General features: G+C 41.4%; 8 protein-coding genes and 1 pseudogene across 9 annotated transcripts; 4 read left to right on the forward strand and 5 right to left on the reverse strand.

Moving 5' to 3' along the window:
• Window positions 1–1,713: 1,713 nt before the first annotated feature.
• On the reverse strand, window positions 1,714–2,778 carry LOC113150509 (annotated as a pseudogene).
• A 12,856-nt stretch (window positions 2,779–15,634) lies between these two features.
• Window positions 15,635–16,684, reverse strand: LOC113150511 (natterin-4-like). The gene has a single exon (XM_026343059.1). It carries the CDS (start codon window positions 16,682–16,684, stop codon window positions 15,635–15,637), a length of 1,050 nt encoding a protein of 349 aa, XP_026198844.1.
• A 4,850-nt stretch (window positions 16,685–21,534) lies between these two features.
• LOC113150512 (natterin-3-like) lies at window positions 21,535–25,201 on the reverse strand. Its single transcript, XM_026343060.1, has 3 exons — window positions 25,196–25,201; window positions 24,952–25,021; window positions 21,535–22,634 (listed from the first exon to the last, which is right to left on the reverse strand). The coding sequence occupies exons 1-3, from the start codon at window positions 25,199–25,201 to the stop codon at window positions 21,535–21,537; spliced, it is 1,176 nt and encodes a 391-aa protein (XP_026198845.1).
• A 17,609-nt stretch (window positions 25,202–42,810) lies between these two features.
• On the forward strand, window positions 42,811–43,993 carry LOC113151192 (protein FAM163B). Its single transcript, XM_026344081.1, has 2 exons — window positions 42,811–42,903; window positions 43,550–43,993. Exons 1-2 carry the CDS (start codon window positions 42,811–42,813, stop codon window positions 43,991–43,993), a joined length of 537 nt encoding a protein of 178 aa, XP_026199866.1.
• Window positions 43,994–46,881: 2,888 nt separating this feature from the next.
• Window positions 46,882–68,170, reverse strand: adamtsl2 (ADAMTS-like 2). Its single transcript, XM_026343622.1, is given in 22 exon segments — window positions 46,882–48,202; window positions 48,324–48,468; window positions 48,654–48,830; window positions 49,560–49,730; window positions 50,181–50,336; window positions 51,925–52,138; window positions 52,289–52,415; window positions 52,639–52,742; window positions 54,444–54,807; window positions 55,766–56,069; window positions 57,368–57,543; window positions 57,622–57,702; window positions 57,847–57,970; window positions 58,202–58,347; window positions 58,925–59,027; window positions 59,285–59,360; window positions 59,779–59,921; window positions 61,463–61,568; window positions 67,931–67,998; window positions 68,000–68,063; window positions 68,065–68,129; window positions 68,132–68,170. Coding segments are annotated over 22 exon segments (3,081 nt in total). The 3' UTR covers window positions 46,882–48,074.
• A 5,891-nt stretch (window positions 68,171–74,061) lies between these two features.
• On the forward strand, window positions 74,062–76,671 carry mymk (myomaker, myoblast fusion factor). The gene is made up of 6 exons (XM_026344065.1): window positions 74,062–74,196; window positions 74,645–74,759; window positions 75,448–75,596; window positions 75,896–76,012; window positions 76,150–76,290; window positions 76,471–76,671. Exons 1-6 carry the CDS (start codon window positions 74,062–74,064, stop codon window positions 76,669–76,671), a joined length of 858 nt encoding a protein of 285 aa, XP_026199850.1.
• Window positions 76,672–79,130: 2,459 nt separating this feature from the next.
• On the reverse strand, window positions 79,131–85,192 carry LOC113150932 (tetratricopeptide repeat protein 16). 2 transcript variants are annotated; one of them, XM_026343686.1, is made up of 13 exons: window positions 85,063–85,192; window positions 84,110–84,291; window positions 83,879–83,969; window positions 83,603–83,740; window positions 83,339–83,439; window positions 83,088–83,217; window positions 82,657–82,871; window positions 82,035–82,330; window positions 81,350–81,491; window positions 80,975–81,140; window positions 80,560–80,693; window positions 80,270–80,411; window positions 79,131–79,604 (listed from the first exon to the last, which is right to left on the reverse strand). In XM_026343686.1, the coding sequence occupies exons 1-13, from the start codon at window positions 85,093–85,095 to the stop codon at window positions 79,515–79,517; spliced, it is 1,860 nt and encodes a 619-aa protein (XP_026199471.1). In that variant the 5' UTR covers window positions 85,096–85,192; the 3' UTR covers window positions 79,131–79,514. The 2 variants fall into 2 exon arrangements, with proteins under 2 accessions (XP_026199471.1, XP_026199470.1); XM_026343685.1 differs by having other exon boundaries at window positions 84,110–84,294.
• Window positions 85,193–85,611: 419 nt separating this feature from the next.
• slc2a8 (solute carrier family 2 member 8) lies at window positions 85,612–93,693 on the forward strand. Its single transcript, XM_026343687.1, has 10 exons — window positions 85,612–86,047; window positions 86,571–86,733; window positions 86,843–87,049; window positions 87,197–87,296; window positions 88,470–88,681; window positions 88,855–89,004; window positions 89,351–89,459; window positions 89,565–89,741; window positions 91,574–91,719; window positions 91,932–93,693. The coding sequence occupies exons 1-10, from the start codon at window positions 85,953–85,955 to the stop codon at window positions 92,076–92,078; spliced, it is 1,506 nt and encodes a 501-aa protein (XP_026199472.1). The 5' UTR covers window positions 85,612–85,952; the 3' UTR covers window positions 92,079–93,693.
• Window positions 93,694–95,058: 1,365 nt separating this feature from the next.
• On the forward strand, window positions 95,059–106,862 carry LOC113150927 (protein HIRA). The gene is given in 26 exon segments (XM_026343680.1): window positions 95,059–95,095; window positions 96,622–96,684; window positions 97,003–97,113; window positions 98,931–99,021; window positions 99,190–99,284; window positions 99,754–99,849; window positions 100,129–100,289; window positions 100,443–100,610; window positions 100,702–100,815; window positions 101,071–101,141; window positions 101,431–101,536; window positions 101,928–102,149; window positions 103,018–103,103; window positions 103,190–103,277; window positions 103,279–103,391; window positions 103,480–103,623; window positions 103,716–103,932; window positions 104,166–104,273; window positions 104,448–104,596; window positions 104,730–104,891; window positions 104,994–105,052; window positions 105,341–105,446; window positions 105,577–105,699; window positions 105,792–105,955; window positions 106,161–106,249; window positions 106,746–106,862. Coding segments are annotated over 26 exon segments (3,060 nt in total).
• Window positions 106,863–109,290: the final 2,428 nt, after the last annotated feature.

Below are 109,290 nucleotides of genomic sequence, written 5' to 3' on the forward strand. Positions count from 1 at the left end.
ATTCAAATAGTTAATAGATTTAAGTTGGAAAAGAAAAGTTATGACTAATGAAAATAATTGTTCCTTCCTGCTTTAAACAGGATTTATGGAGATGATTCATTTGGTTTCCCTCAATTTCACTGTTGATCTTACTGTCATTCAATAAAATTAAATTGAAGCTTTTTTGAAAAGAACATTTGTAAAATTTAGAGACAAAGACAAACACAGAAGTCTCTTCTTCCTCCCATCATCTCAGGAGCAAAAAAAAACTGTAGATTTATTATTTATTATTTATTTATTTATTGTGAAATTCCACATATACTGGAAAGGTCCAGTATATGTGGGTGTATGTAATGTTCTGACCAGTTCAAGGATGTGATGGTAGAATGTTTATTTCACACCATTATAACTTATAAATAGTTCAGCTGTGGACCATTTAAACACACTGAGGTAGCTATCCAATGCATTACACTTGGTTCACAGTCAGTTTGATCCAGGCCTTTATACTGTAGCTGCCTAATGGCTGCATCAGGAAACTCCCACACATTACAGACATCGCATAGGCTGTTGCTATTCATTCAACTGAATCATACAGGAAACGTGCAGCATGAACACGGTGCTACAGACTGACACAGTGTAGAGTTGAATATGTGTAGGACTATGGCCTTGACTGGTTTTCTTCTTATTGTGTTGATCTAGAGGAAAACTGGACTTAGGCAGGGGTTTGAGTGAGCTACTTAAGTACAGTCATTGACTTGTCCTTAAGCCACTCCATCAGTAAAAGCTGTTGTAGCTGCTGAAAATAATTTAAGCTGCTAGGGACACTTTTCTTTCTTAATATAGATCAAATGGCAAAAGCCTTTAACCAGGGATCTGACTCAGTCAACCCCTATTCTATTTTTAATGAAAACAAACACGTTTTTTTAATTGCTTGTGATTATTTTATTTAGCAGATGTAAAAGTTAACAGAAAAGCAGTAAAAAGCATTATATTATGAAAGATGTCAGCAGACTCGTCAGGATATGGTGAACTTGGAAACATTACACATCCTAGATTTCTATTAATAATTAATGGAACACTATTAATACATTTTGCTGTGATTAATTAATTATTTACTATATAATGTAAAATCAATTCTCAATCTCCTCTTCTTGTGCATCCCAGTGTCATTTATTCACTCCTGCATAATTTTCAAGTCATAAGGTATAATGGTTGAACTGGTTTTCTTCTGTTGTTATTCCCTGTACTTTTGACCTCTCATTTTTTTTACTCTGCCAGGCGTCTTGTCAGGCCTGTGTTTCCTTGAAGACATTTTGAGTCGAGTGTTGGGAAATATACTTGAAAACATAATCAACTACTAGTCACTGACATCAGTTACTGCTCTTTGAAAAACTAGAAACATTAATATCATAATAATGCAACAGCACAAGAATTAGTTAAAAACCTGTCATTGATTTCTCAGCCCAGCCTAATTAAAAGCAGTATTTTTCACTGTATTCATGATTTTTGTATATGTGAATGTCTCATTATCTTAAATTTATATGTTCATATTCCAGCCTTTGAATAATCAATTTTATCTTTTTGTATAGTTTTGTGCTTTTGTTCTGTTGTGATTCTTAACTTCTTTTTACTAACGACAATTTTTTGTTTCGTTTCTGTAAATGAACAAATTCAAAAGAATCTTAAACATACAGTTTAACTAGCTTGTAAAATGTAAAAAAAAAGCAAATTTTCTTCTAAGAAGGTCATTCCATATTACTTCAAAGGGCAGGACTTGGCATTAGGTATAGGTTTACAGCGATCCACAACAGCCTGCACATCTCCAATATGGACATCCTTGTATGTCCCAGAGATGTCCACCCATTTGATCTCTCCGGTTGTGTAGGTGCGGCTGATGCGAGCCGTGAAAGGGATGTTTGCCTCATACTGACGGCCCACCATCCTGACACTGCAGGAGTGGTTTGGTGGAACATCCAACTCAACATTAACAGAGTGAGTGGTCGACTCAGTGTGCCTTGTCCCCTGGGTGTACTGGGAGGTTTCTGATTCACTGATTTCAACACCTGCGGATGTAACTGAGGGGATTTGGGCAGTGATGCTTGTCTTGACACCCAATGTGTAGGAATAGTTGATGTCCCAGCTTCGCGTCGCTTGGTCTGTCTTTGAGAGGGCAACTGTTTTTTTCACTGGTCTGCACCCATTGTTAGTAATGGTAGACTTACGCATGGTCTCTAGAGGATACCTACGGATTTTAGCTTCATTAATCTTGTACTTGACATCAGAAATTTGTTCACTGGATATCTCTGTGTCATAGGTCAGGACCTGGTAGTAATTGTACTAGTACTCATCTCCTTCCCAGGGAAGGAAGAAGGCTTTCTGCTCTTGATCCACTTTCCCAAGTCCATATTTGTTCTTCCCTACATATGTAGTTATTATGCCTGAACAAGTTTTAACTGAATTCTGAGGCACTGAGCCATAGGAGCCATCCTCCCATTCAAGAAACTCAAAGTTGTCTTTATTCACTAGGATCTGAAATACGAATGCAAGATACCCTTCACTTTTATGGGTGAAGTAGCAGTAAGGTCCCTCTCCAGGGGTGTAGAAGCCAGTGTCACATTTATATTTGCAGACATAGTCGGTGCGTTCAGTGTAGTCATTATAAATTGAAACAGCTCCATCTGGGAGAGAGCCAGTCCAGGTCTGCCATTCTAGGTTGGTATTACCAATCTTCACAGGAGGAGATAAACTCCGCTTTTCCCTTTTTGCCAGAGGAATCAGAAGAGCTGGATATCTCGTCATAAGTCTCATATGGGAGATTTTAGGAACCCTGTCCTTTAGATTTGGGTTTAGTACCAGAACTGCATGAAGGAAGTAAAAGGGAAAGATAGAAATGACATGTAACATTATACCTAATGTATTTACTTGGTTTGTTTTTTTCAACCTTGCAACACATGCTTTACAGGGTTAAACAGAAAATAAACGCTGCAATACAACAAGCTGAACATTTAAAATAGTTTTTTTATTTTTTCAAAATGTTAAATGTTGTTGCCTCACTGTGACAAGTAAAAACTGTGTTGGAGGTCAGAGACTGTGGCTGCTGTCTGAATTTTAAAAAGAGACCAAGCTGATTTGTTCCCAGTTGTATCTCAGCAACTTTTGAGTAGTGTGCACATACATTTCATAAAAGATAAGTATAATCTTCAAATAGTTACAGATGGTTTCTGTGTTTTTGGTATTATTTTTTACATGTACATGTAAAAATCCAATATTCTTCTTTCTAAACTCTTTTTTCAATTGTATATTCATTTTCCCCAAATGCCTGCCCCTAGCCCATTATACTTTACTCCATCCACCCCAATGCACTCTTATACTCATTCAAACCTCCAGGCCTCACCAACTACAGCTAATACTGATTGTGTTATGATGGAAATGTTTCATTTACCTGATTTGGTGTTGTTCTTAGAGCTGTCTGAAGACAAAGCTGGCAGGACCAACAAAAGCAACACTAACAGCTTCATCTGCAGATAAAACACATAACAAACCCTGTGTTACTTACCCATGTTTAGGAGCATGAAACCAACCTCAAACTTTCAAGCAACACATTTCAAGCAGTGATAAAATGTCCAGTGTACCATGCAACAGCAGCCTGGTGATGTTGTTTTGAGTGATGCAATTTTATTAACACAAAATGTTGTGTTAGTCAGTTGCTATTGAATCCTACGTGTCAGAGCATGTTAAAGAAAGTTTGTCTAAAAGAGTCACAGAGAGGTGTCTGACTTGCCAGAGCAGGTGGCCGAATATCATTCCGAAATCATTTAGGACAAACCTGACAGGTTCAGACTTACATTGCTGTTGTTGAACAACTCTCTTAGGGATGTGCTGATGAATTTGGTAAAAAACAGCAGTAAGTGTTGGAACTTCTGATGCTTTTCTAAGGGTCAAATAATTGTGGAATAATTGTGTGTGCTACATGTGTGAAACCAACAGTGTCTGGATTTGATTCTCTAGACCAGGGGTGTCAAACTCAATTGCATCGGGGGCCAAAACTCAAAGCACACTTTAGGTCGTGAGCCGTTGCTCTCTATAACAATATCTCTTGTCAAAATAACAAAAGTTACAACTATGAACATGCTGCAACAAAATGAAATAAAAATGATGCTTTTTCACAAAAGTAAAAATTAATTTTTTACACGTTTTTCAGCATGTCCTGATGTTTTGTCTCAACGTGCCGTCTTAGATTTAATTCCTTAATTACAGCCACATTAGCTCCACAAATAAGACACACAGGTTTACCAAAAATGTCGATAAACATATACTCAGCCTCCCATCGGTTTTGAAAGGCTCTGTTTTCAGAATCAGCTTTTCTTTTTGCAATTGTTAAGGGCTAACTTTGACCTTATAATATTGTTTCAGACAGTAACAGACACTTGACTTGAATGACGCAGGAATGTTCCCAGGTAACCTCTCTTTTGGCAAGGCAGTTGTTGCGCTGCATTATGGGGTCTGTGTCATCAGCGCTTCATATCGCCGGGCCTTTAATAACTATAACAATAGATCAATGTAAAATAATCTATTGTTAATTTGCGGGCCGGATATGGCCCGTGGGCCTTGAGTTTGACACATGTGCTCTAGACATTATCCAGATTTTATATGTGAAAACAGCTTTAGACCCCAAACTGTTAAACAATCGTTTAAAGATGTTATCGTTTGTCAGCAGGTCCATGTTAAAGTTGACCAATCTAGAGCATCTTTAACGGTCTATATACTAGAGGCTTGTAAGGGTTCTGCAAATAAACTAACTCACACTGAATTGCTGGAAAAAAAATGAATGGATGACGACATCTTTGGCTTTCAAAAATGGGGAAATTAAAGCCCTCGTAAAGATGGAGAATGCATTAAATGTTTTGGGAACCAGTGACAAGATTCTGTGTAGTACAGGTTACCTTCTCACATGAAGCTCCCACAGACAGGAACTGAAACTGTCGTGAACAAATTCTGCTCCTATTTAAGAAACAAAGAACTTCAAGTCTTAACTCAGACTACTCAAAGTAGTGGAGCTGCAGCAAGAATGGCTTGAGAAACAAGTTTAATCAAAAGGAAAGTCACATAATCTCACTTACCTCAAATCTCCGTAAGGTTCCCAGGTTGTGAGATAAAAAAAGATTCAAAAGAGCAAGTCTCCAAACAGCAACAACTGATTGGCACTGACCCCTCTTGTTCCTTTTACAAACATATTTTATAGTCTTCTCACAGGAAGTAATGTACCAGTTACAGGAAATTCTCCCATCAGCAACAAATGTGCATATATGGTTATAATTTAGAGCATCTTCGAAATCATGGGTGTGCTCAATTTTATCTCTGTATTTGTGTTAGTTGGCATGTGATATGTGCATGCATGTCTTTAAATGAAGGCACACCCATTAACTTCTCTTGTTCTCTGTGATGAGTTCTGTGAGTTGAGCTGCTCAACACTGACCAGGCTGTTACACAGGCTGCTCTTTTACTATCTTGCAGGATGAAAGTGCTAGTGTCCCGTACAGTCTGTACCATCAGCAACAAAGATAACAAACTAAAATCTTCTGAATGTAGTCATCTGCCACACATGTGCAAAGTCAAACTAATAAATACATGTCATCTCACCATATGTCCGCCAGCTTCCATAAAACCTGATCACCAACAAACAGTTAAGTGCTTTTAGCATGTTTGTTGATGCTGTTGCTCTGCAGAGGTGTGTTGCTGTCAACACTCAATTGCAATTTTCAGGCAGAACAGCAGGAACTTGGCTTAGGAATCATAATCAGAAACTTCAGGATCATTTGGGACTTTGACACCCAAACATCAGAAAACAAGGATGGGTAATAGTCTCACAGTCTAATGAATAGTGGCATTATAGGAAAATGTGAGGATCTGAATTTGCTCTGGTCACTGATGTACCCCTTTTTATCGAGGGGGTGATCGGCTGTGGTGCAGGAATTGGCAACTCCAGCCAAATGGAGAAGTTCCACCGTCAACATGCTCTCAATTTGTGCCCTGGTCAAAGTGTATTCTCTCTGGGAAACCATAGACACAAAACATTGTCTCAGTTCTTTGCTTTGCTGTTTGGTTCCCATAAGGAAAGGCATGAGCCTTTGTGAAGTGGTCAGTGACCACTAGCATGTTACCAGACCTCTGCTGCTTCTTTGTCAGAACAGAAGTCCGTGCAGACCAACTGCACTGTGGCTCAGCTTTTGATGTTTTCCAGCAGTGCTTGAGCTGCTGGCTCAGGTGGTTTACTAAGAGTATATCTCAGTACAGTGTTTGACATATGAACTTATGTCTTACTCCATGTACGGCCTATAAAAGCATTGGGAGATTATAGGACTCTTGTTTGTATTATAGTAATGTGAAAAAAAACCCTCCATGCACAAGCTCTGCCCCAAAACCACACCTAAAAATTACATTTAGAAAATTACTGTGATCTGATAAATCAAAGTCCACAGATTCATCAACAATCTTAAAATGAATGCAGAAACACTGACTGTTCAGAGCATCTCTCCGAGCACAGATTGACTCATCTTTCACAAAACTGCGATCAACCAACAGATTTTTTTTGTTTCTTTGACTTCTTTTATTCAAAATCATCCATGCACATTGAGTTTTGAGATAAGTCTACAACTTTATTTGCATTCTACCCGAGTACTGAACTCAATCTTTCTTTGTATCTTTTACTGTTTCAAAAAATGCAATGCTCATCAGTCTCATTTCTTTTCTTTCCAGAAGTCAGTGAAATCCATGGAAGTAAAAAGGGGAAGTTGAGACTTCTAACTGAAGTAGAACTCAAAAGTGTAGATTTGTGCCAGTGCTCCTTGCTCTCCTCCACATCTACCTGGTTGCCGGGTTTTGTTCACAGCTGCTCTTGTCCCTGATCATCCTGCTGCTGGAGCTATCCAAGATGGCGGCGCGGCAGTAGCTCGCAGCGCAGCAGTAGCTCGCAGCGCGGCAGTAGCTCGCAGCGGCCTCTCCGGAGACCAACAATGGTGCTTTTCGTGGTTTTCCGCGTTTTTAGCACAACCACACACAATCATTAACACCAACAGTTGTGTTCTGGTTTACGACCGCCAGATGCTGCTTCGACTCAGATATAATGCACCGACCAAGCTGCATGACAATCTGCAGGACGACCTCCGCGACCTCGGGTTACGACCTCGGCCACGAACACCAGGCCCCCAGTCTCTGGCCTTGCCTGAGGCCGATGGCCGGGCGAAGGCACATTGGAAGCAGTGCTCGAGGAAGTGGAAGCGCGGCAAACGGGCGGGTGTCCGGGCAAGGCTAAGTGCTAACCCTAGCCGGCCGGCTTTACCGTCCATGTTTTTAGCTAATGTCTGCTCCCTGCACCATAAACTGGACTACATCCGACTACAGCGAACTGCGCGGCGTGAGTACAGAGACTGCTGCGTCTTTGTCTTCACAGAGACGTGGCTCAGCGACAGAGTCCCGGACGCCGCCATCAAGCTACACGGCCTAACCGCGTTTCAAGCCGACAGGAACCCAGCTCTGTGCGGTGAGAGTCGCGGCGGTGGCGTGTGTGTTTTTATTAACACGGACTGGTGTAAGGACTCTGTACTGGTTTCCAGCTACTGTTCACCACTTGTGGAGTTTGTGACTGTTCGGTGCAGACCTTTTTATTTACAGAGGGAATTCACCCCTGTTTTCATTGGAGTTTACATCTCTCCTGGCGTTAATGCCAAAGAGGCGTTGGGTGAACTACATGGAGCTATCAGCGACGTGCAGAACGCCCAACCTGACGGACTGATCATCATTGCCGGAGATTTCAACCATGTAAATCTCAAGTTAGTGCTCCCTAAACTCCATCAGCATGTGGACTTTGCGACGAGCGGAGCCCCGCCCCCACCTCGGATACTCAGACCACATCTCTGTTATGCTAATTCGAGCATACAGACCACTTGTCCGACGCTCCCAACCGGTTCTGAAGCAGGTAAAGACCTGGCCAGCAGGAGCCATCTCTGCTCTTCAGGACTGCTTTGAGTGCACCGACTGGGACATGTTCAGGGAGGCTGCAACCACCGGTGATTCCGTCAACTTGGAGGAGTACACATCATCAATGACCAGCTACATCAGCAAGTGTGTTGATGATGTGACCATCTCGAAGACCGTCACTACACACTCCAACCAGAAACCGTGGATGACTGCTAGGGTGCGTGCGCTGCTGAAGTCGAGGGACTCCGCCTTCAGAGCAGGAGACATGACGGCCTTAAGAACAGCAAGGGCTGAACTGTCCCGAGCCATCAGAGAGGCGAAGCCCGCGCACGCCAGGAGGATCCACGGCCACTTTGAGGACAGCAGAGACAGCCGGCGCATGTGGCAGGGCATCCAGGCGATCACTAACTACAAGACAACTCCACCCGTCTGTGATAGCGATGCCTCCCTCCCAGATGTGCTGAACGACTTCTACGCCTGATTTGAGGTACAGGTAAAGAATAACACGGTAGCTAGGAAGTCCACCCTTCCCTCAAATGATCAGGTACTCTGTCTCTCCACAGCCGACGTGAGGAAGACTCTACGCAGAATCAACCCACGGAAGGATGTTGGTCCTGACAACGTTCCTGGCAGGGTCCTCAGCTTGTGGATGTCTTCACTGACATCTTCAACATCTCCCTGAGCAGCGCCATTGTTCCTACATGCCTCAAGTCAACGACCATCGCGCCGGTGCCGAAGACGTCTACTGTCTCTTGCCTCAACGACTACCCCAGCTTCCACCCTCACTGGACCCTCTGCAGTTTGCATATCGTCCAAATCGTTCCACGGACGATGCCATCACCACTACTCTCCACCTGGCCCTCAGCCATCTGGACAACAAAGACACGTATGTTCGGTTCGAATGCTGTTCATAGACTTCAGCTCAGCATTCAACACCATCATTCCCCAGAAGCTGATTGGGAAGCTGAGCCGACTGGGTCTGACCACCTCCCTCTGCAACTGGATCCTGGACTTCCTGACTGGGAGACCCAAGTCAGTCCGGATCGGGAACAGCATCTCCAGCACCACCATGCTGAGCACTGGGGCCCCTTAGGGCAGTTTATGAATGGTAATGGAGGAGCACGTCACCTAGTGTTAGACTGTCTCAGTTATGTGTTTTTAAAAACAGTGTAGCTGTAGATGTTACACATAACACACATAAAAACCTGAAAAACTGGGGGACCTTCTATTTTTACAGACTCACCCTGGAAAACAAATCTGTACCAGACCGGGGCTGAAGTCAAATCAAATACATGATCAGGGATTTGAAAAATTACTTGACTTTCTTTTGGTCCAGTGATTATATTCTTGTAGAACAACACGACTGTTTTATACAACATCATTATTTTAGTTTTCACGCCTTCATTAGATTAACATGTCATGATTCCAGCCTCGTTTCTGCTGGTGTTTCCCCCCGTGCTCTTATTTTGGCAGCTTCCTGTTTCCTCTTCCCAGTCCGATCACATGCACTCACCTGATTGGTTACACCTGGTTTCCCCACTCTATAAATACCGGCCTGCTCACCTATCTCCCCTACCAGATAGTCTGTTTTCAACTCCTGAACACTATCCAGCGTTTCTGTTTGACTGACTTATTTTGGATTTTTACCTACCTGCCCTGGACCCCATGTCTTGCCTGACCCCCTGGTGCTGTGAGTTCTGTTTATTCCCTGTCATTCCCCCACTCACGGTACCAGACCTGTACCTGCCTGATTCCCTTTCCCCGGACATGTACCCCTTCTACCCTGGATTCCCCCTCACTGGACCAGCCTGACCTGACTCTGCTTCCTGTCTACTCCTCTGGTTCAGTGAGTGTTTTTCTCTGTTCTGTTTTGTCCCTCGTTGTCCCCTTCCCCACTCAGGCTGTTTGGACCGCCTTTGTTTTTCAACCTGGATTGTCTTTCCGTTGTGGAACTGCCTGCCGGACTTACCTCTGAACTGCCTAACCGTGTATGACCTGGATTACCCTTGACCTGAGTTTAGCCTTTTGGGTTCATTGTTTGGACTGCCTATGTTCATTACACCATCCTGTTTTCCCACACTGGGTTTAGATATTATACTGCTTTATATTGGTTTGGACGATATTCTCGTGGTGTTTGGGTGACACTTTTGTTTCAGTCCTGAACCTTCACCATTGTCCTCCATTTTGTCCTTGTGCTCTCCGTTGGTCGGCCATCTTGGTTTTTGACGTCACTTCCTGTTTCCAACCCGATCACCATACTCACCCTACCTCACCTCCTCCCACTGAGTGACTGTTTCATTCTAGTCATTGATTTATTGTGTTCAGTCGATTTAAATAAAGATTCAATATTCGGTTCTGTCCTGTCTGATCTATGGCCATGGAGTCCTTCCTGCAGCTCGTGACATTATAAGAACATATCAGAAATATAACACATTCTCTAATCTTGAAAAGGGAGGTATAAATATTAAAAATACACAACACAACTTCTCCCCAGCTCGTGTGTATGAAGGAGGCGGCCTCAGCAAAACTCAGAGTTATAGCTCCATCTGCTGGACTCTTTCTGTAACTACATCTACTCTTAACACACCCAGTGTTAGACTGATACTGTCTTGAAACATAAGACAAAAATACAGTGTTTCACTTGCTCAGACTTACAGTAACAACAAAATCCATTAACTGTGAGATCATTGGGTGATCATACTGAATCTGAATTAAAGTGTGTAGTTCCTATTATTCCATCTGTCACAGATGCACTGTTAGTCTGTTCAACCAGTACAAATTCACTTGTTTGTATATTGTGACGAGCCTCAGAGTGAACAACTCTTTATTTTTAAGAACCAACACACACTGACAACAGGTCTCAGCTTCCCCATTCAGTCACTCCGGAAGCTCTAAATCTCCCGCTTGTTTCTCCCGGGTCCCCTCTTCCCCACCCCCGGAAGCACACCTGACATCACACAACTATATACACTACAAAATAAAAGAACCAATTAAAAGGACCACATAATAGGAACTGGAACAGTCAAACGCCAACAAAACAATGTGCCCCACCTGACAAAGTCCCTTAAATGATCAGGCCGGCGCCGTTGACGCACCGGTCTCTCCCGATCCCCACCCCCAGAGTCCGAAAATGTCCCAAGTCCATTAGTGTCTCTGTCACTGTCACCGGGAATGACAGGTGGAGGGTAGTCCTCACCCTCATCATCATCCCCAGTCGGGGCAAGCGGGTGGTAGGGTGCCAGCCGGTCCCGGTGCAGCACCACCCTCTGCCTCCGACCAGGCATCTGAACCCGAAAGACCACCTCCGAGAGCTGCATAGCTTTGGTGAGATCCCCCTCTTTCTCACCGGGCAATACACCCACACTTTGTCCCCAGGTGCAAATGTGCGCCCCTGGCAGCGAGCGTCATACGCTCTTTTCTGTTTGACCCCAGAGTCCTTCTGTGCGCGTCGGGTCAAATTGGCACCAGTCTGAGTCTCTCTCTCTCAGGCGCCTATAATAGTCCATCTCCGGGCCGCCAGCGATCTCCGGTTCTGGTGGCGATCCAAAGACCAAGTCGACTGGGGTGCGGAGCTCTCTGCCAAACATCAGTGCAGCAGGGGTGCACTGGCTGGACTCCTGTACAGCAGTCCGGTATGACCAGAGGACCAGAGGCAGGTGCTGATCCCAATCTCGCTGGTGATGTCTGGTCAAGATGGCAAGCTGGGTGGCCAGGGTGCGGTTGAAACGCTCCACCAGCCCGTCGCTCTGTGGGTGAAGTGGAGTGGTCCGTGTTTTCCTCACTCCCATCCTCTGGCACACCTCGCTAAACAGCCGGCTCTCGAAGTTACGCCCCTGGTCACTATGGAGCTCCGCAGGAACCCCAAATCTGGTGAACATCTCGTCCACCAGTTTCTGCGCTGATGTGATGGCGCTCTGGTCCGTCACCGCATACGCCTCTGGCCACTTAGTGAAATAATCCATTGCAACGAGGACGTAGCGGTTACCGGACTCTGTGAGGGGAAACGGCCCTAGAATGTCCACCCCGACCCTCTCCATCAGGGCTCCCGCCAGGTACTGCTGCCGCGGACCCCTGGAGCGCCAACAGGGTCCTTTCTGGGCGGTGCAGGTGTCACAGCATTGGACGTGGAGCTCCACATCTTGACGACAGCCAGGCCAGTAGAACGTCTGCCTCAGACGGCGAATCGTTTTGGCGTTGCCGTAGTGACCAGCCCCTGCCGTTCCATGGACCAGCTGGAGGACCTCGGGCCGCCGGAATGTCTTTCAGCACCCGCTCCATGAGGCGCTCATAGGTGGCGGGGGCGTTACACATTATAATGGCATGACCCGGAACTGCCACAGTCCCTGGCCGATGGTGAAAGCCGTTTTGGCTCGAGCCTCCGGGGCCAGCTCCACTTGCCAGTGGACCGCTCCTCAGGTCCAGGGAGCTGAACCAACACGACCCCGCCAGATAATCCAGAGCGTCATCGATGCGGGGTAGTGGATAAGAGTCTTTTAGAGTGACGGCGTTAAGGCGTCTGTAGTCTACACAGAGCCGCCAGCCACCCCCTTTCTTCCTCACCATCACCACTGGGGCCGCCCAGGGGCTGTCCGACGGCTCGATGATGCCGTTCGCGGCCATGGCGGTGATCAGCTCCGCTGCCGCTTGGCATTTGGAGAGAGGCAGCCGGTGGGGTCGCAGGCGGATGGGCTGGGCCTCACCGGTGTTGATGTGGTGTTGCACCAGCCCTGTTCTGGTGCAATCTTCATCACGTGCAGCAAAAATGTCCACAAACTGTCCAGCGCCGCGGTGATCACCGGTAGCTCCTGCCGTTGCTCCGGTGCGACATGAATTAGCACCTGCAGAGCGGGACCCTCCAGAGCCAGGGCCAACTATATACACTACAAAATAAAAGAACCAATTAAAAGGACAACATAACACATAAAAGGAACTGGAACAGTCAAACGGCAACAAAACAATGTGCCCCACCTCTGGGTCGCTACAATATAAAATGTGCAATATTGCCAATGGTACAAACCAAATAACTCAAGTTACAGTAATACTAATTATATATATGATATTATACTGAACTTATAAATAAATGTGTTTAATAAAATGATAGTAGTAGTAGTAGATGTTGTAGGATATGTCTGCCAATGATCAGTTGCCCTCAATTGGTCCCATCAGCAGAAACGTACTAGAAGACAAGTGTTTATTCTTTAATTTTATTTATTTGTCTATGGTTCTCTTATGGCTTTTCCAGTATCTAAAACAACTGTGATTTTTGTTCTCACTAAAGAGATTAACCCTGATGGTATGGCATCAAAACAGTAGAGAATAACTCTAAACTTCTTTAAAATTATTGAACTCAAGTAAGTTTACTATATAAAGATTATGTGATTCTAAAACGCTATTGTTTGAACTGGATCCTGCAGTCAAACAAATCTGTGTAGGGAGAAACAGATGGGTTATCTTCAAACGCTCACAAGAGTTGTTGTTCTATGCCATGAAAAATCTGACACCTACCATAAAACAAGGGTTGATAACTCTAATCCCCAAATCTGGCAAGAATAAAAAAACACTCAGAGAATCTGAGATCCAAAATACTGGTAAATGTACAAATTATTTTTATAGTAACATAAATTGTTTTGTGTTGTTACCCTGGGGGACCTGTACCTTGTACTTGTCCAAGATTGTACAAGAACTTTATCTGGAAAAACAGGTATCACTATATCAGAAAAGGTGACATTATTGAATTGTTAGAGGAGGGAGGCCTAGTAGCTATTGATTTTGACCCCCGTGTGTGATCATTCAGATCAATGATCTGATTGGTTCAGGTGTTGGCTCAGAAACAGGACGTTTTATAGAAACATTTCCTCTTTTATTTACTTTAAAATATTATGAGTCTATTTGTCCGAGTTTCCACTGTGAAGATCGTGTTTTACAGAATACATTTGATTTATCAGAGATGCACACTAGACGATTAAGTGACATCTTTCTTTCAGATTACTATAGTCATTTCTGCAAAGCTGCTTCTGCCCTGACAGTCTAAATATATGTCCGATCATTATGCAAATGCATATCTTGGGTTTCTACTGACTGATTATTGTATTACATGTTTGTTTAAACAGCAAACTGGCATGATGACTGCATGTCATTGGAATTTTAACCCCTCAACTTCCAGATAACTTCACCTGGACGACTGAGAATCTTCTATTCAGTAATTAAAGTCACAGAACTGAAACTCATTGCAAACTCACTGCATTTGCAAAAAAACGTTTGAAAATCTGATGTCACTTTTCACAAGCCACAAACTTTTAACTGTACCAGTACTTGATAAATTCAAATTTGTGCTCAAAAGGACATATTGTCAAGTCTCGGGGATCCAATCTCCCCTCTGCTGCCCCAGCAATGACAACAATGGCTTCATCATAGTAAACCTGAAATGTGAACACAGTGCTACAGATTGAGACAGGCTAGAAGAAAACTTTAAGTGGGTTTGAATCTGGGTTTTAAGTGGGCTATTAAAGCCAATCCAAGTAAAGTCTGTTGTAGCGGCTGAAAATGATTTTGGCTGCTGAACCAACACAAACTTAAGCCAATCCTTATACTATTTTTAATTAACATGACACATTGACACTTTTCTTCAATTGCTGGTGATTATTTTATTTAGCAGATGTAAGAGTTAACAGCAAAGCAGTAAAATGCAGTGTATTATGAAAGACATCAGCAGATTGTTGCTGTTGAACTTAAAAACACAATTTATCCTAAATTTCCATTAATGATTAATGAAACACAATCTGTAAATATATTTATGATCAATAAAATTTTTTACAGATTCTACACATAGAAACATTATTTAAGGAATATAAAATAAATTTTCTCCTCTTCTTGTGTCATTTCTTCACTCTTGGATCTTTTCTTCCAGTGAAAGGGGAGCTGTAACTGGTTTTCTTCGGTTATTCCTCGTTCTTTCTGACCTATAATCTTTTCCTATGGAGGTGAGCGCCGTCAGGCGTCTTGTCAGGCCTGTGTTTCTATGAAGACATTTTGAGTCCAGTGTTGGGGAAATTACTTGAAAACATGATCAACTAACTAGTCACTGACATTAGTTACTGCTCTTTGAAAAACTAAAAACATTAATATAGTAATAATGCAACAAGAATTTGTTAAATACCTATCATTTGACTTTGTATTTCTCAGCCCAGCCTGATTAAAAGCAGTATTTTTCACTGTATTCATGATTTATGTATTTCTGAATGTTTTAAATAAAAAGATTTAGCATAGAATCTCATCATATAAAAATGTATAGGCACATATTTAAGCCTTTGAATATCCATATATTTTTTTTTCTTTTTTTTGGGGGGGGCTTTTCTTCTAAGCTTCTTTTTACTAACAACCATTTTTTGTTTTATTTTCAAATAATTAACCATTTTTAAAGAATCTTGAACATACAGTTTAAGTACTATGTTCTAGGAAAACTCTAGGGACAGATAAACTGTTTCATCAGTGCAAGTCTGTCTTAGTTTGAATTGAGTGAAAAATATCAAAATATGTTTTTTTGTGATACCTCACTAACAAATGCTGATTGAATACATAAAAAGGTTAACTGACAGGTGGTTTATTTGGCTCAAACTACTTTATTGAACTAGCTTATTAAATGTAAAAAAGTGCGTTCCTCTAAGAAGGTCTTTCCATATTACTTTAAAGGGCAGGGTTTGGCATTAGGTACAGGCTCACAGCGATCCACAACAGCCTGCACATCTCCAATTTGGACGCCCTTGTACGTCCCAGAGATGGACGCCCATTTGGTCTCTCCATTGCTGTAGGTGCGGCTGATGCGAGCTGTGAAAGGAATGTTTCCTTCACGCTTATGGCCCACCATCCTGACACTGCAGGAGTGATTTGGTGGAACATCCAACTCAACTTCAACAGAGTGAGTGTTCGACACAGTGCGAGTGGTGCCCTTTGTGTACTCGAAGGTTGCTGATGCACTCAACTCAACACCTGCAGATGTAAGTAAGGGGATTTTAGTAGAAATACTTGTCTTGACACCCCCTGTGATGGAAAAGTTGATGTCCCAGCTTTGCGCCACTTCACTTGTCTTTGAGAGGGTAACTGTCTTTTTCACTTCGCTGCACTCATTGTTAGTAATGGTAGACTTACTCATGGTCTCTAGAGGATACCTATTGATTTTAGCATCATTAATCTTGTACTTGACATCAGAAATTTGCTCACTGGATATCTCTGTGTCATAGGTCAGGACCTGGTAGCACATGTCCTTGTGCTCTTTTTTCCAGGGAAGGAGGAATACCCTCTGTTTTTGATCCACCTTCCCAAGTCCATATTTGTTCTTCTCTACATATGCAGTTATTATGCCTGAACAAGTTTTAACTGAATTCTGAGGCACTGAGCCATGGCAGTCATCCTCCCATTCAAGAAACTCAAAGTTTTCTTTATTCACTAGGATCTCAAATTTGGATGCAGGATGCTCTTTTTGTTTATGGGAGTAGAAGCAGTTAGGACCCTTTTCAGGGGTGTAGAAGCCAGCGTCACATCTGTATTTGCAGACATAGTCGGTGCGTTCAGTGTTGTCATTATAAATTGAAACAGCGCCATCTGGGAGAGAGCCAGTCCAGGTCTGCCATTCTAGGTTGGTATTACCAATCTTCACAGGAGGAGACAAACTTCGCTTTTCCTTATTTTCCAGAGAAATCAGAGGAGCTAGATTTCTCGTCATCAGTCTCATAGGGGAGATTTTAGGCACCCTATCCTTTAGATTTGGGTTCAGTACCAGAACTGTATGAAGGAAGTAGAAGGGAAAGATAGAAATGACATATAACATTATACCTAATGTTTTTTCTTAGTTTGTTTTTTCAACCTTGCAACACATGCTTTACGTGGTTAAACAAAAAAATAAACACTGGAATACAACAAGCTGAATGTTTAAAATAGTTTTTAATTTTTTCAAAATGTTAAATGTTGTTGCCTCAGTGTCACAAATGAAAACTGTGTTGGAGGTCAGAGACAGTAGCTGCTGTCTGAACTTTAAAAAGACACAAAAAAGATTTGCTTCCAGTTATGTCTCAGCAACTTTCTCTGTTTTGGATTTTTGCACATTTGACTGCACATACTACACCTGTTTAAAGATTATACTCATCTTTTATTAAATAGTTACACATGAACAAGTTTTCTGTAATTTGGTATTATTTTTAACACCGAAATGCACTTTCACACTCTCACACACAAACGCACTCTCTCTGTACAGTGATACGTGTTTTAATAATAAATAATGTTAATGATTTTTCATGTCTTATTCTTACTTCTGTGTTCTATGGGTGGTAAACCCATCAGCTGTCATTTTAAAGCTCGCCAAGTCACCTCAGATTAAAAACATCCAGACAGATCCTTTGGAGAGTGTCCCAGCAACGTTTACATATAAACAGTATTTACTGATTGTCAGCAGCCACATTGCACTTGACCTCATTATGCCTTGGGTTAATGACGTTATTAAGTGTATAAAATAATTTTACACTAGTGCACCTGTCAGGTCTGAAGAACTGACCCTGTCCCAACTCAGCCAGTGGAGCGCCACTCTCTAACAATATTACCCTGTAGCATAGGTAGTTTTTTCTCTGCACCTAACCCACCCAGCTTTTAATTTCTTTTTTAAACATGCAGGCCTGACTAACTACAGCTAATACTGATTGTGTTATGATTGAAACGTTTAATTTACCTGATTTAGTGTTGTTCTTAGAGCTGTCTGAAGACAGAGCAGGCAGGGCCAACATCAGCAACAGTAACAGCTTCATCTGCAGATAAAACACATAACAAACCCTGTGTTCAATTACCTGTGTTTAGTAGCATGAAACCAACCTCAAACTTTAAAATGAGTGAGTTGCATTAAATTGCTTGTTTCATAGCAAACATCTAAGTGTACCATGCAACAGCAGCCTGGTGATGTTGTTTAGGGTGAAGAAAATGGGACATTTATTAACACAAAATGTTGTATTTTCTATCAGTTACTATTAAATTGTGCCAAGTGCCACCTTTTGCAAGTACAGTATGCAGTATTGAAACTTAATAATAATGTAAATAATGACATTGCATCATTGTCATTAGAAAAGACTCACAAATATGGTGCTGTTGGGCAAAAAGGTTGTATTTGGTTTTAAGAGGACAAGCATCAGGCTCTGCTCAGTGCACACTGGAATTTTGGAAGTGCGCTAAAAACACCCTCATTTATCTGTCTTTGGAGCAAACATAAATGGGATGCAAACTCTGTTTAGAGAACTCAAAAGCAGAGGTCTGGACTTTAAACTACTATGGAACTCAAAAGTGTAGCCTCCTGTTCTCATAGATAAGAAAAGCACCTTCTGACTTAATTCATTCATAGATGGTGACAAGATTTGCTAAAACAGTAGGAGGCAGCCATCATAAACAAAAAAGCTGAATAGGAGGTGGTGATCATCTAATGTAGATAATCTTGCTTTGACTAAAAAAAACAAAACAAAAAAGCCCTCTGTAACACCAGAACTGCATATTATCATATAACTGCATACTTATCAGATGATATTACTTATCATAAATACAGGAACACAACAACCCCTGGTATTGCTCAAAGGAACTATACACGAGAACACAAATTATTATTATTAATTATTATGTTATAATAACAACACATCTTTTCTAATCATGCTTGTGGTGCTGCTTCATGTGCTATAAACAAAATGCTATGATTTCTGTAGTGTATTTTTCACATTGTGCCTCGTGTGCGCTCTATAGGAACCACCCAACTCTGAAACCAAATTGACTATTTCGAAGTGAAAACGCATCTAACACAATCTCCTGTTGTGTGCTACATGTGTGAAACCAACAATGTATGGACTTAATTAGCCAACGTTTATATGTGAAAACAGCTTTAGACCCCTCCTGACCAACAATGTTTTACCGTTTGTCAACAGGTCCATGTTAGAGTTGACCAATCTAGAGCATCTTTAACAGTATATATACTAGAGGGTTGTGAGGGTTCTGTAAATAAACCTCACACTTAATGGTTGGAAAAATGAACAGATGATGAACTCTTGGCTTTCAAAAATGGGGAAACAAACATTGCAATGTTGGAGAGTGCATTAAACGCTTTGGGAACCAGTGAGATGGTTCTGTGTAGTACAGGTTACTTTCTCACATGAAGCTCCCACAGACAGGAATTGAAATTGTCCTGAACAAATTCTGCTCCTATTTAAGAAACAAAGAACTTCAAGTCTTAACTCAGACTACTCAAAGTAGTGGAGATGCAGCAAGAATGGCCTGAGAAACAGGTTTAATCAAAATGGAAGTCACATAATCTCACTTACCTCAAATCTCTGTAAGGTTCCCAGGTTGTGAGATAAAAAAAAAAGAACCAAAAGAGCAACTCTCCAAACAGAAACAACTGATTGGCACTGACCCCTCGTTTCCTTTTGCAAACATCTTTTATAGTCTTCTCACAGGAAGTAATGTACCAGTTACAGGAAATTCTCCCATCCCATCCAATCAGTACATATATGGTTATAATTTAGAGCATCTCCAAAATCATGGGTGTGCTCAATTTCATCTCTGTATTTGTGTGTTACTTAGCATGTGGTATGTGCATGCATGTCTTTAAACGAAGGCACACCCATGAAGTTCTCTTGTTCTCTGTGTTCTGCAAGTTGAGCTGCTTAAATGAAAACACCGACCACAGGCTGTCACACAGGCTGCTTCTTTACTATCTGCAAAATAAAAGTGCTAGTGTGCCGTACAGTCTGTACCATCAACAAAGATAACAAACTAAAATCTTCTGAATGTAGTCATGTGCCACACGTGCAAAGTCAAACCCATAAATACATGTCATCTCACCATATGTCCGCCAGTTTCCATAACACCTGATCACCAACAAACAGGTAAGTGCTTTTAGCATGTTTGTTGATGCAGTTGCTCTGCAGAGGTGTGTTGCTGTCAACACTCAATTGCAGTTTTCAGGCAGAACAGCAGGAACTTGGCTTAAGAATCATAATCAGAAAATTCAGGGTCATTTGGGACTTTGATACCCAAACATCAGAAAACAAGGACGGGTAATAGTCTCATGAATAGTGGCATTATATGAAAATGTGAGGGTCTGGATTTGCGCTGGCCACTGATGTACCCCTTTTATTCAGGGGGTGATAGGCTGTGGTGCAGGAATTGGCAACTCCAGCCAAATGAAGAAGTTCCACCGTCAACACGCTCTGAATTTGTGCCCTGGTCAAAGTGTATTCCCTCTGAGAAACCATAGACACAAAACATTGTCTCAGTTTTTTGTTTGTTTTGCTGTTTGGTTTACATAAGGGAAGGCGAAAACACCTGTTGCCTTTGTAGAAGTCTTTTAGATAAAAGCAAGATGGTGTATGCTGTTTGTTAGAGTAGTGAAGGGGCTTTTTATTATTATGGGGCTCACGGACACTTGAGGACTCCTCGGCCACAATTTTTTATGTGAAATTTAGCCCAGATCAAATTAATGTGGTTGTGTATTATAAAGGTTTATTAACTTAACCTTTGCAGAATAAAAACCGATCATTATTTCCAGATAATGATGGGATTGCTGCTAATAAATTTTAGCTGCTAAGGAAATGTTCATTTCTGAATTTAGGCCAACCGACACAAACCTTGGACCATGGATCTGATTTTTCATCTGAAGCTTTGAAGACGACTCCAAGTAAAACAGAAAACTCATTTTGAATGCAGGTAATTTTATTCAGCCGCAAAAGCAAAACAAGAGAATGCAATGTATAGGAAAAATTATCAGCAGACTTGTAAGAATGTGCTAAACATCGAACATCAGTACAATTAATCTTTCTGTAATCGATAAATGATTTACGGATTACTTATACAAATGCAAACATTTTAATTATGCAAATCTTTTTCGTTTTCTTCCCAACTCCTCATCTTACTCATGCATCCCAGCATCACATGATCATCATTGGGTCTCCTCATCTTCCAGTGATGAATTGGTTTATATTTGCTTCTGTTGGGGAATGCTGCTGTAATTCTTCTTTGTTCTGAGATGTTGTTTTCTCTTTGTTAGTTATCGTCTCCTCTTGGAGAGAATGCGTTCAGGACTCTTATCAAGTCTGCTTCTCTCGAAGTCGTCTCTTGCAGTTATGATTGAAGCACGGTTTCTCTGATTTCTTTGTTGCTTAGCTTTTGTCCTGACGTGCCACGTTAGAGATTTCAGTTTGATGTTTTCTAAATGTGCAAATTTATGTTTTAATGTGTATTCATTTTTACCATCATGCATTAAGGGAATACACCCATTTTATCTTGTTTAAATTTCAATCAAATTTATGATGGAAAACAATCTGTAGGTAGTATTTTTAAATACAGAAAGAGGGGTCCGGTGTTGGAGCAATAACTCATCGCTGATATTTGTAACTGCTAACAACTTAATAAAGTAATTATGCAAAAAGAATTGCGATTGCAAAGAAATAGTTAAATGACAGGTAGTTTAATCCTCTCAAACTATTCTAAAGCTGATTAAATGTAAAAATCCCGAATTTTATGGGTATCTAACATGCAATATGTGAGATGTCAAGGGCCGTTCTATATTACTTTAATCTTGCAAGGCTTGGCATTAGGTATAGGTTGACAACGATCCACAACAGCCCTCACATCTCCAACTTGGACGCCTTTGTACGTCCCAGAGATGTATTCCCATTTAGTCTCTCCATTTCTGTACTTACGGGTGACCCGTGCAGTGAAGGGGATGTCTGCCTTGTACTTGTAACCCACCATTTTGACCCTGCAGAAGTGGTTTGGAAGAACAGTCAGCTCAACATCTACAGAGTGGGTAGTCACCTCACTGTGACTGAGCCCATTGGTGACCTGGAAGGTTGTCTGCAAACTTAACTCAACACTTGCGCTGACAACAGGTAATTGGGCAGTGATGCTTGCTGTAACACCCTTTGTAATGGAAAAGCTGCTCTCCCATGTTTGCGTCACTTGGGTTTCCTTTGAGAGGGTAACTTTCTTTGTTATTTTGTGGCACTCATTGTTGGTGACGGTAGACTGGTGCATGGTCTGTGGGGAATTCTTGAAGATTTTAGCAGCATCAAGCTTGTACTTGACATCAGAAATTTGCTCACTGGATATCTCTGTGTCATAGGTCAGAACCTGGTAGTGATTGTACCAGTACTCCTTCCCTTGCCAGGGAAGATAGAATCTTTGATGCTCCGTATGCACCTTCCCAAGTCCGTATTTGTTCTTCCCGACATATATAGTTCTGCTGCCTGAGCAAGTTGGGACTGAATTCTTTGGCACTGAACCCCAGGAGCCGTCCTTCCATTCAAGAAACTCAAAGTTGTCTTTGTTCACTAGGATCTCAAAGTCTGTGCCGCGGAATTCTTTCAAGGCAAAGGGATAATGGCAATAAGGACCCATACCACTGTTGTAGAAGCCAACCTCACAGCCATCTTTGCAGACATAGTCAGTGCGTTTTTCATAATCATTATAGATTGCAACAGCACCATTGGGAAGAGAGCCAGTCCACCATTGCCATTCGAGGTTGGTATGTCCAAGCTTCCTTGTGTACACCCCACTTCGCTTTACCCTATTCACCAGATGAGACGGAAGAGGTTGGTCTGTTGATCTGTTAAGGGGGATTTTTGGAACAGCTTGCTCTAGTCTTGGGCTCCGCACCATACCTGTGTACAGTAAAAAGATGAAAAACAGACAGGAACAATCATCATTAACCAATCGCAGTACTCCGAAAACTTGTTTTCCCCCAAGACAAGTTTGTACTAAATGGTAAAAACACAACTAACAAAATACCAGAGTGTTTTTTTTTTTTTTTGTTTTTTTTGTTTTTTTACAGTTGTTCTCAATTGTTCTGGCTCTTAGCAGTCTAAGCAGTCTTGACGTTGTCTAAACTAGAAAAGTAGTTTTATGATACATCAAAACTTTTGCAATGCACCAGTGGAAAAATTGTGAAAACATGCAACCATGTATAATTTCCTTGCGTTGTCCTCACATGTTGCATTCAAGGCGTTTAAAGGAGACATCTGATCTGTGACCCGTGATGGATTTTAATAACATGATACTCAAATTGTAAAGGATGTTAGTAAGTTGTGAAAGGTTAGACAGTTTTCAGAATGAACTCAGTGAGCCCTACACAAATATTGTTTGTGCAGATACACTTTTGCACGCATGTACTAAAACAAAAATGAAAATTGAGCCACAGTTTCAAAATTTCAAAGAAGTAAATGGTTTAAAAAATTGGGGTTATAAACATTCCTCAAAATCCTTAGCCTCTGCCTCAAAGCTTTGATTAATCCACACTTTTATGAGAAAAGCAAGAGTAAACAGAGAGATTCTGAAAAAAAACAAACAAAAAAAAACAAACACTGCTTTTACATTTACTGGCAGGGCCAACATCAGCAAAAGCATCAGCTTCATCTGTAGAGAAAACCCAAAAAAACAGAATCACTATTAGAGCTAGTTCTCGGTCTTCCTTTCCTGGGACAGTACTATATCGATAACTTAGTTATAATCTTGATTCTGGGGAAATTGGAAGAACAAGAGCAAACATGAACAGGCAACAGCCAGCAACAACTGTTCAATTGACCTGTCCCTGATTCCTTACCCCAAAAGTCTTTTCACAGGAAGTAAAGGCAAGAATTGGTATGAACTATATATATGGATATAACTGAGAGCATCTTCAAATGATGGGCGTGTTTAACTCTGTGTGTGTATTAATAGGAATCAGGTGTGTGGGCCACTGGACTGTTTCTCTTTTAGGAACTGACTGAAAATATGATAAATGACTAATCTGACTGTCGCTTTTTTTCAGTCATGCTTCACCATGCACACAGAATGAATATGGACTATCGAGAGCGAAGCAGCACTTCCCTCATCGCCACCACTGATGTGTCAACGCAAGGCCGCATCAGGTTTTCCACAAGAAAAGGTTTGTTTAAAAATAAATCCTATCTTCTCAAATCTCTTTATTTTTATTTTTTAAAACAAAATAAATAAAAACATAAAACATTTATAAGAAAATCAATCAATAATAAATAAATAAAATAATAATGAAAATAATAATAATTAGATTCCTACTAGAATTGAACATTGAAGAACATCAACTGTTCTTCTGAACATGGCTTCTCTTGTCTACTCCTTGCTGTTAGAGACCTGGCAGCTCTTCCTCTCCCATTGTTGAGCCACATCTGGCTTGAGGGAGGAGGCAGCTGAGACCCTCAGTATGGCTTGAAGACGATCATTAGTAAGTCTGGACCTGTACTTGGACTTATTGAAGTTCAGCTCAGGGAAGTTGGGGATCAATTCTTTTAAAAACTGCAAATAGCACAATGCAAATAAAAAACAATAACCCACAATTAACGGTGCGACCCTATAATTGGTCCGGGTGACAGAGGACTGTTGTTGCCGATGGACAGGTGTCGCTATGTGACTGCAGGCTACATTAGGCTGCATTGAGTTCCTTACTTTTCTTTTAACCTGCCGTGAACGCATCACTTTGATTTATAATGTCCCGCTGGGCAGCAACTTTAAAAAACTTTTTTTGAATTTTTGAATTGTCGTGAACGTAGCACTGGGATGAACGTCCACGTGAGCTTCATAAAAACGAGGCCGCTAGCCAGGATGAAACCTCCATGGCACTGCTGCTGTCACTCGTCGAGAAATGTTTCTCTGATTGGATTAAGCCCAGCCGATGTCACCCCGATGTTATATATGTTTTAAGCACTAGAATTTCGTATAGGTATTCTCTGTCAGTGTAGATATAGATTTAATGTAGAGGAATACATGCACACTAAGTGCGGGTACCAGGTCTGTTCAGTACCAAGCTTTGTGTGGGCAGGTTTTTAAAACTGGACCCAGTCAAGACACTGTGTTGATTCTTGTTTAAACCTTTCTATCCACTTATTTTCTTCTATAAATGCCACAAAGCTTCTAAGAGTAGTAGGAGGAAAACATACTGCAATGAAAAAGCCAGTGTTAGTTTACCTGGTTTGGTGTTGTCCTTGCCTGAAGACAGAGCTGGCAGGGCCAATATCAGCAAAAGCATCAGCTTCATCTGTAGAGAAAACACAAAAAAACCCAAATCACTGTTAGAGCTAGTTCTCGGTCTTCCTTTCCTGGGACAGTACTCACAATAGGAACTCACAAGGTCATTTTTCCTACAATAGGAATTAACACTGTAGACTACTTTTAAGCAAATTTTGCTGTGCATTTAGAAAAACCAAAAGACCTCCATGATTAAGAGTAAGTCTCACCTTGAGTCAAGAGCTATCTATCGATCACTTAGTTATAATCTTGATTCTGGGGAAATCGGAAGAACAAGAGCAAACATGAACAGGCAACAGCCAGCAACAACTGATCAATCGACCTGTCCCCGATTCCTTACCCCAAAACATTTTATAGTCTTTTCACAGGAAGTAAATGCAAGAATTGGTATAAACAACTATATATATGGTTATAACCAAGAGCATCTTCAAATAATGGGCGTGTTTAACTCTGTGTGTGTGTATTAATAGGAATCAGGTGTGTGGGCCACTGGACTGTTTCTCTTTTAGGAACTGACTGAAAATATGATAAATGACTAATCTGACTGTCGCTTTTTTTCAGTCATGCTTCACCATGCACACAGAATGAATATGGACTATCGAGAGCGAAGCAGCACTTCCCTCATCGCCACCACTGATGTGTCAACGCAAGGCCCTTAACCCCAACTGCTGGGATTTTGTTTTGTCTGTTTTTTATTTTCAAACTGCTTCTCTGTCTGATCTTTGTTGATGTACTATGTCCTTTTTAACAGCTAAAACAATCTTCAGGCTAACGGACAAAACCAATACAACTATCATTTGGCAAATAACATGAGGCTGCACAATAGGTCTGACATTGTACAAAACTGAACAATAATAATGATATTTTCCTTTCGGCTGTTCCTTTTCAGGCGTCACCTCAGCACATCGGCCATTTCACCCTCTCCTCTGCATCCTCTTCTCTCATTACATCCATAAATCTCCTCTTTGGTCTCCTCTACACCTTCTGCCTAACAGCTCCAACCTCAGCATCCGTTTACCGATATGTTCACTATCTCTCCTCTCAACATGTCCAAACCACCTCAGTCTGTCCTCTGACTTTATCTCCACAACTTCTAACGTGGGCTGTCTCTCTGATGGACTCATTCCTGATCCTATCAATCCTCGTCACTCCCAAAGAGAACCTCAATATCTTAAGCCCTGTCTCCTGTCTTTTCTTAAGTGCCACTGTCTCCAAGCTGTAAAATTAAACAACATTATCTAACTTTACATATTTGCACCCTCTAAAACCCATATAGATGCATTGTTGGCTGATTTTGAATTGATTATCAGTAGAAATACACTCTTCAGAAGTGAGGGATGGATGCACAGTAGAATGGCACTTGATTCCTGGTCAGGGAACATCTCACACACCACAGCCTCATTTAGTAGGTCTGACCACTAAGTTACCACCTGGACTGTACACAGACCAGTCTGCAGGGCTGCTCTATGGAATCAGACTGGAACATCTTCAAAGAGACTACAGTACAGCACCTCAGATTAGAGCCCGTAAGTCTGCTTCTGAGTTGAAGTGGCCAACAATTATTATATTATTATAAACACGAACACACACACACGAAAACACACACACACACACACACACACACGAACACACATACACACACACACACGAACACACAAATAGGTTAATCCTCACAAGGCTGCAGCCAGTTTCCCTGCAGGGACTAACTAGCTAGTGTACGCGGTTATCTTTAACCTGTCCCCTAGCAGTAGTCCCTCGCATTTTCAAGAAATCCACTATTATTCCTGTACCCAAGACATCCGACACATCCACCCTGAATGACTTTAGGCCAGTGACACTTACAGAAGCCCACATGAAGTGCTTAGAAAAACTGAGCCTAGCGCAGATTTACAACATGGTCTCGGACACTGTAGACTCTTCAGTTTACCTACCGCTCCAACAGAACAGTGGCTGACACTCCCCTTTGCATTAGTATTATTAGTATTCTACAGTATTAATACTCTGAGGAGAGTAAACGATACTTTACAATATTTTTTGCAATGCATCTTGGGAAGATAAGCAACTGTAGTGAGCCCACATGCTTGAGTCAGAAAATAGAGTTTGAACTTTCACACATCTTCATCCTTCAGATTAATAGGTAAGTGGCTTTTGTTTTTGCTTGTTAGCATTAGCAAAGTACATAACATTTCCAAGCAAGTTATATTGTGCCATATCTTTCAAATTGCTAAATGGTGAGACAAATTGATAGAGACAAAAACACTAACACATTTCATTCTTTTTCTAGGGAGGAATGGTAATAACTTCTCTCTTCAGTGGCAGTTGTGACATTGCAGGACTTCTGATTATCATCCTGCAAATTACAGGGCTGCTTGAACTTACTTTGCCTTAGAGAAACCTTTGCCATGTACACATCTCCAGACATTGCCTATTCTAACTGCCTAACTTGAATGAACATAGCTGTTTGTGTAGGTTGCTGAGCTTATTTGCTAAAATTAGCTTTCTTGCTAAAGAAAACTCCCACTCTCACTTATTTTTACTGAGTTTAATATGTAGTAAAGAGTAAAAGTTATTAAATAAAATTATGCATGTAGTGTATACATTATATACTGTACTTAATTTAACTATAAAAATATGTGAATATATCTCTTCTGCAAATAAATAGAAATTTATTTATAAATATTTGGCCAGTGTTTTACAGGACACAAAAATAGCTTTTTGCCATCTTTACAACAACTGTACCAAACTGTAAATTTTAACTACATTAAAGTACTGTTAATTTACAGTAAAATAATGGCAACTGTGCTGCTAATTCTTCACTGTTTTTTAACAGGATAAAGTTTAAGAGTGCAGTTGTCGTAGCACTAATCAGACTTTGGGTTAGAGTCTGTTGAATTCTTACATTTAACTTGTTAAAACCTGCAGACACCAGACTTCATTTCTGGAAAAATGTCATCAAATTTTTCTTTTTTGCAGAAAACATCAGTGACATGCAAGAGATGATAAGGACACTAAAAAGGGGAAGCTTGGACTTCTTTAGAAACTAGAAGTTTTATGTGTCAGAAAATGATTTTCATATCTAAGTCACCTTCTGACGTCTCCATGCATCACTGATGGTAAAAGATGTTTTAGACATCAGACAAAAATAATTGTGACTTGTCAAAATGCAGTTCTAGCTCATGTAGGAACGGACATGGTGGCAGTGTCGAATCGATCTAATGTCCACGTTTCGTTGCCCAATCAAGTTATTCTTCCAATTCAAGCATGAATGCCTGACTGACTCACTCTATACTGTGGTTGTTGAAATTTGTTGGCCACTTGAACTCTGAGAGGCATGTATATGGGCTCTGAGGTGCTGTAAATTGCTGCTTTCTGGGGCTGGTTATCCTAATAAAAACGTAGAAGCTCTAAAGCAGAGCTAGTTCTCAGTCTTCCTTTCCTGGGACGGTCCTCAAAATAGGCATTCACAAGTTCTTGAGATTTTTCTGACTGACCTTTATTTCATTTCTGAAAAATGACAGACATGGCACTTTTTTCCTTCTCTTTACTTAACTGTGTGTTTCATGCCATAATATGGATTTATACAGTAGTTGGCAGCTGTAAATCAGCTACCATTAAAACTGGTCTAAAAACTAATTATATTTTTCATGTTGAAACCTGCAGGTATATAAACCATATTTTTCCAGAAACTGAACAATTCATCACATTTTTCTTTTTTGCAACAAACAGTGAGATACAAGATGCAAGGAAACTAAAAAGGGGAAGCTTTGACTTCTTCAGAAATTAGATGCTTAATTTGTCGTGAAGTTGGTTTTCATATCTAAGAAAGTCACCTTCTGACTTCTCGATGCATGACTAAGGGTAAGACGAATGTTTTAGATATTTAAAAATACATGTGACTTGTCAAAATATAAGGAGGATTTCTTAAATTGTCATTCTTACAAGGAAGAATGCAATCGTAGCACGTACAGGAACGGACAAGGTGGCAGCGTCAAATGGATTCAACATGCTTCGTGGCGGAATCAAGTTGTTCTTCCAATTCAAGCATGAATGCCTGACTGACGCAGTCTCCTTTATACAGTGGTTGTTGAAATTTGTTGGCCACTTGAACTCCGAGAAGCATGTATATGGGCTCTGAGGTGCTGTAAATTGGTGGTTTCTGAGGCTGGTTATTCTAATAAAATGTAGAAGCTCTAAAGCAGAGCTAGTTCTCGGCCTTCCTTTCCTGGGACAGTCCCCACATTAGGAACTTTCCTCATAGTTTTGGAGACAGGACTTGGGAATACATTCAAAGCTCTTGAAATGTTTCCGACTGATCAATTCATATCAGAATGAAATGATGGACATAACTCTTTTTCTCTTTACTTAGCTGAGTATTTCATGCCATCAATAGGATTTATAAAGTAATATACTTCTATCACATATCAAAGTGTCCGTGGGCAAGATACTGGTACAACTACAATTAAAACTGGTCTAAAAATTCATTCTTATATTTTTCTTATTGAAACCATTAAAATAAAACCCTTAGCTATATAAACCACATGTTTTCCAGAAAATGAAACATTCAACATGATTCCCCCTTTACAGCTAGAATCAGTAAGTCCCTGTCAAAAGAACTAAAAAGGGGTCACTTGGATATCTCATGAAATTAGAAGTTTAACACGTAAGAAGATCAGAAGTTGATTTTCTTATCTAAGAACTGGAAACAGAAAATTAACATTCTGAATTGACTCAGTGGAAAGATACCAAAGGTGAAGTGGCGTGTCTCTACATAATTCAAAAACTTTTTAGAAGAGAGATTAGGTTGAAGGGACTGAGCAAACAAAATGTGTCATCCTGACAAACATTTAGATTAAAGAGAAATAATCGATATATTTAATAGAATAACAGACTGCTGTTATAAAGGTTGTTACACTGTTAAATGCAGTGACTCCTCTTGATGGAATGAGGCCACAACCGCTGCTTTAAATGCACCGTAATAGGTCACAGTTGATGATTTGTGAGCTCAGTGTGTAATGCAGCAGGAAGGGACATCACAGCAGCAGGTCTTGCAGACTGGGTCAGCAGTTTGTCCAGCGTGGCACCAGGACACCAGGAGAGTAACTGAGGTGTGTTCTAGGCAAGACTGCACTTTCCTGTGCCCTTCAGGTTCCTGTCAGGCTTCATTTCAGCTGAGTGAGCGATTCCATTTCAGGGTGACAGTGATGAGGTAAACAGATCATTAAAGGCAGCTCAAGTAATCAGCTGTGCCTATTTTAATGAGCTGCTGGGAGTAACTCAGTGCCCAAAGCCACAGATCTGAGGCGGGATATTGTGTCTGTCACTCACTCACAGACAAAGCGGCTTCTTCTTGTTCTTTCAATTTGCTCAGTTTCTTCCTTCATGATGTTCGGGCACCACTGTACGGCAGCTTGTTCTTGGGTCATTTTGATTTGTGTTTTTCCTTCACCCAGTAAATTGCATTCAGTTAGGTTCAAGTTGGACCAAATAATGATTGTATGCAATACCGAACGCTGCATGTCCTTTCAACATGTTTGGTGCAATAAGGTTTGGCTCATTGAGTTTCTGGGGAACAGTCTATAGCCTTCAAGCCTAAACTGAGGTTTCATAACAGATTTCTATATTAAGGCTTCACCACAACTGTGCTTATTTGCACTGGGAGCATGGGCACTTGTGTCTTCAGTTGGGAGACTTCATTTAGTGGGAGATTAGTGTTTGGTTTACGTCAGGTTTCACAAAGACCAATCCTGTCCAAAATCATTTATCAATAAGGACCTGATGGACAGTGATAATTTCAGTTTCTTAAAGCTGTTTATAGTGTTACCATGAGGGATTCTTCAGGAAACAGATCTCACACAGTGGCAGGAAGTCAGTCACTGTCCACGCTCATAAAAACCTCTGACCTGGGGTAATATGGGCTCTAAATGAAGTAGATGACCATGATAAGAAGTTCATAATCTACATATTGGAATCACAAATATCTTTCATTCAATGCAAAGCGTTACACACGAAAGTCATGCTGTGAAGAAAATCAATCACTTTTACATTTATTGTCCACTTGATGGCACAGTAGAGCAAATTAAGCGCCGTGAAGTATCTGCCCATGAGTGAACTGATGGATGGAAAGCTTCAATGCTTAGCACATAGATTTCTTTTCAAGTCCACCTCAGAGGCTGGGTATTGAATAGCACATCTGTATCAGGATGTATTAAGCATTATTTAAAAAGATGTGGTGTTAAATGTCAACATGAGGGTCGAAACAAAGGGGAAACATTTTACCAACTTAGGGTCAGTGGGACCTGAGCAGAAGTTTAATACAATAAAAAGAATTTACTTTTCAGTTCACCTTGATAAAACAAATGTTGTGTACAAATCTATTTATGAATATGGGTCACTGTATCTAATGCACATCTCTTTAGAACAGATACATTATATTTCCTGCAGTGTTTCAGTAAGTGAGGCCCTTTTATGCTCATGGTCGCACGCCTCACTGAGCACAGCACACACACAAAAAAAAAAGAGCTCATTGTCATGGCAGGAGAGCCACGCTGCTGTGTTCACTATGAAAAATGCATGGGCTTTATCTTTGAGCACATTTGCATTTTCAGAGTCTCATCTTACCTGGCATCTCACAGCAGCGTGATGGCAGCTGCCTCTTTGTGTGGAGACAGTGTAACAGTAACTGAAAGGTCATATGTGCTTTCTAGACAGCTACCACAGTCCAGTAGGTGGCGCTGGTCACGTCAAAGGGATGTTAAGATCCATCTTTTCACCTTGAACTTGACATTTCTAAACACTGAGAAAGATGTGCAACCAGACATCAGATAAATGGAAACAAGAAATCTAAACTGACAAAACTAATTTAGTCAGAACAGTCTCAGTCTGTAGGACTCTCCCGTAGGACAGTGGGTCTTTACCTATTGCATCATGAGTCCTCCATGCTTTAAAGCAATGTTCAGTGCCCCCAACATCTGTCTCTTTGTGGCCCATGACGGCCTACATACCACCACACCTCTGATACGGGATGTTCAAAGTTCTTAATGAATTAATAACTTGTTAGTTTTACATAGATGCACATATTAGTAAAATGTGTTATATCGGCACCCGGCTCCTGGTCGGACAGCGTGTGGCTGTGGAATTGGCTCCCCATCGTCCCAGGGGATGAAAGAAAATATTGGCCCATTGCAAAACTTGTTTTTGAGTCTGATACTCTGCTATCAATGTAAAACTTTATTTTAGTTTCAACCTTAAAGAAAAATGTCTGAAAAGAAAAATGTTGAAGTTGAACTTAATGAGCTGTGCCTCTAAATCTGCTCTACCTTTGCTGCCACCTTTCCCTGTCAGGCCCCTCCTGCGACTCTGACCTGTTCACTTCCTGAACATAATGAATGCTGACCTGCTGTCCCCTCCAGGACCGATTTGCCCGTGCTTTCTCCGTGTGCCCTCTGATTCATCTGTTCACTTCATGCTGATTTTGTGTCTCTGGCGATGCTAATATCCTGAGCAATATGCTAATAGGAATCAATGAATATTCATTAACTCCTTGGATACATTCAGTATGACAGTTGGGAGCTGAGCCTCAATGTCATTGGAGGAAAGGTACAATTAAACTTTGTAAGTGTTCAGAACTTTTTCATAGAGGTAAAAAATAATGGACAAATTGCTGTAAAAGTTTAGACAAACTAATTTCAGAGGGATATTGCTTTGCCTTAGTAGAGTCTCTCTGTCCAAAAGGAAAAGAAAGAGCCTCACCAACACAAACAAAAATCAAAAAGGTAAAAAAGTACTGCATTACTGTAACAGGACAGAGGTAGGTAGTGGTAAAATAAAGATGTAAAGATGGTCACTTGACACGTAATTTTCTGATATTGAACAGTTCACATTTATTTATTATGGTCTAAGAGCAGTCATATCAACTTCATTCTGGATCCTCTATTAACTATTACATAGCTTACGTCATCACGCATGGCGGTGACTTCTACAGCAGAACAGAATCAGTTCAGCTAAAATGTTTTCATGTTTATGATATCTAAAGCTGGTAGTGACCTTTAATATAATATATAAAAATGTTTATATTTATTAATTTGTTTTTGCAGAACTACATGTGGAAAAGCTTTGTGTTCAGCAGCATGTGCTCAGTCTCCACTTTCATGCATTGTGAAAATCGGACCTCATCTGCATATCTCAATAGTCTGACCTCAGCTACATTTAGTCATTGAAGAATTTTCCTGCACCGTCATCTTCACCTTCAGGTGCTGGAGGCTTTCCAGTACAACCAGTCTACTCCTGCTGGTGGAGTGTTTGCTTTGACATTCTCCAAGCTGGTGAGGAGACAGCAAATCAAATTAGGAATATCTTAACCTTGATAAAAATGTCACCTTCACAGTTTCTAACTTCAGAACAAATTTATAAAGATGTTTTGTTTCCATCAGTTCAGGTCAAATATGACCAGATTAAGAACTAAATCACATTCTGAAGGACATACTGCGGTTTCTAGGCCCAAACCTGCCTCCCACAGGATCTATATATACACAGACTGGCAGGGTCACACAGGTGGGATCACTCACCAGTCATTAGGCTGAACATAGAAATTCAGCATCTAGACTCACATCGTTTCTATGAAGCATACAACCAGAAAATAAATAGATAGAAATCAGAGAAATACACATGGACAGACCAGAAAAAAATATTCTGCTCTAAATAAAAAGAAGAAAACCACAAAATAATAAAATATAGTGACAAATATTCACGCAGTTAAAAAAGTGACACTGAATTTCAGATGCTTATTAGGTGCTAATATTGACAAGGAGACTATAAAGGTTTTTTTTTTTTTTTTATTAAATTGCTGTTTGAACCTTGTTGCTGTAGACTGACTCATACAGAAAACTTTATTTAAAACTTTACAATCACTGTGGTTTATTCTGTATATTTATGTTTTGTCTGTGATTTTTGATCCTATTCAAAATGAACATTAAAGAATACATGAGCTGAGGGTTTGGAGGTTGTAGATCAACACTTTCATTGAAACATTACCACTTTTGTAACCTGCTCTGTCTTCATTCTAGATGCTGTATGTCTGTGTTGACCTAATGATTTAAGTGGCTTCATCTGGTTTCCTAAAACCCTGCAGGTATTTAGGTGATCTGAGCTCTGTAAACTTGATGAAGACGACTTCATGTGGAAATAAATAAATAAATAAAGCACCAGAGAGTCTACACTGTGCACAAACAAATTCAGCTGCAGATCACAGTGACTGAAGAGGTTTCATTTGAATAGAACTGAAATTCCTCCCAGAGTCTGATCTTTGAATGTTAAACCATCTCCTGCCGTGTTAGTGGAACAGACAAAGCTGAGATGGAGCGGGGAGACGAGGGGCGGTCAGGTGCTCTTAGCTAATAAAAGCCTCTTCAAACAGAGATGCTCTCCACGCGCTTCAGTGGAGATGAGCTGGAATATTCCTTAAAAAAGCTTTTTCTTTTTATAAAAGTGGGGTCAGAGCATCAGAGAGGCGGCCATCAAATAGAAATCTTTGTGTTTCATTATTAATAAAACTATTGGTTCTGCTCTGCAGGAGGACGAGGTAACGAGCTGTGTGTGGCTGGTGGCTCTATAGGTAGAGCAGCAGCCTGGCGTTTGTCACCAGGTGTGTCTTTGAGCACGATGCTCCACACTAGCTCCACTAGCATATGATGTTTCATTCATCAATACAGGCTTCTTCTTTTTCTGTGATATCTTGGATTAGACAAAGAAACTAAGAGTTTGCATGTTTTTATGTTATAAATCTGTTGATTTCTTGGTTTATAAAATCATTTATGCTATTAAGAGCATGTATTTTTTCAAGTCAATTATCCAGTTTCATATCTGTTAGTGATTAAAACTCTACTTTCTGTAAAGATATGTTTAAAAGCAGTTTGCATGTGCAACCTCGAATTTTTCAAAAGTGAAATTAAACTGTAGTTAGTTGTACTTTCATCTTTTTTGGAGAAGCTGTCTCATTGTTGAACTGTTTCTCATCTGATTTTGTAATTTAACTTTTTACTTTTTGAAAAATGCATGCAGGAGCACTCATCTGTTCTCTTAAATCAGCATGTTGTTTGTGCACAAACTGTGTTTTCTGCACAGTTATGGAGCTTTATCCTTTTTTATGCCTCTGCACAGACAGACAGGACCAGAGGCATCATATTATGTTTCCTGTACATCTGTATCTGAGAAACACTTGGTGGAAATTCCTTCTGATTTACCACAATTAGAATCTGTGATGAACTGATTAGGTTTTGGTGGTCAGCGGTCATCGTGACCTCAAACTAAAGGTAACTGTTGAAAAGATCATGGAAATTTGAGCATTGTGGAAAATTTAATTTCAATTTGCTTCAATAAATGAGTGGAAACAATTCTCTGAGCTCCCAGTTAAACACTCCCAACGTTGACAGGCCAGGGGGGTTAAAGATGTGTCTCTTTAAAACTATACTACACATCTTTAACCACTGAAAACAAATCCAACAAAGTAAGAACAGAATCACATGTCTGCAGACAAGAGGAACACTGGTTCTTTCCTCTGTTTTGTCTGAGGCTGAGGGCCTGTTTGTGCAGCGTTCAGGATCAGAGGACTGTTTGAATGGATCCAGACTCCGACCTCCGCTGTCCAGGACGGCCGATGACGCAGGGAGACGGTGCAGAGCAGCAGCCTGACATCACAGGCCGTAACATGAGGATAACTCAATGTATTTTATAAACACTGAGGTTTGGTGGGAAAGCTAGGGAAGGCTAATGCAGCGGGTAACTCTAACATCACATTTCCTTCACCCAGACTGTTTTATAAGGAGATCCATCTAAGCCTCCTAGGTCACCACAACCCTCAGGGCCTTCCACCGCAGCGGGTAGCCGTTCAGGAGTCTGACTTTTCTCAGACAACCTGCAGCCTGATGAAATGATAATAAAGCTCCCGGAGGCTCCCTCCCTGTCTTCAGTGGAACAGGTCAGAGGCACTTCTCATACTGGAATCTCTAGACTAAATAATAGACGAAACAGTAGACACCTGTTAGTTGACGGGTTGGATCAGTGCAGGAAGTCTGCTCTGACGTTCACAGAGCTGGAGGAGACACTCAACATGCACTTAGATGTTAAAGTGAAAGTCATCAGGAGTCACCTGATATCAACTGCAAATGTTATTAACACTGATCAGCAGCAGCCAGTTAGCTTCGTTTAGTCCGCACAGTGGAAACGGGCAGCAAGAGCAGCACAAAACTCAGCATCCGTTACAGCAGAACATGCATCTAAAGCAGCACAGGACACAAACAGACTGCAAACACACGTTGTGACTTAAGTAAATCTAAAAAAAGAACATGCACGCTCCAAATGTTTGGTTTGATACTGCATTAATCAGGTTTTGTTCCCACATGTTTTCATGCTTTTCACTGCCAGTATGTTGCTGTGGTTCAAACCTGCAGGCGACTTTGTCAGGGCTGACTTCACAGTGACTGAACGCCAGAAGGAAGAGGAGTCATCTCTGCTAAAAACAGACAGTTTTAATGAAGATCTGTCAGAGTGCATAACTGCCACAAAGGCTACTGCACAGAAGAAACAAAAGCTGCATGAATGTGTATTTTTGTAGTCCTGTGCTTCCCTACACATCTGAATGAACAGTGCGTCAAACAGCGTCAGTCTCAGTGGTACATTAATTACATTCATTACATTAATACAGTACCTCCAGACTGGACATTATTACACTGATTCCATAGTTTAGTCCTCATCCAGTGATCCTTAAAGAGTTGAGATTCTTATTTTCATAATGCTTCAAGGCAGCAAAGCAAAAAAGGACAAGCTGCAAAAACATTTTTCAGTTCACATCTTGATAACTGTTGAATTGTTGAAGGCAAATGTGGATCATCTGCAGTTTCTGTTAAACATAATTCTACTCATGTGCTTACTGACATTAAAAACAGCTATTAACAGACATTATATCAATAAAATAGACAAACATGGAAAGTTTCGACTGCAGGTGATGGTCTTTGTCTTTAAATAGTCCTGGCAGCTCGTCATAATCTGTCAGCTTCTGTGTTGGAGGCAGCAGCTCATCGTTCTGATGGAAGATGACGCCTCACAGGGATCTGAACCCTGAGGGGGATAAAAAGTGTTCATGGCTCCACAACATCCAGGACCTCAGCCCTGCAGTGCCACAAATCAATAGTCCCTCCAGCTGGAGGGTTCAGTGGTTTGTCAAAGCATTTCAAGCAGCTGTTTTCTTCTTCTGATGGATCACTAATAAACTATTATGGCTGCAATCAAGTGCCAGTCACTGCAGCAGTGTTGTCCTGCACAAAAAGAACAGTCCCACATTTTCACTGCGTTTCACTGTGTCTGTTCAGTCCTACAGATTATTTTGTCTCATTCTGCAGCAGCTGGTGTAAAATATAAAGTGTTTACATACATAATGTTTACACTTCTGACCTTCTGACAGTTTTGTTGCTCATATTGTAATGAAAAAATCATCTTTTATAGTTTATTCATAAAACATTTGAACACAACAAGTCAGATTTGGTCCTTATTCTCTGACAAGCTATTTAACTGCACCTACGTTTAATGGTGGTTAAGTGCCTTTTAATGTTAAACTGACATTAAAATTCAATGTATAGCTTCTTGGTGATAAATGTGACTCCATACATCAGAGTTCCAGGACGCCATGCTGCTGCGAGTTTTGAGTCTAATCAATTGTAGTCCATGAAAAAAACAGACCAGTAACATTATATAGACTCATTATCTGGTGCAACATAAACACAACAGTGCACAGAAGCTGTGGATGGCACAGTGATAAAATAGCAAATGAAAGGTAACCTCTACCAAGATGGGCTGAAGTAGCATCCACAGTGGAAATATGACTTGACAGTAAATTAGGTTCAAATTGTTGTGTCTTCGCTGCAGTAAACAGACTCTAAGGAAAGTCAGAGAGAGGTGGAAACATCCTGTCAGCCCGCCAGCCGTGTTCTGGTGGATGTTCTGACTGAAAGAACAACAGCTCGGATCAGTGCGGGGGAGAATGTGAGAGACACAAAGACGGACGACGGCATTTGGTGGATATCACGATGTCATGTTGTGTCACATTAAGGATTCTGCAGCTTCTCTGTGCCAGTTGGGATTATCAACTGGAGTGGAACGAAGGCTGGAGGACACACATCCTCACTTCTAAAGGCAAAACGGAACAAACGGGGGACAGATGGATGAACTCCAGCAAAAAGAGGAACTGAAGCCTTGTTCCTGTCTACACATCTTTGTACATGTTAAAAATAGAGACGACCTGGACAGTGGATTAACAAAATTCAAGCCTATTCAGGTGTTCATCAGACATACGTGTGAAGAAGTTAGTTCCAATCTGTTGACATCACAGTCAAGTTACTAGACATGATCAGCACAAAAGCTGAGACTTCTCTGGGTTTAGTTGACACCTGACAATAAACCACAGTCAAATTATTTCAAATATGCTGCTTGCTGTTAAAAGTACTGTCGACATTTCTCCTCAATGAATTCAGATTCTGCAGAGAAACAAATGTTTGTTTAGTAAAAAGCTGTTCGCTCTATAGGATCTGGAGTGAATCAGTGAATGAAGCATCTGTTTCAGACTTTAGCTCATCTGTGCTGACGTGTTACCTGACCTTGCCAGGTGTAGAGTGCCCACTGTAAGCTAATCCATCAGCCTGCGAATCAATGCTAAGTGGGTGGCTTACACTGACATCCTGTTTCTTATTGAGCGATGTCGGTTTAGGGGCACAGAGGAGACACGTGACATAGAGCTGTGTTTTATGAGCATATCCGTTTATTACATGTTTATCACTGACCACAACATTTGGTCTCATCTCATCTCGGTTTGGGCTCAAACCAAGATGCTTCCTCAGTGAAACACAACAGGAGCAGCAGAAACCAGGAGAAATAACCTCGAACATCTCCACTCATTAATATTACACACAATACAGTGAAATCTCAGCTTACTTTAACCTCTAAATAATTCACACAATAAAATCTTTCTATCTCTCTCTACCCCACCTTAAAAGTGTCTTTTCTTGGTGCTGCTCAGAGTGGAGCCATGGATGTGAGATAAAAACTCACATTTCTCATCTCATGTTTTGTTTTTCATTTACTAGTAACATTTGATTTTGTTATTGGTTTCCTGTGATTTCAGATTGTCAAACTCTCACCTTTCTTTGGCCTGAAACTGAAACGAAGCTTTTAGTGGTTAATGATTGTTTGTCGAACTGAAAAGGAAACAGTCCTTTAACTACAGGATTTAATATATGGGACACACACTAAACAAACAAAGTTATTCTACAACTTCCTCTTTTATTGCTGCTATTGTCAACAAGCAGAAGAGGGAAGACACACAAAAACACATCTCTGAATTTCTGTTGTCACATTTTCATTTTTTGTAAAGAAAACACGAACCACACAGATTCATTAAAGGTCGAATTAAGAGTTCCATGATCGGGGTTTGGATGCGTCCTTCAGGTATTTTTGCAGCGCGCACCGCTGTGACGCACGGTCACATCACGTCAGGTCAGCATCAGAAAATAATCGCTGCAGTGCAGACAGGATGAGACCGGATCCTGTGTGCAGGACACACGTCCACAGTTAATTAGAACCGGACCGAGTCTTTCTTCTAACAACTCCTCCTATGTGGTTTTGTTTTGGGATCTGTTTGGATCTGTTTTCTGCGTTTTCAAGTCGGTTTGGACTAAAGCCAAGAAAAAGACCTGGAGCCTAAGGAGAAATATTTCCAAGGAAATTACTGAATCTCGTAGAATTGGACCGGTTCGCTTCTGTGTCTGAGAACTAAATTAGATAATTGGAAAATTAATTAGAAGAAACTGTTAAAGTGTTCCTCACTGAGAAAGTGCCGTCACATCATATTTTCTCGCAGATATTCGTGAGTTCATCGCCTCTTCATGTACATGGAACTATGTACAGGTTGTGACACGACAGAGGAAATCTGAAGACACATTTTCCTCTTCTCCCCTCATTGATGCACCGACGCAAATCTCAGCTCCTCATTCGCACAGGTCAGGTGTGTGTGTGGATATAAAACGTTGCTGTTAAGTGAGTTCCAAGTTTGGTAACACCTCTCCAAGCTGAAACTCGAACCACTTTACCGTTTACTGCTGCCAGCAGTCCTGCGCGCCCGAGCTGGAGGTGTCGCGGGAGATGCCAGGGGATCCAAATACTTATGGGATGGGTAAGATTATGAACTATTTAAATGGCAGTGTCTGAGGAGCCGAAGTGCCAGAAAATGGTCCTTAAGAGGCTTGTGACATGGAAAAACTAGAAGTGCCATACATGCGCAAAATGTGATGTTTACGCGCACATCATTAGTCTAAACTATTTTTTAATTAAAACAGCTTTGTAGCAGCTTAAAAAGGTCAGATTCTCTCAGTAGCAGAACGATGAATGAAGTAAGTCAATAAATATGGTATTTTTCTCTTTATCTTACATCACTTTTACGCAAGTCAGACAATAAACTGACCCTTAAGAAACAGAAATACACGTCTGCCTGCATACAGAGTTAATATTAGGAATTAGTAAGAGACTGAGATAATGTAACGTGTGGAACATACTGAACAGAGCGGGTGTTAAAATGAACCTGGTTAGATTTAGACAGCAGGCTGCGTGCGTAAATCTGGGCAGTAAATGTACATTCTGCAGACACGAAATCAATTCTACGTTGTATTCTCAAATGTTTGCAAAGACTGTTTTATATTAATAGAAGTCTGGGCTAAAAAAGACTTCCTGCATTAGGATGGAAAGTTCTAAAAGACACTAAACGGTGAAGGCATCAAATTCTGTCCTGCTGTGTTGTAAAACCTGGATCAGTGATGGAGTAAATAAGAGTGTTAAAACACTGCAGAACAGGTCTGTTTCCAAACTATTTTTACAAAGAAAAATCATCCTTTAAGTTTTAATTCAACTTGTTTAGAGTATGCAAAGTAAAATGCTGATACTGATTTGTTGCACATGTCTTTCCTGTTTGATGTTATTGACATTTCTGAGGTGTGTTCAGGTCTAAACAGGAAGATGAGTTGTGTTCATTTGAACTGCAGCTCTCAGTAAACACTCATGGAAGGATGAAGGTTGGATACTGACCTTTGATAGTGTGTCTGTCCACTGATTTGTGTGTGTGTGGGTGTAAATGACTCCCTGACACTCGAGGATGCTGATGTCCAGGGTGCTGTTGCTATGGAAACCCACTGCAGTAGCCAGTGATGAGCTGATCCTCAGGGTGCTGATGAGATGAGTACATCACAGTGGTGTTCAATTGTGTATTTGAAAATTTCCAAAGATTCAAGCATATGGTTTGAGTGTGATCGCGTGAGCCTGATGCTCCCCACCCTCCCCCCAGCAGAAATGAGGCTGCAGCTACCCGTGGCTGCAGGGTGAAAATGATCTGCATGTCTCAGTAACATCCAACCATCTGATTACAATCAAATTGTGAAAGTTTGACAACTGGGAGAAAGTCCTGAAACAGCAGGACTTGTGGTGCTCCCAGTATGCAGTGGTCCTACCAGAAGCAACTCAAGGAAGTACAACTGGTGACCCAGTAAGAGGGTCATGGAAACCCAAGGCTCACTGATGCACAAAGGGTGGCCTGTCTGGTCTGACCCCCACAGAACAGCTACTGTAGCACAGAAAGATGCTGGAAAATCGAGTGCTAACCAGACATGAGACACAGTCCCACTGTAAAAGTGTCAACAATGGACACGTGGGCATTAGAACTGCACCACTGAGCAGTGGTAGGATGTGGCCTGGTGATCTACATGGCACCCAGCCGCTGGATGAACATCGGGTGCATGGTCGAGTGCTTGTGCGACACTTACCTCGGGAAGACATGTCACCCAGGATGCACTAGGGTAATCCAGCTCATGGAGGTTCCATATCACGGCTAAAAGGTTGTTCCACACACATCACAGAGATACGATTGGACACCGTCTTGTCCTGCTCACACAGGTAGAAGAGATGATGACTTCACTTCAGGCTCATCTCCTCTCACGTAACTCCCTGCATCAGCCTTCTGGTGATCTAATATTCATTAGTTAACTTTTTTTTTTTTTTTTTTTTGAAACGTTGCTTGATTCTTAATTCACTGTATAAAACATGAGGTGAATATTAATGATCTAGGTTTAACTCCCAGGTTCACTACAGCAGGAACCTCCACACTTCTTGGTGTCTCTTCAGTGTTTAAATCTCTTTTCCCATTTGCTAATGCACATTTTATTCTGATTTGGGACCAGACTTATTGCATTAAACATGAAAAAGGTGAATAATAAAATGCAAAATGTGTGTCTCATTTCAAAGTTTATAAACTGACCTATCAGCTTGTCTTCGTATACACATAAAAAAATGGAGGACCTCCTGTCACTGTGACTAAATTACTTTTACTTTTGTGTTTTTCTTTATCTAAAATGTGTAAGAAAACAAACAATGAACCATCATAAACAGCTGCAGCTCTGAATGTTGCCGTGGTTCAGTGTTAGTGCAGGTTTGCACTTTGTTGACTTGATATGTTTGCAGCTTTAAGCCTGTTTGGAGCTTCTCACCCTTAAACTCACATCATGTTTAAGTTAGGGGTTCTATTTTAATCTGGGCTTCTTCACTGCTTCTCTAATGGTACGAGATGCAACGTCAAGACAGTTGAACTCGTTTGAGCACTGAAATACATGAAGGAGTCATGTTTACTACAGCTGCTAAACATTTACACATCTCTTCCTCCTCTTCCTCCTCCTCTTCCTCTTCCTCTCCACAGGCTGTTAATGGAGAAGATTTCGAATGTCAGCCGGGACAGTGGTCATCGCAGGAGGAATTCTGGCTACAGTAATCTTACTGACCATCGTTGCTGTGCTGTGTTTATGTAGGTTGCAGGTATGATTTTTTACTCTATTCATGTTTAACCACTAGTTCCTACTGTGACAAGTTATGAGGTTCAAAATGCAACATGGTTCTGATTCCTCATCTTTGTGAAACTATTAATTGTGGACACATTCTGATTTACCAATAGCTGCAGCACTGGACACAGGGATCACTGGCACAAATACTGTTAGCTTAGGTTAATTTTACCACTTGTGCACAGCAGAGATCTGAGCTAAAGCTAACACAAGTCAGAACAAAGCACCATGTGAATAAATTGTGCTTGAATAGATGTGTTTACTGACTGTAGAGTCACAGTAAACACATCTTGACAGGCACCAGAAGAGAAAGGGCAGAGCTGTATGTCAGAGAGGAAAGGACCTTAGGCTGGAAGCAGCCATTCTTGTAACTGTGTACAAGTACAAGTAAGTAGCAGTAACCGCTGTTAGTTCAGCGGAGGCTGATAGAAAAGATGTTAGTTTGTTGAAATTAATTAAAAGAGAAAAACAAAACAAAGTACTGGACAAAGTGGAAATCTGGCCTCAGGATGGTGCCTGGTCATCTACTCGCTGGGGTGTGAGTTCAGGTCTCAGTTTTTCACACCCATCAGTCCTCTCTGTGTTTCATCGTGTCTCAGACATGTTCCTGTGTCTTCCTCCAGTATTACTGCTGTAAGAGTGAGGAGTCTGAGAAGGGGGAAGAGGAGGAACCAGAGCTGTCCAGCATGTCGCCGTCCCGGCCCCTGGCTCTGTCCGCTCCTCCTACACCTCCAACACCGGAGCAGTACAGCGACGACCCCGAGACCTACCCCCCCACCTTCCTCACCGAGGCCAACGGGCCTGCTAGCTACTCCCCCACACCACCTCCACGCAGGTGCCAGCGCTCCCATGCCTTTTGCCCGTCCTGCGCCCGCTGCTCACTGCCTTTCTACCTGCAGCACCCAGAGAGGCTGTGCAACGGCGGGCGCGGGATCAGCTACAGGACTGTGCAGCAGCAGGACCTGGAACTGCCCATGGACCTGGCCAGCTTCTACCAGAAGCTCAATCTCATCCGCTCGGTCACCATGAAGGAGGTGGTCACCCACAGCATCAGCACCGACGTCTAGGAGCTGTCGGGTGGAGGCAGCACCGCCCTGATGGTCATGACTACAAAGTGAAGTTGTTCAGCAGTAATACTGATTCAACACTGAGGGCTTTAGGTGATTTAACAGCTCGGGTCTACGGCTCTGGAGCAGCTGCATTTGTTTCTGACAGACTTGAAGTTTTGTTGTCATCTGGTTTTGTGTTTAGTTAGTAACCAACCACATGCAGATCAAAATGGAAACAACTCAATTTACAGTTTGAACTTTTGTCAGTGAGTGACTGATTTCTGACTGATTTCACCAAACTTCACAAAGAGCCTTTTATTTAAGAAAAAAAAAGTTCAACACACGTGTCCTCTGCTCCACTCCTGAATATACGATATATAAAACCACTTAACTGTGATCGTTTATGCAGTAATGTTCACACGTCTTTTAATGTTAGTTTAGACACAGCACAGTAGAAATCCTTCACTAACACTTTACCAGAGCCACTCACTGTCTTAAATATCTTCTTAGAGTTTATTATCTATTTAGACTGAGGCTCGTCGGCCTGTTGTCAAGATCCTGTAGGTGTGTATCGACTGAGAACACCTGTGCAGGTGTGTGTGTGTGTGTGTGTGTGTGTGTGTGTGTGTGTGTGTGTGTGTGTGTGTGTGTGTGTGTGTGTGTGTGTGTGTGTGTGTGTGTGTGTGTGTGTGGTTTTGAGCGTTTCAGATCAGTGCAGAGCGTAAGACCCAGCTCAGCTTTTACAAGAATTCAGTTTCTGAGTCTGGCAGTTATCGTAGGGGGGAACATTTATTTGTTTGAGTTACAAAGAGAACAGCATAAACATTCAGTCATCACATAATCAGCATTTCATGCACATAAATCATCGATTTGAGTCCCCACACTACACCTGCTGAGCTCTGGACAGTGTTGATTTCAAATGTTGACAAATCTAAATTTTAAGAACTGTGGTTAAATATTGTTAAATTCATAATATGAGAAATCTCAGTCCTGCTGTCAAATGTTATTTACACTTCTTAATGCCAGATTCCAGTTTTTGACATCAGAAATTATTAAAACATTAGTATTAAACAGAAAAAATTATTAACAGGTACTTTTTCCTCATCTATTTCAAAAGACCAGTTGACCCATGTGTGTTTACCTGTGTAGAAGTGTGTGTGTGTGTGTGTGTGTGTGTGTGTGTGTGTGTGTGTGTGTGTGTGTATACGGTATAACACAGTGGAGGGTCAGTACGTGAGTGTTTCAGTGTGTGAATTTATGATTGTCTGCCACGGTGAAGAAAACAAACTGTATTTTAAGGGCTTTTCTGAAGCATTCAGTGATCCAGTGACTGATTCAGACGTGCGCTGTACTCTAGACCAGAGTTCATAGAGTATTTAACACATTTTACTTAAGATATCAAGCATTTAGAAAAACAACTGCAACTACAGTTAGTACAGTAGAGGAGACTTTAATTATTTTTCCAAAAATGAACACAGAGTAGAAACATTTTGGAATAAAACTCTTGATTTCAAACAAACCCACACTGTAACTTGATGATAACACGTATATATTAAAATGCTCCGTTTTGTGTCATGTGTGTTATAGTGTATTAGTGTCACAGCTTTTCAAGGTGCAACAAAGGAACGGTGTACAATCCCGACTGGAAACAAAGGGAAAAACCAGCAGCTTATATTTTGCAGCTAGACCAGGTGAACTGGATCTTCTCGATGACTGGACTCCAGTCAGGCTCCTGTAGAGAGCAGTCGGCCCACAGAGGGTTGTCATAGTTAAACGAGAGCACAGCCTGCAATCCTCTGATGTAAAACACCATTTTAAAACAAAATCATATTTCAGCATTCACTGTCTCTGTCGTGTTCCTGGGGTTCATGGTGACCACATCTCAGAGTACACAGAATAAAGGCATCATCTCTAAGGGCCACATTCCTATCTGTTAGCTCAATAAAGACGTTGATCCAGTCTGAGGGTTAGTGGGGAACAAGCTTCAGGTTCAGTATTTCGTCTTTCTCATCAGGTCTTGAGTCTGGAGACTGAAACTGTTTTATTTATTTATTTACAGTTGATGAGTTGTTGCTGCAGTTTAAGCTCATGTCTCATGTCGACCAGCAGGGGGCGTCTGCTGCTCGTGTGTGTGTGTGTGTGTGTGTGTGTGTGTGTGTGTGTGTGTGTGTGTGTGTGTGAGGGACTTCACTTACTCTTAATAAACTGATTCAAAACTGTATCTGATTTTTTGTTTGTCATCAGTCTCAACTTGTTTACATCAGATGAATTCACGCTTTACATTCATCTGTGTTTTCTTTTCATAGGTACGCAGCCTAAAAATGTTTCTAACATGCTGTTATTTCAATTAATAAAAACTTTGCCAGGAGCAAATATGAACAAGAAACAGTTTGAGTGAAGGGACAATAACACAAACACACATAAAGAAGTGAGTTTAAGTCGTGGGCATTTGAAATGCAAGTTGAAATATATATATATAAACACAACAAGGAGGCTTATGTGATCATTTGAACTGATATTTAATTGAAATACAAGTCAGTACCATTAGGTTTTCAGTTTATCATCAACAGTACACATTCTCCATACTTATGTTTTGTACAAAGAGGTATCAGTTATATAAAAACACAGTACACAATAGTTTAAAAAGGACACATACATGTACATATGCGAATACATTTCAACCATACTTCAAGTGTCAGGAATCTTTCTGTCTGTGTTTGGATCGACTCCCTCCTCCTCTGTCACACACACAAACAGAACTGGCATCAGTTGACCTGATGAGTAACCACTGGCTGGCATCAGGAGCGTCATGATAAATGAAAATATGACTAATAAATATGCTTCCACATCCCGCGGGGAGGGGGAGCGGAAGGGAAACTTTCTGCTTCCTGTTGGGCCGTGCCAGACACCGAACTGAAACTCCATTTTAAATAAGACTTCATAAACACTATTAAATATTCTAGTCATGCAGTATAGTCAGGTGAGAAATAATTTAATGGATCTTTTCATTGCAGCGATGAACACACCGGCAATGCAGGTCGTTAGGACCTCTACGTTTTTTTTCTCCACTCCACATGAAGTCAAGACTGAAACACACCTGTTACATGGTTGAGACTGGATCATCAGTTCGACAGCGATCATGAGGGAAAAACCAGGTGCACTCATTTGGGACCAAAACAAATGTGCAAAGCCAGTGGTCAAGAAAAAGGCGAGTGTGAGAAGAAGGAATGTGGCACCAAGGATAAGGAGATAAAGAAGTGGTCAGTTAGTTCACACCAGGTCAGCAAACATACAGACATCTGCCTTATTTTACACTGGGTTTCTTTACAGGAACAACAATAAAAGTCTCACACACTCACAGGTGTTTCCACTTATTTCAGCTGACCACAACTTTAGCAGGCTTAATTCAGGCTGTTGAGGTCAGGTTATCCAAATCACAAACTAATTATTATTATATCTGTCTTAGAGATTTATGCCTAGACTCCCTCCCAAAGAAATCGACTCCAGAAACATCCATGAAAAAATCCAGAGAACACAAGATGATAAATAATTATTGAGTAGAAACTCTTTAAATTTGGATTTGGTTACCATAATTCCATCCAGCTTGATTTTAGGCAGAAGTCTGATCAACCAGAATAACGGGAAACACCTGTGTGTCTGTGCAGGCTCCTTAAAGCAAATAAATCCACCTGTCTTCTCAAATCACGCCGTGTAACTGTGACTGTAAACACGCTAGTTGTATTTTAGGATGTTTTAAAGTCTGTTAAGAAACAGGAAAGAAACATCACGACTGTGAGTTGTGGAAAGATACACGGAAAAGAACCAGCATCTATAGGGCAAATAGAGACAAATAGCGTTTTGATATTCTGTGTGGATGCTGTAAGTGATGTAGCATCAGATGAGAGGGTGACCAGGTTTAACTCTCCACAGATCATTAAACTGTCCAACTGACAGACCCACAGGTTACAAGAGGAAGTTGTGCTTCTCAAAAACAGGTCGTGCTTCCAACTCTGACTTTTAGCTTCCTCGTTTTATTCCCAGTTTCCCCAGTGTTTCCTCACGCTGGAGTTGAGGTGGAGAGAGGCGGTGGTGTCCTGGACTAGGAGGGGGGAGGTCGTATGGCGCGACAGGAGTGGCAGCAGGCCTTGCTGTAGTACCAGTGGCTGCACAAGTTCACCTTAAGAGCCAGCAGGCAGTTGGTGGAGGGACGATCCTGGCAGCTCTCATCTGAGACACACATGTTGGAGTGGGTGAATTCAAAAGTATTAAAAGGAAATATCATCAATCTAAAGGGAAGTAAACAGAATGAATTAGGGGAAGCACAGCAGCTGGTTTCCTATGGTGTTACCTGGAGGCTCAGTGGGGCAGGCCTGCAGAGTGCAGGTCTGTTTGGCCACAGGTTTGGTCAGCGGGTCGCAGCCTCGCACCAGCTCTCTCCCCTGGTAACACTTGACATCCCTCATCCTCACGCCCACGCCGCACGTCTTAGTGCACTGAGGACACAGAGCACCAGAAACAACCATCAAACAGGATGTCTCAGGGGTCTCGGTGGTACACAAACATTTGAATGTTAAATTAAAAAACAGATTCTTTGAGTGTGTAGCTGGAGAATTTCCACACTCCAACGTATGAACCATTCTCCATATTAAAGCTGTGAGTGTGTGCGCTCCGTGTTCACCTCAGACCAGGGCGTGGTGTACCATTTGAAGCACGGCCTCTCGAAGCACGTGTTTTCCTCCTCAGGCTTTTCGTTGCCTCCACAAGCGTCTTCATCAAAGATCTGGAACTTTCCTCCGCTGATGCCGACACACAGGACGATCCGCCGCTTCACACCACGACCACAGGTGGTGTTACACTATAAAATCAAAACATGACATCAGTGAGTCTGAAGTCATGGAGTTCTAAGAAGACGTATATACAGTCTGACAAATGGTTCCTACTTTGACACATTAACAATGTTTTGAAATATGTTACAGCTTTTTTAGATATGCATGTGTAATGGTATTTTATTTGGATTTTAGGCATTTAGAATTAGCATTTTTACATCAGTAAATGGGTTATTAAACTAAAAACAGCACTGTCAGTATCACCCTGCAGCAGTAATTTATAAAACTAAATGATGCATGGATGAATGGAGCAGGTGGCTTTTATTGGGTGAAATTAAAAAATGTTCTATTAAAACGTGTTTTTTAAGACTTTTGAGTAATGAGGATTTCAAAACTCTGTAGCTGAAGATTTTATCCTTGAACTGATGATTCAGAATATGACCAGAGGGAATCTAACACGCCATATGAATCATCCGTTGGCGCTGGCTGCCCTACTTATTGCTGGTGAATAAATATTTTATTAAAGTAGTAAATTCAGTGTTAACTTTAATTAGATCAATATCTAATTCAGTAACAATTTAATTTAATTTTAACAGTGGAAAAAGTCCTATAGAAAATTATTTTGTCTGACCAACAGTTTTATACATGATGAGATAAAAATAATTAATGTCAGTTAACTAATCACCATCATCACCTACTGGAATCACTTTACTACTAATATACACATTAGAAATCTGATTTCAGGATGAAGCCTTCACCTTCTCCCAGTCTTGGCTCAGCCAGTGTGGAGCACAGTCCCTCTCCCCGCAGGGGTGGATGGCCAGTGGCTTGTTCTCCGCAGAGCACTGGTTCTCAGGAACCACGCGACCCTCCGGAGCCTTACAGTACACATGACGCACCATCTTCCCCTGGCCGCACAACCCCGAGCACTGCAGCACCAAGGGTCAGAGGTCAAAATGCATGAGTCATAAGAAATGTCAGCGCCCTGGTCTCCATTACTGTCTCCTGCAGCCACACTGAGCTCAGACTCAAATTTAAGCCACATTAAGTCACATCAGGTCACGTCACATCATATCAAATAAGAAGGAACCATGACATGAAATAGCACAGTTATACAGAGTGGGACAGCACACGGCTGCAGATTTTTCTACTCTACATGACAGAGTTATATATTATTTTAGTGTTATCATTATTAATATAATAATTATTAAACCTGAAATCGCAATAACACCATGAATGTTAAATTTCAAATCAAGTGTGTGAGTTGTGATCACTATCTGTAAAGAGGGTTCTGGATGAATAAATCAGTAAATAAGTCGTTACTGTGTGCTGACATGCAGTTCTGTGCATTTGGAGAGGAAAGACATGAAGAAACTCACAGGCCCCCACTCGGACACAGTCCAGTGACGTTCACACGGTGGACCGGTGCAGTTCTTGATGTTTGGCGGTTTGGTCATCGGGTCACAGGGTCTGGTCTCATCAGAGCAGCGAACGTCACGACTCACCTGGGCTTTACGTCCACATTTAGCTGGACACTGGATCAATGGAAACAGAAACACATTCAACAGTATAAAACCCACACGTTATTGCAAAATAAATACTTTAATGATGTAAAACTGTCGTTGCAGACGAAGTAAAACACACTACGCGATAAAAAAAAGTCACACGAATATTTCATTGGACAACTGTTAGCTTTGATTTAAGCAAGCATTTGCTGTGGGATCGTTTTAATAGGTTTCTACAATGTCTCAACATTTATTTCCAGAGTTGCATTAGTTCTCAACCAAGATCTTGGATCGATGAGTCAGACCGCTGCACAGAGTCTTCTCCAGCACATCCCAAAGATTCTCAGTGGGGTTAAGGTCTGGACTCTGTGGTGGTTAATCCATGACACGATTTGAGCCTGATGAATACTGGTATTATCATCTTGCAATATGTCCGTGTCATCAGAGAAGAAAAAACCCATTGATTAATAACCTGGTCATTCAGTATATTCAGTTATCAGCTGACCTCATTCTTTGGACACATAATGTTGCTGAACCTAGACCTGACCAACTGCAGCAACCCCAGATCATAGCACTGCCTCCACAGACTTGTACAGTAGGCACTAGACATGATGGGTGCATCACTTCACCCTCTTCTCTTCTTACCCTGATGCCCCCATCACTCTGGAACAGGGTAAATCTGGACTCATCAGACCACATGACCTTCTTCTTAACCCAGTTTTACTGGTTTCATCAGTCTCCTCAGATGTTTTCTTTGCTTAATTCATGTCAACAATTTGACCCTTCTGAAAGAGATTAACATCTTTTCAACGTCTTCTGACATGGATGTCATGCAGTAATTATCTAATGGGAGGTTTTTACCTATTTGCTTGGTAAAATCCAGATGATGAATTTTCTTATTGGATGGACAGTGTTTGCTGCTAACAGAGGACTACTGAGTGAGACAATTATCAATTACTATTTCCTGTGGTCTAGCCTAGGCAGGAAAGATGTGTTGTAGCTGTTGTTTCTCTGATTATATCCTCCCTGGTTTGAAATTCAAGCTCAACAAATTAATACAAAAAGTACAATATAAAGTTTGTTTAGTGCTTAAAGTTTAACTGCAAAGAAAATAACTGTGAAACAGACAAGGATAATATTAAATTAGCTAAAAAACTAATCCAGGGTTCCTTCAATGAATTATCTGTAAATAATGTGTAAAGTGTGTGTAACTACAAAAGGACGACTGATAAATGAGTTGTACATTTCACTCATTTTTGTGTATTTTACAAACCCTACTGGTCGGAGCTTTCGGTTTCTGCTAAGTGTCTCTGGAGAATCCATTAGTGACCACAATCAGACCACAAGACTGCAGTAGACAGCTGTTACAAATGTGCCTGACATGAGCAAGAGAGAGATGTCTGACCTGCCAGAGAAACTTTCTCTGAATGATGAAGTAAAATACAAGAATCCAAAATGTATTTAAAAAAACAGAAGTAAGCACCTGGTGGTAAGATAATACCTCTATCAGTAAAAAAAAACTGACAGTTCGGCCATTTGTTGTTAACAGAGTACTTCTGTTTTCAAGCTGCTTATGTTTTAAATGATGTGGTTTTATTTTCAGCAGATCAAATCTTACCTCAGTCCACTCGGCCACCTCCCACTGTGGGCCGCAGGCGGGGCTCTTGCAGGCACGCCTCTCCACAGGTCTCTCCAGGTCAGCCATGGTGCAGAGGTCGCTGTAGACCGAGCTGTCCAGGCCCGGCGAGAGCATCTTCCAACAGCGAACCTGACGAAACTGGAAACCTTCCCCACAGGTCCTTGAGCACTCGCTCCAGCTGCTCGCCTCCCATCTGAAAGACCACATTAACCCCTTCTCAGTAGTTCAGTTCAGATAAAGGTTCCACCAGCTTTTACATTACCGACAAATGTTTTTCAAAATGTAGCATTACGTAGTTTGTGTGATTCGGGTTTATTAAAGTGAGTTTTTCAGGAGCTGGTACCTGGGCTGACACTCTCTGCCAATACAGAAGTCATGAACCGGCTCCGGTCTGGTCAGAGCATCACAGTACATGTCGTGAACCTCGACCCCGTCATAACGAACACATGAGACGAAAGACTTTGAAACTCCTGCATCAAGAGCAAAATTAAGTCAAAGGTTTATTTAAACGGTAGATTGTTATAGACAAAACAGCTGTGTGATTTGCATAAAGAAAATAGAGGTCACAAAATATTACAGGGGTTTAAATGACAGGTGCAAAACACACACTGCACATGCTGCATCATGTGAAGTCATGGGTGGGTGATGATGTCAAGGATGTGACACGTCTCAATGTGTTTTCATGTACCGTACCTATAGAGCAGGTCATGCTGCAGGGCTCCTGAGAGGAAAGTTTCCAGCGATACATGTCGGCAGGACTCAGCTTCAGGTTCTTCTGGTACAGCCTCTGATTACCCCTAAAACACACAAGCACACATAAGGAACTGGAAACGTCTTTACTGGAACATAAAGTGCAGCACGGACGCTGTGCTGTTTGTTATTTTCACCATTAGAATAGTAAATGTAAGCTACCATCTTCTACACACAAGCAGGACATTAACCTTCAAAAGATGCAGTTCCTGTAAGTGATTCTTTAAGGACGTTTGAGGATATCCAGTGGACGGGTCTTACAAGCCTCAGACGACCACAGCGAGACAGCTGATTCATAGCCTGCATCTCAGCAAACGCACTTTCATCACATCACATAAAAGTCATGTGCACATTCTTGTCATAACACTGGTCATTTCCTCCGCCTCCGCCAGCCGCCAGATGTTTACACTTTGAGTTATACCTCGCCGGCATCTCTCCATGTAAGCCAGACTGATTCCTGCAATTATTTTCTCCCCAGAGGTGACTACAGTCTGAAAGCACACTTTCGCCTTTGCAGCCTATTTTTCACTTTTCTTGCAAATACCTTGAATTATTTGTTTCTATGTGTGGCCAACTCGCGCTCGTTTCCTCTTCTCACCTTCTCACCCTAACCCTAACCCGACTGTTTTTCAGTCTTTGTGTGTTTTATAGCTGCTGGCTGCAGAACTGGTGAAGCTGTGTTTTGGACACAGCGCCGGGGAAGTCAACATAAATTATAAATATGATGAATGCAAAACCTGCCAGATCTACCTGTCTGCTGACACTAGAGCACATATATCTACCTATCTAACTGCTTTATCACCTGTATATCTACCTGCTTTACTGCCTGTTAGTATACTAGTCTAACTGCTTAACTCCTTGACAGCACAACTCCCCAATAAACTGCCTGTCCGTCTACTTAGTTTACTGCCTGTCTACTCCACCGTGTGTCACTCATGTTTGTGTGTACCGTAGTTTTTAGGGAACTTACTGAAATGAAACAATTAAACAATAAAAATATGTAGATTAAAACGACAAAAGAGAAGAGAAAAGGTGGAGAAGAGAAATCCCAGATTAAAACGGTTCAGTTCAGAGAGAGGGTGGGGGCAGTAGTGGTCAAGGCTGTGTCGCACCCGTATCTGCATGTTGCTCATCTTGCTGTTTTCTAGTTTTGCAGTCTGTTTCTTGCTTTGCTGTCTGCCTGCTTGTCACTTTGCTTACCCTTCTTCCCGTCTTCTTCCTGCATAGTTTTCTGTCTTGCTGTCTCACTGTGCTTGCTGCATGCTCTGCTTTCTGCTTGGCCAGCTGCCTGTCTGTCTACCTCCTGTCTGATTTTTTCGTCCTATAACTTGTCCCACTTTCCACACTGCTCTCTTCCTGTGTTGCTACAGATTTTGTCGTGCTGTGTCTCACTTTGTATGCTGTGTCATTTCCTCTGGTTACGTTGTTATACAGAAACAGAAACCTCTCTTTGAGGATGTCCTCAGAGGAAAGCAAGTGTCCACGCCACATAGCTTTCTTCTCATACAGTCTGCAGCATATTTCCCTCATCTAGCAGCAGACCCAGGGGCTTGACGATGTCTGAAACTCAGGCCCAGCATGAGCCAAACGTGAAAACATTCAGTCCAGACTTACATTAATCCAGCCGGAGGGGAAATTATTTTCTGTGAGTCCAAACATGACTGAAACTGTGATCAATAGACCTCTGCTGTACACATTTGAGATCTGATGTACTTTTTGCACTTTTCACCTGATTTATGTTGGATTACCTGGTTCTGTTGGAGCGACTGGAAGTCCTCCCACCGCTCTGCACTGTTTTGTTCTGGTATAAAATTTCTCCGCTGTCGTTGCGTTTGCGGCCCAGAGTAAACTCCAGCGTCTCATTTAGTCCAAATGGCCCATCTTGCTCCATGGTGCTCGGGTCCAGCTCTGCTGGTCCCACCTCTGATGAAAACAAACTGTCTCCCTCTGTCAGCAGCTGGTTGGTCGAGATGTTGATGAGCAGCTCATCAGGGTTGATTCGGTCATCCAGCAGGACCCTCCAGATAAGGTTTGGGGAGTTTGGTCCTGTATCCAGGGGTCCGCCAGCCGGGGGAGGATTGGCAGTGCTGCCTGTGTGGCTGCTGTTTCCTTCTGATGGATCAAAATTAAAAATATTCAGAAATACTTCACTCACTTTACTGATTGAAGTAAATTATGTGATGTAGCTTTAAGCCACGTTGTCGCTTGACAACAAAATTTATCCAGCTGGTTTTTGCTCAGTAAGGATGGACATGGACAAAATGGTTTCTCCTGAAGTGTCACACCTATGCATCAACTGGTATTTACCTACATGCTTCTGTTTCTTTGATGTCTGAACACATAAGGTAATATCTTATTGAAGGTCACAAAGTTTATCTAGAGGAAAAATCTGGTTGATAAGCTGAAATGTTCTAGACTGCAGCATTCAGTTAAATCAGAAAAGGAAGATTTAAAAGTACACAACACAAATAAAAACACAAATAAAGGAGTAAAAGAGAAACTTAATTTAAATGACTTCAGTGTCTGATCTGCAGTATGATGTCAGCCTGGGTAGAAAGTGTATGGGGAATCTTTTAGCTAACTCTTCTTCTCTCGTCTGGAGCGTCAGCTGAGCGAGTGTAGAGCCTGCAGAAAGGCCATTATCGCTCATGTTTGTGATGCTTCCACTTTTAAAAGGAGAAAACACCACAAAACCTTTGAATTTTTCATATGCTTCTCATCTTCTTTATGTGTCTGTGCCATAAATAATGCATTACTCCAAAGGGCCATCCTCCACACACACACACACACACACACAAACACACACAAACACACACATGCTGTGAAAAGGAGAGTGAGATTGATCCTAAGACTCTGACCTGCCAATGGACCACTGAACCACCTCGTGACGTTTGCCTTTCTCACACTCTCCACATCTAGTTCTTTCTTTTTCTTACAGACAAACTGGTTTGTGCAGATAAGTGTAACCTCCCACTGTTCATTAACAGTAGTCTTAGTTATCATTGTTTGTGATAGTATTAAATTAGCATTGTGATGTTAACCATGTGTTTGGCATGTTACAAACAAACACCTGTAAATTTTGCAGCAGCTGCTTCATCCTGATCACAGTCGATGGCCGCTGTCTCTTCGTACACCTCGTTGGTCTCTTGGCCCTTCTGCCTGTCTGTACCTACCGGCTCCACTTGGTCCTGAGGGGCTGCCTGGTCAAAAATGCTGCTGTTGGGGGCTACCGCACCCCCCACTTCAACAGAAACCTCTCCAGCTGAGGTGTCGGATCCAGTATAGACAGGAGGAGGTGGGACAGGTGGCAGGGAATCCCGGAGAACGGTGTATTCATAGGTGATGTACGGTGTGCGACCGTTCTGGTTCCACACCTGAGTGACAAGAGGACAGTAAGTCAAATCAATTCCAGGTTAATACAGGTTTCAGATCAGTCACAAGGTTCTATGGCAAAAATAAAAAGAAAACCAAACCCAAATCAACTCCAAGATATTTCACATTAAGACAAATCCTAATGGCTCATGGTGATTTACAATCTGCACAACTCAACAGACCCTGAACTTTTTAAGAAGATATACGTTCAAGACTCGTGTTAAATGTAGAGTTAGAACCTGTAGGATTTATTACAGGATTCTTGTATAAATTGCATTACATGCGTGTTATGTCCTGAACTCGACTTGACATGCACAGCTTTAGACTGGAGATCATAATTCATTTTTTATTTAGGAGAGCCAGACTGTGACATTTTACATGGTGTGCATCTTATTTCAGGACAATCTAATCACTATGAAAAAAAAATCTAGACGTGGTGTCGAGTGCTTTTCTTCTGATGACAAAAAACTTTTGTGAGCAGAAACAAACCAGCGGTGTAAGAGTGAGCATCTGTGAGGAGCTCTGTGTTCCAGAAACCTGCGGAGAAATTTACCAAACCTGGCCTGTTACATGGACACTGTTTGGGATATATGACCACTGTCAGAACACAAGGTCTGTACTCACTCAGCCTGAGACAGACCCACCGTTACGGTTGCATCACATTTACATCTTAGCCATTTAGTCTTAAAAAGGAGACAGCGCACACAGTTAAGGTGTGTCTGATGCACTACAGGGGCTGAACTGTTAAAGCATCACCGCATTATTCAAACATGAGCATCTATTGCTAGAACATATGTGCACATATCTTCGCAGCACTTACAGTGTCCTTCACTCTCTGCTGTTGTTTAAGAGTTAGGAGAACGGTAACCTGCAGCTTGTATTCTTAATTTACATCCAACAAGGATTGAACAACTGTAAAACAACAAATAATACTTCAATCTGAGCTTTTGAACATTATAGTGTGACAAGGATGTAGGTTTCACTGGAAGGGTGAAAGACCACAGGTGAGGGGTCAGAGCCTCTTTGAGACTAATGGGTGTAGTGTTGAGGTTTGTGTGAGAGGACTGTTAATAGTGGGGTGTATTTACATCATGTGATACCCCCAGTGAGCCTAACAAATAGAAATACAACAAATATAAGTATGGTAAAGCACCATCAGAACACAACTTGATCGAGTATGTCAGTCATTTGAGAGTAAAGTAGGGAACTTAACAAACGACATCAGATTCACTGGCCACCAAAAATAATTATTAAGTGTTACAGACATAACAGAGGTTGAATGAAAAGCTGTTTCATCTACCAGAATATTGATGGCCTGGTCAATGGGGCCTTTGACAACAATGTATTCGATCCCAGTCTCGTACACATCCATGGGTCGGCGGTACTTGAAGACGGTGCCTGCTGCGTGGAAGTTTTGTGGGCTGTCCACCTTGTAGGCACCATTAAAGAAGAAGTTGCCCGCCTGGTCGGTCACAGCTAAAAACAGAAAAGCTGGCAGTAACACTAGGAACATCATTAGACCTTGTGAGGAGCAGGAATAAAGAAAGCACCCACCTAGAACATCAGCCGACTTCTTCCTCTCAATGATCTGAATGTCCCATGATCCTTCAGGGATTTGAGTAATAAACGAGTAACCTTGATGACAAGAAGCAGCAGTTTATTAAATCAGTAAGATTCTTGTTACTCCTCCTATTAGTTGTCAACAATTATAAAACTCTTTATCTGAGGACAATGTCTTTCTAGCTGGACAGTAAGAGGCAGCTAAACACAGAGGCTCACCCAGCGTCGTGGCCCCTCGGCGGAAGTTTCCAGTGACTCTGCTGCAGCTGCTGCCATCCCCCTGACAGACCCCACACTTATCCAAGGTGTTGGAGGAAAACAGAACCCCGTCACACCCGATTGGCTGAGAAAAAACTGTGGTTTTATAATAATCTTTTTGCCCAAAGCACACACTAAACATCAACACTGAAGAGGAAAACATTAAATGCTGTCACATCAGAGGCATATCAGTCAAGCAACATATCTAATCTTATTCATAGAAAATAGATAGAATGCCCTTAAGGACAATCAAAGACACAGCTTTTTGTGTTCTGTTCTGGAAACAAGTAGAAAGTAAATTTGAAGCTGCACTCACCTCACACTTACCGTCCACGCAGACGCCTCGGTAGCTGCTGTACTTGCAGGAAGTGCCGTCTCGTGCCGTCACCATCAACTGCCTCTGGCCGTCGGTTGTGGTGCAGTGGAGATCACAGGGGTTACTGGAGATGTGAACGTAGTCGTCTACAGACAGCACAGAAAATGCAAGTCAAAGGTCATTAATTGAATTAGTAATTCCTTCTTCTGTCACAACTGCTTTGTTTCTGTTTGTGTTTCACTATTATCTGAGATAGATGCTTATAATCCACTGCACACCGCCTGATATTCATGTTACTGCTACTAACATTCCCGCTGTTATTAATGTACTTATTATACCTAAAAGCTGAAACCATGTTGGTAAGCAGACGGCCTACTTATAACTTTGCACAGTTGTTATATTACAGTAAATCTCTGACCTAACTACACATCCAGAGCAACATTATTTGCAGTTTATATGTGCTAACCTGATAAACATCAATCCAATATTCATCTACTCCAGCTTATGGCTCCTAGAAACACCCCATTGTCCTGTGGTGTCCTTGAAAGTTATTTGAAACCATTCATTCTTTCAAAAAACTACATTTGTTTTGTAATTGTTATTGTTATAAAAAGGTCTAAAAAGAATTAAAAGATCAGATCCCGTCTGCATTTTAGCAGAATACAGCTCGGACAGCAAATGGGGTAAAGAGAGGTTGTTGGGTTTTTTTGTGGGGGTTAATACCAGGATATAAAGGTTTCCACTGGTAGTTCCTCCCGTTATAAAGATGGGAGTTGAAGGACCAGCACTGTTCCTCTCTGAAGCTTCTCCCAGCAGGAGGACATTCCTGCAGAGACAGCACAGGTCAATAAAAGAGGTCTATCGCACACTTGTTCAGATTCACTTTTACAACATGTTACACAAATCAATTATTTGTAAGTGATTGTTTGTTCAGAGATCCCTTTGAACCCCACCCAGCTGAACTTTCAAACATCTACAGACACAGCTGGAGTCTGCGGTCCACGACCACAGTCCTCCACCGTCATCCAGTCAGAGGTGCTGTTTGTTTTATTAAAGTAAATGAACTGGACGTCTGTGACTCACTTCAGTGTTGCACAGATGATATTTCTTTGCGGTTCCTGTACAGGTCATGTTGTCTTTCCCAGCAGCAACCTTCTTTCTTTGGACAGAAAACAAAAATAGAATTAACAAAACTAATTGGATTTAAATGATAATGACTCAAATAAAACATCAGGATCAGACGCATTTGGAAGAGAGTGTGGTTCAGTTGGTAGAGAAGTGGTCTAAGAACAGCAGGGTCAGTGATTCTGAACTCACTGTTCTTCCTAGCCACTTATACTTACTTAAATATACCTTTAGGTGCTCTTTACTATGCTTATTGGCTTTTATTGTGTATTCCCACTCATCAAATCCTCCCCACTGTCGCCTAGTGCCTGCTTAAGGGGGATGTTACGTTCTCTCTCTGAGTTTATAAAGTTCATTTCTTATTTAGTAAAGTGCTTTGCGATAATTCTGTTATGATTTGGTGCTGTATAAATAAACTCGGACTGAATTGGATTGAAATCTGTGCGTCTGACCTCTGTTTGAGGCAGTGTCTCTCCTGTGACATCACTCCGCCTCCACAGGTGCGAGTGCACGCCGTCCACTTGGCCCACTCCCCCCACCAGTACGTGGTCACTTCCAGTTCCTCCTCCAGACTGTTGGACGCCACTCCCTCATCCTACACGCACACACACAAAGACGTATACATAAAAACATCCCAACAGTGGTCAGCTGGATGTTTTAGTAACAGCAATAATGACGTTAATAGAGAAGCAGCGGAGCTGGATCTGCCAACGATTTCACATAAACCAAACCTCTTCAGCTTACAAATCAAATCAAATGAGAGGAGATGTTATTTATATCTTTCTCTATAGCTGTGCACTTTCAAATGCAGTTTTATGTGAAGGGGATAATTAAATAAAGAATGATTCTGTTTGATTTACGACACAGTGCAGCTCTGGATAATTACCCACTGCTTACCCACATTACCGAGCTCCCCTGGCCCACATACCACCAGAGACTGGGCAATGCATTCATCTGAATGTGGCTGCACGACCAAAGCCACAAGACAGCGCTGAGCTCTGAGGCCTAATGTTGAATGAGCCACAACTTAGCCTTTCTAATACCAGGCCTAAAAGCAGATTACACTTGATTTGTTGCATTTAGTTAATATTTGCTTCAAATTTCCCTTTTGTCATAATCACAATGATAAATCTTACATGTGGCTCTTGTATTTCTAACTTCAGGGAAACTTGACATCTTGTTTTTAATGGGCCCACAGTGCTGCTGCGTTTGCCAAAAGTGCAGCCATATTTGCCGTAGCACGTACAGTAGTTGAGTAAAGCTTGCAGAAGCAGCCTTAGCAGCAGAAATATCAGTAGTAGTCGTAATAACAGAGGTCATAGTTGCAGCATCAATACAACCTGCAATGGTAGTAGGGGCTCAACATAGTATAACAAGTATGAAGTATTAGTAACAGCAGCAGTGGTTGTGGAGCTGCTTTAAATGACTGGACCATCAGCGCGAAGGCCTTCAGAACAGGATCACAGTAAATGAGCGTCACAGTGTTTTGTACTGGGGATCCAAGGTGTGAAGATGGTCGGCATTTCGCACATTCCTGATGTGCAGGGGCAGCATTAATTCTGGCCGATGGCTGCGTCCCTTCATTCAGACAGATTCATCAGAGTGACCACTGGAATGTGCACTGAGCTCATTGTAAAGGTGTGAGACAGAGCAGCTGTGAGCGAGGGCGAGAGACACTGGAAATACCAGACAGCGAGCGTAAGAGAGAGAGAGAGAGCGACAGGGAGAGATGGATGGGTACAGAGGTAGAGACGGACCATAAGAGTGCATGAAGGTAAGACGAGAAGACGTAAGTTAAAGTCACAGTAAATGAGCGTCACAGTGATTTGAACTGGAGATCCAAGGTGTGAAGAGCATCCACAACTCCTGATTTACTTCTTTTTACTTCAAAAATCTCCTTGTTTAAGCCATAATGCACGTCTACAAACATAAGTTGAAAAAGGTAGTAAAGACCCAGACAGCCTCACACTTCACTATGATCCTTTTAACTGAAACTGATTATTCTAATTTCCACTTTAAATTGATTGATGCACACATGTATTTCAGATTGGATAATTGAGGTCTACTCCAATGAATATTGATATTTTGAACTGAGAAGAAAGTCCAGTGTTGTGTTTTTGTGTGTGTCTCGTGTACCTGCAGCCCCCTGGTGGACAGGTTCCCCACGGACACAGTCAATGTCAGGAAGCCCAGAAGGAACACGACCGTCTCCCCACGTTGTTCCCAGGACCAAACCCTCATCCTGGTTCATCAGAGAGAGATACAGAGGAAAATAAAGGTTTAACATGTGGACAAAAAAAAATAAAGATCTGTTTGCTGAAGAGACCTGCATGGGAGGCTCCAGAGCAGGAAACCGAACTGTGCACAGCTTCTGGCCTTTGTGTAATAAACAGTTCTGTTTTGAATTTATGGCATTAAATCAAATGTTTTAGAAATGTACAATCAAATGTTTCTGCCTAATTTTGCCTGGTGTCCTGTTTGTGGTGAAGCTAACAGAGGCTCAACATTCAGACCAACTTCTCCTAACAGAGCAGCCAATGTAATGATTAATGGAGGAAGTCCGAGCCAGAAATCTGTCTGTATTGTATGTATTTCTACATAGAAGCACCCAGTGATGAGTCTTTAACAAAGCCTGAAGGGTATGAAGGGAAATATCACGACCACTAATGAGTTCTTGTAACAGTATAACCCCACGTCCAGGCACTTATGTGAATTGTCGATGAAAGCATGTTGCTGAGACGTGTGGGTGTTTTTTTTATGTCTTCCCTCTGTCCAAATTGAGGCTTCTCAGCTTCCAAACCCACAGAAAGGCCTGAAGCTGGATTTTTTTACACCACGAGAACACATTTGTGGTTGTAATATTTCCTCTCTGACTCTCCAGTGAAATCCTGTGCCACTGTGAACATCTGTGGTAGTTTAGATGGGATACCTGAAGTGCTGCTTCTGTCTTATACCTTTGCAGAGAGATGAGGGGCGTGTGACATTAAACCACATCAGTGTTGATGCACGATTCGAGTGCGTGTACTTAGCTGTAATTGCAGAGACAATTACCAACAGCACAAAGTGGACAGACACCATCTTAATGAATTTCAGTTTAGCTTGTGGGTGCAGGTAAAACCGGGAGGTGAACAATCTTCTGGATTCCTTCATGTGAACTGTGCATCAAATGTAACCCAGTATGTGTTGTCCTATCAGAGAAAACAACAGCACAGCATTGACAGTGCACACTCACGCCAACACCAGCCTGCTGTCTGCAGGTATTTCAATGTGCAGGCAGTCTGTGGCGGGCTGGCGCTGGCAGGTGGAGGGTGACACAGACAGGCTGTTGAGAGGCCACAGGTGTTGGAGACAGCAGAGGGGCCCATGTAAAAGTTAAACAAGACCCAGTGTGCTGGAAGGACGAAGGGAAGTTTCCTAAGACTTTACACAGGTAAGGTCTTTGTTTGGCTTTGCTATATATGAAGGCAGCGAGCTGCTTCAGACTATCAGGAAACGTAGATGTCTGTATGTAAAGGCTTACATGAACAGCCACAGACACACAGGAAAAAGGAGGGTTCTGCACTTGTATATACAAGTTGAATGCCTCAATGAAGCCTTTGACTTGTTAAAGGAAGTCTGCAGAATGGCAGATCCAAAAGGTTTGTATCATTCCTCTTTATGGAGACTTGAATTCATAGCAGCTACAAAGAATCCAGTTTCATTCCAAAAGAAAAAAAGAAAAACATCCCAAGTAAATTACTCAAACCATTCCTGCAGCATCGTCCAATTTTCTTTTGTCAGTTTGTATGTTCCAAACGCTCGGTTGAAATTTAGAAAATTAGTCACATACTCAACAAACTCGACCTTCTAATTAGTGTGTTCGTTTAATTTATTAAATTTAATTTTAAAAAGTCACACTTGCACTACACAACTACATAAATCAACACATTTACAAAAGCTTGTGCCTACAATCTGAAGGTGTATTCAGTCATTCAGCCTTTTGTTGTACTTCCCTAAACTTAAAATCATGAAACTGTGTTAACAAAACAAATAATAATTAATAGAGATTCTTGCATAATCTGTTCAGATATTCAACCCTTTTTACTAAAATGACAGGGAAACACTCTTGGCTGCTGCGTCTGAATCAGCAGAAGTCAGAGAGGCTGAATCATTTCTGCTTCTCTCTCTCTCTCTCACACACACACAGAACTTCTAGGAAAGAGCTCATAGTACATCCCACGTCCTCAGGTCCAGTTAGGCAGCTTAGCTAAAATAAGCAAACAGCTCGTCCCGCCCTGTTTGTAGTCTGGCTTTCTCTGGCACTAAATATTGGTGACAGGTGTCTTAAAGAAGGCGCAGCAGCACCTGGACTTCATTATCCAACCAGACACAGCTGGAGCCCAGCCAGCTGCCAAACACACACACACACACACACACACACACACACAGAAGACGTACACTCTGTCAGACACAGCTACACATGTGCATACGCTTAGCCAGTGGCGTGACTGAGTGCACACACAGATACACACTGGCCACTGTGCATGCTTGTACTCAGGCTTGAGCCATGTGCATTTACAGGTATGTAAACATCCTAGCATGAATGTGAACACTCAGAAACACACACATTCTCTTCGGCTTATTATTCACACTGAGGCTCGCTTTCCCTCTCTGCTGCTTACACACACACAACACATTAGTGCAACTATGCTTCAGAGGGCCATCATGATGTGATACAACCCTTCCCCGAAGACACAACTTTAATGTTGTCATCCTGAACCTGTCCTCATTTTACCTCTTTGTCTTTGCACAATTTACAGTGGAAATAGAAGTTTAAGAGCGCAGACAGAGAAACACACTTGAAATTTCTGCATCTTCGCATCACATGCCCCCCATGAGTCTCTCCAGCTCTCACGCAGATGCACACACGCAAACTTGGAATCGGCCTGTTGCCTCTTGCTGGTCCAGACAGGGTCTTCCACTTTACTTTCCTCCTCTCCTCTGCTGTTGTTTCCCAGCCAGCCAGAGGACAAAGGTAAACACAGTCCCCTCATCCTCTTGTCCCCCCCCGTCCCTCACTCCCGTGCCGTCCCCACCCTTAAGGCCCCCTGGGGCCCCTCGCTTCACTGTCTTGTTTTTGTAGTGTTGGCAGCCTCAGCAGACAGATGGACAGACAGCAGCCGTCTGTCCCCTGGGAGGCGGGATTGGAGCAGAGCAGTCCGTCCAAGAGACCAGACCAACTCTGAATGTTTATTCTCTATGCTGGAAATCAACCAGGCAGTATTGACTACCTGTGGTTCGAACATTGCACAATCTAATGAAAATGTTCCTTGAAAACATCACTTTGAGCTCTGGCAGCTTGATTTTTTTTTTATTATAAACTACTGATATATAAAATACACAGCAGATTAGAAAAAGCAATCATTTACCTACAAGTGAAACTGAAAGTGACACTGACCTGCAGTGGAACTTCGACTTTGATGATGTGTGAGGTTTTTTGGACAGATAAGAAATATAGTGAAGAGTTACACAAATAAAAGCAGACAGACGTTTTTAATACAGTCTAAGGTGCCTGATTTACCAGTCCACACTTCATGTCTTCTGCAAACTCACACAAACGGCATTTGCACTGGACACTTGTCAACATAAAAACAAATAAACCAAAAGATTCCCTCATTAACTTTTGATTGTTTGTTGCAGTTCAAATAGAACGAGTGTTATACAGAGCCCATGTACTATAAATACAAATGTTTCTCTTCTTCTCAGATTCTCTCTCTTCCTCTCACACACATACATACTCATCAGCGGCATGAAGTGACTGTGCAAGGTGCAGCCCTGTGCATTAGGAGAAAACTGCAGTTCTGTGTTCAATGGCGACCCACTCCATCTGTTCAACGATTTCTCCACGACGTCTCGGATTTTGAGAGGACTGTGTTGGGTCCACATGTGAACCACAATGACACAATATGAAAGGAAGTGTCTCGGATAGACTAATTCACATTAGAGGCATTTAGATCAAAAAGAAGAACATTTGCAGGATGCAGAGACTTAGGCGTCAAGCATGGTGGAGGCAGTGTGATGATATGGGGCTGCTTTGTTCAAAAGAGATGTGTTCAAGGTAAAAAGGATCTTGAAAAAATGATGGAAGAACCTGTGCACCACGTGTCACTGGAGGCAATTTCTTACAAGAGGACAATGGCACAAAGGTTTCTCAAGAAGCACAGGGTGAAATCCACAAATAGAACATCTGTGATCTGCAAGACTACAAAAGGATACAACTATTATTTCAATTAAAAACCATTATTTCTAACCAAACCTTAACCAGTAATTAGTAAACACTGGGGCAGGTCACTTTGAGGAAAGACAGAAGAGAGAACAATGACCAATGCTTCTGGCCAAGTTTAAAACCCAGACATTGCAGTCACTTGGTGGTAAGAGAAACTTACAGTGGTTTCAGTTGAGAGTTGTTCAGATGGTTGAAATAATGGTGTTGATCAGATTTGTACACAACCGCTACTTTTAATTTTTTCAGTATGTGTGACATGAAAAAGTGGTGTGACATATTGGTGATTAGAGGAATCCCAATGTCTTCCTGTCAGCCTTCCAAAGCCCATATCATTTAAACCGGGGAGTGTGGGGTGGTTGCGGGTGTCTGCATGTCATCAGACAGACTCATCTCTTTTTTGCCTTTTGCTCCATGAGCCAAAGTCTTTTTCATCAGAGGGGGTCACTTGTGTACAGCAGAAACTAAGCAGGATCTATTACAATACAACAAAAACAATAAAAGAGAGCCACAATTTAGAGAGACTAAAGATATGGGGAGAGAGGATAATGAATTGATGGTATTTGGGGGAGAAAGAGAAAGAAGGAAAAACTCTCAGGATGAGTAAGCAAGGCAGTCTGAGACGTTGAGGAGATGTAGCGGAATTTCTTTGCCCCCAGGTCAAACACAGGGATAGATTGCTCACACTTGAACTCCAAGCTATTTATTGACTCATTATTCGTGGCAGCCTTTCTCAAGAACAAGACCAAGCTGATGTCATCTGCATTACATTCTCTTAAAACAAAACAAAAAAAACTTCCTCTATCAACTAAGTTTTAAGCAAGATTTGCGAAGGCAATGAGACTATTAGCGGTTTGTCTGACCACCAGAGTTCTTGGAACAAGTTGTTCCAAGCAGTCTTCATCCATTTACCCCTAAGAAATGCAGACTTATTATTATCTAGTTACAAGCTACACTTGTAGCTACACACTTCTTATATTATATATATATATAATCTGCATAAAGTTAAACATCTGCAACAGAAAATCCACTGAGGAAATACGGATTCTCACACTGTATCATTCTACAGCTGATCAACACCAGTGTATCGTCTTTTAGGCAAAGTAACAACTGTTGGGATCATTCTGGGCGTATAGATAGGTGGGAATCGATCGTGCTTCTTGTGAATGTTTGGTTGGCTCAATTGTCTTTTTGTGGCATCACAGTCATCAGTGAAATCCAGTGTAGTTTCCCTGAATCCATGCTGACCATGGACACTTTCTGATGTACTTTACAAAACTGTTTCCCACCAAAGTTTTTCACACGGCAATTCAAATAATCATTTTACAGCTGGGATGGAAGTTCAGCCAAACATAGCTTGGACGTTTTTGGCTACATCACATCACAGTACACAAATCAACGGAAGGGGCAACAGCATGGCAGGATGTGACCCTCACCAACAGAGTCTATTCTCAAAATGCTGAATATTAAACCAAACCAAATAGAGACAAGACGTGGATGCACTACACTGCACTAAATTGAGCTAGTGCAGCTTTTCAACTACACATAACCCTGTTTTAACTTTGACATCTCCAAGATCTCTGCAAATCACCAAATCAGTACTTTCTAGCACAAAGTGAGTTAATGATTAAAGATTCAAGTGATATTTGATACGTGGGCCTCTGCTAGAAAGTCACCATCTGAAGTTACTTATAACACTGACACAAACTGTGCGTGATGTTAGCATCAGGAGGTATTTTATGTTCTTTAATAAACTGAACAGGCAGGACGTGTGGAGATTTTATCTTGTAATTCTCTGCAACAGAGAGTCACAAAAGCCAGAATCCGCAGTTTGACAAGTAGTACTGGCATGAATGTTGGCCTCTGCCTCACTAGTTTACACACACACACACACACACACACACACACACCTCCCAACAGCTGACAAGTTTCCAGACAGACTCTGGCTTCTCCAGTCACACACACACACACACACATATATGCATGCCTGCACGAAAACTCACACTTCTGAATGAGAGTCAGCATTATTTTGTGGATTTGTTTTGGTCTGGTGCAAAACACAAGTCCCGTTGGCTCTGGTGTACCTCGTAAATACACACACATGTGCACACACACACACACACACACACACACAGAGCAGATGCCAACCACACTAGCACATGCAGACATGCAAACAGCCAACACACATTAGAATTGCACACAAGAAAATGCACACACACACTGAAACAAAGAAGACACAATGAAGCTGACAAACTTAACACAACTTCTACAAACTCTAACGTAATTTACTCACAGAGTACACACACACACACACACATACACACACATATTTACCCACTCACCTCGCCTGCAGCAGTCCGAGGGCGTCTCAGTCTGTGTTGAGGATGCCGCTCAGTGTGTGTATGTGTGTGTTTGTGAGAGTCTGTGTGTGAATGTGTATGTGTGTGTATCTTGTGCCAGCGACAGCAGTGGTGTGTGTTGGTGAGTGCTGCTGTTGCTGTGGAGTGAAGAGGAACAGACAGAGAGAGGGAGGAAGAAAGAGTGGAAGGGAGGGAGGGATGTAAGGTGTGCTGTCCCTGCATCCCTCTTCCTCCTTCTTCTCCTCCTCCTCCTCCTTCTCCTCTCCAGTCAGCAGCAGCAGCACAGTGGCAGCCGAGGGAGAAGGTGGGAGGGTCAGAGGGGCTAGAAAAAAGCAGGAGAAACCCTGGCTGGTCGCTCTGCTTTCATTCTCAGACCAGGCTTATTAGCATTTCAAGTCCACTAAAATATGTATACATGCAAACTTCACTTTCTATTGCATCCAGATGTAGTGACTTTACATCCTCTTACGTTCTGCCTCAATCCTTCCTTATCAAGCTGTTTTTGGGGTGAATACTATCACGCTGAGGAGCAAACAAATGGACAAAGACAGACTGGAGACAGAGGGGAACTCCTGTTTCCCACAGTGCTCTCCTCCCCTGGGTCCTCTGCCTCCATACTGAGCCGAATAATCAGTTTCCGGAAGAAACGTTCTCATTCATTCTTCTCAGGTTCCACATATGAGATAATTATTTATAGATTTTTTGCTAATTAGACCTTAAATAGTTAATAATTTCACAACTGGCTTCATATAGATGCATTAAGATAATAGGTACATTTCAAGCTACAGGCAATTTAGAGTCACCAGTCTATATACAGTAACTGCCTGACTTTGGGCTATGGGAGGAAAATCACAAAGTGCTGCCAGCTCAGTGAGCACTGGTCCTGCTTCTTTGATGCATTAATATGAACTCTGTCTGCAGATCCTGGGGTTATAGATATCTCAGCAAGTATTCTGTCAGACAGAAGTTAACAGCTGCAAACAGGACAAGTTATCAGACATAAAAACGTCTTCCCTGAATGACACACAGTGCTGAGATTTATACAAATGACATAATGATGATTCTGCTGGTCTGATCACACTGTAGCTGCACAACTTCACCAAGTAGCTTCTTCAGTCTGAAGACAGTTGGTAGAAGTTTATTTGATCCTGTGCACATCTCAATGCATTAAATAACACAGAAGATACCTTTAGTATTAGACCCAAATGTTATGTAAACAGGAAGTATAGGAACAAGTGGATGGATGGATTTTCAAACCATAACTAGCTCTAAATGACTTTCTCTAAATGGTTTTAGCCTTGAAAAAAAAGGATAAATATACCAGAGAGCTGTCTGTGGGAGAAAAGCAAGTCATTTTGGATCTGTGAAAAGAGGAAGACACAATCACAGGCACTGGGCATAGCCCACACAACGATGTGAAAGAAAGAAATTAAAAACCCTAAAACAATAGTCAGTAGTCTGTGACATCATGAATAAAGATTAAGTTGAACTCGGGAAATACAGCTAGAAATGGTCAAATTTGTAAAAATGAATTCACAATAAAATTCCTGCAGTGTTTGGCTAATTTGAAACACGTGGTGCCATATTACTGTGACTTATTTCTGTTTTGCAGAAACACTCACACCAGCAGACTGACTCATATGATAAGCGTATCAAGCTCAGTATCATAATCGCATTTTGCTTTCCAGGTGAACTGTTCCTTTAAGTAAACTGGGATTCCTTCTTCTCTGAAACACACTGAGAAACTCAGAAGAGGCCAAAAACAGATGGGAGGACGGTGAGAAGGAGGAATGAGAGACGAGAAAAAAGGAGTGAATGATGTGAGGAGGACGAGCAGACGTCTGAGGACCACCGTGTCTGCCCACCATGTCGTCTTCCCCTCTTTCTACCCCTCTGCCTGTCTCCCTCCCTCCTGTTTTATTACGATTTCTCCTCTTCTCTCTATGTTTTCTCTATCTTCTGCTGTTATTTCTCACCACTCTCTCTCTTTCTCACTTTCCTCACTCCTCTGTTTCTACAGCTGTTTCTGCAGCTTTGCAGGGTTGCACTTGTCCTTTCTGTTACTCTCTTGTCTCTCTCTCTCTGTATTTTTGCACAGATGTTGCTAATTAATAATTATAAAATGTCTAATGCTGAGGTTATGATCCTTAATGAATCCATCCGTGTCTATTCTTCAACTGTGACACTGGTCACAGGTGCGTTTTAGAACATGGACCAGCAGTTTCATCAGAAAATGACCCGTTCAGCACCTATTCCTGTCAGAAATGTCCTTTTCCAATGTCCTGCGTCTTTCTCCAGCTTCCCTTTGGTTCCTCTCTCTCTCCTCAGGCTGCTGCCGGTGTGTCTGCTGGCTACATTAGCCGCCACTCTGCTCCACTGCCAGATTTATAGGCTGATAGACACAATTCATGGAAGCTGCCAGACCAGAAGAATAAGCCCACTAATACCAACACCAATTAAAGGCCACCACCCTCCACAAGACAGAAAAATAAATGCTATGGAGAAAATGTGTTGCACGTGGCCTTAAAACACTCCCCTGGGTGTGTTTTTGTGCGTGCCTATTTGTAGTATGCAGAGTCTGGAGTCATTATGGTTGGTGCACACAGACAAAAGAGCAATTAAAGGAGTTATAAACACAACCACAGAAAGAAGAAAACAAAAAGAAAGAACTTGTCTATTTGAGCTTGTCTCTAAAACGTGTGAAACAAGAAGCACCTATTTTCCAAAAAGCACTTGCTAAAAAATTAAATATATACATGAAACACTGTCACGCTACCATGACGAACACAATTACATGCTTGAGAGCATTTATTATTTATTTTGGAAACCTCTAAAACTCTATAATGCAAGGACGACACCATACTGTTCGTTTGACAGACGTCAGCACAGCATATGTGATGGTACGGAGGGGGGGTGTCAGTGTCTACAGCATGGATGACTTTATAGATATCAGGGAGACACTTGTCTGCATATTGTGAATTAACAAATCACAGATTTTAGTTTTTATTGCATTTTCTAAATGTTTTATATGTTTATATTAACATTTATATGTTTCATGTGTTTGTCGCAACAGTGCAGTCAGATCTTTATTTGGTTTCAAGCGTCAGTCATCACTGTAAACCATGTCAGTATTTCTTTTAGCAATAAACTGTCCTGCAAACAGCATAAAGAGGAAAAACAGGCTTAGCTTAAAATGAATGTTTAATGATAGAGAAGTCAGTTTTACTTCCTGCTTAATAAATTGTCTTAATCAAAATCAAATCACAATCTGATCAACAGAAAGCAGCAAAATAAATACCAAATACCGTTTACTCAGGAAGGCAAGTAGCCCAGGACTGAGGTGAAGTCCCTCAGTTATTTGTGAAGGAAGGACGAGGGGTCAGAGGTCATAACTATTTATTACTGAATCAAAAGGAAGCCCCGTGTTTTTTCAGATGCATCCAGGAAGTCTTCTCTACATTCCCACACTAACCCGCCGTGTTTAGATTGAGGGCTCCTGTTACCTAAAAGTTACCTCGGGCCACAAACTGTCCTGGACAAGAAGAACTGAGGGTTCTCGCACATCCCTGCTTCTAAAATACAGATTCTGAAGACAGTTAGTGCAGTGGTGAGTCTAGAAGCTGCACTAGACAGGCGTTCACTCCCAGGACAATATCCAGGTTTCTCTCTCAGACAACCAGCTGACTGAGCAGCTGCAGACAGACGTATTTCACCAGAATGAATCTTGGATGATCATCAAAATCTTTTCACCTGTTGGGTTGTAATAATGTGATGTGAAGCATCCACTGCTAAAATATATATATATATATATATATATATATATATATATAATCAGTCAAGTAGTACATACTGTACATGTGAGGACACACAATGCAGTATAATTTGAATTGTGAATATCAGCCCTGGTGTTGATGCCCTCGTCCATTGGGGCCTTTCTCCCACTTTCACATGGTTCATTCCAAAGTACACCCAAGACTCCTGACCAGGTCTTGTGGAGAGGTCATCAAAGATCACCTCAGTCCCACTAACAAGGACTCACTCTACTGCGACCTTTTACCTCTGTACCAAATGTGCAGGACACATGTACATTCTTCTCTTCTGCCAAACCTCCTGCTCAGTACTGCGGTTGGAAACCAAAGACTATTAAGTTATAATGTTGTGAACCATGTTTTCTTGTGCTAGTGGGCACCTATAAGACTGATCAGTTTAGGACGGGAACACAAAGGGTGCCGACACACATCTAACACAACAAGAAGACACGTTCCCGGCAGAGGGCGTGGTGAAGCTACAGCAGCGTTTTCAAAAGCATCAGGCCTGTGATTTCGTTTCAAGCCCCGGCCCGAGCAGCTCGGGTTACCGAAACACTCCCGAGAATCTGAGGCGTGGGGTGAATACTGCACCCTTTGTGTTGCTGCCTCAAGCACCAGAGCAGGTGTAACAGCTGAAGGGAGAGCAGAGGAGGGCAAATGCTGCCTCATCGCCATCACAGGATCATTTAAGACGTTCGTAAAGAAATCCTCTTTGGGAACAACAGAACAGTGCAGAGTCACATTGACACTAAGAGCAGGCAAACAGAAACGATCCTTATGTGGCACACAACAACTATTGATATGAAGAAAATACACGCATTTGGCTTTTTGAAAATGTGACAGAACTTTAGAGTCTGAATGAGGCAGAGTCTGTGATCAAAACCACATTTATGACATTGGAAGTTGTCTTTATTAAGTCAGAATGCAACATGATCAAAGTACGGATCTATCCGAATGAGATCGAAATATAGCTCTTCTTTGTTTTTACTGCTCTCTCAGTCAGAGCAGCAAAACGGGGTATTTCCTGCACCAGAAGTATTTAACACCCAATCTTGTCTTGACTTTAATGGGAGTAATTCAGCAGGCTCAATGCCACGTTACACAACTACAACCAATTACAGCTGTTTTAATGTCTCAACGAGATTCCATCTGCTCACTGGTAGAGAGGCTCTAAACTTAAAAACTTAAACAACACTTAGTTTGCAACGACACATGTGGTTGTGTGTAATAATATTATTTTACATGCTTTGTCAGAACTGTTAAGAAAATCTCCTTATTTGCTCAGATCAGAGGTGCAGATCGACGTCTCTGGAGGAGCTGGGATTCAGTGTCCTGTTCACCAGACAGTTGGTTGATAATGGATGATTCACCAAAACCCATCTGTATATATATGAGTGTATTAATAGAGCTGGATGCTGTGTATTTGTCTACTGTTGCTCACAATTTCTCAGTGTAAAATCCCCTGCAGACACAAAAAGCCTAAATAGTCCTCTGCTGTAGGACATACAAAGTCCAACACATGTTCTTGTGTGATATGTTTCGTTTCTAAATCATGAAGATTTAATGAAGCTATTTTTATCTTTCTAAAAAGTCTATAGGACAACAGTGCAGGACCAGTGAGAAGACCCTAATGCATGTGGTGCAGTGGGCCACACAACGTGAGAAAGCTTCTAATACATATAGTTTACTCTGGGGAAGCACTGTTGACAACAGTAAATGGAAAACATCTTAGACATGGTCTCCATTTCTCATGGAACACTGACATTCTACTGCAGAGTCATCAGTATAATAATAATAATAATAATAATAATAATAATAATAATAATAATAATAATAATAATAATAATAATAATAATAATAATACACATTTACATTTTACACTGGTTTGAAAAAGTCCAACTACAGTCCATGCTACAATAATCTAGTCTTTCGTCTATCCATGCCACAGTGGCATGCAAACAGCTGCTTAGCGATGACACTGCACATACAGGCCTCCATGGACCCCGTCAGCCTGTGGACATTTAAACTTTAAAGGGCCAAAACTGGACAGCTGGTTGTGTTCATGCTGTGTGGGAGTGTGTATGTGAGCAGTGTATGCATTTTGTAGTTGATCCACTCATTACTGGACTCACTGGTCACACACAGCGAGGACTAAGGGATCTTACTTATACTTTTCTAGCTGATATCACTTTTTATGAATTCAGAGATAATCATACACTGAAGACTACAAAAGCTCTGCAGCCTGTGGGACGTTCTTCTCATCTGTGTGTCCACAGCTTTTAATTGAGCTGCCGTCCCTCCACCATGGGTGCCTTTATTGCCAAGATGCTGCTTCCTACAGTCAGCAGCCTGGTGTTCCTGCCTACAGCCAGCGTGGCTGCCAAGAGGGGCTTCCACATGGAGGCCATGGTCTACTTCTTCACCATGTTCTTCACAGCGGTAAGAATGCACTTGTGCTTCCATGTGATAGACAAACCAGCATGGGATTTTATGAATGTTAGTATCAATAAAGAATTGATATGTCCAATCAGAAGTAATGTTAATGTTGGTATTCTGTAGGATTTTATTATTTTATTATGAGGTCTCTTTATCTAATCCTACTTGTTCTGGCTTAGCTTTCAACAAGCATGCTCTGTTTCTCCAAATATCTACATGTAGCTCATGTTTTCTGCATCGCTATTTGCTAATTATGGACAACAGATGTGTCAAAAGATGTGTTTGACTCAGTTATTTATTATCAGTTATTTTACTAACTTGCAACTGGGTCCAACAAAAGTACTTTTTTATGGGAATAAAAAAGCTTATTAATGATTATTCGATTGGCTGTAAGTGAAACATATTGCTTTGTTTTTAAGTTATCGGTAACTGACTCGCTGTCTTCCTGTAGGTCTACCATGCATGTGATGGACCCGGCCTCTCCATTCTGTGTTTTATGAGATATGATATTCTGGAGTACTTCAGTGTTTATGCCACAGCCCTCTCCATGTGGGTCACACTAATAGGTAAACTGAAGCACACACACACAGCGCCACACTCTACATACAGCAACAAAATGTGGTTCATCTAGTTTGTTGGATGCAGCAGACGTCGGCAGACGTCTCTACATGAATCTGCCATCACCAAAATCTATAATCAGCACACAGTCGTGACACATGAAAGATCCCAATCCACTCACACAATGACTGTCAGCCTCTCTACTTGTATTGGAAGTGTACAGCAGGTTTCTAGTATTTAACCTTTCTAAATATTATGTGAATAAAAGCTAGTATAAACCTGCTAAACATTATTATATAAAGCAAATATTAATCATTAGTCACTATTTAGCAGCTACACTTTCCAAGCACAAGGTGAAAAACAACTAGCTCAGCCTGCAACAGTTGCTGATAACACATGCTGTGTCTTTGAGATCAGCTCACATGTGCTCAGACATGAGCTTTCATTTACTCATATGATCACACACACACACACACACACACACCCCTGAGGTTTTGCAACAAAGGAGGGTCAAATGCTCCAACAGCTGACTCCACCACTTGCTCTGCTCTCTTTATCTTTGTGTGTTACCTGTAAAATGGCCGACTACAGAGCAAATCCAAGCTCAGCTCATGAAGCATCTGCGATTCTCAGGTCTATATTGTTTATTCCAGGGTGAAAGGTTTGAAAACTCATGTGTGCGTCTCTTTGTTGAAGCTCTTGGTGACTTTGATGAACCCCAGCGTTCCACTATGACAATGTTTGGAGTGTTGACTATAGCTGTGAGGATCTACCAGGATCGCTGGGGCTATGGCATCTACTCTGGACCAATTGGATCAGCTGTTTTCATTATTACTGTAAAATGGGTGAGTGTCCTGACAGTAGCAGGTTACTGTCTTTGGTAAAGTTTGCTGAGTTATAGCCAGGTGTTGTGGTCATTTAGTTCTTTATGTTTCTTCCTCCCTTCCCACTTTTCTTCTTCTTCCTATGCCCCTTCACTTTCCTCTTGTCAAAACACAAAATATTTGCACACTGCACCTGAGCTCAGCACTTGCAGAAGTTTGTTTGGATATGCACGTCCTCTTTTATCTGCTCTTCACTTTCCCCTTGACATCAACTCATACATCCACTCCCTGAGTCTTCGACTGAACTCTTATTGTTGCAGCTGCAGAAGATGAAGCAGTTGAAGGCGGTGTATCCAGAGAAGACGGTGTACACGCAGCAGGTCGGCCCAGGATGCTGCTTCGGTGCTCTCGCCCTGATGCTGCGTTTTTACTTTGAGGTGACGATGATCAAACTGAAACAAATCATTATATTAAATCATTTCTATATTGTGTAGTTAGTTGTCTAGTTACATATCTGTTTAAATAGATAAATGTTCAATGAAATCATGCTGGATGTGCTGTATATTGACTGCAGGAGTGGGACTACGCCTATGTCCACAGCTTCTACCATCTGTCTCTGGCTGTGGCCTTCGTTCTGCTGCTGCCAAAGAAGAACCGCTACGCAGGGACGGGACAAAATGCTGCTAAACTCAGCTGCTTCACCCTCTGCTGCTGCGTATGTTACAGTTATTAAATCAAAAAATGAAAGTAGAGCTGAAGCCGCACAGGTTGCATGGGCGACTGTAGCTACAAAGTGAAAGTTCAAATCATTTAAGGGGGGAACAGTTAACCTATAAAACCTATAAAACCTCATTCACTGTGAGTTAAGCTCTAATGTCCTCTGTGTTTGCTCCAGACTATGTCCCCCGGTACTTCTAAAGAGAAGAAAGACAAGCCAAAGAAGAAGTCCTCTCGGACCGTGTGGACCGTCCCTACTGAGAAGCTGTGGACACGTGGCTGTAGCACCCCGACTCTTCCTCTTTACAACCCACCCCCCTCCACCCCTGTCAAAGGGACCAGCATCAGCAAGCTGAAGGAGATGAACGGCTGGAAGTGAACCAAAAATACATAACTGTCCATCCGTCCACCAAAGGCATCATCTTAAAGAACACGGGTAGCTAGCGGTCATCTATGATTGGGAATTAGGAAAATGGCCCAATAACTGTCAGACAAACACTGATGAAGTTGTCAGTGGCTGGTAAGATAATCTAGTTGAGCAGGAAACCAAAAATCATGTGGATATTCCCTTCTACTAAAAAAAATGTTGGCTGGTAGGATATTTAAGGTCAGCGATGACTTTAGGAATCCACCAATCACTGCAGCCAGCAGGTAAAGAGACAAGAGCACCCTGAAGTGGTGATGAGGACAAGAACAAACGGAGACCGCTCTAAAAGACTTGATAAGACCACAGCTGTCTGAAGCTGAGGACAGGTTAGAACACTACGAAGGAACACACACAGCATGAATCAGGAGACGGTGGCTGAGACTAGCCAGTAAAACTGACTGGAAAATTTACGAGAAGAACAAACAGGCAGATGGTTTATCTCTCCAAAATATATAAATTGTCTTTAGAAATGTTCCTCTGGGGAGAGCCTTCGTCTGCTTGCGTCTGTCTGTCCACACCCCTCCTCCTCGTTCTCTGTTCTGTCTTGGGTTGTGAAAGTTACAAGACTGTAAAGCACATTTTACCTTTTTTATTACGTTCTCGATGCCAAATGTGTCATGTGGAGCATCAGATGTTGGGCTGAGGGGAAGCGGCAGCCCAGACGTCAGTCCCTAACCCAACTGAAACATCTTCATGTGTTTCTGGATCAACAGGACTCCTCTGTCTGTTAACTCTGGTTCAGTGACAGAGCAGCTTTGGCTCTGAGTTCTGCCCCCAGTGTGCCTTGTCCAGGCGGGGTAATGAAAACTTGTACTTATTAATATATTGTTATTGTTATTTATTGCATTATCAAAGATTGTATATTCAGTACAGTGTGTGTTTGTTTTTAATGTCATGTTTTGAAAATAAAATTAAATGCTGTCAGCCTGCTCGTGGTCTTCAGGGAAAGGAGGAATTTTAACAGCCTCATTCATCGATGTTATTATCATAATGCAGCGATATGCACTTTGCAGAAGCCGACCACTGACAAAATTCCTGACTGGCACATAATTCAAGGCCCACTCTAGTCTAGCAACACTAATCCTATTCCAAACCCACGTATCCCGTTCCACTTTCACTTCAGGAGAACATTGAGTTGTGCGTCCACGCACGTCACCTGCCCCGAACACTACCCAAAGACTACAAACGTCTTCTGCACATCTTAGACAAAACAGTCTCTGGTCAAAACCTGAATGAACCTCCCCTCCACCAGGGAATGTTTTGAGCCTGGGCCAAGCCGCCAGCTCCTGTGCCCAGAGAAAAGTGTTTTTGTCTGGACTCAGAACCCCGGCTGGCTGCACCTCCCAGCCCTGACAGGACAGTAACTGGAGCCTTTTATTGCACAAGTGTGAAACACTTTTCAGCTCCTTTACGACCACTGTCTATCCCGCACCACTCTGCTGAGGGGCTGAAGCCCACACACATTCATGACCAAGCTTATGAAGACACCTGTCTGTGATCCCTGCATGAAATGGTAAGTGGTCTCTGTAGCACTCTCCTACCTAACCGGCACTCAAAGCGCTTTGGTTCTCATTCACCCGTTCACCAGTACTTCTGTCCTAATCTAGTCCTAACCTTAAAAGTGATGTTGTGAGATCATTGTCCTCAATTTGAGCTGAAAGAAGTGTGAATTTTCAGAATTGCCTGACCCATAGCGTGACCTGTGGTCCTCACAAGGACAGAATCAAACACCCATTCTCTGAGGGAAAGGACACTTTTCCTATTCAACAAACGTAAGAAGAAATATGTTTTATCACTATTACAGTCTATTAAGCACCAGTAAGTATAAAAGGTATGAAGCTCTGGTATGTGTGGTATGTTTGTGCTTTTAGCTATGTGATGCTGGTACTTTCTATGGTGAGACAGCCGCCTGTGAGTCTTTCTCTGTGTGTCAGCTGTTGCTACAGCTGTTGTTAATGCTGTGAGGTCAGCTGCCTCTCAGAGAAAGTTGCAGAACCACATCTTCACTGCTGCTACAACAACACATACAGTACAACCACCGCTCAGGTTCAATGCATCTGCAGAACTGTGAGGATTAGCTGGGGTATGATCTCTTCTGCTTTACTGTCACTGTACTGCTACTACTACTGTACTTTTCATGAGTACAACATCATAAAGACGTTTGAGAGCAGATAAAAGTACAGAATGTGTGCACGTTAGTTCGGTTTGTTTAATTAATGATGGCTTTGATGATAATCCTGTGTAATTCTCAGGCACAGCAGTATCAGCGATGAGCAGATGAACCTGTTAACTGATAGGAGCAGGGTACAGCATGTGTTCCCTCAAGATCCCATTGATTTTTCCCAGACGCTAGAATGAAGAAAGTTAGCGCTGAGGGTTTTTCAACAGTAACTATTAATTAATTGCTTTATTACACTAAATTGAGCAAGTTATATAAATCTGATTACTTGCACAGATGAAAAATATATTAGTATCATAGAGTATCCTGATAAATTCCATCAAGCTCATTTCATCAAAGATTGTGCCTCTGCTGCCACCTGTTGGACCATGGGACACAATCACATCATGAATAAAGGGATACTACTAGTGTTTTAGAACTACATGGCCACTGTTGACTTACTGTGCAGCATCAACTAAAGCCACATAATTATAGTTGTTCTTTCGTCAGTGTGAAATGTGAAAAGGTAACATTATGGAACAAAGGAATCATAATATTAATATATTATAATAATCTCAATGTATTTCCACTATCTCCTCTGAGATCAGGATTCCAATCTCTTGATCTCTGTTCATGTCTATGGTGGTGGGTGGTGTGTCCTGAAGCTTGGTCCAGCGTGGTGCACGGTTGGATGATCATGGAGAAACGTCAGAGCCGCCTCCTTTACCTGCCACAGTGCAACAGTTGTAGTTCAGAACAACAACAACTATTCCATATCCACTTCTGCAACAGAAAACAAAATGGACTCTTTCCTTTACATCTTGTTACCAGTTTGCTTTTAGCCTATGTTCGTGCTACTTGGCTCATCAGTCAGTGGAAAGTTTATAGGAATTGATGGTTTTAAAAAGTTTGTAGCTGTGTCTTAATTTTAACGGCTGAACCCTTCGAAGGATCCAGTCTACACTGGTCCTGGAGTGCAAAGATTCTTAAGACAGCTTTGGCCACATAGGATCCACCCTGCTGCCCAGTGAAAAAGGCTGTCCCATTGTGAAGTCAAGGAAAGTGACTTCACAATGGGACAGCCTTGTTGCACTGTAATGCAATTGGATTGCAAATCCAGCCTTTACAGGATGCAGCCTCTAACTTGAGACAGAGCTTGTAGCTTGTGTTTAGGAGACTTTAATGCAATGTTATTCCTGAAAAGTTAGATTTTTCTGTATGAATTCACATGTATTTTGAAAGATATTTCAATAAATCTATGATTATTAATATTTCTTTTTAGTTGTTGAAGTTTCTTGACCAGTTGTTCTAAATGTTTTATATGCAAATACAATTTCTGAGGTGACTAGATAAACTGAATTTCACTGGTATGTATGAGCCTCCAATAAGTACCTGTAGTAAGCTCTTCACAGTTAACTGAATTTCCTGTTGGTTTACACACAACTTCAGCTCCTTTTCTGCCTCCGATAGGTCTCCTGATGGGCTCTCTGTGTTCTGATTGGTCAAAGTCATCTTTTGGAGCTTCTCATTCAGACTAAGAAAATATAACATAGAACACACTCATGTCCAAAAGAAATTTTAACTTGTAACATGTTAAGCTGCAACATATCTGTCCTAAGGTCTGTCAGCTGTTCTACAATCAGCGTATAGCAGCCTTATCACATCACTTTTGTCTTGCAGACCTTTGTTGAGCCGAGGATGAGTTGAAGGCTTGGATGGTGTCCATCAGCTGTACCCTGAGTGTTTGTGCTGCTGGACTGGACAAAACATCAGACATGCTACAGCCAGGAAACAGATTCATGAGCATCGGAGGCAGCTACACAAACACACAGACACACAATTAAAACATTCTCCTCCCACAATTATTATAAATATTAATAAAGTGAATGGATGTCTGGACCAGACTAATATAATAATATACAAAACCACATCTTGTCCACATTATTAATGCTGACAAACACAGATTTATCTGACATGATGATGAAAATCAAAACTGTCTCATTAACTGAATGTGTAACTGTATTTGGGACAGTAATAACAGTTTTACATTAATATATATATACAGTGATATAGTTCAATAAATGATGGAGCTCTGACCTCCTCATTGGTGGGATCCAGGATCAGCGTGCAGATGAAGTCCTCTCTGGCTCCCTCCAAGTTTAGGACCTTTCGAAAGGCCTTGGATCTATTCTCATAGTACCGACTGGCTGTGGGATTGTAGCGGATGGCCAGAGAAAACATGGCTGCTGCCTCATGGAAACGCCTGTTGTTACACATACACACACACAAATACAACATCTAAAGTTTTCTTTAGATTTCAAAGGGGATAGAATACAATAAATCAAGTAAACCCAGATAATTATACCGTAGATCTGTTTTATTAGTGTACAGGACTGAAACAATAAGATTACATATGAAATTCAATCTGCATCTTGTTCATTAAGCTTAAGGCTTTGGGATTTAATAACTGACCCGTCTTGAAAACATAATGAGCCCAGTGTGTTGTGGAGAACACCGAGCCGGAGCCGTACAGCAGGGTCGTCAGGCTGCATCTCCTCCGCCTGCTGGTAGTCAGCCAGAGCATAGCACCACTCACCCTGCTTGAAGAAACAGTCTAACACACACAACCACATCCTCACACATAATATTTACTTCAGCATTTAGTTTACTCAATTCTGAATCTATTTACTCTTATTTTAATTTGCAGAACAGCTGTTGTTCATTTTAAGTCAATCAAATAATGAACTAACCATTTTTGCTCCAGTGTTAATTAATAATGGTGCTCTATAATAAAAAATGTGTTATTATATGCGCTTGTATTGTGGAGAGAAGTTTCATGTGCTGAAACCTGTTGATCAGGTTTGTCAGGTTAGTGCCACCCAGTCATATGTAGGTGCCGGGTTGATCGATGCCTTTTCACCACACACCAACAACAAGGAAAAACTTCACATGTCACACTAGATTGTTTCTGTGTGATGACTCAACAATTATCTGGTTTATTACTTTCTTTTCAAACACATCACATTCAGGTCTCAAAACAAAATTCTGTACTAACTTTCAATATACGTAACATTTAAAATAAAATGGCTGCGTTTGCGTAGAGAGCACAAAAAAGAAATGCAAACACACATAGCCCTAAAGGATTGGGTGTCCTCACCTCCTCGGTTCAGGTAGAGGCCTGCCTGGCCCTTCTCCTCTTCGATGGCCTTGTTAAGAAGCAAAGTTGCTTCAGCGTAGAGGCCTCTACTGAAGCATTGAACAGCAAAATCATTGTATGTGAGAACTAGTTGAAACTCCACTTCCTCTTGCAAAGAACCATGATCATTCCTCTCATCTCTGGCCTCCACTTGACCTCTGTCCATTTTCTCTGTCTCCCCCTCACTCAACTCCACAGCCTGGACTAGATCTTCAATGGCTGCTGTGAAGTCTTTCAGACGTCGGTACAGAATCCCTCTGATGGAGAATTGATAAAGCAACATTATTGATTTATTAATGCTGTTAATTTATGAAGAATATCAATGCCTTTCTCTGTTTCATACAGTTATAAAATCATTAACTTTTGGTCAGACTAAATATGCAATTAAAACATTTGAAAACTTGCAATGAATGTGTTGCTTTTTGCAAAAGCTAAATGTTGCAGCTCTTTGTAGTCATATGTAGCAAAATATTTGCATGTTACCCACAGTCCACAAACATGCAGCTCATCACTATTTTTTCAGACTTTATTATGTCAACTTGTGAAATTTACTTTTTACCACCTTTGTAGGTGGACACCTCACCTGAACAGGTAGAGGCGTGCGTCCTCCGGGCAGTTTTCCAGAGCGATATTAATCATGCAGAGGGCTTCAGGCAGCTGGTCGGTCAAAGCTCTGTCCACAGCTCTTTGTCTGGCATGTTCACTGGCTTCCTGCAGCTGCAGTAGCAGAGCTCCTGCTTCTGGGCATGTTGCGTTCAAGGCCAGAGCCGTCTTCACATCTTGATAACACCGTGAGGTCTTGATATGGAGAAAATCGCAAATTAGACATTTGTGTCACAACATGTGCAGCATATCTAAGATGCTATAGGCAGCTTAATGAGGATGCTCTTTAAGTAAGTTTTATATGTCTATAAATATATTATAATCAACTAGCTGACTATTGTTCAGATGTCTCCGATGTAAACTGTATATGCTGCTGTTTTTTTAAATGTAATTGCTCCATGTCCTTGAAACCTGGTTGAGCTGTTTGTGCAGTCTGGCTCTAAGGACATAAAGATCAGAGGTGGGACCATCTGACGCCATCCAGTCATTCACCAGCTTCAGACAGTCAGTAAGGTGACCTGCAGCTGTCAGGCAGGCCAAGCTGGGACACAAGATATAAAATACTGAATGATCAATGTGGTGACTAAGAAACTAAACTTTATAAAAAAAAAGTTTTGGTAAATGATTTTTAGCAACTCCAAGCAAAAATGCAGGTTTCTGACCTTCTGACTGCATAGGCCCTGCAGCCGGGTTTCACCTCTGCAGCTTTGCTAAAGGCCTCCAGAGCATCTAGGAAAAGGCCCCGGTCAAACAAACACTGGCCCTGGAAAACATTAAACAATTATTTTGGATGTAGACACCTAAGAGTTTAATCAGCACAACTGCAAAATAAACCTGAAAAAACATGCAAGAATATCAATTGAGACTTTTAGACTTTAGTCAGCTCAGATTTTTCTTGTTCAGATGATTGTTGTAGCGTCTCTGACCTGGAGATAGTAAATGAAGGCCAAGCGGTCAGTGAAGGATCCAGGCTCGAGGTTCGACGCCCGTTTATAACATGCTGCTGCTGACTGAAAGTCACACAGCTGTAGATAGGCTTCACCCTGACTCACATACAGCTGAGTCTAAAACACAACAAAAAAGAGCATTCAGACTGAGAAAAAAACAAATTCAAAGCTTTTAGGAAGCTACTGGAGGTTTTTACAACTTACAACCTACAGTACGTTTTCACATTGATAACTTTATCCTAGGTAATCCAGCACCTGTTCTGGCTGCAGAGTGATGGCTTTAGAGAAGCAGATCACAGCCTTCTCATACTGAGACTGTACCATTGCCTCTTTTCCATTTGTATAACTGCAAAATAACAACATAAGCATTATTTAACAGTGTGTTATTTTACATTATTTGTAAAAGAACCCTTTCTATTTCTATTATTTTTAACACAGACAATGTCTGTACAGTACATTTAATTTAATTTCATTCACGGTTCTTACTGCTCTGTTGCCTTTGTCTGAATGATGGTGCTGCCCTGTAGATCAGGTCTTTCAGGGCGTTTCTCTCCTGGTGCCAGAAAGATTTTACTGGAGCCAAAAAGACGCTTTAAGGTGCTTTTTCTCCTGGCCTCATCCAGGTCCTCTTCTGACACAGCAGTGGGAAATAAGCTCTGCTCTTCTACCTGCTGGAGGACAATCAGTTAAATAAGACAATCAATCTTATTTTGCCTCACAACTTTTTTATGTGTGCTATACTCTACTCTAAATGTACTTATATTTACAAAATACAATTCAGTGAAAACACTGAAAACCTTTCTTTTGTAAGATAAAGAAAGGTTCAGGCAATTGGAGATAAATCACTGAAGAGTTGAAAACTGAAATTATAAGCTTTGAATTGATTAACCAATTAATACATTTTTGGATTATCAATCAACAGTTTCTGTTGTTTTTTCAACCAGAAATTTACTCATTTAAATTTAATTTTAGTGTCTTAACCACAATAAAATATCAACATTTCAATGCATCACACTGAAACTGAATTATGTAAAAACAATTATTACATTAATAATACAAAATATTGAGATGTACATGCAGCCATAGTTATTTGTTATTAAGTTAGTATTATATCTCTATTATTTATTGTCCAATTTAGTTTGAACTGTCTTTACTTATGACAGACACATTAGCTAAACAAGCTAATTTGTGTGTTATTAAGTTAGCTTATAAACTTTTAGCTAACCTGTATAATGAACCATCAAAAAATAAACATAAATCACGACATTATTTTAAAAATACTGATTTAGCTTAAGGCCTAATTAGCTAGTTTGTGAAGATTTAAAAGAAAAATCACTGTTAACTAACTTTGGCTGCCTTTAATATTCTAGCTAGCGTTAGCTAATTAAGGTTAGCTAACTGTACATATTTAATACTGTTTTCCTTCTAACGCTCTTTACCGTCTGGTCATTTTTCTCCTCTGAAGTGTCCATTGTGTTGTTGAAATAGTTTAGTTTTTTACTTTTCTTTTAGCTCAGTAACTTTTCTTCTGTTTAGATTCATCACGTTGTTAACTCTGGTTGTCACCATGGAAACACTACAACAGGAAGAACTTTTATTTTGTTAACAAAGAGTTTATACTGTAAGGATAATTCCCCTCCTAGCTTTTCCGGTGTCGTTTCGATCGCACTACGACCAGCCGGCTATTTACATTTTATGATATAATGAACGATTTAAATTAATGTATAATCAAAACATTACCTCTGTGACAAACGGTAAGCTAAGTGTTTTGTGGTTTAGATTAGTTCCGATGTTAAAGTTAGCTTTCGACTCGGAAGTAATGAGGACATAAGATAAGATAAACAGATAAACTTAAGTTACAGTAACGTTACATAGTGATTGACTCTCCTGTCTTATCGCTACTTGCTGCTGTTCACGGGCGTTGGACATTTTTAAAGCTTTAATTTAAATAACCTGTGTCGGTCATGTGATTCCAACAGGAGACCTTTATTTTGAAAACGACAAACCAGGAAACATCAGGCACACTGAGATCAGCTGACTGAAATGTTGACAAAGCAAAGGTGGCCGCCGGGTTGAAGAAGCAAAACGTTCGCTACAAGCTTCGGTGATGAGCTGTACAACAACTTAAATGTCTGCTGTGGACTCCAGGGCACCTTGTGATCCTGTTTAGTTTCTTCATTTCGATTCCGTCCACCTGCGGCTTTGCGGTTCCCAGTTTGCACCACAGCAGTTGTTGTTTGCCATCTGCGAATGTGACATAACTTGGGATCCATGTAAGAGGCGAAAAAGAAAGACAAGGTCAACTCCAGGAAACAAAACCACTGTCAGGATGGACATCCAGAGCGAGAGGACCAGGCTGCTGGATGCGGAGGCTTCAGATGACGACCTCACAGGACTCCTGTCCGAGCAGGATGCTTATCTGAGGTCAGTGATCTGAAGTTGGTGTGGCTGCAGTCAGTATGTTGTGTTTTCAGAACTGAAGTTGGATTGTTGAATTGATTTGAATATCTTTACATCACATCTAAACTATGCTGTTGTGTAAAAACTAGTTGAATGTACATTTTCTCTCTTTCCCAGAAAGCATTAGTCTCTTTACAGGCATGTAGCCAGACCACATTTCTGTCACTCTTGGTGGTTAAAGTGTTTATATTACTATGCTAGAACCCGATTTCACTGCAGATAATTACACTACAAGCATGTGCCTGTTTATCGTACGTGTGCAATCTAAGAAGCTGCATGTTGCATGATTTGACATTAAATTAGTTAAATTTAATATTTTTAATTGTTAAAGACAAATAAACACCATAGTTTATTCCTCTGAATGTCTTATACACAGAGCCTAGAGGACACAGTTCTTTAACGGAGTTAAAGTTTAAATGTGGTTTGTGTTGACGTGGTCCCTTTTTAACCTTTACATCCCAATTCCTGTTCCTCTTTCTCTCCACAGCAAAGTGAAGAACAAGAAGTTGTACCTGGCTACGTTTGCATCTGTTCTGGGTCCCATGAGCTTCGGGTTCGTGTTGGGTTACAGCTCTCCGGCCATCCCAGAGCTCACCAAGATTGCGGACCCTCGGCTGCGGCTTGACCAAGTCCAGGCCTCCTGGTTTGGGGTGAGGTGCTGACACAGAACAAGACATGTTTAGACATCTCTGACATTTGTCATTAATAAGACAAAACGCAAATACAGTCACAAAATGTAAAGAATTGTTTGGTTTTCAGTCCATAGTGACAGTGGGAGCGGCGGTGGGCGGCCTGCTGGGCGGTTGGATGGTGGAGAAGATCGGCAGGAAGCTCAGCCTGATGTTCTGCTCGCTGCCGTTTGTCTTTGGCTTCACCGTCATCATCGCAGCGCAGAACATTTGGATGCTATATGTCGGCAGGATCCTCACCGGCCTCGCCAGCGGAGTCACATCACTGGTCGTCCCGGTGAGAAGCATGTGGCCTCTATTATTAATTTTTATTCCCAGACCTCTTCCATAAAGGACCCCAAAGATTTAGAGACGTGTTCAGGTTGTTTATAGTAGTTTTGTGATTGTCATGACTGTGACGTCCTCATTTTCTCTCTTCCCTCAGCTGTATATCTCTGAGATGGCACACGAGCGGGTCCGTGGGACGTTAGGCTCCTGCGTGCAGCTCATGGTGGTGCTGGGCATCATGGGAGCTTATCTGGGTGGTATGTGCATCTCCTCATGTAAATTATGAATTTCAAGCTCATGAATGTCAGTGAGTGAATGAATAAAGAGGAAATCCCACAGCAAAAATATGCATAGTGGATTTAAACAATTAAAGTTAAAGTTCCGTGCATTGCAGTGAGTAAATGACATTACTACTGAAAAGCAGCAGCAAGTTAAAAAGTCTTAAGTCCTGGGAGTCAGAAGTCTCACAGGGTAACTTTACCGCAGTAGTTTACAAGCTGTAGATGATTAAGGGGATTTGCATTATGTAACTTGCACATTTACAGTGTCCACCACTAAGACTGCAGCTACATAAAGTCTGCTCTCTTATTTAAAATGTATTTCTCTCCAGTTATTATTCCCTTTGTCAGACAATGAAATGCTTTTTCTAAGGTTGCTGTCCACATTTAAAGCTCTGGATCCAACTTTGTGAAGTAGAGACGTTACCATTCACAGCCTCACTGCTTGTAAATAGCTGCTCCTTTCTAACCTCGTTAGCTTCATGCCAGTCACATTTTCCCAATAGAAGCAGTTTGTCATGTGAGCCGTGTTGTCTTGTGGTGTTTCAGGCCCAGTGGAGTTTGGCCACTGCTCACATAAGATGTTCCATGTAGAGTTTGAACTGCGTTAAAGGTTTTGGGATAACTCATGAGATGATACATAACATCATCTGAAGACGTTTTTAGGTGATATCAGAAGACTTCCCTATGATTCTCTATTTTAAATGGAGAAAGGAAGTTCAATACCGTTCATATGTACTCTACATATTAGAACCAGAAAACACATCAGGGAAGTTTAATTATTTTGCATATAAAATGTCAGGAATGAATTTCCTGTAATAATGTGCCACAGACCACACAGAGGTATTGACACAAGAGTCAAATTCTCTCATTAAGAAACTGGAACCAGCTAATTCATGACATAATTGATTATAGTGATAATTTATCTTTCTTTTGACTGGTTGACTAAACTTATGGTTACAGCAGAAGCCCAATCTAAACAATTTTTAACTATGGAGAGAGTGTTGTGTGCTGTAATATATAAAGACATGAGTAGGAGTAAGAATGATAGTTTCATTTTAAATGAAGAATTATTAACACTCGACCTCCTCACGTTTCTGTATTTATCCGTTATGTGTCGCCTTATCTGTGACGTGTGCACTTATTCTGCAGGTCTCTTCATGGACTGGCGCTGGCTGGCGATCTGCAGCTCCATCCCACCGACGCTCATGATGGTGTGTATGTGTTTCATGCCCGAGACGCCGCGGTTCCTCTTGTCGAAGGGCAAAAGGCACGAGGCCGAGGAGGCACTGCGCTTCCTCAGAGGACCGGACGCCCCCATCGAATGGGAGCGCAGCCGGATTGAGAACGCCTGTGACGAGCAGGTGAGCCTAAGATTGAAAGACTGTCTCACAGCACCTTTGTCATTCATGCTAATGATGGGAATGTTGAAGTGAATACTGAAGACTGATCCAGTCTAGAGTCGACTCTGCAGCCCAGATAAGGATGTTGCTTGCTGAACTGACCCCGATGTCTGTGGTCTTTGGTTTTCTCTCAGGGCTCTAGCTTCCAGATGTCCGACCTGAAGGATCCCGGTGTCTACAAACCTCTGGTGATCGGGATCATGTTGATGATCTTCCAGCAGATGTCGGGGATCAACGCTATCATGTTCTACGCTGAGACCATATTTGAAGAAGCACATTTTAAGGTGAGAATGTTTAAAATTTATTAACACACCCAGTTACACTTTGGCACATGTGCACTACAACTACTGTGAAATGTTCTTTTATCTGCTCACAATCTGTTTTCTTGCTAAACATAGATGCAGTTTGGTCTTTGACTGATCCAGAATCTGTTATTCTCTAGTCAGAACTACATAAACCTGATTGTATTCTTTCAATTAAAAAAAAACAGTAAAATATAATATTGTAACCTGTATTTCTGAACAATCAACTTCAATATTTTTTATTGATTTGCAGTGAGAAATTGTTTTGGAATATTTTTTTCTTTTAAAAAATAGATGGATAGACGTAAATGTTTTATCATTTTTTCAGGAGAGCGACCTGGCGTCAGTGATTGTGGGTCTGATTCAGGTCGTCTTTACAGCAGTAGCAGCGCTCATCATGGACAAGGCTGGAAGGAAAGTGCTTCTCATCATCTCAGGTATTCAAGTTTACACCAGTTTACTTAGTATAATTAATTATTTGGACAGGGTTTAAGTGGGGTGCATCTCATTCTCTGTTTCTGTTTGTCCCATTAATAATCAAGGCGTTGCCATGGCGATTAGCACCACAGCGTTCGGGGTTTACTTCTACATGATCACCAAAATGCACAAAAACCCCTCGCTGAGCTTCATGATGCTGGACGTCCAGAGCAAAGTTGGTGAAGAACCCCACACGGACCTGGCCTGGCTGGCCCTGGCCAGCATGGGCGTCTTCATCACGGGTGAGATCCTGGCTCACGAACAGTTGTTAAAGTCAGCACAGAAGCATTGTGATTTTTTTAATTAAATGAACAGATCAAAATAGTGAATCAAGTTTCAGAAAGTGGAGTTAATTGATTCCAAAATCAACTCAACACAAAAGTGAGGTCACTGTAACCTGTGCCTTCGAGCTAGTTTGTCAGGGGCAGTCAGCCTCATTCTTAAAAGGCGCCACTGTGTAGTTTGCCTCAGTTATCAGCTAATAAGCCTATTTACAAATAGGCTACGTACCACAGGCTTCTGTGCTTGGACCGATTCTTTTCACTTTATATATGTCCCCTTTAGGCAATATTATTAGGAAACACTCTATAAATTTCCATTGTTATGCAGATGATACCCAGCTATATTTATCTATGAAACCAGGAGAAACTAATCAATTAGTCAAACTTCAGGAATGCTTAAAAGACATAAAGGCCTGGATGACCTCCAATTTCCTTCTCCTAAATCCGGACAAGACAGAGGTTATACTGTTTGGGCCTAAAAATCTCAGAGACACTATGTCTAAACACATTCTCACCATTGATGACTTAGTTCTGGCCTCAAGTAATACTGTAAGAAACCTCGGAGTTATCTTTGATCAGGATATCTCCTTCACTTCATACATCAAAGAAATCTCTAGAACTGCCTTTTTTCACCTAAGAAACATTGCTAAAATTAGGAGCATCCTGTCCCAAAGTGATGCTGAAAAACTAGTCCATGCATTTGTTACTTCCAGACTGGACTATTGTAATTCCTTATTAATAGTTTGTCCCAATAACTCATTAAAGAGCCTCCAGTTAATCCAAAATGCTGCAGCCAGAGTTCTGACTGGAATTAGCAAGAGAGATCATATTTCTCCAACGTTAGCTTCTCTTCATTGGCTCCCTGTAAAATCCAGAATTGAATTTAAAATTCTTCTCCTAACTTATAAATCCCTTAATAATCAGGCTCCATCTTATCTTAAAGACCTCATAGTTCCTTATCTTCCAAGCAGAACTCTCCGTTCTCAGACTGCAGGTTTACTTGTGGTTCCTAGAGTTTCCAAATGTAGAATGGGAGGCAGAGCCTTTAGCTACCAAGCCCCTCTCCTGTGGAACCAGCTCCCAGTTCAGGTTCGGGAGGCAGACACCGTCTCTACATTTAAGACTAGACTTAAAACTTTCCTTTTTTATAAAGCTTATAGTTAGAGATGGATCAGGTGACTCTGAACCATCTCTTAGTTATGCTGATATAGGTTATTCTGCTGGGGGACCTCTACTGATAAACTGAGCTCCTCTCCTCTCTCCTTTCTCCTGTATCAATGCAAATGCCACCATTGCATGTCATTAACTTTGTGTCTTCTCTCTCTTTTAGTTGTGTTTCCTCCTCTCTGTCTCCCTCTCTCTGTACTTTTCTGCAGGTATCCTCGGCCTGGAGCTGTACATCTCCAGAATCCAGTTCATCTGCCCAATGTTCTTGATGCTTGTTGTTGTCTTTATTGCCTGCTGTTCTTTTCTCTCTTCTCTTTCCACTCACCCCAACCGGTCGAGGCAGATGGCCGCCCACTATGAGCCTGGTTCTGCTGGAGGTTTCTTCCTCTAAAGGGAGTTTTTCCTCTCCACTGTTGCCTAAAGCTTGCTCAAATGGGATTGTTGGGTTTTCTCTATAATTTTTTGTATAAATATTTTCTGTAAGGTCTTAAACCTTACACTGTAAAGTGCCTTGAGATAACTTCTGTTGTAAATTGGCGCTATACAAATAAAATTGAATTGAATTGAATTGAATAAGTGGGTGATTTTGCCCGTTCTATCACATTAATAATTATTGCTATGTTCAGGTTTTGCGCTGGGTTGGGGTCCGATCCCGTGGTTGGTGATGTCGGAGATTTTCCCCGTCAAAGCGAGAGGCTTCGCCAGCGCAGTCTGCGTCCTCACCAACTGGAGCATGGCGTTCATCATCACCAAAACCTTCCAAGATATGATGGTGAGTGTTCAGGAGTAATAATAGCTGCACACAATGATGCAAAAGTCAGAATAAAATAGGATATAAAAGGATTAAAATATATTATATGGCAGAAGAAACATTATAGAGCATTTACAGGGCAGTGAAAGATTCCAAATAAGTAGTATATACAGTTCTGTTGCTTTTTATGTGTCCTGCACCTGTTGTGAAACTATGTCACTGACCTCTTTCAGAGTGCTATAACCAGTGCTGGGACTTTCTGGCTCTTCGCCTGTGTGTGCACCCTCAGCATCATCTTCACCATGGTCTCCATCCCTGAAACCAAGGGCAAGACTCTGGAGCAGATTGAAGCTACTTTCAGAGGAACATCAGGTCCATGAAGTGAAGTCGGCCTCCCTCGTCCTTTGCCATCCTACGTGCCAAAAAAAGAAAAAAGAAAACAAACTCTTGTGACGAAACTGAAAATCTCTGTTAAACCTCGAAAACAATGAAGCTGGTTGGAACACCTTCTTATCGTTTCTTTTTATGTCAGAAACAGTTCAACCTAATGCAGACTTGCAGTGTTAGACAACATGTACGACCATTTTGGACGATGCAGTTTGTGGTGCTGCTGTGCGACTCCACTGCTTGTTACTGACACATGTTTAATATGAGTAATTATTAGTCTGGCCTCTCTATCTTTTGTACATTTTCCTGCATCTGGGGGGCCTTAAATATAGTTTTCCACTGTTTTACTGTGGTGCAGGTGAATTAGCATCCTTAAAGTTGCGAGATGGCTCATAAAACCAGTGCACTGTCTCACTGTTGTGATTCACCCCGAGCATTCTGCACATCCAGATAAGCTGTTCTATGGAGGTACTTTAGGTTCTGTCTTCTTTACTGGGATGTATCAGATCAACATAGGTGTGACACATTCAATATGTCCTGACTCCAACTGCCTGTGATTTAAAAAAAGCCTGTTTTCATCTGTCAAAGAGAAAAGAGGTTGTGGTAAACTTTAATTAAGCAGTTGTTGCAGTTATAATTGATGTGAACTAAATGAGAAATTGATTTTTCTCAAGCTGCAGCTGCTTCTGTCCTAACACTCATTTATCATGTTGTTGATCTTAATAAATCAGCAGGTTTTTTGTCCAAACAGATGATAGTTTTCTACTCTGAGAATATGTTTGACTAACAAAATAGAAAACGACTCTTTCCCACAGTTGACACCAGTTTGAACAATGTCGATTTTTGCACAATGCTGAAGCTTTTATAGAAATGCAGACACTGTTTGATTCAGTACCAGTTACAGTTAATCGCGGTATATTTCCTTTTTTGTGGCTGCTGTTTCACTGACTGTGCTGACTCTTATTTGAACGTTAACAGAGAAAAGAAGTAAAATTGAACAGATTCATATGCAAAACGTTTGTATAACACCCACCGTCTGTGATTAATTTCTCTTGGCATATTCTTGAAAGGCAAATGTATATTCTGACTTGAACACAACACTTGAGATAGTGAAGAAGATGTGACAGTTCAGCTGTCTCTTTTTTTACGGTTTCTATGATGTTACGTATTTTTATTTCTTGTTTACTATGAATTCAAGTCAAGCTACAAATGTTTAAAATGTTTTTCATGTAATATGTCATTTACAAATTCAGTGTGAACATCAAATGAAGCTCGTTGTCTCCATTTCTACACTGTGAAAACCAACTGTGATCATTGCTTCTGTTTAGAACTTTATGCACCAATGATTCAAGGATCTTCAGTTTTATATTAGTTGCAATCACTAACTCTGTTTGTGTCCAGTCAACAGGGCAGAAAAATATAAAGCAAATAAACCTCTGGCAGGATGGTGCATTTATCTAGACTTGTGCAACTTTTAAAGTAAACATTATAACTAATAGCTGACCATGATTTATATGTATTTATATTACTATAATAAGTCCTGTACTTTTTTTCAGTTATCCTTGTTCTTCTGATCCTGATGTTTTGCAGATACATTGTAAGATCGTTCCTCTCTCTCTCTTGTTTTTTATTGACAGTAGTAAAACTTAATTCAAAATAGAATAAACTCTGCAGGGCTGGATACAAGGCAGGTAAAAGGGAGCGACTGCCCTCAAGCCCTGGTTTGCACTATATCATATCTTGTTCAATATTTAGGTAAATGTCAGAGAATACTGGAAAAACACTCACCATTATTTCCAGGAGCCCCTGGAAGTTAACATATATAAATACTGTTTATCAATCCTTTTTAACCATCAGTAAAAGAAGAAGTCTTTGGGCTGCAGATCCTGTCATGTCATGTTTCAGTTTTATCATTACACCCTGTTTGATTTGTATCTTATGACTAGAGGCTGTAAGCAATTAAGCAAATATACTCAAGTAGGCTGATATTCAAATACTAGTATTTACAATGGAAATTTGAAGTAGTTGTACCTACACTACTGGGCTATTTCCATTTTCTGTTACTTTAGATCCAATTCAGTGGGAAATATTGTTCTTTATAGATGTGGGTTCTTATACAAAATGAAATCAACTAATAAAATATGTTGTGATATTATGAATGAACCATCTGTCAGTGCATAAAGTGGTTTAACTTTACCAGCTTCACTTTTACCAAAACAGACATTAGTGCACAACAACAGAGATCTATGACCTTGTTTTTTATTATTATTTATACATTTGGTTTTTACCAAGCTTTGAGACAAGGGTTGTACATTTATCAACAGCAATATGTCCATTAATAATTTTTAAAGCATGTATTTTAACTTGAGGAAAATATTAGGAGTCTTTATAGGTAAGTACTTTGACGTGTACTTGAGTACTTGAATTAATGTACTTTTACCACATTTGCTTAAAATAAAATAAACGTTTTCTTTAAAGTTCAAATTCTGAGTCTGCGCACTGTAACTTAGCGGACTTCAAAATAAAAGTCGTATTAAATCAATGTTATAAACCGTGACAAATGTACTCATTTTTCCGTTCATGAGTTTAATTCATCGCACTAAACACATTTCAGAGAAGACATTAAACTGATGTCACGTGTTACCGACTCGTTCCTGATAGCATTTCTTTTAGGCGTCTACCACCTGCAGTACTATTGTGACAGCTGTCCTGCACGCGTTTCCTGTCCGCGGTCAAACACACCAGAAACACTTCCTGTGTTGCGTGGTGTCACCTCGTTTGTCGTCCGGCGCCTCCTCCTGTCTGGTGCTCGGATGCTGCTGCAGCTGCTGCAGGGATGGAGTTAAATCACAAAAATAGCGAAGTGTTGGACAGAGTTTGAGACAAAGGGAGTGCGGTTGGCGTTAGTTCCCCAGCTGAACTGATCGCTGGGTGGGTCTTTGTTGGGGACGTTTTTCGAAAAGTGGGTTGAAAATGAAGCTGCTGAAGCCGAGTTGGGTGAGCCACAACGGTAAGCTTGTGCAGGAATCTGTTGGACCAAGTTCGGCTTTTGTTGTCGGAGGGGGGTGAATTGATAAGAAGGCATGATGGTGCTGGTGGACGACACTTTGACGACTTGTTTGTCACTTCATATTCACTCACAGACCAGTCTGAATTCAACGACTGGACGCACACGTTGGCTGTTTAGTTATTAACAACAACACCCTCCGTCTTCATATCATGATATTAATGTTTGCTAACCTTAGCTAGCGAGCTAGCTCGGATGCCCCGACATTAGCTAACTTATCTGCCAGATGACCCATGTCGAAGCTGCTGTCTCAAAGTGACTTCTTGCTGAATGTTTGTCACGACCTCTGTGACATTTTGGCAAATGCAGCTTATTTTGAGCACAATCAACCATCTTGACCTGGGACTGAAAAGTGTCTCTAACCTCCAGGTTGTTTGTTTGGAGAGTTACCGCTGGAGAAATGACCCGAGTTCAGGTTACAGCTAATGTTAATGTCGTTACAGCAGATAACGAGACGTAATTAATTAATTTTAATAGTAGTCATTTAGTCTGTGACACATACTACACTTTTGCACGTCTGTAATTAACTAGAAACCCCAAATATGATCTTAAATAAATAACCACCCATCACTGACATGATTTTCAGCAGCTTTCTCATATTTCTGGTTGATAAATGACTGATGATGATACTAACTCATGCCCTTTGTCACTGAAGATGACCACTTACTGATTGGAGTCTGCTGATAAAATGTCGGAAATCTTTAAATATCTTATTTTGACCAATTAACCGTGTATTGATGTTGATGATGTATGATAATGTACCTGATGATGTACATTTGAGATGCTGGAAAAACAAAAATACAAAACATGTTTGGCATTTGTGCTCAGGAAATATTAAATGTAATGATTCATCAATATCAGAATAGTTCAGTCTTCTATTGCGCCAATAATTGATTAATCAACTAGTTATTTCAGTCCACAGAGCCTTTCCTTCTAGTGTGCACAAGTTAAAATCATTTATTTTAGTATTTAGCTTTTGAAGCGTCCTTCCAAATGTAAACACAGACAAAACATAATCAGCATTAAATAATATAACAGGGCTGCAGCTAACGATGAATTTTTCTGTCCCTTTATCTGTGGATAACTTTTATAATAATTTATGCTGCATTTACCATCATTCGCCAGCTACTAAGTGTTGTGTCCTGTATTTCTACTCCTTGTTTTCTCTTGGACGGTCTTCTAACATTTTGCTGTCATTAATCTAATGTTACAAGACTGAAACCTTTGGTAATTTTTCCTGCAGGGTAGTAATTGTGTTGGTACTGCACAGATACAAATATCTGCATAATAATGAAGGGATTTATACATAAGTTGCTTTTACTATGCTGGTTGAGCTAATTTGCAATCACTAATGTAATGAAATGTCCTGAGTTGAGTTGAAATGCTTTCTCCCTTCATCCTTTCTCCTGCTCAGTTTATATTATCTGCTCGTCTGTTTGATATGACTAATTGAATGTTATGTTACACAGGCAAACCCATATTTTCAGTTGACATCCATCCTGATGGCACAAAATTTGCAACTGGTGGGCAAGGTAAGATGCCATACTGTATTAAAGACACTGTTGTTTACATCGTCCAACACTGTACCTGCTGTGTTGTCCTCGCGCCTCAACTTGCCTATACTTGCTACCTTCTGTGCGTTTGTTCATACATGATGGCTAACTGGCTTATTGTTAGAACCACTTGAATTACTATAAAAGAAGCTCGTACATAACACTACTGTTTTGTTTTTTAACCTCGATGTTAACATCAACAGTATTGGCAACAAAAGCAGAAGTTCACAGGGAGGACATTTTGTTTGTGAGTGTATGGGTTGTGTATTTTTTTAGTAATGTTAGATTTGTGTTCAGGAGAGGATTCTGGGAAGGTGATGATCTGGAATATGGCACCAGTCCTCAGAGAAGAGGATGAGAAGAATGAGAATATTCCCAAAATGCTTTGCCAGATGGACAATCACCTGGGTAAGAAAGCCATTTTGAAATGGCGCCTACCAATTAATAGATTTGTTGAGTGTTATCATCCTCATGAACAGCTCTCTGGGTAGGTCTCCTGTTAGGTTTCTGTTGTAGTGACATGAATGCAAGAAACATTTCACCGTGAGTGCTTCTACAGAGAGAAACACTAAATAGATGAATGTGTGGTCTTTTAGAACAAGGCTGGATTATGCAACATTACCGTATTGAAACTGCAATAAACCTATTTATATCAGAGACTGGTCCTCAAGATAAGTGTGTGTGTGTGTGTGTGTGTGTGTGTGTGTGTGTGTGTGTGTGTGTGTGTGTGTGTGTGTGTGTGTGTGTGTGTGTGTGTGTGTGTGTGTGTGTGTGTTTTCTGCAGGTCCTTAAATGTCTTTATAAGTCAAAAAGCTTGATTAAACAAGTTTTGTATAGGTTGATTAATAGTAAGTTGGCGCTGCATGTTGCATTACACATTATTATTATAATAATAGATATAAGTGGAAAAATGTCTTGATCTTATCCAGAGGTCCATAAAAACATACACACCATCAACAGTGGGTTGATGGGAAGGTTAACAATGCCACTGGTAGTATGAATACTGATAATGTTAAGTAATATATTACAGTATGCAGAATTTAGGAAAAGCATTCCTAAAAAAAATATTAAACCTAAGTGTCTAAAGCTGAGCAGACTAATCATCTGTTGGATAAAACTCAAATACATGTTTTATAATGTACTTTTAGCATTATTTATACACACTGCTCCTTGTTCAAGTGGTGCTCAGGCTGAGAATTCAAATAAGTGCTACTGAAGCATCCATCTGTTCAATCTACACTTCTGTTTTAGCATTGCTGTCTTTAAGACTACGTAAAGGCTCAGACTACAGGCTGTTAATATTAGAAGATCCACTTAATGCTCCCAGTAAGGCAGTAGGCCTTGTTTTATCTGTGTATGTTTTCATTTACAGCACCTAAAGTAGCTCAAATTCCCATGAAGAGACTAAGAAGCTCACAGCGAAATAGAAGATGAAGCAGCGAAGGATCTGTGTGATTTGAGCCGCTTCCCGTGGAGATTATGTTTCACTGAAAGTCCTGGAGATAAACAGTTTACCCACAGAGCTACCCTCCACTTAAAGCTGATCTGTTATACTGTCAAAATGCAAATGTGGCTCTTCTGTAAACTGAGTGGCAGACTTGAAAAACACATGAATACTGCCAGTGTAGATTAACACAACATATATTACATAGATACCAGAACTCTTTTCATAGAATATTTATCACGCTCTGCTTTCCCAACACAGTCTTGACCTTGTCTACTACTGACCTTTCTTTATCTCTCTAATATTTTCAAACCCTTTTCTCTGTGAGCAGCAAAGCAGATACTGTTTTTCCACAGTCGGGCACCAAATGTCCTTGATTCCACAGACTGCTGCTGCTATTTAATTTTTATTCAGCACCTTTAAACAGTAGAACAAGTTCAGCAATTTTTCCATTTACATCTACTGATCTATGAACAGTTTCTTTTCAGCAGCCTAAAGGTTGGAAAAGCTGGATTCTGATGAGAAAGTTACTGGTTTGAATCCATGGACAGATATTGCTGCTGAGTGTCCAGTAGCAGAACAGTGTGTTTGTAATGTGAGTTTCCCCGGAGATTAAAATAATCTGTCCTGCGCTACTACCAACAGAAAGCAGTCAGATTTAGTATTAGGAATGGCCACATGCTATTCATGGCCACTATTTCAGCAGCAGCCTCCTCAGCAAAAGTCCATATGCTTTATATTTATACCATGAGTTATCTGACGTGTGTGTTTGTCTCTGCAGCATGTGTTAACTGTGTGCGCTGGTCCAATAACGGACTGTACCTGGCATCAGGAGGAGATGACAAACTGGTCATGGTGTGGAAGAGAGCTGCGTAAGTGTTCACTCACACACAAAGTGCAAATACAGATGTTGTATTGAAAACTAGCAGTTTTTCATCCATTACAAGACAAGTTTGAGGATTTTACTTTAAACAGGCAGAGCGGCTTGGTGGTGCCGTTTGATTGTGACTGTGTGTGTTTGTTTGTTTTTTCCTCTGTAGATTTATCGGTCCGAGCACAGTGTTTGGGTCGAGCAGTAAACTGGCCAACGTGGAGCAGTGGAGGTGTGTCACCATTCTGAGGAACCACACTGGAGGTAGGACACACAACAGACTTAATATATGAAATGTATGCAAACAAAGTCATGCACATCAAAAATGTTCTGTTTACACACTAAAATTTTAAAGGTATTTTCTTGTGAAGTCTTGTTTACACAAGCACAATAACTTATTTCCTCAAACTTAAAGAGCACACAATAACATTACATCAAGTGTATTCTAATGTATAATAATATAATAATGGGTGACCTACAATCTGGTACCTTCACTCTCTACTAGAGATGTCACAAGAAGCAATACTTCGGTACCAAGTTGACACAAAAGTCTGAAAATGTGACAGTACCTTATTTTTGTTTATTTTTTGTAACAGTACAGTATCTTAGTAGCTTCTCTAAAGTTTCCAGATCCTTATAAACCAAAGAGCAGACGGCTGTTGCTGTGTCAGAAACTCCACAAAGACCCTTTAACTTGTAACTCTTGATCTCACCATGTGAATTTTGTTTGTAGATGTGATGGACGTGGCGTGGTCACCTCACGACATCTGGTTGGCCTCCTGCAGCGTTGACAACACCATTGTTATCTGGAACGCTCGCAAATTTCCAGGTAACCAAAGATCACCCAATGATCTGTGAAAGTCAGTGGATGAATCTTTAAATCAATCCAAACATGCTTAGTTTAAAATTCAACATTTCTGCGTGTCTTGCAGTTTAACAAGGCTGCGACTTATGAATACTATTATTGATGTAGTTTACATAACGTCAGAATTTAATAGCAGTAAATCTCCAAGCTTAAAGAATTGGGGAACAAATTTGATGGAAGATATCATGTTTCCCTCTTGTAATCTCATCATCCACGTCTTTCTCTTTCTTTGCATCCTTCCAGAGATGGTGACTTGTCTGCGAGGACACACCGGACTAGTTAAAGGGTTAACGTGGGATCCGGTGGGGAAGTACATCGCCTCCCAGGCCGACGACCACAGCCTCAAAGTGTGGAGGACTGTGGACTGGCAGATGGAGGCCAACATCACTAAACCTTTTAGTGAGGTACTACACCGTGGTCAGCTGTGACTGGTGATGCTGTGGAAAAAACACAGTTGACATTTTTATTGCATATAAAATCTGCATGTGTTCTGCCACAGTCACAGTTCGACCAGTGACGATTTCAGTATTGTTCTCTTGTCTCTGTGTATCTCTCAGTGCGGTGGGACGACCCACGTCCTGCGTCTGTCCTGGTCTCCAGATGGTCAGTATCTGGTGTCGGCTCACGCCATGAACAACTCCGGGCCCACTGCTCAGATTGTGGAGAGAGACGGCTGGAAGACGAACATGGACTTTGTGGGTCATCGTAAAGCCGTCACAGTCGTGGTGAGGAGGTTTTAGCCACGTGTTCAATCTTTACAGGTCTACTTCATCTAAAATGACTGCATACTGACGGCTGTGGCCTCTATTTCTGTAGAAATTCAACCCAAAGATCTTCAAGAAGAAGCAGAAGAACGGCAGCTCTCCGAAGCCCAGCTGTCCGTACTGCTGCTGCGCAGTCGGCAGCAAAGACAGATCCCTCTCTGTCTGGGTCAGTTCACATACAAGTTTGTTCTTTAAAGATGAATATAGAATGTACATTCTGCAGGTCAGGGTTTCATAACTCACTTTTGTTGTTTGTTTGTATCGATTTCAGTAAATATGCCCCAACCTCCTGACAATAGAGTTGTGAGGGTTCATGATTCCATGTTGCATGTTAGATAAGTGCACCATGCTTTGAGTTAGCTCTGCCTGCTATGGTGATTTCCTTTGGTTACCTAACATTGTTTGTCTTTCTCCTTTCAAGCTGACGTCACTGAAGCGCCCCCTGGTGGTCATCCATGACCTGTTTGATAAATCGATCATGGATATTTCCTGGTGAGTTAAGAAAGCCATTGTTCGACCTACCACACATGCATTAGTGGCTCTTTTCCTGAGATTTTACACCGAGATTAAATGATTCAAATTCACATTTACACAGCAGGCTCACTTCAACCAAATTAATATTTACACAGTTATTTTTTTCAAGAGCAAATGGAATATGTGGATAAAAACTTTTACACTGTCTCTGGAGAAAATATTTCTGGCTGCAGTAGATTGTTTTGATTTATTGTTATATGAGACATCACTGGTAGTGGTGTGAGTTTGATGTCTGTGTGTGTGTCAGGACTCTGACAGGTCTGGGGATGTTGGTTTGTTCGATGGACGGAACCGTAGCCTATCTGGACTTTTCACTGGATGAACTGGGAGATCCACTGAACGAGGAGGAGAAGGTGAGAGACACATCATGTCATCACATCTGTCTACAAACACAAATCCCTTCTGATCCTCTGACTGTACAGTATGTTTGCCACGCAGCAAAGTTCTAGTCAGAAAATAGTGAAGGACTCACAAACTAAACTAGATCCAGTCTTTCAGCCTCTGTGTGTGTATAATAACAAGTCCCAAATCAAATTGAGCTGTTCTTCTCATTTGGCATCAAAGCAGGACAGAACTGCTCTAGTGCAGGTTCAAATCTAGCAACATGTAAAAACCCATTCTATGAGATCCTAAGATCCTATTTACAATCACATCACCTTCTTTCCTCTGCTGTATTTCTGTATTTCATCAATCTATAAATCAATATATAATAATCAAACTTCTCTTGCTTCTTTCCACCTACAGAACAGCATCCACCAGAACATCTATGGTAAAAGTCTGGCTATAACCAGCACAGAAGCTCAACTTTCCACCACCATCATTGAGAACCCAGAGATGCTCAAATACCAGCAGGAACGACAGATCTCAGCCCAGGCCAACTCAGCACCGGGCAGCACTGGACCTGAGTCCTCAGCCCCCAAACTCAACAGTGTGATGAACGGAGAATCTCTGGAGGACATCAGGAAGGTGAGAGACTGAAATGCAACAGATGGACTGATTTAATTTGAGGAGAGGCCCGTCCTTTACCATCTCAGAAGCTTAATCTGTTCAGACCAGCCACTCTTGATAACAGTACTTAACAGTAGTAAGTTGATTCATTTATATTTCTTAATAAGTCCTAATTGTGCCTGAATTGGAACTGCTCCAGATCTGTTCTGCTCAGTGTGATCATTGGGATTTCACCAGCTAATTAAGCCCCTCAGTTGGGCTGCTATGTAATGCTTTGTTATAGACAGGGGAGTTTCTAGCCTCCATTGTTCTTTGTCAGCTGCAGGGCGGTTTTAAATCTTATCCTTGGTGTCTTCCCGGCCATGTGTTCCTCAATATTAATTTATCCTGTTCACTAATGTGTTTATCTTTTATTTCAGTTGTAGGACTCTGAGGGATTGAATTCCATCTCTTTATGCCATCCTTTATTTTCTGATTCAACTAATTAAAATTTAAGGCGTACAATAATTTATTTTTTTATTTAATTATTTAAAACTCAGTATGCAGTCTTTGCTATATTGAGTTTGTATCATGATGCAGAACAACAAGTGTCTGAAAATATGTATATAGTATAAATAAGAAATTATTGGCTGTTCAAAGAATAATGTTTCACGTGTTATGTGGAATAAAATAAAAATATGTTAAAGTGGCAGTTTGCAAAGAAAAATAGTATCTAGAAGGTTATGTGGTGTTTAGACAGATGCAGTCGACAGTCACGTGTAGGACAACTTGGAAATGCTACATTTTCAAATATCAGTGCTTTATTTTATGCATATTTATGATTTTCAAAACAAATACTTGGTAAGATATTTTTGTATCTTAAATGTATTATTCCATCATCCTGCAGAACCTTCTAAAGAAGCAGGTGGAGACGAGAACCGCAGACGGCAGAAGACGAATCACGCCACTGTGCATCGCTCAGCTGGACACAGGGTAGAACAACACACCGTGTATATAACTGATACTTTGATCTACGACACGCCTGAGTCGCACGTCATCGTCTTCTCCTTTCTTTACAGGGACTTCTCACCGGCTCTGTTCAACAGTGTTCCCATCCTGCCCTCAGGCTCTTCCATGTCCTGCCAGCTCGCTCCACAGCTCAGCTCCTGATTCCAGCCCAGGACAGGCCTCCTCTCTGAGCCTCAGGCCCAACCATGACCCCATGCTCATGTCCCCTCCAGCCAGTGGCACCTCCAAAGGCCTGGAGGACAACAAAGACGGGTACGCTGAGCAGCTGAGATCAGGCTTTTACTTAAATGAACCTTGATCTTCTTGTTTCATCACTCCTTCTCTTATTTCTGGTTTCTAGTGTGAAGTCCAGTTTGTTGATCACGTCTGCCTCCAAGATTGAACCAATGAAAGCTTTGGACTCCAGGTTCACCGAAAGGTCAAAGGCCACACCAGGGGTCACATCTGCCATCTCCTCCACTGCTGGACTCACACCTTTAGACAGGTGACTGGTGTAGTATAGGTGATGTGTTTTAGCAAAACGAGAATGAAAACTAGAACAAACAGTCCCTGAAACACAGTATCTTTGTACAGCAGGCCAAAAGACGCCGTCTCAGCCATGAAGGAGGTTAAAACCAAAGAAGACACTAGCAGCGACAGCGAGGACAAGATGGCCACCATCAACAAAAACCTGTCATTCAGCAAGAGGAAACCCGAGCTGCTGTTAGATGGAGGAGAGGTGGTGGAGAAGAGGAAGAAGGGGCGGCCCAGGAAGGACAAGATGGCCGCTCCCATCGCCCAGTCGTTCAATCAGGTAGAGAGACGGCGAAAAGATAAACAGTATTCTCCTTTCATGTTGTGACCATGAAGACTGGAGCTATGAGGCAGCAATATTATGCGTGTGGAGCTGCAGTTATGGACGGAGGAGTTATAAACCAGATGTGTTCGTGTAAAAAAAGAAAACTGCTCTTTTAGTTTGAACCAGTAAAAGTGTCTTTACTGCTGAAAAGAGATAAATGACTGTTTTGTCCTCCTTCTTACTGTCAGATCACTCCTCCAGCAGAGCGGGAGCCCAGCAGGGTGGCAGCTCCTCCAGCTCATGTAGCTGTTCTCAGACTACCAACACCAAGCACACAGAAGGCGTTCAGTCTGCAGGTAACACTCATGCTCTCTGTATTTGATCTTTAGTGTTTGTCTCTCGGGGATTCAGTCTTCTCTGTCAGTTTCCTGCTGCATGTGGACATTTCAGTTTTCAGGACTGAAGAACATGCACTCAGTCGGATTGAGACTGTTTGTCACACACTCTAAATTGTGAATGTGTGTGTGCAGGTGAGCATGGAGCCGTCTGTGTTCCTGGAGGTGGAGAACGAGATGTCTGTGGTCGCGGGTTCGAAGCTCAGTCAGCTGCGATGTTCCAGAGACGGACGAGACTGGAACACGCTGCTGCCCAGCTCAGTGGTCACTGCTGCAGGGAGCAGGTGGGAGATGTTTAGAGTGTTTATACACATTTCTATGTTTGATTTGATTTAATTCCTAATTAAGATAGTTCAGGAAACATTCTAAAATAACTAAGTTAATAACAGTAACTATATTTGTCCTGTCATCCCTCAGTGACATCCTCGCCGTCGCCTGTGAGGACAGGATGTTGTCAGTATTCTCTTCCTGTGGGCGTCGTCTCCTTCCAGCCATCCAGCTGGCCACGCCGGTGTCAGCGCTGCACTGCTCAGCCCACTTTGTCATGGTTCTGACTGCTGGAGCGACACTGTCCATCTGGTAAGTGCTTGTTAAAAATGTGGCGCTCTTGATTTTTCTGATCTGTAATAGAGGTGGTTCCTGTGTTGTCTGTAGACTAAGTCAGATCTTTCCTGTGTGCAGGGATGTTCAGAAACAGAAGGCTCTGGTGAAGAACGAGTCTCTTCAGACTATTTTATCTGGTGAGAAAATGCTTTTTATGATAATAACACAACCAAGTTAGCAGTTTCCAGTTTATGCTGCCAGACACGAGATTGACATCCACATAAAAAAACACCCACTGATTTCCTCTTGCTTGTTTACTTGATGACAATAACCCATAAAAGAGTTTAATTGGAGATTTGCTTCTCATATGAAGCTAGTTTTAACCCACATTATTTTGATGTACTTCAGTCTCTCAGCATTTATCTCAGAGTCTGGAGAATCCAGTCATGTCATTCTGCCTAACAGCATGCTGTTTGTGTTTGAAGGTGCCGACACCACAGTGTCTCAGTCTCTCCTGACTCAGCAGGGAGTCCCAGTCATTGGGCTGTCCAACGGGAAGTCCTACTGCTTCAGCTCATCGCTGGAGACATGGTGAGAAATTAGTGTTTTGTGACAAACCTCATTTTATCCAACAAGTTACAACATATTAATTGTGTTGATTAATACTACAGTAAGTATTTGATTATACTGCAAAGATACTGACTGAATAACTCTCTCTTAGGACTCTGATAGCAGATAAAGGAGACTCTCTGGTGCAGTGTGCTGACTTTAGGAGCTGCTTATCTACCCAGGATGCACCTGTGTCCTCAGGGCCCCTTGCTGTAATGCAGGGGCGCAACCTCAAGTACGACTGATACTTCCTACCACAGTGTCTTTTTAACATAAGTTAAAATGTGTAAAGGGAAATAATTGAGAACTCTGTGTGGTTCCCTGCAGCGCTGGTCGGCTGGCGTCCCGCCTCTCGTCCACTCCCCACCATCTGCAGCATAGCATGACGTTGGCCTTCCTGGAGAATCAGCTGGCATCTGCTCTGACTCTGCAGTCAGCACAGGAGTATCGCTACTGGCTGCTTATCTACGCCCGCTTCCTTGTCAACGAAGGTCCGAACCATCGCCAACTAACGATTTCACTCTATGTCATGATACAAAAACACCACAAAATGTTTGGTCCTGGAAATGTTTCAAGTCGTCTCATTACAGCAGCAGTTTCACTGTTGACTTCTTCTAACAGTTTGTGTGTGTGTGTGTGTGTGTGTGTGTGTGTGTGTGTGTGTGTGTGTGTGTGTGTGTGTGTGTGTTTCTTCAGGCTCAGAGTATCGTCTCAAAGAGCTCTGTAAGGAGCTGCTCGGACCCGTCCACAAATCAGCAGCTACAGCCTGGGAGCCCACTACTCTGGTATGATAACAACATTCTGCTGTCTTCTGGGTTTTATTTTCAGTATTTTCAGAAAAGAAAGCGGTCTCCTTTTGCCTGTTTGGAAATAGTTCAGGTTTTGGTCAATAGACTGTGAATTCAAGGAACCTGAAGGTAAAGCTGTGAATAACCTGCAGACACATCCTGCAAACATGCTGTGGTTTGATGATTATTTCCTGTTTCATGTAAAGGAAAAGATAATTGTTCTAACACATTTTTTCACGTGCATCTATGTAGAAACATGTTTATGTAGAAATAAATGTACAGTTAGTAAAGACACTTATTAACATAATGCACAAAAAAGAACTGATAAAATCAGCCCTAGTTTAAAATGATACATCTAATTATTATTTAATTTGTTATTATGTGCTGTTGTTCTGTCACACTGTGAGCTCTGTAGTTTTTTGCCAGCTCTGAACCCACATGAAGTCGTTAGCATTCACATTGACAACTATTTTTTTTTTCTGTCTGTGTTCAGGGTCTACATAAGCGGGAGTTGCTGCGGGAGGTTTTACCCGTTATTGGTGAAAACCTGCGATTCCAGAGACTGTTCACTGAATACCAGGACCAGCTGGAGCTTCTGCGCAACAAATAACACACAGACTGACACAAACACACGCACTGACTCATCATGAAACCAGTTTGGGTTCGTAAACTCTGACTGCTTTCATCAACTTGGGAAGCTTGGAACGCTGCTCTGGCTGAGACCTGGAAAACAGTCCCGTGTTTTTGTGAGAACTTTAAAAACAGCCAATCCACAGCTTTGCAAGCACTTGGACTTAACAGTGCCGACACTCACTGGGGACAGCGGGGTGCTTACATTTTTTTTTAATCACGATTTCAATTTGAACAATTGTCTATTGTCTTTATTTCTGTTCAATGTTTGTCTTCTGACCTATGCACCTGTCCCCTGCCCTCCTAATCATGAACTTAAAGAGAGACAGTGGCCGGCACAGCATCTGTGCAACATCAGCAGCTCTGTGTGAATCACTTTCCTTCCTCAGAGAGAAAGTTTAAAAGTGAGACGCTCGTAAAAGACAAAGAGAAATCAGAATTGATGTAAAGGAGCAATATACTTTTACCAAAGTGAAATAACCACGTGTATTTGCAATGTGGACAAAATGAAGGGCATGAAGGGAAAAGTTCAACCAGGCTGGTGAATCTGCCAACAGGTGACATTTTCTAAGAATAAAGTCCCTTTAAAAGTGAGAATGAGGTCACAGCAAACTTTAGACCATGGCCCTCTGGAAAATGTTCAGTCTAACCTATGAAAGCCTTCAGGTAAAGGTCAAAGAGCACTTAAAGCAGTTAGAATTTTTAAAAATGTTATTGTGCACAAATCTCTCTCACATCTTTATCATGAGTGTAAGGCTGCCCACTTTCAGAGCTGTGAGTCGCTGCTGGCGTCAGATTTGTTAACACGACGATGCAGGAATCCCTCGGTGTGGATTAGTCACATTTTGAACTGCAGCTATGTTGAAGATAAAGCTGTTGAGGCTAGACGCCGTTTTTAAATGTTTGTTTGAGGTCCCGCCCTCGAGCGTCACACCCGTCGTTCCTGTGTTGTGAGAAAGAATCGTTGCCTTAACTTCATCAGCACCTCTAAAATCAAAGTGATCAAATAGCTTGAAGCTTGAAGTCTCATCTTTATCGTGTTAAATGGATTCATGTAAACTCACCCGTCAGGCAGGGCTCAACCTTTCTCATCAAATGTTAGATCCTACTGATCTTACTTTACTGCAGACACACAGAAAGGCAAGAAAGTGAACTCCAAGGTTTGGTCGAGGGGAGTTCCACTGACATTTATTTCCTAAAGCACTAACATTTGTCAAACTCGTGTCCGAACTGATTCATTGTAAATATCAGCTGCAGTAAAGGAGCCTCCTGAACATTTTATTTTCTGGGCTTCAGTATCTCAAGGTGCATTTAGTGAATATCCACAGATAATCAGACAGAAATCTGTTTTACATGTTACAGTTTAACACTAACAGCTCTGCTTCTGTTAATCCAACTAAAACTAGAACTCTAGAACACAATGAGCATCATATTGTTCTTGAAATCATGTGAACGTTCCATCAGAGATTTTATATATATAAATATATATGAGTCTCTTGTAAATAAGGTGAATTTCAGCAGAAACACAACTCTGTCTTTGAAAGACTGAAATGTCTTCTGCTGCTCCCGTTTATTTTATATCTCGTTGGGTAAAAACCTGCTGTTGACAAAAGGAGTTTTTCAGGATAAAAGGGTGAAAAGTTTAGTTTTTTTCTGACGTTATAAAAAGTTTCTGAGGTCGTAAAACCCAACAACACATGAACGAACTTCACTTATAGAGCACACGCCTGTGTTTAGCTTTGAATTTGGCTGCAGCAGCAGTGACAGCTCTCTGCCCGCTCTGTGTTTGTAGCTTAGAGGGATCGTTCACTGCAGCGTGTGGACGAAGACGCACTGACGAGTCCAGAGGAAGAATGAATCCCTTTGCTTTTTTTATTTTTGTACAGCATTTCTTTCTTTGTTTCATTTCTTTATTCTTTGTTTTGGCTGTTGGTCGTTTTTAAATGTTTGTACAAGACTTTTTGTTGCTGTTTCCGTTTTCTATAAGAAAAAGATAAAATGAGCTGCTGAAACATTGCTTTTGAAGAAAGATTAAAAATGAAATGAATAAGAACCAGCAGGCTTTTGGTACTTTCCTGGTGTTTGTTCACTGTGTGAGCGTGCACGTCTCTATTACATCGTGTGATCAGTTCTTATTTCAGTACCATTGTTGTAAAGACATTTTACTATAACTTCAAAGGGCTTTTTCATTGTTAAACCTCGGTTGTAGGCTTTGGTATGGCAATTAGTTTCGATTTTGGGTAAAATACACAGTACATTATGTAAATGAGTTTCCTTGCAAAGTGATTCAATCGCTTGAGAGACAGAGATAGAATGATGATAATAAACATATGAAGCAGTATCAAGTTTCACTTCAAGGCGTCCAGTAGTTCGCGCACATGCTGGCAGATGTTATCAGCTGAAGTGTT

The sequence above is a fragment of the Anabas testudineus genome, chromosome 9, assembly GCF_900324465.2.
Source record: "Anabas testudineus chromosome 9, fAnaTes1.2, whole genome shotgun sequence".
In the NCBI taxonomy this organism is placed as follows: Eukaryota; Metazoa; Chordata; class Actinopteri; order Anabantiformes; family Anabantidae; genus Anabas; species Anabas testudineus.

Excerpts from the sequence above, each read along its gene's own strand:
- LOC113150511 (XM_026343059.1), bottom strand. The coding sequence starts at position 16,684 with ATGAGACTGATGACGAGAAATCTAGCTCCTCTGATTTCTCTGGAAAAT.
- mymk (XM_026344065.1), top strand. The coding sequence starts at position 74,062 with ATGGGTGCCTTTATTGCCAAGATGCTGCTTCCTACAGTCAGCAGCCTG. Across the intron at positions 74,197-74,644 it reads TCACCATGTTCTTCACAGCG|GTCTACCATGCATGTGATGG; the intron begins GTAAGAATGCAC and ends GTCTTCCTGTAG. Across the intron at positions 74,760-75,447 it reads CATGTGGGTCACACTAATAG|CTCTTGGTGACTTTGATGAA; the intron begins GTAAACTGAAGC and ends TCTTTGTTGAAG.
- LOC113150512 (XM_026343060.1), bottom strand. Across the intron at positions 22,635-24,951 it reads CAAGGACAACACCAAACCAG|GTATGGTGCGGAGCCCAAGA; the intron begins GTAAACTAACAC and ends TACTGTACACAG.
- LOC113150932 (XM_026343685.1), bottom strand. The coding sequence starts at position 85,095 with ATGGACACTTCAGAGGAGAAAAATGACCAGACG. Across the intron at positions 82,872-83,087 it reads TGCACAAACAGCTCAACCAG|ACCTCACGGTGTTATCAAGA; the intron begins GTTTCAAGGACA and ends CTCCATATCAAG. Across the intron at positions 79,605-80,269 it reads CTGTGAAGAGCTTACTACAG|GTAAAGGAGGCGGCTCTGAC; the intron begins GTACTTATTGGA and ends GCACTGTGGCAG.
- slc2a8 (XM_026343687.1), top strand. The coding sequence starts at position 85,953 with ATGGACATCCAGAGCGAGAGGACCAGGCTGCTGGATGCGGAGGCTTCA. Across the intron at positions 88,682-88,854 it reads AGAACGCCTGTGACGAGCAG|GGCTCTAGCTTCCAGATGTC; the intron begins GTGAGCCTAAGA and ends GTTTTCTCTCAG. Across the intron at positions 89,460-89,564 it reads AGTGCTTCTCATCATCTCAG|GCGTTGCCATGGCGATTAGC; the intron begins GTATTCAAGTTT and ends TTAATAATCAAG.
- LOC113151192 (XM_026344081.1), top strand. The coding sequence starts at position 42,811 with ATGTCAGCCGGGACAGTGGTCATCGCAGGAGGAATTCTGGCTACAGTA. Across the intron at positions 42,904-43,549 it reads TGTGTTTATGTAGGTTGCAG|TATTACTGCTGTAAGAGTGA; the intron begins GTATGATTTTTT and ends GTCTTCCTCCAG.